The sequence below is a fragment of the Pyrus communis genome, chromosome 9 (assembly GCF_963583255.1).
Source record: "Pyrus communis chromosome 9, drPyrComm1.1, whole genome shotgun sequence".
Lineage (NCBI taxonomy): Eukaryota > Viridiplantae > Streptophyta > Magnoliopsida > Rosales > Rosaceae > Pyrus > Pyrus communis.
Window position 1 is genome coordinate 23375259 of NC_084811.1, and position 140942 is coordinate 23516200.

Genomic DNA, 140942 nt, shown 5'->3' on the forward strand with positions numbered 1-140942 from the left:
TATTCTTTTAATAATACAAGTTATATTACTATTGTGAAGGCGTAAAGTTGGTTTCTAACATTGGTATCAGCCAGTGAACGATTCCTCTTGATCCTTAAGTGTTGTATGACTCGACAAGCCTCCAGAAAAGCCATGGAATCTCGAGTCTCTAGCGTGGAAACCATGATTGCCAATCTCAAGACTAGTCAAGAAATGATCTTGATGCAGCTACAGTCATTGGTGACCAAGGGTCATGGTGGTTCTTGCGGTGGTGAATCCTCTTAAGCTCCACCAAGTGATCCGAATCGACATGACGGAGCAAACCCTAATTTTGGTCAGAATTCGACCCAACATGTTCAATCGCCATTCTTGTAGATGGAGTTTCCCAGCTTTATGGAAGGAGGTGATCCTTTGGGTTGGCTCTACAAAGCCGAGCACTATTTCGATTTCTTTGGTATCGACGACTTGAAGAAGGTAAAAATGGCATCCTTCCACATGGAGATGAAGTTCTTCAATGGTTTCAGTGGGTTACCCAAAATGGGACGACTTCACGAAGGAGCTATGCCAAGAGTTCGGACCCTCTAAATTCGAAGACTTTGCTGAAAATCTGGTGAAATTGAGATAGACGGGAACCCTTCGAGATTACATTCTCGAGTTTCGCATATTGTCAAATCGCACAAGGGATATTAAGGTAGTATTACGCCACAATGTGAAGCTCCTAAAACCAAAAGACGTGCTTGAAGCTTCTTCCTTCCCTCAACAAATAAATGCCAAGATATCAGATCTCAAGGTGAAATCTTTGCATAAATCACCTTATGTTCCACCTACTTTTAGATCTCCAGCTATGAATACTGTCAGAAGGTTGATCCCTGAGGAGGTGGATCATTGTCGAAAAAATGGGTTGTGTTACCATTGCAAAGAGAAGTATGTAATTGCATTGTTTGAGTTTCTTACCAATTGACAATTACATAAGCTCTAATGAAAAGCCTTGAGCTAAAATTATGCAAGGCTCTTCATTAGAGCTTACGTTTATTTTCTGATTTTCATTGTTTGAGTTTCTTACCAATTAATAATTATATTGTGCTTGATATAAGTTATCATTTTTTTTTTTTTGCAGAATAAAGATAATAATTGTGGATCAATGTTCGTAGCACTACATTCGAACTCCTTGACAGTTGGTTAAAGTGGACATGAAAAACTAGCATTATAAGACATATCATAGGATTGTAACAAGTACTTGTAAAATTTTTGCATTGATTTTTTTTTTTTTTTTTTTGTATATGTAGTTGAATATATGATTATTAATATAAAACAAGTATTTCAATAAAAATTGGTATTGAAAATATTATTAAATTTAACATTTTTTTGTATTTGTATCCTTTTATTTTTGTCGACAAAGTAGGACCAACAGAAATGTATAATTCCAACGACTCTTGACCCTCACAAATATGTTTTTTTGCGTATTTTCGACAATTCTTAATTGTCGGTAATCGTAATTACAACGATTGTGCGCTCTTGTAAACAACATTTTACTGTTGGAAAATCATTTTTCGACATAATGTTTTGGTCGTGAGAAAATTATAGCAAAAAATAGATGTCATCATTTGGAAAGTATATTCGATGGCCATACAAGTATTTGCGACTACATAGACATGTCGAAAATAAAATAATTTTGTCATTTTGAAAAATCAACTTCGATGAAAAGATCACTAGTAACAACAAACCACAAGCGTCGTAAATGAAGCATTTTCAATGGCTGGTCGAAAAAAAGTATTTCCAATGGATCAATTTGCGATGCCCAACGACGGCTTTTTCTCGTCGTAAATAAGTATTTGCGACGGCAAAATGCCTTTTCCAACGACATTTGGCCCTCGCAAATGACCATATTTTTTTGTAGTGTATAAGGGGCCATTCTTGTGAAAAGAAGTAATTACTTCTCATTGATGTACAAGAACAGGATGATGAGGAAGTGCTTACTAAAGAAATTGAGACTAAAGAACCAGAAATCATAGCATGTGCCTTGTTTGGTACCCTTGCACCTGCTACAATCAACACAATGAGGGTTACTGGGTTCATCAAGCACTGCTTGGTTACTATTCTTATTGATTCTAGCAGCTCGCACAATTTTGTTGATTTGGGACTAGTTAAACATTTGAGAGGGCAGTTAAATACAAGTCACATTTTTAATGTGAAAATTGCAGATGGTGGTCGAGTTGCTATAAAGAGGATTTTGGCTCAAACAACTATCAAGATTCAAGATTATAATTGTACAACATACCTCTATGTGATTTCATTGGGTGGTTGTGAAGTTGTACTAAGAGTCCAATGGCTGAGAACTCTTGCTCCAATACTATGGGATTTCGACAAGCTATACATGCAATTCTCGAAAGGCTCTCACACCTTTTGTATTACTAGCCCAGGGTCTACATTGCACCAAATAAAGGATATTACAGCTATGCAAATGCAGAAGCTTCTTCAACAAGAAAGCACAGTGGGAGCAATGTTAAAGAAATCAACCCCATCTCATTAAAGGACCTACACAAATCTAGAATAAAGAATTCTAGAACATTCACTGAGGTTGGTTAGCTAGATTATCCAAGTTAAAGTAGTACTTTGTAGAAATGACTAGAATGTTGTTTCTTAAGTTGGTGGAAGAGTCTAGAAGAATGGTGAGGTTTCCACCAACATGCAAGATTAGCGTAGATAATTCTAGCTTAGGAAGTTAGTGGAATTATCTAGATATCTCTAGCATGGTGTGTCCATGCTTCTCCAAGGTTCCATCGATGCCTATAAAAGGAGAATGCATCCACACCATTTGTATCAACAAATCAACAACCAACCAAGTAAGCTTGTAATCAAGCAAGCAAGTGAGAGTGAAAAGAAAGAGTAGTCTTGTAAGAATGTGAGTGCTCTAGAGTTTGTCTCTAGAAAGTGAGTAAGTGTCATAGCTTGTCAAGAGTGTCTTTGATAGTTTGTGTTGTAATATTTTGTTTGTGTAATACAAGTAATTTGTTTACTTGTATTGTCTCTTCAACACTTGTGCTAGAGTTGTGTACTCTAAATTTTTCCCAACAAGCAATGTTATATCAGATAGAGCTTGTTCAAGTGCAATTTGGAGACCATTCTGTCAGTGACAATCAATTCCAACATCTCACTATGCAACAACAGAGTTTGCAATCATTATTAGAGGAATATGAGGTACTATTTTCAACACCTAACAATTTGCCTCCACATCGAATTCATGATCACATAATTCCATTAGTTAAGGGACATAAGCCTCCTAATAATAGACCTTATAGATATGGTCCTGTTCAAAAGTCTGAAACAGAGAAGTGTGTAAATGAGTTATCGCAAGCTGGGTTCATAAGGGTCAGTAATAGCCCTTACTTATCTCCAGTTATTTTGGTTAGGAAAAAAGAGGGCACTTAGAGAATGTGTATGGATTATAGGGGTTTAAATTTGATGACCATTATGGACAAAGTCCCTATACCTCTTATTGATGAATTGCTAGATGAACTGTTTGGAGCTCAGTACTTCTCAAGATTGGATCTTCGAGCCAATTACCACCAGATTCGCATGCATCCTAATGACATCGAAAAGACAGCTTTCAGGACACATGATGGGCACTATGAGTTTTTAGTTATGCCATTTGGCTTAACTAATGCTCCAACCACTTTTCAGTGTTCAATGAATGAGATTTTAAGGCCATTCCTGAGAAAGTTTATTCTGGTCTTTTTTTATGACATTTTGGTATACAGTTCATCTTGGGAATCTCATATGGAACATTTGAGAGTTGTCTTTGATACTCTACAACATCACACTCTATTTGTTATGAAGTCCAAGTGTGCATTTGGGAGGGATAAGGTGGAATACTTGGGTCACATTGTGTCTCAAGAAGGAGTTGCTGCAGATCCTGCAAAACTAGATGCTATATCCAAATGGCCTATTCCTACTTCTGTTAAAACTTTAAGGGGTTTTTTGGGATTGACTGGATACTATAGGAAATTCATTCCCCATTTTGGGAAGATAATTGGCCCACTCATTGCCTTAACCAAGAAAGACAACTTCAAATGGTCAGAGAAGGCTACCAAGGCATTTCACACTCTCAAGGAAGCTATGTTGTCACCCCAAGTCTTGGCATTACCTGATTTTAGCAAACCCTTTATAATTGAAAGTGATGCTTCGGGTCATGGAATTGGGGCAGTGTTTCAACAAGATGGCAGGCCAATTGCTTTCACAAGTAAGGCTCTTAGTCCTTGAAATCAAGTTCTTTAAGCCTATGAATGAGATGTGTTAGCCATTATCCATGCCATTCACAAATGGCAAGCTTATTTAGTTGGCAACCATTTTATAATTCAAACAGAGCATCACAACTTCAAATATTTTCTGCAAGGCCAAGCTCACACTCATTTTCAACAGAAATCGGTGTCGAAACTTATGGGATTTGACTATGAAATTCAATATAGGCAAGGTTGTGATAATCAAGCTGCGAATGCTCTTTTTCGTAGTCCATTAACCACTAAATCTTCAGTACTTGTTGATTGTACTATGGGTGAGTGTGTGGCAATTTCCTATCCTTACTCTACATGGATTGATGATTTGAGGAGATACAATAAGAAAGACTCTTGGATCATTGAGAAGGCACATAATGTGTTATCAACTTCTTTAGAGTCTACTTCCATTGGAAATCTTAGGTTCACAGTTGATAATTGGTTTCTAAAGTACAAACAGAGAATTATTCTTAGTCCTCTCAGTGCTTGGAGGTCTAAAGTATTTGAGGAACATCATGCTACCCCCACTGCGAGCCATGAAGGTTTTCTCAAAACTTACAAACGAATTTCAAGGACATTCTTTTGGGAAGGCATGAAAAAGGATGTGAAAGATATGGTTGCGGCTTGTACAATCTGTCAACAACACAAATACGAGACTTTCTCTCCTTCTGGATTTTTACAACCATTACCAATCCCTTCAAAGGTCTGGATACATATTTATATGGATTTCATAGTTGGTCTTCCACCTTGTAAAGGCAACTGGGTGGTAGTGGATCGTTTATTGAAATATGCACATTTCTTTGCTTTGGCTCATCCTTTCTCAGCTTCAATGATTGCTCAACTCTCTGTTGACAACATTTTTAAGCTCCATGTCATGCCTACTTCTATAATTAGTGATCGAGATCCTATTTTCTTGAGTGAATTCTGGAAGGAGTTCTTCACACTACAAGAATCTACATTATGTTATAGTGGGTATCACCCTCAAACAGATGGCCAAACAGAAGTGATGAATCGATGCCTAGAAACATATCTCAGGTGCTTTTGCAGTTTGCAACAAAAGAAATGGGCTATGTGGCTATCTTGGGCAGTATGGAGTTTTAATACCGGTTATCATATTGTTACTAAGTTGACACCTTATGAGATTGTGTATGGTCAACCCCCTTCAATTATTCCCTCTTATGAACCTGGTACTACAAAAGTGGAATCTGTAGAGCAATGTTTGTTGGATAGAAACAAGATGTTGTCCCTACTTAAATCCAATTTGGAGGTAGCCAGTGTCGAAGGAAGGTCCCACCTTGGACGATGTAATACTAGTGGACTCCTTTCAAAACAGCCTTATAAAATTAGACCCATATTGACCCATATTAAAAAATTTCTATAAAATATTAACATAATTTAACTGTAACCATACGAATAAAAGAGGATGGGAAGCTGCCTCCTAAAATTTAACGGCTTGTGAAAAGTCAAAAAGACAAATTTTCAGAGCATGAAATAAAAAGTTGACATTTTGATTTGAGCTCAGTGGTCAGATAAAACTAGAATCACCAAGCATATGATCTAATCAAACACCCAAATTTCGTTCATTCCTGCATTTCATCAACAAAATCTCTGTACCTCCTAGACCGCCATGGCCATGGCGTCGTGGTTCTCTCGCCTCCGCCGTTCCTCACAGCGCTTCTTCTTCACCTCCTCCACGCTCCGAACCTCCATGTCCACCAAACTGGCGAAAGCCCAAAATACAACGAACTCCGAGAGCCCGAAAACCCCATTTCTCTTCTGGTCGAGCTCGCTGCTTCCGGTCGCACTCGCAGTCTCAGCTGGATCGCTTGCCCTCCGCCCCCAGTCGGACCCATCACTCTGTGAAGCCCCCAATGCAAATTCTCGGTAAATTTCATTCATTTCAATCAAATTTGAAAGCTTTTTCTTGTTTCTTGTTGGTATTGATTGGTTATAGGCTCTCTCTCTCTCTCTGATCGCACACAGCAACGAGTTTGTTGTTAAAGGGCTGCGCAAGGAAGTCCCACAAGAGCTTGTTGATGAATTGAAGGATGTTTGCCAAGTATTGCATTCACCCAATTTGGCAATCTGTTCAATTCATTGTTCTCTTTCTTTAATTTGAAAATTCCTGTTAGTGTTTTTGTCTGGGTCTATGATTGTTGATTGTTGGCTCAAACAAAGTAGAAAGTAGTCTAAAACCAACAAATGATGTTGGCTACTTTTGTGGTCAAAATTGATGGTTGGCATGCTACATGTGGGAAATAAAATGGATGCTCTTATGCCTAATTTGTGGTCAAAGAATGGATGCATTTATGCCTAATTCTTTTGACTTGATGAGAGGCCTTTGGCCTATAAAAGGAGGTGTAGGCATAACTCAAATACAACATCAAGGAAACAAGGAAGAGAGAAGAATAGTAAGAAGCCATTTGGCATAGAGAAGAATTTTCTCAAATTGTCTTGCTTTGTATTTTTGGTTTTCTCTTCCTATTGTAAGTGTGAGAGTTTGGGTTATTCGGGTCTTTGGGAAATTGAGTGATAAACACTATTGTATGTTCTCATTGATTATAGTGGAATACTCCGTCGTCTCCAAACTGGATGTAGGCATTGCCGAACCAGTATAAATCTTGGTGTTCTTGTTGGTATTGTTCCATTTATCTTTTGTCAGTTATTGTGGTTTATTTTTCACTCACACTTGGTTGACGCTTCCGCACAACAAGTGGTATCAGAGCCTAGTGTTTCGACTAGGCGTTCTCGTGGGAGTGAAAAATTTGCTGGCGCTACAGTCCCGTGAATAGTGCCGAGTAGATGGCTGGAGATAAAGATGAATCTGTGAAGGGGAAGGAGTCGACATCGTCTTCGTCGGCGTCTACATCCAATAGACATCAAATTGCTACTACAAGGTTAGAGGTTGATAAATTCAATGACTCTAATAATTTTGGTATGTGGCAATGTGAAGTTATGGATGTGTTGTATCAACAAGAGTTGGATATGGTTCTGGAAGATAAACCAGAAGATATTGATGACAAGCAATGGACACGAATTAATCTTCATGCTTGTGCTGCTATTCGATCATTCCTTGATAAGGAGTTGAAATACCCGTATATGAAGGAAACTTCTGCTAAGGAGTTATGGACAAAATTGGAGGAGAAGTATATGACCAAGAGCGCAGAAAATCGGCTCTTCTTGAAGAAGCGACTCTTCCGTTTTCAGTATAGTCCAGGTATTTCTATGCATGAACACCTCAATGATTATAATAAAATACTTGTTGATTTAGCAAACCTTGATGTGAAAATTCCTGACGAGGACAAGGCACTATGTTTGTTAAATTCATTGCCTGATGATTATGATCATTTGACAACTACTTTGTTGTATGGAAAATCCGAGGTGAAACTTGATGAGGTGTCTGCAGCATTGGTGAATCATGAGTGTCGAAAGAAGGAACTAAAGACTCACAATTCACAAACCGAGGAACTTGTTGCAAGGGGTCGAACAGTGGAAAGAAAATATGTGAAACGGGGAAAATCTCGTTCAAAGTCACGAGGGAAGTTTCCTGCTAAAGATGAATGTGCCTTTTGCCGCCAAAAGGGTCATTGGAAGAGAGACTGCCCCAAATTGAAGAACAAAGAGAAGGAGAAAGCGGGTCCTGAAGCAAATATTGCAAAATCTGGAGATGATGATTTCAAGTTTGCTTTGGCTAGTTCATCTGCTGATGGTCACACCAAGGAGTGGATTTTGGATTCAGGTTGCACCTATCATATATGTCCCATTCGAGAATGGTTTTCTAGCTTCGAGGAGCTGGATGGTGGAGTTGTTTTGATGGGTAATGATAATGCCTGCAAAACACAAGGGATAGGCAAAATCTGTTTGAAGATGCATGATGGAACAGTCAGAGAATTAAGTGATGTTCGGTATGTACCGGATATGAAGAAAAATCTTATCTCTCTGGGAGCATTGGAATCCAAGGGTCTCAAGATCACCATGAAGGGTGGAGTTCTTAAAGCTGTTTACGGGGCACTGGTGGTGATGAAAGGTACAAGACGAAATAACTTGTATTTCTTGAAGGGGAGTACAGTTATTGGTGAAGCAGCTGTCACCGAAGCTGCTGACGCAGATAGCACAGACACCACGAGGTTATGGCATATGCGTCTTGGGCATGCTGGTGAAAAAGCGTTGCAAGGATTGGTGAAGCAAGGCTTATTGAAAGGTGCAAAGGCATGCAAATTGGAATTCTGTGAGCATTGTGTGTTGGGTAAGCAAACTAGAGTAAAATTTGGCACTGCTATTCACCACACTAAAGCCATTCTTGATTATGTTCACACTGATGTTTGGGGACCTTCCAAGAATGCATCTTGGGGAGGTAGCCATTATTTTGTCTCCTTTGTTGATGACTTCTCTAGAAGAATATGGGTGTACACCATGAAGCGTAAAGATGAAGTCTTGAAGATATTCCTGAAGTGGAAAAAGATGATTGAAACGCAAAGCGGTCGAAAGATCAAGACTCTCAGATCAGACAATGGAGGTGAATATAAGTCTGATCCTTTCTTGAAATTTTGTCAAGATGAGGGTATTGTGAGGCACTTCACGGTTAGGGAGACACCGCAACAGAATGGGGTGGCGGAGCGCATGAACCGTACTTTGCTTGAGAAAGTTCGGTGTATGTTGTCTAATACTGGATTAGGCAAGGCGTTTTGGGCTGAGGCAATTACTTATGCAAGCCATCTCATTAATCGATTGCCAGCTGTTGCGAATGAGGGCAAAACGCCCATGGAGGTATGGTCTGGTAAACCTTGTACTGATTACAAGTTCTTACACATATTTGGTTGTCCTGCTTACTATCATGTCAGAGAAAGCAAGTTGGATCCAAGAGCAAAGAAAGCTCTATTTATGGGCTTTAGCACTGGCGTGAAGGGATACCGACTCTGGTGTCCAGATGAGAAGAAATTTGTTGTAAGCAGAGATGTGACCTTTGATGAGGCTGCTATGGTTAATCAGAACAAGCATGAAGGTGAAACTAAAACGACCGAGACCATGAGTAGCTCAAAGCAGGTGGAGTTACTGAAGACTCCAGTTGTTCCAGTAAGGTCTGATGTTACAGACACTAGTCCTACAGTTAATCATGATGATGAGGACGAGGATGATGAAGAGGAGGCACCTACCCAAGAGCCTCCACAGCAACAAGACTATATTGCAACCAGAAGATCGAGAAGGGAAATTCGAAAGCCTGCTCGATTTACTGATATTGTGGCATATGCACTTCCCGTTATTGAAGATGATATTCCATCCACCTACAAAGAAGCTGTCATGAGTTCAGAGTACGAGTTGTGGAAGAAATCTATGGATGAGGAGATGAAATCTCTTCATAAAAATAAGACTTGGAAGCTGGTTCAGTTACCAAAGGGGAAGAAAGAAATTGGTTGTAAATGGGAGTATGCCAAAAAGATGGAATCTTTGGGAAAAGACAATGTAAGATTCAAAGCCAGATTGGTAGCTAAAGGCTATGCTCAGAAAGAAGGCATTGACTACAATGAGGTATTTTCTCCTGTAGTAAAACATTCTTCTATTCGTATTCTGTTGGCTTTGGTTGTGCAGTTTGATCTTGAGTTGGCCCAACTTGATGTCAAGACTGCGTTCTTACATGGTGATTTGGAGGAAGAGATTTATATGTCTCAGCCAGAAGGTTTTAAGGTTGCTGGAAAGGAAAATTGGGTTTGCAAATTGGAAAAATCATTGTATGGCTTGAAGCAGTCTCCAAGACAATGGTACAAGCGATTTGATCGATTTACGATCGGGCTTAAGTTGCTCAAGTTTAAGCACTGCTTAGACTTGATTGGCATTGGTAAAATTTGTTGATTGCCCCATGGGGGAGTGGGAGACGACTATTGGGAGTTCTACTTAGAGGGTTTGCGCCAAGGTGGAGATTGTTGATTGTTGGCTCAAACAAAGTAGAAAGTAGTCTAAAACCAACAAATGATGTTGGCTACTTTTGTGGTCAAAATTGATGGTTGGCATGCTACATGTGGGAAATAAAATGGATGCTCTTATGCCTAATTTGTGGTCAAAGAATGGATGCATTTATGCCTAATTCTTTTGACTTGATGAGAGGCCTTTGGCCTATAAAAGGAGGTGTAGGCATAACTCAAATACAACATCAAGGAAACAAGGAAGAGAGAAGAATAGTAAGAAGCCATTTGGCATAGAGAAGAATTTTCTCAAATTGTCTTGCTTTGTATTTTTGGTTTTCTCTTCCTATTGTAAGTGTGAGAGTTTGGGTTATTCGGGTATTTGGGAAATTGAGTGATAAACACTATTGTATGTTCTCATTGATTATAGTGGAATACTCCGTCGTCTCCAAACTGGATGTAGGCATTGCCGAACCAGTATAAATCTTGGTGTTCTTGTTGGTATTGTTCCATTTATCTTTTGTCAGTTATTGTGGTTTATTTTTCACTCACACTTGGTTGACGCTTCCGCACAACAATGATGGTAGTTATAAATCGATAGTTGTATTTGATGATTTTTATAGGATAACATGACAATGGATTATGAGGAGAGGTATAACCATGGAAAACCGCAGAACAGCTTTCACAAAGCGGTTAATATTCCCGACATCGTTGTGTTTCCGAGGTGAGAAGCTTGCTTCATTTGCTTCAATGCCACCTGCATATTGCGTTTTCCTTTATGCTTCACGACTGCCAACTTTAGATTGAAAACTCTTCCACATGCGATGATAGTTTCCGTGCAAAGATATGCCCTTCATCTTCATGTAATATTATGTACTTAATTCTGATTTCCTCCACAAAATGTGTTTGGATTCATGATTTTCAGGTCTGAAGAGCAAGTTTCTAAGATAGTCAAGTCATGCGACAAGCATAAGGTCTGAATTTCTTTTTCCTTCCATAAAAGCTTCTATAAAGGATTAAAGGTTTTTTTTTTTTACCCTACCTTTCTGTTAATCTGTGCTACAGCTTATGCTTTTCTATGTTTAAAACTTCATATTTCCATTGGATTGTTCATTATTTAAAGTTTATAATTTTGGTTTGTGATCCCAATGATATAGTGAATATAATTTCTCACATGAACTTCCAGATTGAGAACAACATATGATTAAGCCCACATCTTATCTTGTGTATGTGATTTCTTAGATTCACAGGTTTTGGGATGATTAAATTCCCCTGTAGAAGTAATGAACTAGTTTCGCTTTTGTTTGTAAAACAGGTTCCAATTGTACCATATGGCGGAGCTACATCCCTTGAGGGTCACACCTTGTCTCCCAATGGAGGTGTTTGCATTGACATGTCATTAATGAATGTATGTATATGCACCCAGTGCATTTTAGTATTAGAATAATATTGAACTTTCTTTTTCTGTTTCAAGATATCACTTTGTGCTTCTGCTGGTTGGTCAAGTGTCAGTCCTTATATTTTGTAATAAGTAAACCTCATAATAGTAATCACATTTATGCAACTAATAAAGGTTGTAGAATGATTACTTGTAAATTTCTTAGTAAAGCGCCGAATTGTCTTCAGTTGTGAACATATACCCGGAGCAGATGCTTTCTGTTTAGCCTATATCACCTTTTCCCTCGGACAAATTCACAACAGAAAAGAAAAGTTTCTATGTTAGATTATACTATGAGTGTGTCTAATTCATATCCCTCTGTGTACATTTCCCTTTTGTACTGTCCTCCTGATGTTCCCCCCATTTTGTTTCAAATTTTAGCATGTTAAAGCATTACATATTGAGGACATGGATGTTGTTGTTGAGCCTGGGATTGGATGGATGGAACTTAATGAATACCTGGCTCCTTATGGTCTATTTTTTCCCCTGGATCCAGGTAAATTTCTTTTATGTTTTCTTTTTGTGCACAACTTATCAGACAATGTAATATATCCCTGGATGTGTAAGTTGTTTTCAGTTTCTTTCGCTATACTGTTTGAATAATTTTTCAAATAATTCGTAGCAGTGGTGCATTGTGAATGAAAAACTCTATCAGTAGCTGTATATAGGCAATGCATGTGTTAAAGAATTCTCTGATAATACTACTTTAGCTTGTCTTAATGCATATGTGAATTTGGTGCTCTCTTGCTTCACAACCTATAGGATAAATTTTTTACCTTTTAATATTGTGGTTTAAAGTGTATTGGACAATTTCAAGATCAGTTTGACATGGCAAAGTTTCATCTTACATATTCAAAATTTTTGAATAGGAGATTGGAATCTTTATGTGCCTTAATCTCTCTACCTATTATTTCTGTTAGAAGAGATACTTAATACATTGTCAAGTTGGAGTCTTGCATTTGTGAAAATCTTGTCTAATATCGATCCAATTGAGCTCTAGCCTTTTCTGTCCATGCTTACATGCTGGTATAGAATTGTAGATCAGTTCAATACATAGGTAGAGAGATTGCACATAAAGATTTTCTTCACATGCAATGTTTGTATGGAAGAGACCATTTCTTCTAACCCTCAGATTCCCAAAGAAGATTATAGGTTTGTGTTTTCTGGGTGGAGTTAATGATTTTTGGTGGTTGTTATATGTAGGAATTAGAAACACTGTTTAAAACTTTAAATTTGCTTAACTGCTTAAAAGTTAATCTGACACTAGTACCTTATCTTTCTACAGCCAGGCTGGAAACAAACCACAATAATGGATAATTTAGAATATAGTTCTGTTTACTAAATATATTGTTGCTAACCAAAAACTTCACTTGGATAATATTGTTTTATTTCAGTTCTCAATGATATGTGTTTATCATCAGTTTACTGTTTAATGTGTATTTTCTATTATCTTTAAAATTTTTGTTTGTAAGTACTATCCCTTGGTGTTACCATGTAGCCTTGAGTACATGGATAATAAATTGATAATTGAAGGCATGCTCCTTAAGTTAATGTAATTGTTCGTTTTTATCTTTTGTTGTATTAGTTTCACTTAATACACCGAGAGTAACAACCAGTGTTTTAAAAGGCTTGCCTCAGGGCGCGCCTGGGCGGCCTTTGAGGCTGGGCGTCAGTGTTCCCATCTCTGTTTTGAGGGAGTGGGTGGAAGGCTTTGCCGGAGTGCGTCTAGGCGGCGGAGGCGTGCCTCAGGGCGTCCGGGGCATTCATCTGGGCTTTTTTTTCTTCAAAATCCAGGTTTTCTTAAATGTTTTCTGCCGTTCTAGTTTCAACGAAGAAGAAAGAGAGACTTTCTCTCTCCAAATCCCATAAATTTCCATAATAATTGCTCCACTCAGCCTTTATTTCATTTTAAATACCCTATAAATACTCCACTCAACCCTTTACTTTCGCCATTTATTTCATTTTAAATACCCTATAAGTACCCCACTCAACCCTTTATTTTCCTTTAAATTCCCATAATTATTGCTTTATATCATTTTAAATACCCTATAACTACTTCACTTAGCCTTTATTTCCTTTTAAATACTTATAATTGCAACGTTCAGCCTTTATTTTGCTTGAAATTTTCCTATAATTGTGACCATTCATCCTTATTTTCCTTGAAGTTCTCTACACTTGCTTACAATAAAATAAATAATTATAAAATTTTGAGACTAAATGACATAGTTTCCAAGTACAACTAGACTCAGTAATAAAGAAGATGATATTATCTTTGATTTAGTTATAGTTAAATTTGTTTTTACAAATTATTATATTGTTATAAATATACTTATATATGTACAATATATATTAAAATTTTAGGTTACGTGAGGCTTCGCCTCACGCCTCATGCCTCGCGCCTAGGCTGGGCTATCCATTGGACGCCTCGGCCACACCCCCGCCTTTTAAAACTTTGGTAACAACATACTTGTTTTGATGTGTTTCTTTCCACCACAATTTGTCCTTGTTCTCTCCTAAGTCAAATTTTCGTGTATTTCATATTTGTACGCATACAGGGCCTGGTGCAACAATTGGAGGAATGTGCGCGACACGTTGCTCTGGTTCCTTAGCTGTTAGGTAATTGCTCTGCTCTTTTAACTTTTAAATATTTTATGGATACAATGACCTTATACACATTACCTACTGGTGTACCTGCAAATTTAACTGAATAATAGAGTTTTGGCTTGCTAAGTAGTGCTAATTAACCTTGTTTACTAGGCTTTAAACCGTAGCCTTTACTTTTAACAAAAGAAAACCTTAATCACCTACTCAAGTGTCTTGTTGAAGTTATTGGTCTAAGCACATATGATGGTGTCACCCTAGTTTTACCCATTTGTTAATATGTGTCGTGTGATGGCCTGAATCTTGGGATATCCAAAATAAACAAATAGGAGATTTAATATATAGACACAATATGTAAGATATATTTCAGAATAATAATCAATGAGACCTGGAAAGTTGCAATGATGAATGAAAGATTTTTCACATGAGTCTTCCAGACTTTCTTGATCCTGCTGTCCACTTAGTTTTGATCATGTTAAGATCTCTCTCTCTCTTTCTCTCTCTCTCTCTCTCTCTCTCTGTCTCTCTCTGTCTCTCACTCCCTTTCTCTTGTTACCAAATAGCAGCCCCATCGATCTTCGTCACAACCAAACTTCATATCTCAAACCAAGCCTGAGGAGACTGTTTGAGACCATATATCGCCTTTTTTCACCTGAAAACTTTCCTTTCCTTCCCCTGAGCTTGAAAACCTGGTGGAGGTCTCCACGAAGAAAGGCCCTTTTGACATTGAGCTGATGCAGTGACCAAGATCTGTTAGCTGCAACTGACAGAATGTATCGTATGGAATTGAGTTTAGCTTGTCCACAAGAGCAAACGTCTCGAGATAATCGATGCATTTGGAATTGATTGATTGCTTCTTTGTATTAAGTATTGACAGATACTATTTGAGTAACAGATGCCTTTGATTTTAAACTTATATACAATTAATAGTGTGATTATCTTATCATTTTGCACTATTGTTTTTTTATTCTATCAATGATTCCATGTAAAATTTAGTTTCATAGGTCTAGTTTAATATTGATTTTAATGATTTTGTTTTTGGCATGTAGGTATGGAACCATGCGTGATAATGTCATAAGTCTCAAGGTTTGTCAACTATCTTGACTGATGCTTGACTCAAATTTGTAATGTTGTATTTCTTATGTTGTTTATCTTCCAGGTAGTTCTTGCAAATGGAGATATTGTTAAGACTGCATCTCGTGCTAGAAAGAGTGCTGCAGGGTTTGTTTTCTATTCTATTTTATTTTATAACTATGTGGTTAATCTTTGAGGTAGTTCTCCCCAACTCAGGCATGTTGTGAACATTAAAATTTTTGCACGTCATAGGTATGATTTGACCCGACTGGTGATTGGAAGTGAAGGAACACTTGGTGTAATAACGGAAGTCACTCTACGCCTTCAGAAAATTCCCCAATACTCAGTGGTAAGTTGATAGGTCTATTCCTATAACTGATAAGCTTAATTTATTTGAACATCATGACCTCTTTGGACTCTTGTATGATTTTTGTCTTTCAGTTGATTACTTCTAGATGTTTACATTATCTTGAATTACAGTTACATTTGCAGGGTATACTTTTGTAATTCATTCTGTTATTAATATAAATTTAAATTGTAGGTTGCTATGTGTAATTTCCCTTCATTTAAGGATGCAGCAGATGTTGCTATTGCTACTATGCTGTCGGGCATTCAGGTAGAGTTTTAGGCGCATATTACATATCTGAATTCATAGTTCAGTTTCTTGACAGAGTTCTTCTTCATAACCATTAGGTTTCACGGGTTGAACTACTGGATGAGGTTCAAGTGAGGGCAATCAACATTGCGAATGGGAAGAATTTTCTTGAAACTCCAACTTTAATATTCGAATTTATAGGCACAGGTAAAATAAGGTCTCTTATTTTTCATCTTGTCTGTCATTTATTTTTGTTTTGGCTAAATACATTTCCAGAAGGGAGAACATCTTAATCATTGAGATAACTGCACTGCATATAAAAAACATATCTTTGTTTAAATCTTATCTATTGATGTTTTGACACAACAAGGAAAATGAGGAGCAATCTGGCAGTTCATGATCGTTTATGAACTGAAGTAATTAAATTGTTTAGGTGTAGGATCACAGCTTATTTATGATAAGTACATAATGGTGGTTTACTGGTTTGTCTTCTAAAGGTTTGTGTTTGCCTCATATTTTGGCAACTGCGGGTTTAGTGATTGGGAGGGCTATACCAGCACCTGGTCATCATCATTTGCTGAAATAAATGGGGGTAAGAAGAAAAGAAAAAAGAGGGAAACAAGAGAATATGTCCAAGAGGATACCAAGTTGCTGTGATTGATTGCCTTCTTCCATATTAATAATTGGAAATGGGCTAGATATTTCCTATACTGTGTAGTAGAATGCTTTTTTTTTTTATATAAATTTTTTTTAATAAATTTTTATGCTCTTTAATTTTTCCAAGCCTTGTGAAAAGAAACTATTTATGGATAATTTTCTCAAAGGTCTTGCCAGATTTTCTTATCAGTCCTAGTTGAATATGCTGAGCAGGGAACAATTAGTTTTCAATGCAAAGAACTAGTATTTTCCATGGGACAAAAGGCTTAGTTTGTTGACTCACTGCCTTCTTTCTACCTGTTATAATTCGTGATTTATTTTCTTTCTGTTTTTAGAGGCATATTCCCGTGAGCAAACCCATATAGTTCAACAGATTGTTTCTGAACACAATGGCTCAGACTTTGTTTTTGCGGAAGACCCTGAAGCTAAAAAGGAACTCTGGAAGGTAGTGAATACTTAATTGGTGTATGATAAATAAATGGAAAAGATGTATGAAAAATAGATGGAAGTCCTTTCTTGTATTAGTTGGTAAATTATCTCCTGGTATCCTTTAAAGGCACTTACTTTCTTTTGTTTCACTTATACTTCATACATAGTCGCACCATTTGCAATTAGTACTTGTATCACTTAATTGGCATCAAAATTAGTTCTGCATCATAAATATGTGGCTGCTAGCCACTTCCATTAATGGAACTCTGTTCCTAGCTGCAGTTATTGTCCAATCTTACAGCTTAAATTGCTACTCGATTTCAAATTGTTGTAATACCATACTTCCAACAAAGATGGTTGAGTTCTTTGATAGATTGGAGCCAGAGGCTTGATCCAACTTGTCCTTGTTTTCATTTTCTCTATTTAATTCTTTCTTTTACATGTAGATAAGGAAGGAGGCACTCTGGGCATGCTTTGCAATGGAGCCTAATTTTGAGGCAATGATTACGGTTAGTTGATATCAATGGATCTGAAAAAATTTCTAGACTTTTAGCATTTGTTCACACAGTTGCATAATGTTTTTTAATAGTTAAAAACTTGTTGAACATGCTTGTTTGCTCCTACAACAATCACTTTTAGGAATCCTACATTCGAAAAAATTATCAAGTTTTTCATTCGAGTTCCTGATAGTTTCAACCATTTGTTTGCCTACTAATCCTCATCATTTGTAAGAACGGAAGTATTATAAATTCTAAGAATTAGTTAATGGGTTACTAGAATGATATTTTTCTGGCTGTTTTGTTAAGTTCAAATGGTTCTTTTTAATTTTCATATATGCAGGATGTATGTGTTCCTTTATCATCTCTTGCAGAATTGATATCAAGGACCAAAGAACAGCTGGATGCATCAGAACTTGTTTGGTAATATCTGATCAAATAACTGTACTCCTATTATTCAGTAGAGAGGCGATGATGAAATATGTTGTGGTTCGCAAATAGCATGGAGGATTAAATGGGCTGACTATCAGTGTGCTTTTTTTTTTTAATTTTTCCTAACAACAGCACAGTTATTGCTCATGCTGGTGACGGGAACTTCCATACATTTATTCTCTTTGACCCTAACAATGAAGAACATCGACGAGAAGCAGAGAGACTGAACCATTTTATGGTCCATACTGCCTTGTCAATGGAAGGTATGGACTATCCAGGAATTCTATAGAATTTCTCTACTCTCCAAGTCAATGCATTGTTAAAGTAATATGCAAAGTGGCTGTTATTGGTTATCCTTTTTGGATTCTTTCTATATTGTGGTTTATTAATTCCATTAAGTTTGTTAATATAGTATCTTTACATGTAATAAACAACAGTTGATCTTATCAATTTAGTTAATTGTTTTCATATTTCGCTACCCAATATATTATTATAACACAATGGTCGACGAGTTAGGGTGCTAAAAGTTGGTATTTGAAAACTGAGCAGGAACATGTACGGGTGAACATGGCGTTGGTACAGGAAAAATGAAGGTACTTAGTTTTCTGTTGACTTGCTAGCCGTTTAATTTAAAATAGGCATGCCTATATGCTTTGGAATCTGGAATCTATACATAAATATATTAGCCAAATGAATATTATGCTTGGTAACTGCCGTTTCTGGCCAATGTTATGGGAGGCATATGTGGGCACAGATAGTTGAATCAGAAGCATAAATACTATATAGTGAAAGTTATGAATAAACTAGACGGACTTTGGGCGCTACGAGTAACAGACTTGGTATATCATGAAATATAGGTTGAAGACGGAGTATTCTTTATTCTAAATGGATTCTCGTTTTTGGTTTCAGTATCTTGAGCAAGAACTGGGAATGGAGTCTTTGAAGACAATGAAAAGAATAAAAGCAGCATTAGATCCCAACAACACTATGAATCCAGGAAAGCTAATTCCTGCTCATGTTTGTTTTTAAGAGGTTTACTCCCTATGCCTACCATCTTCCTTCCCGTTGCTGTTGGAATTGAGAAATCAAGCTGAAATCATTTCGTATGATTCTCTTACGTTCTTATAATCTTAAATGGTACCCCATGCATAAAAGGATTGGGGTGAAAACCTGTCTGCTAATCTTTGTTAATATTAAATATTTCTCTTAGTTTTGTTTGTTTTCCTTGGAAGCATTGATGTGGGAGGCAGGCCTTCGAGAAAACGATTTGAAAACCAATAACATGCATTGGAATAATAAGTGTTGTGTGTTTTAATGACATCGGAATTTGTTAAGTCTGTTGATGCACAAAATCAGTGAAGACTTTGGAACAACTTAAAGTGTTAAGTTTGTGACATTCGTTCGGTTGCTCCGGTCACTAGTGAGGATAAATACGTAAAGAGATAGAGATAGGGAAGCAAACATAAGATGTACGTGGTTCATCCTAAGTTTTGGCTACGTCCACGGAGTAGAGGAGTTCTCTTTAATAGTGAAGGGTTTACGCAAATACACAAGTTGAAGCATAATCATCATTAGCAGGTTTTGATGACCAGTTTAAGTACCATAATGACATTAGGAATTAATTGTAGGAGAATGATCTTCTTTTATAATTGAGGAGAGTCTTCAGCTTTTGTTCGCGGTCGAATTGGGACTCTATGAGCTTTATTTTGATGTTGACATGTGTCGTGCTATGATTGGCCTCCTGGTTGAAGGGAAACTCTTGTGCTTCGGCAGGGGTGCCTCAACATGAACCCTTTCAGTGGGTTCTTGAAGGTACGACGTTTACAGGTGCTTGGTAGTTTCGGGATTGGTCAAGTATGGTACAAACAAAGTCAATTTCAATTATGATGAGAGTCCTTTAGGAAATTGTGACATTTATGCTTTCCTTATCTTTACTTGAGAGATTTTTCAAAGTGCTCGGAATACGGGACGGTACCGTATATGCCGTATGTTATAATACAAGTGGAGATAAGTATTTTTGTTTTCAAGTTTCCCTCAACTTATATAAAAACATATGACGTATTATGGTGTGTGTGCCCATGTTCCGAGCACGCTGAAAAATCTATCTTTACTACCATTAAATTATGATGTCATACAAGTATTTTGGCAAACTTGATTGAATTGAAAATACATTTGCCTTGTCCAATTAAAGTGAGTGTTTCCTCCTAAAATCAATCGTTTGAGTTGGTCCTGGTGGCGAAGCCACGATTAGCGACGTGAGTGATTCTGTTGTCCTTGGTTGAGTGATTCGCAAATATTTATCCCGGTTCTTTCCATTTACCCTTAGTTTGTCCTACGTCAAGCATTGTTGTGGGTTAGAGTGCGAAAACCTCTAGTAACTGGTATCTAGATCAAAGAGAAATGTAAACGATATTTGTTTGAGTCGAATGTAAACGAGCCCCCCTCTTATGAATGCTGGTAGTAAAGAAAAGTTGGATGTGATTACATTCTGTGAAGTCCAAACCTCTTTTTTTTTTTTTTTTTTGCTTCTGTTTTTGCTTGAGAAATACAAACGTTATGTTGTTTCCTTAAATTTCATTCTTCTATTTCCATTTCTTCCTTTCTCTAATGTCTTTCCATTAAATTATTTATCTCATATTTTAACTTTTGCTTTTCTTATGCAATCGATATTTGGGGAGAGGAACTTGAATACAGAATTTCTGCGCAAAGACAAACTATCTTAACTGCTTTAGCTACAAGTATCTTTGCATAAAGAGTTGAACGTAAAACTTGTTAATTATAAAGTTGAAGTCAATCCCTAAACTTGTCAATCTAATTTTATGAAGGAATTGGCCAATGGAATAGATGTCCCATGGCTCCACCATCTCCAATGGTGCCCCCCCCCCCACCCGTGCGACTGGACTCGCTGGCAATTGGGCCAGTCTCGGCCCAATCACGCTCCAACGTGCCCCACGCGGTGTGCTTGCAAACCTTTCCTGATAGGGGTGGGCCCCACTGTCAGCTGTTTGTCGGCCACCCAAAAATCCCAACGGCTATAATTTGAATCCAAGGGCTTGGTTTAACGGACCGTTGGATCAAGATCCAACAGTCCAGATTCAAATTTAATTTTTTAAAATATGTTATTTTAAAATACATTGAATCCAATGACTGAGATCGAATATAATCAAATCTAATGGTAAAAAAAAAAAAGATCTAACAGCCCAAATTTAAATCCAACGGCTAAAATAATTTTAAAAAAATATTTAAATATTTGAAGGCTTGCTTTGTGGAAAATTTAGTAATTTTTCAATATTTATCGGAATTAAAATTTTTTTAAATTAAAATGTTCATAAAATTAATTTACAGTAGTCTACATATTTATTTATTTTTTTTTTAAATTTAATTTAAGAAAAAAAATAGCCTAAGTTCATTCTTTAATAATTCAGGGCTAAATTTTAGACCAGAATGGTTAGAGCAAAAAAACTGTTTCTGGGTTAAAAACTAAAATTTTCGGGTTAAAAAATTTGATTTTTAGCTCAACCATTGAAGTTGGTCTTAGGTGGGCTAACATGGCTCAAAACATTTACCGGGAGACATGGATTGGAAGTCAATGAAGGAATTGGAAACTGCCAAAACAAGAGTGGGACAAAATAAAACTCTGATAAGATTCGCATGGATTTGAATAAAGTATCTTGTTTTTTTCTTTAGAAAGTTTTTGATCCTCATGATTATCTGATAAGGCCATTAACCTTAAATTGGAACCAATAATTGATATGAATCTAGCACCTAAAGGAGTTAGGCCTCAGGTACAGTGATTCTACCATCTAATTATGTTATACATAAAGCTCGCTTTATTCGAGCAATATTAAAATCTAATCGAGATTGTATGTAAGGGAACATAAACTCGAATGTAAAAGAAGAGTATGATGCTTTAGTTATTTAGACTACGCATATGTTCTACATGTGATTTGGTTAGTAGACGTAGTTTGGTTAGAAAGTGAAAATAGAGCTTTGGGTAGTTTTAGCTAAGGCTGGTTCGATATAGAATACCGAACTGAAAACGGCATACCGAATCCCAAAACGATTATTTTCAGGATAGGAATCTGAGGACTGATCCCTAATCGAAATTTGGTACTCCCGAAATGTTTGCGGTATTTCAGATGGGATCAGAATTGGTAAGCAAAACTCACGGTCCAATTCTAGATCAAAAATTCCCAAATTCGCTTCAGAATCCCTAATTTAGAAGCCCAAATTCCAAATCCCTAAATTCAATTCAAAATAGAAATTAAAACTTCCAAACCCTAACCCCAAATTCAAAATGAATTTGAAATCAAACAAACTGTATGAACTATGCATATGATCAAGGCCGAGAGACCTCCAATTTCGACTTTCGAGAGAGAGAAATAGAGATGTGGTGTGTGACCATGACTATGGACTGGTGGTCGGGTGGATTTAGGCGATGGAGTTAGGGGAGGAGGACTGGAGGAGTGCTCGAGATTTGGTTGGGTTTGGGCGGATGAGAGCAGTCGGAGAGAAATAGAGAGAAGGTGAGGTGAAATCGAGAGAGGGAGTTAGGGTTAATTCGAACAAACGGTTGAGATTAAATCTCAACCAAATCCAACGGCCTACTATTTAATTATGATGTATTATTTTCGGTTCGATATGGGATTACTGAACAAACCTATGTGGAAAACCAAATTCCGTACCAAAATTATCGGTTTTGGTTCGGTATTGAGTACCGATATTTTTGAGAATGTTGGTTCAGAATTTGTTCGATTCGGTTTCGATTTGGTCTGATTCAATTTCGACATTTTCAATATTTTTTTCCACCCCTAGTTTTAGCACATTGTCATATAGTTGTGTATCTTTTAATTGATTATTTTTTTATCAATTGGGGAAGGGAAGTTCCGACGTTGGACCTTTTCCAAAGAAAGGTACACCACTTGACAAGCACGAGGTTTTGCTTTTTAACAACAAGAAAAAGGCAATTACCTAACCAGAATGGGCGAGTATACCAACTCAATAAAACCTCTTGTTTGTTGTTTATGATTAGATTGGATTGAGTAACTCGAAAACTATATTATAGAGAGGAAATGCTTGAATTTGGAATACAGTAAGCTAAAGAGAAAATTCCTATTCATCAAGATAATCTAACACTTAGAAACACGAAAGAAATTCATTCTAATCCTACCAATGTGAAAATATTGGAAGGGATAATCCACCACTACGTTGGACTAATCTTTCCATTCTTTATTTAACATGCACCGAATCTAATTAGTTATTCAGATCAATCAAATCCTAAACAACAAATAATCTTAAATTTAAGGATTCTCATGTTTATAGACTACCCAACAAGGAATAGACAAGTACCAACTCATAAACCATATATTTTATCCCTCTTTTACAACATGGTTGTGTCCTTTCATTTTCTGTTTGAATCATGGCTTATGTTGAAATGTGGTCCACTTGTAGTTTTCCAAGCCAAACAATCAGATAAAAAAATGGAGGAATCTCCTACACACCCAGGTTGTGCGCATGGGTTGTGCATGATCCGTATGTATCGACAACATATTGATAGTATAATGACAATATAATGATGAAGCAATATCTACATATTATCGATAAGTTAGAGATATGTTGTCAATACACTGTCAATACGGATCATGCGTAACCCATTACGCACTACCCGCATGCACAAGGGAGAATTTCTGATAAAAAATGTGGCCGACCTATAATTTGGGCAATAAGTATTGTGATAGATACAATACATTAAAGCACACAATAAAATGCAGGATTGCTCCTGCAAATTGGTGTACGGAGCTTAGCTTTGAACAATGGCGACCTTGCTACTTTCACCATCACGACAGCTTCAACCAACTTAATTAGGGAATTTTCCAGGCACTCAGTATATATAATACGGATGAACGACGAGGTTATGTTTTATGGATGTGATATTAATTACAAATTCATGTGTATGAGTGGATTGTTACATCACGCAGCTATATTCCAATACTGCACCATACAAAATTTTTTCGTTGCTTAGACTTAATAAACGCATAAGCATGCAGGGTACACCACATATTGCCAATATAATATTTGATTTAACACTGATAATTTTGAAATAAAATTCTCTAGTTACTGAATTTTGCACGTACCCTTTTTCTCTACGTGGACTCTTTTCTTTTTTTTTTTCAACTTTTGTATTGAAGAAATTTAAAATAAAAGCAAGGTACATAAACAAAAAGGAATTCACAAGAACAAAAATAATGTGCGAAAATTACTTTCCAACTTAAAAAGCACTTAGATATAGAGGTGGAATAACAAGGAGGGCTGGATATATAAGCTGCTGGATCGGCCCTAGTTTTGAGGCAGCTTAATTAATTCGTCATCTTGGTTCCGCCACTAGGTGGGTGGTTTTCTAAAAGCTGTAAAACAATGTTTTTATAATTGAAAAGTAGTATTAAGTTTAACTTTTTTTAGTCAAACATTGTTAATTAGATACATTTTTTTTATTATAAAAGTGTTTTTATGCCGCAAAGATAATGAATTAGGAGTCAGCATTGAGGTAATTTTAATCATCATCAAGGAAGTTGAAGTTTTATTATAAAGCTAATTGAATATAGTAATCCAACTCTTTACATCCCATAATATTTTGATGTGGAACAACACTTAATATCCTCAATATACATAAAATACAATAGAATATAATAAAAAGAAAATTTTGAACTCGATAGTGATAGTTATACTATGGATGTTATTTATCTTGAGTCAAGTGTGAATGCATGGTGAAGATATATCACAGCCGTCGCTACCACTTTTACCCTGATTCCCACTAATCCGTGGCTGCCACTATCACTAGCATATACATCGATCATGCATGATAAAGATACAACAACTAATATATAGCAGCCACCGCCATCAGCGTCATGCATGCAATAATTCTTAGCTTTCCATTTTCCTACCTGTTACTTTTGCAATCACAAACAGTCCAGTCAGAGAAGAAATATTAAGTTTTAACCCCAGTTGGTCAGGTAGGAAAATGGAAAGCTAAGAATTTTTTTACTCTTTGATGGAAGATCAAAACCCTAATGTAATATGCCGTATTAAACATTATCTCACGTGGTCTGCAGGAGTGATTTGCAATTTCAAATATGGCTTAAGTTAAAGTTAAAGGTCAGGGTCCCCTTAATTTTTTGGTTAATTTGGATTCTTTATAAACTATTGCTATCAACTTCTCATGTGGCCCGTATATGGATCAAGACAGAAGACTACCCTGTTTTCTTTCTGATAGCCACATGTCACCCAATCTTGCATTGACTGGAGTAATAGGTGTATATTATATACAATTGTTAGTGCGAGTTAGGATCATATTTTGATCAGGAATGATTTGAATTTGAAAATGTTATCTTGTTTGGGTTCATATTACCGGTCTTTCACTTATTTTAATCAACAATGGAAAGGACAGAAAATTCCATTATTGAGTTCATATACTGTATTTAGTTTGGAAGTGTTCATTTATTTCTGTAAACACAATAGAATGATCACCTCCAAGTTAGGCACAACGTCTCATTCCATTCTTAATTAATATCCATTTTAGCTCAAGGACTTTAAACTCCAAATTTATGCACCAGAGATGCGAGACTAGGGCTTTGAGACTTGACTCTAGAACGCGAGATATTGAACATAAACCCTAATACCTAAACCATACCGTAAGTTTAAAACCTTTTGGCTCTTTTGGGTTTGCTTTTCTCATCACTCTGAAAAACATTTAGGGGCCGCATGTATTGTATATAGAGTTTGGTAGATTATCGTAGAGCTATGTATGAATACATGGATTTTGAGGGAGTTTACTTCCCCAAAATTCATGTGCATTTTGATTGAATTCTACATAGATTTTAATGAAGTTTGTGAGATTTTGGAATTTGTCTACAATACTTATACGTATTACTACCTCGATGGTCAGATGGTGATTGTATTAAATACATGTAATTATTGTAGCCAATCCTGAGACTTTATCATGGATTTAAATAGAACCATGTGGATTCACATGAACTTTTAGTGATCAATTTATTAAGAAACATTGCTAGTTTTTTAAATTTTCATGGCTCATTTGGCAATGCTTTTAATGGGTGAAAGTGTTTTTTGTGAAAATGTTTTTGGAATTAATCATTGGTAAATATGTAAGATAATCTTGGAAAAACACTTAAACTGTGTGCTTCTTGTAGGAAGCAAGTGTTTTGGAACCTAAAAACATTTTCTCTAAAAGTGCCTTCAGTCATTTAAAAAGCACTTCCAATCGAACCCTCATTATTTGAAATGGTGATTATGAACTTGACAAAGTGGTCGTATGAGGTGGTGGAAGTGTCATATGATGGCGGCTGGTGATGATCCTCATGGCAATGACGGTGGTTATGGCATTGGCTACAATGGTGGTGGTGAGAGTGGAGGAGATGCTCATCGTAAGGTGGCAAGGGCGACTATATGGTGGTGAAATGAGAATCATTGCATTATTGGCGGGTTGGAGTACTATCAAAAGTGAAAAAATGAAGTCCATCAAAATCTTAGGGGGAGAAGTTCGATTTGTTATGATAAAAAACTTATTATAAGAGTGCTCAATATCCATGATGTTTTAAAATTCTTTGAATTAATGAAATTTGAATACACCTGGATTTTTGTTGACTCCCAAAAAGTCATAATTGTATAACACAAGATCTTCAGAATTTTTAGAAGTCATAAAAAATCTTTATTAAATATAGAATGACTTCTATTAACCCTTTAAAAGTCTATATTCAATACAACTGAATTTCAAAATCGAGCAAAATGGATCAAACTCATATACAATACACCCTCTATTGCAATTTAGTAGGACAAGACTATCCACACTGCTAACTAAGCCATGTGTATTGAACTGGGATTTTAATACAGTTATAAATTCATGCAATCTAAATATATCATTGGGTAAATCATGAAGTTTGATGGAGTTTGATTTGATTTCCTAAAGCCTAGAACAGTATAAAATCTTTCCAAATACATCACACTCTTTAACTTTTAAAATACTTTAAAAATTATATTCTAATTGAATACACATGGAGTTTTAGGGACTTCTTATTTCTCTAGAGTTTTATAAAAGGAAAACTAATGAAAATGACTTGAAAATTTTGAGTTCTAACGATAAAGACAAAATAAAGGGTAAAGTGAATAGTCCCATGATTGACTTTTTAGTGTAAAAATGTGGTTCGTTAAAGTGAAAAATACCGAAAGTTTTTCGTTAAAGTTCCCCTTCATAAACTCCTTTAGAATCTTGATTGAATACCCATGGACTTCCAAGGATACATTTAAATCCTCGTATAACTAGTGTTTTAAAATTACATCGTTATTTAATACACTTGAACTTTTTTTGTTTTTCTCAAAAAATAGATTTGTTAGATTAGATATTAGAGGATTTGAACCCACGCCGTGATACAAGGGCAACACTCCTCTCCACTATTGTGGAAGAGGGCTACTTGCATACACATGAATTTTTATATACTCCTTTAAAATACTAATCAAATACATGAAGCTTTTATGAACTTCTATAACCTCCTTTGAAATTCTAATTGAATATCTCTCACCTTTAAGATACATTTCAATCCTAAAAAATACTCCAATAATTTTTTTTTTTTTTTTACAAACGTTAGAATAATCTACATTAAACTACAGGAACGGGTCGGGGATTTAAACTCAGAAACTTGGGTACAAAGACAAAAGATCTTAACCAAGTTACAAGCCACTTGCATTTCTAAACCCTTTTAAAATTCTTCAATATCCCAATTGAATACGTTCCTGAAAAGTACACACATTTGTTTTATATTTTTCTAGATATTCCATTTTTAACATGAATATTATTGAATATTTTGAACAAATTTTAATATCTACTAAACTACTAAAGAAAACAACCACAGCAAGCGACCCAGTGGTAAGGGCGCAGACTGTGGCTCCCCAATAAACAAAAATGTGGGAAGTTCCGAGTTCGATGCTCTGAGCTGGTGAGTCTACTTAACCATGGCCACACTTAAGGTGAAATTCTACATAACCTATTCGGGTCTCGAAGGAGTGGATAATTGTGGCTTGACACTAGTACGTCAAAAAAAAAAAAAAAATACTAAAGAAAACAACATGGAAATTGTAGTATATAGGTATTTCCTAGTGACCATTTTCCATCATTTTGAAAACGGGGGATTGTCCTAAAAGGAAATCACCGATGTATGGTGAATTGTAGTACAGGTATTCCTAGTGGTCGTTTGGTAAACAGATTTGATGAATGGTATGTCTAATATTGTTGAAAAGTAAAACTAGGTAGCCGATTTTTGAATGGACAAAGTTTTTCATTTCTTTAATTTGGCTCGTAACAAATTTTTTTATCTATGTGATATATGTGATGAGTGAGATTGGGTAATGTTTATACTCAATTTTGTACTATCAGTCTATATGTTTGTAGTCGTTAGATTAAAAGAAGATCAAAATCATTTTTAATATTTATCATTATGGTTTTAATAATAGAAAACTTCATTTTAATCCTTGGCAAAGATGATTTTTAGATTAAAACCATGAGTAAGATCAAAATCTAATTTGAGTCCCTTGATACATTAATAACCTCATTTATTAATTATATTTTGATTTTTTAATTATTTCTCTTTTTCTTCCTAATTTTTAATGTATTAATTTTATTTTATTATAATTTTCATTTTCATTTCATTTATCCTAATATATATATTGTTGTAAATATTTAGATAAACTAATTTTTGTTGTACAATATATTTCGATATACTTTGTCTTCTTCATTTAGGTACATTAAATTCATTATTAATTATACATTGCAGTGCATATATTTAGGTACACACATTTCAGTACAGACATTTTGATACAAACATTTAGGTACCTCAATTCAATATAATACATTTCGGTGCATATATTTCAGTACATACATTTATGACACATCCCGACCCGGATTGTCCACTAGGACTTCAAATCGAGTTGTGTTGGCCGACACCTGGAAGGTGACGAAGCCATAAAGTATAGTGATGTGGAATATGTGAATAAATTAAAACCTAAAAGTGCCTAAATACGAGAGTGCGCTGTGAGCGGAAATGAACCCATTTCACATGTGACGTCAGAGCATAAGTAAAGTATAGTAGAGTGGATTGAAAATCATACCATTGAAGGTAATCTCCAATGCCAAGATTTGCCACGAATCCTCATCAATACGAAAACTCTGCTACTAGAACCTGGAGGGATAAAAAAAACAAGAGTGAGTGGGCCTGAAAATAACGCTTTAATAAAGACCTTCTAAACGTTATAATCCCTCGCTGTAATACATGTATAGTTTCCAGGAAATCATACTACGTATAAATATGAAATCAAATGTAAATCAATAGTAAATCCAAGAATATTCCAAATCACTACATATCGGCAACAGTATATAAAAAAAATCAGGTGCTCATCAATCTATGATAATACATGAGTTGGAGTTGCCTAACGCAACCTGTACGACTCATAAATCAATCTATGATAACACATGAGTCGAAGTTGTCTAATGTAACATGTACGATAGTGTCGGAGTTGCCTAGTATTGCAACATGTACGACAGTGTCGGAGTTGCCTAGTCTATTATTGCAACTTGTACGACAATGTCGGAGTTGTCTATTATTGCAACTTGTACGACAATGTCGGAGTTGCCTATTATTGCAACCTGTATGACAATGTCGGAGTTCTCTATTATTGCAACTTGTACGACAGTGTCGAAGTTGCCTATTGCAACATGTACGACAGTGTTGAAGTTGCCTATCGCAACCTGTACAACAGTGTCGGAGTTGCATAAAACATAAATATAGTCAAGCCATAACTCAATCATTTCAAATAACACCATAAACTCACCTGAACTTACCTGCGTGTCCCACGTTCACCTTGGCACTTCCAAGCATTCGCAACAATTATATGCAGGTAATATGCATATGGATATGCCATGATACAATCTAAAACTCAACCATATCATAGTATTTTAAAATATATATTAACATGGCATAAAATGCATAAATCAATTTAAAAGTATTTGTGGAACCATCAATCATATATATACTATAAAAGTAAAAGATCCACTCACCTGAGGTCCGCGCCACGACTCCCTGGCACGAATATCGAGACATCACGAATGATCATCACCTAGAACAAATATTCAATCACGTCTTAGAACTCTTATCAATAAAACACGTAACTTACATAAAACACATCCCAAGGACGTTCTAGAATGATTTGAGACCCATTGACCAAAAGTCAACTGTCAGTCAAAGATCAACGGTAAGGTCCACAACCCTACGTAACTCAATCCAGAAGATTACTAACTCAGATTTCTGATCCGTAACTTTCAAAGATACACATTATGCTTCTAGAACAACATCCTAAAGTTTCGGAATGATCCAATGGTCGGATCTCTGCCAATTGCTAAATTTAAGTGGCGGTCGATATTTTATTTTACGAACTTACAAATCTGATTCGGAAAGATCCATACGTCGGATTCCCGATCCGTAAGTTCCTGTGGTCCTCAAATATTATGTACTATAAGCTACTAAGGTTTGGTGACGATCCAACGGTCATATCGTCAATTCATGCAAGAACCCCGTGACGGCCAACTAGGTGGTCAACTACGAAACTACATTAAAATATTGTAATTTCACTAAAGAATGTCAAATATAGAATTGGAGCATCCAAATTAGCCAAAGATGGTCAGGTGGGGTCTTGGCCCATGCGCTGCCACACGTGGTGGTTCGCCGCCACAGTTTGTCGGAAAAATTCCACTATTTCTAAAAATTCTCAAATTTCAAAGAAATGAAGATCTTAAAGAGAGGAACAATTTTCATACTGGCCACGAAGTTCAAAAGTGGACGGAAGATGGTCAATGTTGCCCACAGAGCCGGCGGGTGCCTAAAGCTTCCCGGCGTCGATTCGTCGTCTAGGTGCTCCAACGGGGTCAAGGTTGGTCGGGATTTTCTCCTAGGATGATGGGCTACAAAGCCCAAGTGGTGGCATCGGCCATCGCTTTGCCGATTCGTTGGAAAATTGAAAAGACTGGCCGGAGCATTGTTGATTTTCGTCAACTTTCATGGCCTCAAACCGCCACAGGCACATACCGTGGTTAATCAAGGTGGTTCTTCGGTGGGTTTTGTAGAGGGGAATGATAGCTTCAAGATGGTGGTGGTGGCATCGAAAAACTCCACCGGAGTTGGCCGAAATCGGCCTTGGAAAATGAGAGGTCGAACTGGGTTGTGTGGTATGCACGGGTTGAAAGGGAAGAGGATGAGGTTCTTCTCTCTCCTTCCTGATTGGCTGATCCTTCTCTCTAATTTCTGATTGGTCCTCCTTCTAACATATCTAATTGGTCACTTAAACAAAATAGCTGATTGGTCCCCTTATTCTTGCTTAAAATCTGATTGGTTTCTTTCCCACAAGGTGGGGAGTTCAATTTATTTATAGCTAAACTTTAAATAACCAATTTCAAACGTAACTATACTGTTATAATCCAGACTCGCAAACAGCTTTTGTCTATACGTTCGTGGCAATGATTACTATGCAAATACTCCAAAAGAACGACTCATACATCTCTCTAAACAATGGAAATGGTAGTCAAAATCCTTGCCTCTATGGCATTTTCGTCAATTCACGCTTTTAAAATTTATAAAACATAAAATTAGGGATGGGTTGTCACAGTTAGGTACATTAATTTAATATAATATATTTCGGTGCATATATTTCGGTACATACATTTCAGTACTAACATTTAAATACATTAGTTTAATATAATACATTTCGGTACACACATTTCGGTACTAACATTTAGGTACATTAATTGAGTCTTTCAAGTTTAAGAATGTTAAATAAAATTAATAAATTAAAAAACTCATTTTTGATCAAAAAATAAATTAAAATTTGTATGTTAATAAATTTAAATATTTAATGGGAGACATTAAATAAAATGCACATTAATTAGTTTGAATTAATGACACATCAAGGAATTATAATCAATATGTAATCTAACACCAGGTTTATTTTAAATTTCAATTTTCTTGAAGGATTAAAATTAAAAAACCCCTTTTAATAATCATAATGTCCGAAGTGTTATTGGTAATTATTTTGAAAGTGCTTGAGAGTAGGAATAATTAAGGAGTCCAGTGTTTCATGTAATGAGGACTCATGTTGAAATGACGACTAGATATGTTACATGCAACTATCTCTATTACTCTGGAGATAATCAAGTATAAGGCTTGGACTTGATCTTGAGTTAAAAAGAGATAAAAGGGACCAGTTGGCCATGAGGAGTTGAAGATAATTTCAAGTATATTATGATAATATTCCAAGGAGTTGGAAGGCCATCACACTCTATAGTACGACTTAGACTTAAATATCAAGCAATTTATTCCTATTGTGAGACTGTGAAAGTAAAAGAGTTTCATATTGGTGAGGGAGAAACCTTGCAATGACTTATAAGAGGTTGGGCTACTCCCTATATTGCCAATTAGGTTTATGGTGGAGCCTTAACCTTCATCATGGTATCAGAGCAGGTTAGCCTACGTGTGAAGCTCAATAGCCACATGTGCTCCACGTCATCCAATTCGAGTTGTTCACGTGTTTGACTTGAAAATTCAACACACGTAGGGGGCGTGTGAGAATGTGATGGTAAAAGAGTCCCACGTTGGTGAAAGGATAAACCTTGCAAGAACTTATAAAAGGTTGGGCTACTCCCTATATTGCCAACTGGTTTTATAGTGGAACCTCAACCTTCTTCACCTACAAATACAAGATTGTGGGCAACAAGAAGATGACTTTCAACTCAAAACACAAATTAACGCTCTACGCGAAACCCTTTCGCATCTTTTAGACGAGTTTTTCATAAACATCCAATGAAGGGACCGACTGGATCGACGGGGCTGGAGTTGTAGAGTCAGTTTGGCTTAAGAGTCTCAACCGACTGGATAGGAAGATATTATCATTGATTCTGTGGCTGACTATTTATCCTAAGTCTTAATCGGCAATAAGTCTTTGATTCTTTAGCAAAAGATGTCACTTCATTAGCCTTCTTGGTAAAGTTGGGTGTTCTATGACTGGTTACTCCCAAGTTTGGCATACAGATAGCCGAACCACTTTTAAAATTAGGATGCTCATCTCCTTTGAGTATCTTTGTCCATATAGTTTGATGCTGATTCGGTGGACCTACATTTTCACCAATATAGTTGAGGCTGCCGAACCCTGTGCACATGATCCAGAACATCACAATGATTTAAATAACCTTGTCTTTAGGTTTTAGAACCCAAGACTGAGAATGTTCATTCCTCGGCCACAATCACTCGATTCGGAAGTTAACTGTGCATTCCATCACCTCACCACATTCAAGTTATTCGCCTAGCTTAGCTAGTCGACGAATTGATACGCCCACATTAGCATTTAAGCCACCAAAAAACATAGTTAACTCAATTACTGAAATTGCGTGCCACGTAGACTTTATAATTTTTAAGAAATAGATATATATTCACACACATGCTAGCATTTTGATAGGTTTCCAGGAAACTGGTAATTTTCAACCATCCAAGCCAACTTTCTACAGCTACCAAGCTCATTTATATATGGTCCATATTCAAAACAATAAGATAAACCAATGGCCATGCATGCATATGCGAACACCTTCAATAATGTCCCCATTAACTAATTTACAAAATAACCCTCAAATTTCACTCTATCCCCACCATCACCCACCCTCCTCTTTGTCCTCTCTATATATACCCCTAACCATGAGCCAGCCTTCTTCACCCTCCATTCCCAATTAACCAAACCAAAAAGAAGAAGAAGAAGAAAATGGGTTCCCTCCCTCACATAGTAGAAGATTGCTTGGGCGTCCTCCAAGTCTTTAGCGACGGTTCGATCAACCGTTGCTCTTTAACGGACATAAACTTCAACATTCCTGTCATTGATGACGGCTCCGTGGGCTTCAAAGACATCACTTTCGACAAAAAACACAGACTTTCCCTTCGTTTATACAAACCCAAATCGACAAACCAAGATTCCAAGCTCCCCGTGGTGTTCTACTTCCACGGTGGCGGCTTCTGTGTTGGCTCACACATGTGGCCAAACTGCCACAATTGCTGCATCCGCCTGTCGTCGGGGCTCCAGGCCCTTGTGCTATCTCCCGACTATAGGCTCGCTCCAGAGCACAAGCTTCCGGCCGCAATTGACGATGCAGTGAGTGCAGTGGAGTGGCTGCAAAGGGAGGCTTCGGGAAAGAGCACGAATAACTGTGATGCATGGATTCGTGGTACAGCTGACTTCGACCGGGTTTTTGTATTGGGTGACTCTTCAGGTGGGAATATGGCTCACCACCTGGCGGTTCGGTTCGCGACGGGGTCGATCAAGCCGGCTCCGATTAGGGTACGCGGGTTTGTGCTGCTGGCGCCATTTTTTGGTGGGGCGGAAAGGACAAAGTCAGAGGAAGGTCCTTGTGAGGTATTGTTGAGTTTGGAAATACTTGACAGGTATTCCTTCAAAACTTTTCGAGTCTTGTCCTTTTGCCAGTTTGCACATTTAGTGCTCTCTTATCTTTTTCTCTTCTTCATGACGAAAATGATCTCTTATCTTACAACTTGGTATATGACAATCTCCACATTCAATCTGGATCATATATTTAAGGAACATAATATAACATATATTGTGAGATTTCATATCGTCCATTTATGTATTAATTAATATTCTCTTGTGTGATAATTTTACATTTTTGTCGTCTATTTTGAATTGTATATTCAATCTAAACCTCTCTATCAATAGTTTAGATTCACATAATGTTTTAAATTGTTATTTCAATCAATAGGGAGTGTGAAAATTTGCACTTTAATTTTTTTTTCAACATTGTAGAAGTAAGCATGAGATAAGTCAGCCATAATGTTCTACGTCTGCACCTTGATACAAAAAACAAGTCACAATTAATAAGTGCATACAAATCTAATTACTTAATTCGGATAATGTGCTTCTTCAGATGTGTACAAGTATTTTTGCTTGATAAAAGTTACACAAACCCTAATTAAGTCAACTCCATGCATGAGACGAAGTTCCATAATCTAATTAATTCCCTTGGTGTCAACTATTTTGTTTTTGTTCTCAAATGGGCTGTTAGCTAGGTGTCCACTTGTTTGTAGAAAAACCCAAAACTTGTATACCCCATTTCTCTTTTCAGAGAAGTTTTTATCTGTACCAGAAACTTGCGTCTCTTTTACAGAAAGATGAAAAATTATACGTTGCAATTGGCCACCTTGTGAATTTGTAAGAAGGCATTTCTACCTATTCATGAGGATCCATAAAGCAACAAATCATTTTGGTACAAAGAAATGGGAATCTCATAGAGTAAATTTTGACTACAATCAAAAGCATCCAAATTAAGGTTTATGAGGGCATTCAATCACATTTGACTAGGGACATATATGCATTGTGAGATGTTTTGTCAATCATTTAAATGTCATATCCATCTTGACCATAAAAGATGTCGGCACATGTGAATTGCATCGTAATTATTTGTCCTTTCATAAGACAAAGACTATATACTTTTATGGTCTAAAATTAGACTATATATAAATTATAGGTGATGACTACTAGCTAGAAGACACCTAGGGGAGAAGATGCCCTCCAAATCCCTCTAAAGTTGTTGATGTGAAACTCATTTCTTGTTTACGTGTGCCATGACTTGACCTTGAATGAGTCATCATTTGGTATTGGAGGTGTCCTTATCCAAATAATATCTCAAAGTAATAATTTAAGCTTAATTAGCTTGTGTTTTACGGATTTGGATCTCATTCGGATCCAAATTGTGAGGATCTAAGGATCCTCACATCTTAGCAATTCATTGTGCATCGTGCGACCAAAAATTATTTGATTTTTTATATTTAAAATTAAACACAAATAATACCTGATAAAAACTGACTGCACGATGTATGATGAATTGTCAGGATGTGGGGATCCTAAGGATCCCCACAAAGTGGATCTGGAGAGGATCCTCTTCCGTGTTTTACCAACATGGGCAATCCAAAAAATAATAACTATAATCAAAATGATCATAACTTGATTAGATTTAAACACGTCAAGTTTAGCATATGAAGAATATCAGTTGGTATTTTTTTAAATAAAAAAATTTCGGAGTTAGAACCTCTTACATTCATGAGAAGAGAAACAAAAATAAATAGTTAAATGGTGACCACTTAGATAGCTTAAAAAAAATTGATATAGAGTGAGAGCTATTATTACCAAAAAAAAAAAGTAGTCATGATGCACTCATCTCTAGTAAGAAAACTAAGAAGAGCGTGATGATTATTTCAGTGTTTATAACAATTAACGAAAAGAATTTCTAAAATTTTTGAGACATTCAAACTTAGTACTTCTTTCAACATCAGAAAAACAAATACTGTGGTTTTGACAATTATTGAAGATACTTTGATTTGATTTGTGTGGTATGAACATATGCAACATTGCTACTTACCATGCACGAATAATGATCAAACTTTGAGTTTCTTTTCAAACGTGTAAGATATTGCTTAAGCCAATATAAGCATGACCAACTAACCCGAAATGACTATGATATAAAGCTAGATAACCTTGATATCAGGATAACAAGCAAGTCTAATTATCGTGTAAGTAGTGCTTAATCCAATATGAGTATGACCTTTGCACACCAAAAATGATTAAGATAGTGCCATATCCATTATCTTTTTTTTTTCAATCAAACAATATTCCTTGTCATATTCCCTTAACCAATGCATTACTGATGGTTCTAATATTGTACACGTATTTGACTCTGGATATCGAAATAAATTTACAAGAGAACATTTTTGTGATCATTTCTCTTTTTTAGTTAACATTATTCCTTCTAGTATTATTCCCACGTAAAAGATTTGATATGTATCATATTAGGATCCCTGTAAGATTTATATGAAATTAATTTGATATCTATGTTAACTGTTATAATTCTTGCAGATTTTGGAGGCTTTCGATGCCAGTAGGAGAAACCAGAGACCATCCAATGGTCAACCCATTTGGACCAAACAGTCCAAACCTTGAGAAGGTGGCCCTTGATCCCATCTTGGTTATCGTGGGTGGCAATGAACTGTTGAAAGATAGGGTGGAGAGCTACTGGAGAAAGTTAAAAGATTTGGGAAAGAAAATTGAGTATGTCGAATTTGAAGGAGAGCAACATGGTTTTTTAACTAATGATCCATACTCAGAAGTCTCAAATGAAGCTCTGCAAATTATTAAAAGATTTATGACCGAAAACTCCAACTGATTAAGGCACCATCTGTATGCTTGCATGTGATATTGTTGGAAGTGTTTCCAGCTCTTTAATTTATTCTGAAGTGTTTGAGCTTGTCTGTTTGTATGCAAGAATTTGTAGGTGTAGCTAGCAACTTGCTTTTTCTGAATATGAGCAAGCAATAAGTATTAATATTTATCATGAAAAGTTGTATGTATGTATGTATGTATGTTTTATGTTGTATGTTATGGGAGTAAATAATGAGTAATAATTCCCAGTAAAGACTGGTACGATTCAATTCAACACTTTGTTCGTTAGGGTTTGATTGTGTCGTAGCTCTATGATTGGGATTAGGTTTATCGTTGGATGAACTGCATTACTAATATTGACCCTAAAAAAGAAACAGTAGGTATAGCTAGTCCGTGAACAACTAACCATTGCACTGCTTAAAATTATCATGCTTGGTCCACATAGAAAAAAAAACCTAAACGGTTTGAGCCTAGGATCAAGAATTTTGTCAGAAACAAGGCTAATAACTAGAGGGTAATGGTCTTTCTTTCAGAACCTTAGCCAAGTAATCACCATCTCTGGCTGACTCTCCTTCAATTGGTGATGTTAGCAAACAGCCTTAGAAGAAACCGCTACAAGGTACGAAAGTTACTTGAGGGACTAAAAGGAGCCAACAGACCACAAAGCAAGCAAGAAGGAGAGTCTAGAAAAGGCGAGGCAAGGCGCTCTTCTAGGAAGATTGTGTCCATGATCTAGTAATCTAAGCCTTGCTTCTTCTGGTCGGCCCGTATTAGCCTGTGCTTTATTACAAGTAGTCATTCCTCCCGTTTCTTTAGTCTTTTCAATGGTACTTGAATCTTAAGTCGCAGCATGTCTTGCTGTAAGGGAGTTTTTTTATTGTCAATCTAGTGTTAAGGTAATCCATTACGGAAACAGGGGTAGTATTATAAAGGGCTAATCAGATTTTTTTTCCTCATTTTTTGCATGAGTTTGTTAACATAAGTTACTAGGGAGAGGATAAATCGTTTCCTTCTTTCGCTATTAGTTGATCTAAAGGCTTTTATGATTTGTTAACTATCTGCTTCAAAAAGATAGCGATAAGAAAATTAGGGCATACCTTATTGATACATTCCTAAAGTCTGGTTCCCTTAAACTGTTGCAAAGGATCGTATAGCCAACCGTTGTGACCGGCTTCGTGAGACCATTCGGTCTACACATGGCTAAGCTCTATGGCCCTTCTTCACTCACTCCCAAAACTAGGCTTCTATACGATGATTGAAAGAGTCATTCTTGTCTTGTAAGTTGAGGAAGAAGGGTGTTATCATCTTACAAGTCTTATCATTTTAAATTATAATTTTCTTTCAGAAATTCGACGGTAGGAGAGCTTTATTCATGATTTGAAAAATATACGACTTAGTATTACGATCTAATAGTATTATTCTCTACTTTCTTCCCGAATTTAAATAGTATTATTCTCTATTTTGTAAGTGTTAGCATTAGGTTTGACTCTGTAAATTGCAAGTTAAATACCAAATTATTATGATTGAACTATTGTGTAGCTTAGCCTAAAGTCGTCACCTTTTAATATAAATATATCATTGTATAAAATAATAAAAAGACAAACAGGAGATATAAGGCCTGACCCCAACTATATAATCTTTAACTATAATAGTGTCCTGAATATTATTTGAAAGGCATCTCAAACAATTAAAACTAAAGAAAATTGAGATTCCATCATAAAATCAATTAACAATATGAAAAATAACTCAACTTATATAAGGTCTCTTGTCTCATCAATGTGAGATTCAATGTCAATACAAATAAATCAGCACAAGTTAAACAAACCGAGCTAACGCTTTCATTTTAAATATTTCATAACTGTATATAAATGTGATAAAATTGGTTTTCAAATAAGAGAAATTTATTCTTAAGTTACAGTCAACAAGATTTATACGTAAGTTAACCCAAACATTATACGATTGCATATGTTAAGTTAGTGTTACATGATCAAGATTAATATTTGACATGGATACAAGCTATCATGGTCCCTTAATTGGTTTAATATTTCCCTTGTTGTAGTCCCTTTACAAAGAAAACGAAATCAAGACGGACTATTTATCCCCTTGATTAAACAATAATAAACGTCCCTGTCCATAACTTTTAGACCAAACTCACTCAAATCAAACCTTTCGTATGAGATTTTGGTATACTCATCCAATATTTTGCTTTTATGCTAAATTATGAAATTGTTCATTGTCTGGTTACGAGGATCCTTCTGAGAAGATTTAGTGGGTCCATAATTATCAATCCATGCCATGCTTTGGATTAGGGCTTGTATATTATATTCATCAACTACAAATTGAGCCTTATCTTATTGACCAGAGAAAAAATATATAACTATCCACATTTCCATTTCCCCCCTATTTTTAAAGATTAACGTCTCGCATGCAACGCGATTTCCTTTTGGTTTACACACTGCTGGTTGCTTTGACAAGACGTTCGGTAATGCTTCTTTACAATGTACTATGTTCAATAGTACTTTACTAATCGAATTTATTAATATAAAAATACTTTTCACTTTTATGTTAATCATAGTCATAAGTATTTCGGAATTAGGTCGGTTTTATCCTTAAAGTATGAAATATTTTATTCTCGATTTGGCATGTCCAGTGCCATTTTTCTGTAGTGAGATTAATGCGGTGCACGAGGCATCCTAACCACTATAACATTCTATGGATTGGGTTACTTGGGAGGCTCTTGACCTAAGTGGCAAGGCATAGGTGGTTTGCTAGAGAAAGACGACATAGGTATCTCCAACGATTTCAACAAAAAAAACTCATGGATCGTCCGCTTTTGATAGCAAGATAAAGTTAAAGCATTCAATTCAAAATTAATCGTTGGTAAATATTGGACTTAATATTTTAACATGTCCGCTTTCGATAACAAGATAAATTTAAAGTAACCAATTCAAAACCAATCGTCAACAAATATTAGAAACACTATTTCAGCGTGTATAAAACAAGACTTCAATGAAAAATGTGATGCAAAATAACTGAACTGTTAATTGACGATTGCAACTCCATGCCAAATGAAACAAATCCTATAATACTCATAGGGTAGCAGGCAGAAGAAAAGCCACTTTAGGTTGAGGTTGCATACTTGCATAGGGTAGTAGAAGGGCGAACTTTATATAAGGCAACGTTAATGATAATGGGATAGTGCAGGCCAAAAGTTGATAGTCATCAAAACTTAAAAAACCATTAATCAAAGAGATTATATAAGATATATTGTAATATACAACAGAACACGATTCATTTGATTTCCAACCACCGAAGAAAATGCCTTATCAAGACTAAATCCATAATAGAATTATTTTCAAGTAGTTAAGAGTATTTATCCATATAGTTGATGTTCTGTGTTGACCAGAGAAAATTATATAACTATCCACATTCTCATTTCCCCCCTATTTTTAAAGATTAATGTGTCTTGCCTGCAACGCGATTTCCTTTTGGTTCATACACTGCTCGTTGCTTTGACAAGACGTTTGGAAATGTTTCTTTACAAACCCTTCTGACCTTTTTGTGAAATTGACTTACTAACAGTCAGTATAAATTCTAATTGAATAGATGGGTTTAGGTTGGTAATCGACCGATGACAACCCACTGGATAGACAATTTTTCAGAAGCAACCAGTGAAGGCGACCGACTGGATCGACAGGGTTAGAGCTGGAGAGTCAGTTTGCCTTAGAAGTCTCGATTGACTGAATAGTTAGGGATTATCTTTGATTTTGTGGCTGACTATTTATCCTATGTCTCAGTCGGCGAAAAGTCTTTGATTCTTTAGCTAAAAAGGTCACTTTATTAGCCTTCTCAGCGAAGTTGGGTGTTCTATGATTGGTTACTCTCAGGTTACATTCAGAGTTCGGCACATACACAGTCGAAACACTTTTACGATTACAACACTCATCTCCTTTAGGTAGCTTTATCCATATAGTTTGACACCGATTCGGCATACATATATTTTCACCAATATAGTTGAGGTTGTCAAACCCAGTTTACAAGAACCAAAACTTCACAATGATTTAAATAACTTTGCCTCTACAGGTGCTCGATTCAGAAGTTAACAGCACATTCCATCACATCACCACATTCAAGTTATTTGCCTATCCAAGCTCGACGGCGAATTGGTATGCCCACATCAACATTTAAGCCACCGAAAGACTTGATTAATTCCTAATTACTTGACTTGCGTGCTATGTAAGCTTTGTAATTTTTAAGATTAACAAATATATATTCCATGCATGCTAGCAATCTGATAAATTTCATGCAACTGGTAATTTTCAACCATCCAAAGCCAACTTTCTTCAGCTACCCAAGGTCATCTATTATGGTCCATATTCAAAACAATCAGATAAACCAGTGGCTATGTATGCCTATGCGACCACCTTCAATAATGCCCCCATTAATTATGATTTATATAAGGGGTTTTTGAACTTTAATCCTTTAAGAAGATTAAAATTTAAAAAAAAAATCTGGTGTTAGATTGAATATTGATTTTAGTCTCTAATGTGTCCTTAATTCAAAATAATTAACGTGCATTTTATTTAATGTCTCCCATTAAATATTTAAATTTATTAATACACAAATTTTAATTTATTTTTTGACCAAAAAAGAGTTTTTCAATTTATTAATTTTATTTAATATTCTTCAAACTTGAAAGACTCAATTAATGTACCTAAATGTTAATACCGAAATATATTATATTGAACTAATATATTTAAATGTTAGTACCGAAATGTATGTACCTAAATATATGCACCGAAATGTATTAATATTAAATTAATGTATCTATATGTGTGTACCGAAATGCATGCACCGAAATGTTAGTACCGAAAATGTATTATATTGAATTAATGTATCTAAATGTTTGTATCGAAATGCATGTACTGAAATGTGTGTACCTAAATGTATGTACCGAAATCTATTATAATGAATTTAATATACCTAAATGAAGAAGATAAAGTACATCGAAATATATTGTATAACAAAAATTAGTTTATCTAAATGTTCACAACAAAATATATTACGATGAATGAAATGAAAATAGGAATTATAATGAAATAAAATTAATACACTAAAAATTAGAAAGAAAAAGATAAATAATTAAAACATCAAAATATAATTAATAAATGAGGTTATTAATGTATCAAGGGACTAAAATTAGATTTTGATCTTACTCATGGTTTTAATCAAAAAGTAATCTTTGCCAAGGATTAAAATGAAGTTTTCTATTTACGAAATAACCTTCAAATTTCATACTATCCTTCCCACCACCCATCCTCCTCTTTGTCCTCTCTATATATACCCCCCAACCATCAGCCATCCTTCTTCGCCCTCCATTTCCAATTAACCAAACCCAAAAGAAGAAGAAAATGGGTTCCGTCCCTCACATAGTAGAAGATTGCATGGGCGTCCTCCAAGTCTTTAGCGACGGTTCGGTCAACCGTTGCTCTTTAACGGACATAAACTTCAACATTCCCGTCATTGATGACGGCTCCGTGGGCTTCAAAGACATCACTTTCGACCAAAAAAATAAACTTTCCCTTCGTTTATACAAACCCATATCAACAAACCAGGATTCCAAGCTCCCTGTGGTGTTCTACTTCCACGGTGGCGGCTTCTGCCTTGGCTCACACAAGTGGCCAAACTATCACAATTGCTGCATCCGCCTGTTGTCAGTATTAAGGGCAATATTGTAAACTTATATTCTAGGGATAATACTTAGAGGTTAAGGAAACTATTAATTTGTTATGATAAGATTTCATTTAGTTAGAAAGTTGTTACTGTACAGCTGACAAAGTTGTTACTATATAGCTGACTTTCATAGCTTGTATATTTACTCAAAGTGTAACATTATTTCATTTTGTGAAATGGAAATACATTTTTCTAATATGGTATCATCCACCGACGTCTCACGACCTCTCTCTTCGATCCAAAATTCTCCCGCTTCTTTCTGTGAGCTTCTCTCTTCGATTCTTGCCTATTGATCGATCTTCTCTCTGATCTTGATTGTTTCTGTGATTTCTCAAGTCTTCTTCTCTGGCCATGGAGACATCTGCCTCTCATTCATCAGAATTGGATTCTCAAGTTCTTCCTTCAACTGCACCCTCAAACCCTAATTCTTCGATTTTTGCTTCCATTACAATTCAGAACATCTATGGTTCCAATTAAGCTCACCACTACCAATTACCTGACATGGAGTGATCTCTTCGCTTCAATTTTTCGTCAGTATAATCTCACGGGTCTGATTGATGGATCCTCGCCGACACCGCCTCAATTTCTCACTAATTCTTCTGGCATTTGCAGTCTTAATTCAGCGTATGTTGCTTGGTTTGAGAATGATCAAAACAATCTCATCCAGATCAATTCAACTTTTTTTGAATCCCTAATTCCCTATACTGTTGGAGTATACTCAGCTCAAGAACTTTGGCTAAATTGGAATTACGTCTTGCAGCTGCCTCACATTCTCACATCCACGAACTCTGATCTCATCTTCGCAATCTAACCAAAGGTGATCTCACTGCTGCTTAATATCTTCAACACATTGAGGAAATCACCGATGCTCTTGCCAATACTAGAGCTCCCGTTGAAGATTCTGAATTAATTTATGTTATTCTCCACGGATTAACTCCATAATTTGATTCTTTTGTGGATGCAATTTAGTTTCACCTTGGTTCCACGATAATGGATGAGTTACAAGGTCTGTTACTCAACAAAGAGATCCAATTGAATAATCGAAATAAAAGTGCACCGGCATCATCCTTTCAGGCCTACAACACCTCTACTAGTATTCTTCCTTTGCTTGTCAATTCTAACTCTCAAGGATATGTTGCTCATAATTCATCTACTTTCAACACTAAAAGTTGTGGAATGGATCGGAATTTCAATCGAGTCAACTACAACAATCGTGGAAATTTCAAGACAAATAATCATCAGAAATTCAATAATTACAATCATGGCAACAATCAGTGTTATAATCGTGGAGCTTGGAACAATTTTTCCTCATCCAACATGAAACTTCCTTGTCAAGTTTGTCGCCAATTTGATCATCAAGCTTGTGATTGCCCTCATCGCATAGATCCTCACTCCAGCAGCAAGTCATCTCAATCTACCCTGGTTACCAGCACTTCTAATTATTCTCCTACATGGTTGTTGACTCTGGTGCAACCTCCCACATGACCAACAATTATGCCACTCTCCAGAATCCTGAAGCTTACACAGGCCCTGAACAAGTGTACATTGGTGATGGCAAGGGTTTACCTATCATTCACTTTGGTTCTTCTACTTTAAATACTTCACATAGCAGTTTTACACTAAAAATGTATGTGCCTGATTTGAAACATAACCTCCTCTCTGCCAATCAATTTTTAATTGATAACTACTATTTCATGCATCTTTATCCTTCTCACTTCACTGTGAAGGATCTTTATTGGGGGAGGATGCATTTTAAAGGTCTTGTTAAGCATGGTTTTTATCCATTTCATCTCTCTTCTCATACTGATGACAAGCATAAAGCACTCATTGCTATCGTGAAAGCTTCAAGAAATCTTTGGCATAAATGGTTGGGCCACCCTTCTGTCAAGATTATCAATAAACTTGCATCTCAATCCTATATCTCAGTTTTATAGAATACAAATAAATCCTTTTGCTCAAATTGGGCACTAGGAAAATGTTCTAAACTGCCATTTCTATCCACTACATGTACCACAAAGAAACCATTAGAAATCATCCATATAAATGTTTAGGGACCCTTACCTATAGTCTCTCAAGACAGTTTTAGGTACTATGTCATATTTGTCGATGACTTTACCAAATATTGTTGGTTTTATCCTTTGAGATGCAAATCTGATGTACTCTCCACCTTTATGCAATATATATCTTTGGTTGAGAATATTTTGTGCACCAAAATTATTGCTTTGAAATTTGATTATGGTGGTGAATTCATAAGTACTCTATTTTCTAATTTCTTGGATGGGCATGGTATTCAACATCAACTTTCTTGTCCATACACCCCAGAACAAAATGGGTGCGCAAAACGTAAACACAAACACCTCGTGGAAACTGTCAGGGCTCTTTTGGCAGCATCCAAAGTCCCTCATTTATATTAGGTTGAAGCCTTTGCAGCAACAATCTATCTCATCAATAGATTGCCTACAATGTCTCGATCTTCAACTTGGGAGTCTCTTTCCAAGAAAGTTCCTAACTATGCAACACTGAAAGTCTTTGGCTGCTTATGTTTCCCATGGTTAAAGCCTTATACCTCCTCTAAGTTGGAACCTAAGAATAAGTTTTATGTTTTCTTGAACTACAGTCCTAACCATAAGGGGTACAAATGTCTTGATCCAGTCACAGAAAGAATTTATATTTCTCAGCATGTTTTATTTGATGAGTGCAATTTTCCATTCCATCAGGTTCACCATTCTTCACCTATTTCCTATACTCAATCTCCCACAACACCTTCTTCCATACCATCAACCTTAACCTTTAAATCCATTCCTTGTCCTATCTCTCAAATATTCAATACAACCACTGCATCATCTTTACCCACATCCCAACATATATCACAACCTGCAGCTCAATCAAATCCAACTCCCCTCCCTATACCTCAATCAGATCCATCAACTTCATCTAGTGATCCTTCCCCACTACCACTCAACATCCATACCATGCAAACACGATCTAAGTCCGACATATTCAAACCTAAAGCTCTCACTGCAACTAAACATCCACTACCTTCTCATTTGTCGCTTGATTACATTCCCACAACCTATATTCAGGCCTCCAAACACCAACATTGGCGCCATGCAATACAGGAAAAGTTTAATGCTCTCATCAACACTAGCATATGGTCTCTGGTTCCCCACAAATCATCTCAGAACATAGTAGGTTGCAAGTAGGTTTTTTGGATTAAACAAAAGCCTAATGGATTTATCGATCGTTACAAGGCCTGGCTTGTTGCAAAAGGCTTCCATCAACAGAAAGGCCTTGATTACACTGAAACGTTTAGTCCTGTTGCTAAACCTATGACAATCAGACTCTTACTCATTCTTGCTGCCCAATTTGACTGGTTTTTAAATCAACTTGATGCCAGCATTTGCACGGCACTCTCTCTCTGTCTATTTTCATGTAGCAGCCTCCTGGATTAAAGACTCTACAAAACCAAATAATATGTGCTAAATACATAAATCTTTATATGGCCTAAAATAGGCCTCGAGCCTGGTATGACAAATTACATGTTGCTCTTCATTCCCTAGGATTTGTTGGCTCTCAAAGTGATCACTTTCTTTTTGTCAAAAAGGATCATACATTGGTGTTCATTATAGTTTATGTGGACGATATTCTGGTCACTGGTCCTTCATCTGTAGCTTGTCAAGATGTGATTAAACAGCTCAGCACTATGTTTCCAATTAAAAACCATGAAGCTTGCACTACTTTCTTGGGATCGAGGTAAAAAGGTCTTCCACTGGTATTTTCATATCTCAGACCAAATACATTTTGGACCTGTTAACTAAGGCCAAAATGGTTTGAGCTAAACCCTGCAGTACACCACTTAGTACCTCCAACCTTGATCATGATTCTCCTTTCATTCATAATGTTTCTGAGTATCGATCCTTGGTTGGTGCTCTCCAATATTTAATATGGACAAGAGCATATCTCAGCTTTGCCGTTAATCTTGTTTGTCAATTCATACATACTCCAAGAGTTTCCCATCTCCAAGCTATCAAGAGAATACTTAGATATCTCAAAGGTACCATTCATCTTGGCCTCTGGTTTTCTAAATGCTCCACTAATCCCTGCATCAAAGCCTTCTTCAATGCTGACTGGGCCGATTGTGCTTTGGATAGGCGATCCACTGGAGGTTATTTTATCTTTCTAGGAAATTCAATCATAAGTTGGAGTGCTAAAAAGCAACCAACTGTAGCTCGTTCATCAACAGAGGCAAAGTATCGGTCCCTTGCAACCACTGCATCTGAAATAACCTGGATCTGTAAATTGCTAGTTGATATTGGTTATTGTCTTCCTTGCTCTGCTTAACTTTGGTGCGAAAATGTCTCAACCATATCCTTGACCAAGCAAGTCTCTCTTCACTGCATTTGTACACAAGATCAAGTCGCTGATACATGCACCAAGTCTCTCTCTAAATCCAGATTTTTGTTTCTTCGAGACAAACTTCAACTTCAAGTTCCACAGTTTCGTTTGAGGGGGGATATTAAGGGCAATATTGTAAACTCATCTTCTAGGGATAATACTTAGAGGTTAAGGAAACTATTAGTTTGTTATGATAAGATTTCCTTTAGTTAGAAAGTTGTTACTGTACAGCTGGCTTTCATAGCTAGTATACATACACAAAGTGTAACTTTAATTCGTTTTGTGAAATGGAAATACATTTTCCTAATAGTCTGGCTCCAGGCCCTTGTGGTGTCTCCAGACTATAGGCTCGCTCCAGAGCACAAGCTTCCAGCCGCAATTGACGATGCAACGAGTGCAGTGGAGTGGCTGCTGAGGGAGGCTTTGGGTGAGAGCACGAATAACCGTGATGCATGGATTGGCCGTACGGCTGACTTCGACCGGGTGTTTGTATTGGGTGACTCTTCAGGTGGGAATATGGCTCACCACCTGGCAGTTCGGCTCGCGACGGGGTCGGTCCAGCTGGCTCCAATTAGGGTACGCGGGTTTGTGCTGCTGGCACCATTTTTTGGTGGGGTGGAGAGGACAAAGTCTGAGGAGGGTCCTTGTAAGGCAACGCTGAGTTTGGAAATACTTGACAGGTATTCCTTCAAAACTTTTCGAGCTTGTCCTTTGCTATTTTGCACATTAGTGCTCTCTTCTCTTTTTTCCCTTCTTTTCGAGGAAAATGATCTCTTGTCTTACCACATGGTATGTGACAATCCGCACCTTCATATATTTAAGGAACATAATATAACATATATTGTGAGAAACATTTTTCATATCATTCATTTTTTGTACTAATATTCTCTTTGGCATTTTCGTCGTCTATTTTGTAAAGTATATGTAAGAGTAAATTAAATACCTTTAAATCATGAACGCAATGATCAAACAACTAAATTACAATCTCATGATCAAATACTAATATTAGTATCACCCAACTAAACTAATCAAAGAATGATATACCTGCAGACATGCTGGTGGAAGAAGAAGCTATACCAGTCACACAAAGCCTTCTACTCTCTGCAAAACTCAATGCTCTCCCAAGAATAGGCAATTGGTACAAATCAAGAGCGTTAATTGTGAGAGCAGGGGCTTGTGGTTTTATGCTAAAACATACGGATTGCCCTATAACACTCCTACAAGGAATTTGACACAAAATCCTTATACAAATATGAGTTCTATATTTGAGCAAATACCAGAGTCCCAATTCCAATATAATTGACAATTCTATTATTTACATTAAGACTTCTTTATAACAATTCGAAATACTCAAGGATTATCACACAACTTGTAAGAATCATACTCATACTGTAACAGTATATTCAATCAAAACCTCTTGCATTAATAGTCTAGATTAGCATAATGCTTTAAATTGTTATTTGAATCAATAGGGAGTCAAGATTTGCACTTCAAACCTTTTTTCAACATTGCAGTAAGCATGAGTTAAGTCAACCATATTTGTTCTACTTCTGCACCTTGATAAAAAAAAAAAAAAAAAGTCACAACTAATAAGCGCACAGAAATTGGCACACTATCTAATTTCAATTTGGATAATGCTTATTCCGATGTCACTACAAGAATAATGATTATTACGCACGGTAGATTAGAGGCGGATATAAAGAAGCTCGCGTTCCTGGTAAAAGTTACACAAACTCTAATTAAGTAATTCGGATTATTTTTTTAAGAGAAGTTTTTATATGTACTAGAAGCTCGCGTTCCTTTTACAGATCTATGAAAAATTAGAGGTTGCAATGGGCCACCCTTTGAATTTGTAAGAAGGCATTTCTACCTATTCACGAGGATCTATAAAGCAACAAATCTTTTTAGTACAAAGAAATGGGAATCTCATAGAGTAAAATTTGACTACAATCAAAAGCATCCAAATTAAGGTTTATGAGGGCATTCAATCATTTAAATGTCATATCCATCTTGACCAAGAAAGATGTTGCCACATGTGAATTGCATCGTAATTATTTGTTTCATAAGACAAAAGACTATACTTTTATGGTCTAAAGTTAGACTACATATGTTGATATCTTTTAGATAAATTATAGGTGATGACTACTAGAAGACACCTAAACAGGGGAGAAGATGCCCTCCAAATCCCTCTGAAGTTGATGATGTGAAACGCATTTCTTCTTTACGTGTCAGACTTGACCTTGAATGGGTCATCATTTAATATTGGAGGTGTCTTTATCCAAATAATATCTGAAAATAATAATTTAAGCTTAATTAGCTCGTGTTTTAACCAACACGGGCAATTCAAAAACTAATAACTATAATCAAAATGATCAGAACTAATTAGATTTAAACACGTCAAGTTTAGTATATAAAATCAGTTGGTATTTTTTTTTTTTTTTAAACAAAGAAAATTTGCACTTAGAACCTCTTACAATTATAGAAAGAGAGACAACAATAAAAAGTTGGTGATGACTTTGATAGCTAAAGAAATTTGGAGATAAAAAAAGGGAGCTATATATTATTGCCGAGAAAAGAATCTTGATGCACTCATAACACAAAGAAGGGAGAAGCATGATAATTATTTCAGAGTGCTTATAACAATTCACGAAAAAATAAATATTGTGGTTTTGACAATTATTCAAGATGCTTTGATATAATTTTGATATAATTTTGTGCGCTATGGACATGTGCGATATTGCTAGTTACCATGCATGAACAATGATCAAACTTTGAGTTTCTTTTCAAACGCGTAAGATAGTGCTAAATCCATTCCAAGCATGACCAATGAACCGGAAATGATTATGATATAAAGCTAGATACCTTGATATTAGGATAACAAGCAAGTCTAATATCGTGTAAGTAGTGCTTAATCCAATATATGAGTACGACCTTTCACACCAAAACTGATTAAGATAGTGCCACATCCAGTATCCTTTATTTTATTTTTTTATCAAACCATGTTCCTTATCATATTCCCTTAACCAATGCATTACTTGATGGTTCTAATATGTACACGTATGTTTAAAAAGAAAAAAATGTATACATATTTGACTCTGGATACAAAAATAAATTTACAAGAGCCTTTAGGACATTTTTATGATCATTTTTCTTTTTTGGTTAATAATATTAGTTCTAGTATCATTCATTTGATATGATCATTTTAAGATCCCTGTTCGATTTATATGAAATTAGTTTGATATCTATGTTAACTGTTATAATTCATGCAACCATCCAATGGTCAACCCTTTTGGACCAAACAGTCCAAACCTTGAGAAGGTGGCCCTTGATTCCATCTTGGTTATCGTGGGTGGCAATGAACTGTTGAAAGATAGGGTGGAGAGCTACTGGAGAAAGTTAAAAGATTTGGGAAAGAAAATTGAGTGTGTTGAATTTGAGGGAGAGCAACGTGGTTTTTTAATGAATGATTCATACTCAGAAGTCTCAGATGAAGCTTTGCAAGTTATTAAAAGATTTATGACCGAAAACTCCAACTGATTAAGGCATCATCTGCATGCATGCATGTGATATTATTGGAAGTGTTTCCAGATCTTTAATTTATTCTGAAGCGTTTGAGCATGTACGTTTGTATGCAAGAATTTGTAGATGCAGCTAGCAAACTTGCTTTTTTTCGAATATGAGCAAGCCATAAGTATTAATATTTATAGTGAAAAGTTGTATGTATGTATACCGTAAGAGGGAGCTTTACATGATTTGAAAATTACATGACTTAATATTACAGTATTACTCCCTATTTTATAGTGTTAGGATTAGGTTGGACTCTATAAATTCCAATTTTTTTTTTAGTAAAAAAAAAAAACAACGACAAACATGAGATTTAATGGGCATAAATTGCAAGTTAAATACCAAATTATTATGGCTAAAAAATTGTATAGCTTAGCCTAAATTTGTCACCTCTTAATATAAATATATCATAATATAAAATAATAAAAAGACAAACAAGAGACATAAGGCCTAACCCCAACTATAATTTTTAACTATAAGAGCGTCCTGAATATTATTAGAAGGACATGTCAACTATTAAAATTGAAGAAAGTTAAAATTCCACTATAAAACCAATCAGTAATATGGGGAATAGCTTAAGTTACTTATAAGCTCATGTAAGGTCATTTCTCTCATCAATGTGAAATTCAGTCTAAAAAAAAAATAAGCCAGTACAAGATAAAACAAACCGATCTAAGGTTTGATTTTAAATATTTCATGACTGTATATGAGTGATAAAATTGGTTTTGAAATGAAAGAAATTTATTCTTAAGTTACAATTCACAAGATTTATACGTAAATTAACCCACATATTGTATAATTTGCATATGTTAAAGTGAGTTATATTACATGATCAAGATTAATATTTGACATGGATACAAGCTGCTAATATGGCCCTTTAGTTGGTTCCATATTTACTTTATTAGAGTCCTTTTACAAAGAAAACGAAATCGAGACAGACTTTATTATCCCTTTGATTAAACAATATAATAGTCACTTAGTACTACAATCTAGTAGTATTCTTTTTAATTTATAAGTGAAAGATCTTAGGTTCGATTCTCGCCATAAGCGAATTTGAACCACATTATTGCCCCATTGTGAGGTTTAACCCACCCAATATAAATGTCCTTGTCCATAACTTTTATACCAAACTCACACTCAAATCAAACCTTTCGCATGAGATTTTGGTATGGCTAATGCTTAAAGACAAAATTTAGACTCATTAACATTATCATTTTGGTATACTCGTCCAATATTTGCTTTTAATGTTTTTTTTTTTTTTTTTTGATCAGCTGATAGATTTTGTTAAATTAAATATTAGATTAGATACCAACGAGATTCAAACTCATGCCTTCATACAATGACTCAACTTCTTTCTATCACGGTAAAATTTCACTTGCAAAAACAATAGAGATGTAAATAGGTACTTGGCACTTTTTTTGGTCAGATTGCTTTTATGCTAAATGATGAAATTGTTCATCTGTCTGGTTATGAGGATCCTCCTGAGAAGATTTAGTGGGTCCATGTATGAATATCAATCCATGCCAATGCATATTGTATATCTTATTCATCAAATACAAATTGAGCCTTATCTTATTGACCAGATAAAATTATACAACTATCCACATTCCCATTTCCCCCCTATATGCATAAGATTAGTGTCTCGCATGCAACACGATTTCCTTTTGGTTCACACACTGTTCGTTGCTTTGACAAGACATTTAGAAATGCTTCTTTATAAAGTACTTTTGTATAATAGCAAAAATTTAACACAAAAATACTTTTAACTTTGAAAATTATTACTGGCACTTCAAACTTTTTATATTTAGAAAGAAAAATACATTTGTAAGGAGTGTAAAATAAGATTTTTGAAGTGTCAATAATATTTCCCTTAACTTTTTGTAAAACATAATCAGAAGTACTTTTTGTAATCTTAAAGCGATTTTAATGATTTCAAATTCACTTTTAAACAAGTCGACATGTTCCTGATTAGGTCGATTTTACCCTTAAAGTATGAAATATTTTGTTCTTGATTTGGCATGTCCAGTGCCATTGTTCTATAGTGAGATTAATGTGGTGCACGAGACTTACTATCCACTATATCATTCTATGGATTGAGTTACTTGGGAGGTTGGGCGGTTCTTCGTTCTTGACCTAATTGGCAAAGCATAGGTGAGTGGCTAGTGAAAGACGACATAGATATATCCAACAATTTCAACAACAAAAATTGATTGACCCTATTGTCCGCTTTGATAGCATGACATAGTTCAAGCATCTAATTCAAAACCATTCATCAGTAGATATTGGACACAATATTTCAACGTGTAATACAAGACTTCAATTAAAAAAGTGATGCATGATAACTGAAGTGTTAGTTGACGATGGCAACTCCATGCCAATTGAAACAAATACTATAACAATTGTAGGGTAGCAGGAAGAAGAAAAGCCACTTTAGGTTGAGGCTGCATATTTGGATAGTGTATAACGTTTAGTATTATGGAGATAATGCAGGCCAAAACTTGAGTATTGTCAAAACCAAAAAAAAATAAAAAAATTAATCAAAGATATTATATAAGCTATATTGTAATATATAACAAAACACGATTCATTTGAATTCCAACTATTGAAGAAAATGCCTTATAAATATTATTATTTTAGCACCCGATATTATCTACGTTAAGGAGAATGAGATGGGTTTAGCCTCACTATAGTCTAGCAATAATGTGATTCAAATTTGCATTTGGCGAGGATTGAACCTAAAACCTCTCACTTACAAGTGAAAAGGAATACCACTAGACCGTAATACTAAGTGATAATGTCTTATCAAGACTTAACCCATCACATTTGAATAGAATTATTTCCATGTAGTTAAGGGCAGTGCTGTTAATTTGGACTTTGATTAAAGATTTGAAAGGATTCTTATGGACTTTGATTAAAGATTTGAATGGATTTAGAGAGACTCTCCTGTCATTTTAAAAATTATTTTTTTAAATAAAAAATAAGATTAAACTTGAAAAAATAATGAAGTACTATGCTCAGTTCTCTTGAGTAACCCTAATCCTTCATGGTCCTCCACCAGTAGAAAAGTTCAAATACAAATTAAGCTCCCCAAAGTCTACTTTCCACCATAATCATTCATGAAAGTAGGATTTAGAGGGATTCCAGGGGATAAAATGGTTGGGTTGAGGGCTTACCTGACAAAGCGTGTATCGGTACAACAACAAAAATGATGGTGAGACTGGGAGGCATAGCTGGTGATCATGGCAGCAAAATGGTAAGTGAGGGTTTAGGGTTTAAGTAGGAGAGGGAGGCATAACTTTCTTTCTTTCTTTCTCTCTCTCTCTGTAACTTGTGTATATTCAAGTCAACATAGTAAACTCGATATATTTGGAATTAAGACCGTGATATAATAATACCAAGTAGAAAGAAGAGAAGAGAGCAATTGGGTGGTTGGGAAATTGTAAAATGGTCAAATTGAATCAAATTCTATGAACCGGAAGGCTAATTTAATTATAAAAAAATAAAATAAAAAATAGAAAACAAATCCAGGGGAGAAATCTCAGTCAGGTTACCTTGGTGGGTTGGGAGGGGGGATGTGGCTGAAAATGGAGAAAGTAATGGTAAGAGAGAGAAAGAGAGAAAAAAAAGCAAGGCGATTGAAAAGAAATTCTAAGGGTGGAGTGGAGGTAGGATTTTGTTATACTTACCATCCCTTCTCAAATCCTACAAAATTTGAAATCCTTCGAAATCTATAAAAAAATTTAATACATATAGATTTGTATGTACTCAATAAAAATCCTTTAAAATCCTAGTTGACTACACCTGAATTTTAAAATCATTTAATTGATTACCCCTGTATTTGAATGGACTCTTTTAAAATCTTTTAAACTCATAGTTGACTACAACAGGATTATAAAGTCTTTCAAAATCCTTATAAATCTTTCTTTTTTTTTTAACAAACTGTTATGGCCTATATTTAATTGAGGGGTATGGCATAGAGAAAGAGAGTGGAGAATAGGCTTGAGGAATTGTGTGTTAATTCTGCAATCCTTATGCTTTATTTATAGTAATAAGGATGAGAGAAATTTGCTTTTCAAGTAATACAAAGTCTATTAGGAAAGATCTTCTAAATGCCAAAGGATTCCTATTTTATCTCTACTTAGGATTTACACAATCACAATATTGATAAAAACATATGTTACAACACTCCCCCTTAAGTGTGCAAATACTCAAGTAGATGGCGTATCAGATCTTCAAGCAAATGTAGAAGCAGTTGATGAAGTCGTCTCGTCTAGTAGGCACAAGTAGCAAATGCGAGTCTCAAAACAAACAGAAGAATGCATGGGTGGTAAAACTCACAAAACCTCGCTATGGCAAAACCCAAGGTGAGACAAAAGCCCATAGTCAAAGGAGAAAAGTGAGAAGTTGCATTAAGTCAAAACTATATGTCTTCGTGATGCAAGTAGAATGTACACAAGGGTATGACCAACCCAGGATGGGTGCCTCGTCAAAACCTAGTCAGTAGCAAAAACCTATTGGGAAAAATGCTCCTAATCGTAGGAAAAAGAGTACATTAAGGTTAAGTGAGTATACTTCTGGATACTCCCCCTGAGTTTGACAAAACTTCCAAATGAAACTACAAGCATCGCAAGTGAGAAAGTTATGCATACCAATTCTTTGGACAAGCTTCTGGAAGGTAGACTTCGGCAGTGACGTCGTGTAGAGGTTGGCAAGGTTGTCTAGGATCGAACTGCTTAACTTCAATCTTCTGATGCTCATATTGATGTAGTAACAATATGTTTGCCATTGCCTTGTTGAATGTATCATAATCTGGTAGATACATACTGCGTTGTCTTCATACATTGTTATTGGGACTTAACGATAGATGAAAAACCTAGGGATTTTGAATATGCTTAACAAGAGTTCTCGACTATATCTCTCACGTGATAAGATACAGTGAGTCTTGGAACAATTCAAAAGGTTTTGCAACAAAGGTCTATCTGGTTGACCTCCAAGATATTGCGGTGTTCCTTAATGGTAAAAAGATAACCATTCGGGAACACACCTTGTGCGGTCAGATAGTTAGTCTGATTTAACGAATCCCAAAAGGTAGGCATCATTTCGAAGATCAAGAGGGTGTAATCTATTCTAAAATGCATAAGGATAGATAAGCCCAAATCCGTAGTAATGGAAAACATCTATTACACCAAATTTGGCGGTGGCGTGTAGGCGCAATGCTGCTTTATGCCAAAAGATTATGAGCACATAAAATGTCCGATTCTGGTGCATTAAGCTAAGTACAACAAATGCCAATGGTACTTAGATATGGTTGCCTCACATTCCAATATGGAACCTTATGCTCTATACCCTCCGTAAAGGTAAATTTGCATCTAGCATACAAACGATCAGGGTATACTTAGACGTAACATTTTCTGGGTATAGTTCGAGTGGTGGACCAAAATATCATCAGAACTAGCTCGAAACTTCAGGTCGAGGTAATGTCGAGTTTTCCCAAGATCATTTATCTTAAAGTCCGACTTTAGGTGCGATTCAGTTTTCTCAACTCTAGCAATTTCGAATTTTGTACACACAAGGGCATATATCCCTAACTGATCAAATATTCACTTAGACAGGTATACCATATCTACCCAGATAGTTCTACATCCGTAAAGTGAAGTCCTCATCTGAACCAAGAGGGTGTTCTTGTGGTCTAGAACTATTTGAATCAGTACATGTAAATCCTTTGGAAACTCCATGTAGTTTTCGTATCAAGATCCCAGAGATACTACAACCACATTTATAATGCTGCAACCAATCACATGGTGTATAAGAGAAACCTTGCGCCACAAGGCGTCATCTATTTCATTCATCTTATTCATCATTAATTGATTCTTCTAGTTGACCAATTAGTTCTACGTTGACATTAATCAACGAAACTCGGTTCGTTATCGTCGTTTTTCATTTATGTTGGTAGTTACCATATAAATGAAACATCATCTATGATAATCTCATTCCAATTTCATATCTCATCCAAACTAGTATGGATCAAGAACTGCAGGTCTCAGGAGTAATCTGGATTTAATCTCATGAGATAAAAAAGATTAAGATAGCGATCGAGGGGTGGATCTGTTCGTGCCACGTTCTTCCACTTTTTGGGGAAGTGAATACTCGAACCGAGTGATCTGCCACGCTTCTGGCATAAGGCAGATTGATTAGCTAGCTGCCAATGTACGAGGGTTGGCCACAGTAGTGACGTTCCTGCTTTTAGGACGAAGGTCCATCGTACATTTAGTACATTTATCTTTGCAAGCACATTTGCAGCTGGTATATGTGATCTCGTATCTTTTGCTAGAGCAAGGGAAGTGTCTGGTTATACTTTAACAATCAAGATTAGTATCGAGATGAGACATAGTAAGGATGTCCACGATAATTCACGTCATTCTTTTAGGAATGTTGACATTCTTACTCCCCTTAACGACATGAAAACTGTCTCATAAAAGTGACAATCCTCAAAATGAGCGGTAAAGAGATCGCTTATCAAAGGTTCTAAGTAACGAATATTAGAAGGAGAATCATAACTAACATAGATTTTCATCCTTCCCTGAGGACCCATTTTTTCTTTTGTACGCAAAGGCGGTGCAAAATGGCACATAAACCGCACAACCAAAGACGCGTATATGCGCTATGTAGGGTTCATATCTAGCAACCAACTGACACACGCTTTATAAAGTTCGGTCGTGATAGGCCTCAGGCATACCAACATGGTTGCTTGCAATATTGCATGGCCCCAAGCAGAGATCGGGAACTTGGTACGTATGACAAATCGATCGCACAATCATTTGAAGGCGTTTAATGAATGCTTCTGCTGGGTCGTTCTGGGTATGAACATAGGGTACTAAATGTTCAGCTTCAAAACCTAACCGACATGCAATATCCTGAAGGAAAATTTGTGAAAAACAAGTTCATTTGAGCAACATCAACAACATGCAATTAACAATTAAAAGGCGGAATCATGTTTATATGCACTCAAAAACAAAACTTAACCCATGAACTTCAAAGCCTAGTAGATAGGTGAACCAAGACTCAACTCAAAACAAAGTGAGTTGAGAAATCAATACCTTTGTAGATTCCTCTTTGCATAAGCAAAGGCTAATCACCCAAAGAGAGGGCCTTCATTCCTTGCATCTTAGATCCATGGATTTGGATGGATGAAAAGGTTTCTCCAAGTTCCCAAAATTGAAAACCTCTAAGTCTCCACACCAAGGCATATTGTAGAAGAAATGAGTGACCTTGGAGGAGTTTGATTGCTAGATGATCCCTCCAAGGTGGCTGAAATTTTAGAGAGAAAGGAGAGCTTGTGTTCTCATCCTTTCCCCCAAAAATTACCCTTAATGAATTTTCGGCTATTAAGTCATACTTATTCCTTAATTCATTTGAGTGGCAAACTTGTAAATAAGTCCAAAACCACTCCTTCTTTAACATGGGATTTATTGGGCTATTTGGGCCTTTGTGAATCATTATTCATTAAGTTGTCACACAACTTAAGTCAATGGACTTGACGTTCGAAGCCCATTGAGCCTTAAGGTCCAAAACTATCCCGTGGTCTTTTAACGAACTTATTCGTTTGATTAATAATCATATTAATTAATCCTTGCCATAAATAATTAAACCATTTAATTATTCTTACTCATCTCCGTTGAATCTTCAATCTCTACCTTACACGGTGTACGATCCATTAGGTTCCTTTTAGCGAGGCAGTGGGCGATTCAAACTCTTTCAAATCGATTGTGAATTTGAAACTTACTTTCAATTCTCCCGTTAGTGATAATACACTTTTAGGGCTTCCACAAACCATGGTTGACGCCTAGCAGCATGTCATGGTTACCCAAGCTAATCAGAAGAGGTGGAGAACCTATTCAGTTTTAGGATTACAAATGCAATACGGTCTTTCTCTAATACAATACTCTTGACCACATTGTTTGGTTTGATAGTTTATTCATGTCTACTATCCAATGTGAATCTCGTGCTTATATGATTACCTTGAATGTGATCTGGAACGCATTCCAACATCTCATTCATACTCTGGCCAGAGATTCTAAATGATATCATAGAGTATTCTCCCTCAAACAGTTTGAAGGTTAGAGATCCCTTGTTGCGCATTCACTTGCCTCCATGGCTAAGTGGCTTAACCCCAACGATGCCGTGGACACCCTTATGATGGAGTGACTTTGACATAATCAAAGATTAAGGACCTAACCACAAGACAACTGTGATGCCTCAGGTCAAAAGACTAATTTGCATTATCCCAACCATGAGTTCTCATGTGACATGAATATGAGAACTCTTCGTTGATCGTGTTCAGTGAACTCATTCTCTATTGAGCACCTACGTACTTGTCTTGATGTCACACACACCAATGACTCGAGACTAGTCACTCTCCCTGAGAAAAGACATAGCACGTACTGATCTTAACGGACTGTCAATGCCCAATTGACAATCCTATGATCAGGAACGTTTAGGATGTGTCAACGAAAGAATGGTCTCATGAATCTAACTTCTTTAGATCGCATTCTTCCAATCACATATTCCTTGGACTTATCATTTAAGCATATAACATTTATATGAGACGGCTCAAACAATAATCTTTGCCCTTTACATTAAACTAGATTAGTTTAACATGTGAAATGTCCATAAAGTATCATCATATGATTGGTTTTAGGGCACATTTCCAACATATCCATCAAAAGTTTTCAATGTAAATTCTCCAACTTATCTAATCAAATAAAGTTGATCAAATAATCAGGATGGTAAGCCCTAAGCTCGTTAATTTGAGACACTAGTGTGGAGAATACAGCTTATAGACAACAGCCACACGTGTGACCAATGTGTAGAAGCATCAACCAGTACCATAAAGTACATAAATAGTCCGCATGGTGGTTGAATCAGTCTACAAATGTCCCCTTTGAATCCTTTGTAGAAAAGATGAATTATGCTAAGGTATAATATGTGTCCAGGTATGATGTCTTTACTTATGGTAAAAGGATGCCCAAAAAGGCACATTACGGATCATCCTAGATATCCCAAACGTACATCCATAGCGAAAATTCCTTTGGAATCGCGGGCTTCTGGCCGACAACATAGTGGGCCTAAATGGGTGTAATCCACTCATTAAGCATTCCATCTTCTCTAGAATATGCTTTTGGCAATATTTGTAGGAAGTGCAATATGGTAATATGCCAAGGAATTTTACTCCATTTTCTACATTGGTTTCAATATGGTAATAATACTCTCAAATATCCCTAAAACTCAAAAAGGGCGTTCTTTTGGAACGAAGTGAGTATAAGGCTTCCTTTTATGGTAAAATTAGTATCATTGGACAATATAGGGCAATGCCATGCCCCACAATCTAGTTGGATAAGCCTGAAAGGTTGTCAGGGGATGATTAGGTATGAAGTTAGCATAGAACCAAACTATTAACTTCCCCATAAAACATACCTAAGCAAGAGTTAATTGTAGTCACATGTGCTAATTTTCATTAATTAACTCTTATTTGAGAATAATAGTGACATCCAAGCACCAATCTTAAATCCGAGAACAAAAGAAATTATTCACAAACTAAACCAAATATACAAGGGGGTTCAGCCAATACAGTCTTCCATGTCAAATTTCGCTTTTCCAAATGTGTTAAGTAGAGCTAAATTAGTCTCACATATTGACTACAGGAATGGTACTCCTCAACAACATTGGTAAAAGCACATAAAAGTGCATAACCAATGATCTATTCCGTCAAAACAGAGTTAGATTCTGCAGGGTTGAGGTTCAGGAATACTATCCCTTATTCTTGAAGTTTTAGGTGCCGAGGATCATACTTCGGGCGTGATACCACTTCTTGGCAGGCCTGATTATACCATATGTTGTAAAACAAACTCGAAATAGGATTATGAGAGAGAGACAGACCCAGACTTGGGCTTGGTAGGCTCGAGTCGAAACTGGAGGGTTTGTTCGGTAGCCTCTACAGAAGCAGATTAGTATTGTTCGGTGCACCTCTGCTGAAGCAGAGCATGCATGTCGATGTATCCCTGCCGAAGTAGGGCACCACCATTCTGTAAACTTCAACTAAAACTGGGTTTATACCGTTCGGTAGCTCCCAGCCAAATTGTTAAGGTACCTTTCTCTCGGTGTGGTAGTAATCAAATCTGAGAATTTGGTAAACTACAGGTCTCTATACTGCTACTTCAGGAGCAATTTAGATATAAAAGGATGAGAAAGATTTTCTTCCAGTCAAAATTCGATCGGATATAAACTTTAGAATTGTACCTATTAATGGAAGTACAGGTTTCAATCACGTTTTGCTTTGGGCAAGAATTCATCTTTACATGATTTGAAACGGTCCATAGCAAGTCAAAGAGCCATGAAGTCCTCAGCAGTGAGGTACTTCTATTTGATATGCTTCAGGCATAAGTGTTCGAATGAAGATCATAGCGGAGACATATTCAGCTCTTCCACACCATAATTGGCTACAATGATTTCACAATAGTCGTAGTCAAGCGTGGTGTCACATCTTGTATCCACATAAAGTAGCTTCTTATTTGAAACTTGCAAATCAGTGAAATCGAACTTGTTATGGTTCGACAATACGCTGAATGGTAGAAACAAGAATGTGATTGGTGTTTTAGGAAATAAAATTTCCATAAACATCAAAGTTAGAATATTCGGGTTCTAAGACATGGTTTGGTTTAAACAGATTTAAGCATGGAGAACTTCCGGTCTCAACATGAATGTTGCGCGTTAAGAAACTTTAGGTTTCTATGGCACTTTTCCGAAACTTTGGGTTCGGAAGTATGAACTTCAAGTTCATAATACATGCAAACAAACGCAAAATATACAAAAATATACAACAACAAAATATGCAAATATGTATAGAATTTATAATATAATTATTTAGACATCGGGCCAAAATTAAAAGTTAGGCGAAAAAAATTTAAAACCCATAAAGCCTTAAAAAATATGGACAGTATAATTGGTGGCCTAAGGTATTAGACCAAATCCCCAATAGCCTTTAAAAAAAATAAAAATAAAAAATAAATAATCGTGAATGAGATCCAAGCCCAAAAAATTGGGTAGGAAAAGCTTAGTCCATGTGCACAGATATGGTCTGCAGACGTAGGCCCCAATAGGGCGCAATCCTGTGTGTCACGGACACGGATGCACAACACAGAGGCTGGGATCCAATGTGCTGCGGTGCAGGGAGTCCTCAACAGCCACACGGGCTGGGTTATCCTGCGCCTACATAGGAACACCATAGCCCAATTGGGCTGGTGCTGTGTGGGTTGAGCGAGGGATAAGGGTTGCAAGGCTAGAGGGTTACAGATGCATGCCAAAGGAAAAGTGAAGCCCAATTTGGGCTCGTACTGGACCAAAGAACGCCCCAGGATAGGAGTGATCGCTGGAGAGGGAATCCAGCGCCGCCGCTACTGGCGACTGTGTTTAAGGTCGGGACCATCGAGGAAAGTCGGGTTCCAACGGAGGGCCATGCATGAGTGACGGAAAGGGTTACTCTTAACGCCCAAGAGCAAAAAAAAACACGGGTTCGAAATCGGGATTTCAAAATCTAGTGAGATTCCAAAGAATCTCGAACAAAAACCTGTCAGAAACGATCTTCAGATCATCGGGGATACTGACCCATGGTGGTAGGGTGGCTGCAGGCCAAACTTGGCCGTGGTTTTAGTGATGGCAACGCCATTCATGGCGTCAGGTCTGGGTTCAGGCCTGGAACATTCGTTCTATGGCTTGGCTCGCTGGTTAGCTCGGCTCTAGTGGCTCAGGCTGCTAGCCTGGCATGCTAGGCTCGACGGCTTAGCGGCTTGGGAACTTGACAATCGCGGCTCGCTCAGTGAGGAGGGTTTCAAACCCTAATTTATTATTTCTTTTTTTTTTATCTCAAAATTCAATTATGCATATCTATTTTCATGCAATATCAATTCACATAATTTAATAGAATTATGATTATAATGCATACACAATTTATGTAGAATCTAAAATTCAAAAAATGTAAAGTTAAGGTCATGCATTATGGTGAATGTTCATGCTATTAGGGCTGCAAAAATATCAAGATAAAAATCATTGTTTTGGAAAAACCTGATTGTGTGATGATATTGGTGAACTGGTTTGATGCAAAAAATTCTTTCTTCAATGTCGGGTTTCCATCTCCAAAGCTTGTATCATGTTCAACATAAGAAAAATATATTGAATTAATGAATTCAATAAAAGTAAAATTTAATCAATTAAAAAATAATTGAAACATAATGCTCCCCTGATTGACGAAGAATAAATTTTCTTTGGCACAACGTGAAGAGCATGCTGATAACGTGTTGTGGCCTATATTTAACTAAGGGGTGCGGCATAGAGAAAAAGAGTGGAGAATAGGTTTGAAGAATTGTGTGTTACTTCCCCAGTCCTTGTGCTTTTATTTATAGTAATAAGGAGGAAATAAACTTTCTCTCCAAGTAATACAAAGTCTATTAGGAAAGATCTTCTAGATCCTAAAAGATTCATATTTTATCTCTACTTAGGATTTACACAATCACAATATTGATAAGAACATATGTCACAACACAAACGATATTATATACACTAAAAAGGTGGAAGAGTGAGCTAAGCCTCATAATGGGCTAGTAATAATGTGGTACAAATTCGCCTATGACGAGAATTTAATCACTAGTGATTAGGTATAAGACCCCATACTTTTTAATTTTAATTTTAATTTATATGTAGATATTATTTTTCATTAGGGTGAACCTTAGATACTTACCTAGCTGGTACCGTGTTATGCATGTAACTATGCATATTCACACATATGATTACCTTTATTACCAAGTCCTTGAGTTGGAAGGATCAGTGTTCAAAAATACGGCCTAGGTGCTGGGCGGTGGTTCGTTGCCGCGATTAAACCAAAATCGTCGAAGAAATCGGAAAGGGTATTAGGCGGCACCTAGACGGGCGCTGGGCGGGCTAGGCGACTTTGATGGTAAGCCGATTACAACGCCGTTCTTCCGTTGTGGTAATGAGGTTGGATGATTGGGCAACCATCCCGACGGGTTTCGATATGCAATTGTAGAGAAAACGAAGTGAGACGATTTGGCTGGGATGAAAATGATAGACATCGATCTGCAATTAAAGGGTTAAAATGTGGGATGAGATAGTGGATCTACAATTGCAAGGTATAGAAGAAAGAAGAGGAATGGCTTGGCTGGGGAAATGGAGAGGGAGAGAAAGAGAGATAGAGAGACAGAGAAAGAAAGCGGTAGAGGTATCTGCAATTGCAGAGAAACGGGGCGGCTGTGCAATTTTGCAATTAGAGTTAGGGTTTATTTTGGTTAGAGATCTGCAATTAAATGGAGCGGTAGAGGTATTGCAATTAGAGTTAGGGTTCATTTTGGTTAGGAACTTAGGTGGCATTTCTTTAAAACAAGGCCCAGTTTATTTTTAATGAAAAACAAAGGTCCAGTTCATTTTTAATGAAAAACAAAGGCCCAACAATGATTAAACTAAGTGGGTTGATTAAATGTTACAAAATCAACATAACAAGTTCTAAAATTTTACACATATACTTAAATCCGTCTTAACCGTCTAAGCGCTAGGCCCTAACCGACCGCCCGACTAGCGCCTAGCATTTTTTAGAACCTTGGGAATGATTAAGATGGAGGTGTCTTTTAAGTTTGCATATAATGGACAAGTGTATTTGTGATTCATGTTTCCCCAAGTAAGAGTTGTCGAAACCCGACTAACGCCTAACGTTTTTTACAACCTTATGAATGATTAAGGTGCAGGTGTCTTTTAAGTTTGCATATAATGGACAAGTGTATTTGTGATTCATGTTTCCCCAAGTAAGAGCCGTCGAAATATGGAGAAAAGTTATCAAATATGAAGTTACCTTGTGGACATGTGCCCTACATTACTATGCAGTTGACACCTCATTACAATAGAGAAGAACCGGTTCTATTAAATTTTATCCATCTATATTATATTTAATGCATTTACGTAGTTACTAAGTCTTGGAACCGACTTATATTGCTATCATCTCCATTTGTTTTCCAAACGGAGCTAGCATGCAATGCATGCTTTGCAGCTCATGTGTGTATGTATATACATACGTGTCTATATATTTTGACATGATAAATATGTACGCCTACTTGTATACGTACTTACTTGTATCTATATATTTATATATGATATATGTGTATGTGTGTGTATATATATAGTGAGATTAGAAAATAAAAGAGTGGAAGAAATACATGGTATCAAGAGTGGTCAAAAAGCTTATTCAAGTATGTGGAGCTTAGCTATTCTGGTAGTGACGTGGATCTTCATTTTAGCTTTGGAATCGAGGTAGGGGAAATACGGTAGACCTTTACGGAAATTGATTTTATTAAATTTCGTGAAGTGTTATAATATTCTTGATCTTTTTTATTGATTAATGTAGTTGGATATTAATTGGTTAATTGGTTAATTGCTTCAGTTGAGTGTTTACTTGTTATTGGTTATGGAATTATTGCTGAAATGTTATTCGTTGAGAATACACTATGATACATGTGAAAGATGGAATGACATTATTTGTGCATTATTCATGCTGATGTGGTTGGAACTTTAGTGTTGAGATTGGCCTGGAAATGAGGGTAATTGGAAAGGATCTTTTGTGTAGTTGAATCTATAAATTGTGAACCAGGTCCCAAGCGAGCCCGGTGTGCACATTAGAATAGGATATCAGCGGAATAAATTGTTGATGTGGGCAATTTGGGCTGGAGATCAATAAAGTAGATAAGATGACTAACAAAAAGGGTTTATGAACTTGGGATACCTTATGGGAGTTAGTTTGTATAATAGAATATTGGAACCACCATTGCAATGGTAAAATGCACGGTATGGGACGTGCAGATTTGCATGTTTTATTATATGAATTAATGGGTGTAGCTAAAGAAGTTGCATTACATTCATGCATTGTTGTCAATAATGATTTTATATGTGATTGTTGATAATTCCATGACACTTAATTTAATATTGTCAATTTACTGTGGTAAGATTATGTCCCTATCCCTCTATTGTTATACATGTTTACGAACTTGACATTCAAAAGGGTAGGCAGGATGAGACCGGATTAGATGTGAGAATAGAATGTTTATTCATCTTTTTACTTCAAAATTGTAAAGAGTTCTTGACTGTTTTATAAGAAGAAACTTATTTTCCAACCGGTTTCAATTTTTTTTATTCATTTAGTTTTTAACTCACATTTCGGATTCGGGTTCGAATTTTTCTATCGATCTTGGGTTTAGGGCGTGACAATAGGAATAACACTAGACCGTAATATTAAGTAACATAACTTCGGAGTTCTGATCAGATCTGGTGCATGTGAACTAAATCCTCATTTGACTAGCATTTACCTTTATACTTGAGATAGTGTATATATGTGTTTATATATATACGCCCTTTAACAAGAGGGATCCTCATTTTTTTTAAAATGGGGACACTTTCTTAACCGTTGAATTGGCTTTAATGAAATTGTGTAGTTGAGATTAAATCACAAGTCACACAATCTCAACCACACAATTTCATCAAAGTCAAATCTAACGGTCAAATAGGTCTCTTCATTTTTATAAAATGGGTCAAAAAGGTCTCTCCATTGCTATAAAAATGCAGAGACCCTCTTGTTAAAGGATTCCTACATGTATGTGTGTGTGTGTTTGTGTGTGTGTAATCTCTCCAAACCCAAAGCATGTCCAACATCGAGTGATGCTTCATGGGATGATTGTTCCCAAAACTGCAACCAAAAGCAATAATGATTACGATTTATATGTGTTAAATTGCGTGAGTGTATTGAAAGATATAGATTTTCAACAACAAAATTTCGTAACGGGGAAAGGCTTTCTCCGCTAAAACAGAAGTAACCTATATAACTAAAGCTAATGTAATTAGCAAATACACATGATTATATACTTTAATCTTTCCCATCTTCATTATTATTATTATTATTATTATTATTATTATTTTGCAAGACTACCAATTCTTTCAATTGAGAAAATACACTACTCGAACACATATCAAGAATATAATGTCCAAGTTGATCTTGAAATGTCAAGGGTTGACAAGTAGAAAATTCATTTGGATAAAATGAGCATAACGAATTAGCTTTTCTTCATCAAAAGCCGAGAATAATTAGTTCGGACTCAAACATACCTAACAAAGAAGCAACTCTGTATTTATAATTACCTCATCAAAGCGACTATTTAATTCCACAAGTTGCTTATCAATGATAGCAATAAAGAGCTCTACATGATAATGATAGAAGTTTGTGATTCTTTGAGCTCCATGTCGTGATCTCCCTTGAGCAATATATCCATCATCCATGCTAGGAATTTCAATATCATGCTTGTGCGATTCTTCTCTTTGTAAAAGTTCTAGTGTTTTTCTTTTTTTTCTTTTTTCTGCTGCTTTTTGTTATTTTTTTTATAAAGTAAATTGGCCCAAAACGACTTTGTTTTCAGCCGTTAATATTTTTTTTTTAAAATAATAAGAAAAGCAACTCTTCTCAACGGTTTGAGAGCATGTATGGAGGCTAATTCCAGCTTTCAAAATGACAACACTCAAATTATTCATAAAAATTCATCAAAGATCGAAAGGTCAACTGACTCCCTTGCCTCTTAGTGCGTCCGCTTTTTGCTACCAGTCAGATGAGATCATAAGCAAATAAATGCTCTCTGCCTAAGTTTGATCGATCAAAAACTCCTGCAAAATTCGAAATCTCGCACTTTTTTGAAGGTGGAGTTGTGTCTATTCGGTTTAAAACTTTGATACTCAGTGTATCGTATCAATATCACTCTAGGAACATGTTCTAGAAAATTTGAAAGTAAATTCAAATGAGTAGACCTTTCTTGAAGTTGTGTCTTATGATCAAAGGATAAACTAATTGATGTGAGGCTTTGAATGGTTTAACCATTTTAGAAAGGCACACTTAAACCTCTATAAATAGAGAACGATTTCTGGAAGAAAATAATAATGCAAATAACTCTACAAAATCCCCTTCAAATATATATAAAAATAAATAAAAAATAAATAAAAATAGTCTTATGATTTATCCACCTTTTATTGAAAAACCAAAGCACTAAGAACAATTTTATGCAGATTTTGTTCTTGATATAAACTAGAGTATTCCTCGTGATCTCATGTGTGTCTGTGGTTTATTTTAAGAATGTGTAAAACTTTGACAAACAATAGGTGTAAGGCCATACTTCATTCTATCTACAAAGCCATTTGGATAACCCTTTTTCACTCTAGATGTAGGGGCAAATAAAGTCTTGAAGATAGCGCATTTATACATGCTTTGAAGCAATCTTTCATCCTTTACATAACCATACCCATATGTTTTTAAAAAGAAAATTTTAACGAAAAGCTTTCGGTACTGTTCACTTTAATGAAAAACTATATTTTTATATTAAAACGTGAATCCTGGTACTATTCACTTTACTCTTTATTTTGTCCTTATCGTTAATATTCAAAATTTTCGAACTTTTTTTTTACTAGTTTTCCTTTTTTAAAATTTCTCCAGGAGATAAACATTTTTTTTTTCTTCTACTGCCGGTCGAACTAATGACCCCGTGGACCTCATCCAAAGTTCTAAAACTGTAATATGGGTTTTGTGAGCGTAAGACACTCCTATTTTCCTCCTTTTTTATTTGAACATACATCACAAGCATAAATAAATAAATTTGCCAACAACTAACCTAAACTGGCTAGAAAATAATTTGAACTTGGTCTTTAGTATAGGATAGGTTAGGAGTGGATTGGATGGGACGCATGAGTAATGTTTGCTGTAGACAAGACAACTAACTTAAACAGGCAAAAAATTAGTTTGGTTGAGAATAAAAAATAAAATAAAAAACAATTGTATTTAAACTTGGTGCCAGAGATCCTGAACTTCGAGATGACTAGCAACCTTGTCTTCAAGTTCTAGGACTCCAGATCGAGACGCATTCCTTCCTCGGCCATGATCGCTCAAGTATAGAAGTCAGCAGTGCATTCGACACCACCACCACATCCATCTACTCACCGACCAAGCTCAGACGCGAGTTGGCATGCCCATTTTTGCCAGAAGGACGTAGTTAGTTCTTAGTTATTCGGTCTGTACACCACATATGCTTGGTAATTTTTAGAGTCAACAATTATGACTATATCCTTAATCTTTGATCACGCCTCCGAAACAAAAGTGTAACCAATGCATCGTCAAGGGTAAACTACCTAATTTGATTCTGACTCTTCCTCAATTCAATTTCCCTATTACGGAATTATAGCGCCACCAACGGAGCCTTTCTTTCTTCTTCTTCTTTCCTTTGACAAGCACGAGCAGATCTTCCGTATTTATAGGTTTTGTAAACCGGAATATTCCTACCTCCCAATTCAGTGCGATGTGTTTCGGCTAGCAGATTTTGTTTTTGAATTTTTATTGTTACAATTTTAAGGCGTGGTTACTCTGGAAACCCTAAACCTACTTACTACAATTTTAAGTGGAGAATAACTAGTGTTAAATTTAACTTGTTTTGACTTTTAGTTCTATTTTTAGGAAATGGATCATCTTTTGATCATTTCCACCAAATCCTGTCAATTAACAAATTCGGATCATGAAATTTGATCAAACGGCTAAAATTATTATAATTTTTAAGAGGACTTTTTTTTTTAATCATTAGATCAAATTTCAAGGATTTGCATTGGTTGATTAACAAAATTTGATGGGAGGGATCGGGAAGATCCCTCTCCCTACTTTAATTTTAACCTTTTCGTTGCTTTACGTCATTTTTGCTCACTTCGATGCACACAACAACAACCCAGATCGGCTTCTTCTTTGGTTGTTCGTTTACCTTCCGTTCATTTTTCTGATTCAATTTCTTTCACTTTTCTTATTTTCACTCTTTCTTTTAATTTTACTAGTTGTTGGAGGTGTCGATGTTGATTTCACGCCGACGAGGAAGAACAAAAGCTTCGCGAGGAAGCTGTTCGGGGTCGAGATTTTTACACCGATGAAGAACAAAAGCATCGCGAGGAGTGTGCATGGGCATTTGAAGGAAGACTCACACTTCGACATACGCAACAACAATCAAGGATTTTCTTCTCCATTCAGTTTTTTTATTCAAATGTTTTGATTTCAAATTCATGAACCCAAATTTGGGAAAACTTACGTGATTAGGTATCGGACCAAGCACTGGGTGACGTTTGGGCTAACTGTACTTTTAGATGGGCGTACCATGAAAGTTTGCTTCGTAGGGTACATTTTCATGGTATTTGTTAGTCATGTTCTCTTTGAACTTCACTCTCAGAGCAACTCGAGCGGGAGCTGGATCTTGATGGACCGGCGACTTTGAAGACCCAATAGCCCCAACAACAACCTCCAGCCCATGCGGTCGATTTGGGAGGGGGGCCCGAGTGAGAGGCCTGGCGCGAATTGGTGGCCCGAGAGCCTGAGGGCTAGGTGATGCAATGCTGACATCAGGGTGGCATCAGCCACTATTTAATTATTTTTTGTGTCAAGCGTGTGCATAACACGCGCTTGGGGGCGCATCCCCGACAACATTTCAGGCGTTGGGGCCCGCGGCGCAGAAGGCAGAAATGTTACCGTTGGTGGCCACGTGGCTTTTTCTCGTCCATTAGATTTCAATATTTACTTTATTTGGACCATTGGATTTCCAAAGGTAAAAAAAAATTTGAAACCTTTCGCAATATCAGCCGTTGGATTTGAGATCAACGGTCCACGTTATTCACCTTTAAAAATTAAAAAAAAAAAAACAATTCACATTAATAAATTCTAAAATGTTACTGTTATGCCACATGGCACAATTTGGAGGGTTGGATTTCAAATTTTTTTTAATCCAATGGGAGAGATTAATTAAGTTAATAAAAAATGTTAAAAATTAATATAAAAAAATCTGAAATTTAAAAAAAAAAAAAATGATTTTACTTTCTATAAATACCTTCTCATTATCTTCTACCTTACACCACAATTTCATATTTTCTCAAATACTTTCAACCACATTCCAATCTTTGTCTCAAAGTTTCAATCCAATTGGTTTCCAACAAAATGACTAATGATGCAGGTACGAATTGGACGCTTATTGAAGATGTTACGTTGTGTTCTAGCTGGGTTGAAGTTATTCATGATCTGATTACGAGTAATGAGATGCAGTTGTGAGAAATGTAGAGTCTTATTCATACCAATTATCTTAAGAAAATTGGTGAGAAAAGAACCAAAGAATCGATGTCCAGTCGTTGGAGAATATTCAGCCAATCATTTAGTCTTTGGAGAGACGCCTTAGAACAAACTAGTGCTAATCTTCGAAGTGGGGAAAATTTAGCGGATCAGGTAACAATATATTATTTATTTGTTTATACTATACCCAAATTTACATTAGCTACTTTGATTATAATTATTTCTTCTCCTGCATTGTGTAGACACTTCAAGTACAAGCTTCGTATAATGCCAAAACCAAAAACAAAAACAAATCATTCACCCGGTGAGAATGTTGGAATATTGTCAAAGATTGTCCTAAATTCAGAATTGTGCATGTCGGTCTAGAAGTTGTCATGAACATCACCCCTCGACACTCTACGCGCGTTCATGACTCGCATGTTCATGAAACCGACACAGAAAAAGTGCCAAAAACACCTCATGAACAAACGTCGGGGTTGACCCGTTATCCAATTAAGCCTCAAGGTAAGAAGGCTTCAAAGAGTAAAGGGAGTGCTTCCAAGAATGATTATGCAAAATATATGGAAGAACTTGCTTGCCAAAGTGAATTGACTTTGGCGCGGGAAATGGTTAAATTTGAGGCTAATAAGGCTAGAGAGGAGGCAAAAGTTGCAGCTGCTGAGAGATTATTTCAAGCTAATGAGAGAGAAAAAGAGCTACTTAGGCAAGAAAGGGAAGAGCTTAAAGAAGAAAGAAGGGCTCAACAAGATCATGACATTATGAAGGAACCTGTAGAGGGGAAGTCACCGAATTCTAAATATTTTTGGAATTCGGAGAAAACGGACGTGGTACAAATGAGGCGTGCAAGGGAAGTGAGAGCAAAAGGAGATGGTCCTAGCACCACAAGAGGAGATGATCCTAGCACCACAAATTGGTTAGGTGATGACTTTCCATTCACAAGGGACTAGGGAATTTGTTTTTAATCGGAGCCATAATTTTCCAATGACTTTGGGTTGTAATTTCTTATTTATTGAATATAGTACTTTTATGTTGTTTCCAATTTATTGAATTTATTACTTTATTTAAACTAAGAGTATATTTATTTAATTTGGTAATTTATTTAAAACTAAGAGTATATTTATTTAATTTGGTAATTTATTTAAACTAAGAGAATCTCTATTCAAATGACATAAACACACCAAATAAAATTACATAAACATACCAAATAAAATTACAAACACACCAAATAAAAAAAATAAAAAATAAACTTACTAAATGAACTTAAAAAACACACCAAATAAAATTAAATAAACACGCCAAATAAAAACAAACACACTAAATGAACTTAAGTTTCTTTAGCTTGTTTCAATTCCCACTGGTGCTCTATCAAGTCAATTTGCTGGGCATTGTGCATATATGGGTCCTGAAGTGCAGTATATCGTTGAATGAGCCTTTCATTGTAACGTTCATCCCTTTGTAAGGCTTGTGTTGCAGAAGTTCTTCAGTAGCGTCATGAGCACAATATATTTATGTTCTGAAATTGTTCATCATGTCTGACTCATATTCATCAACGGCATCATAATCGTACTCATCTTTTGCAATCATGTTGTGAAGAATGATGTACGTCATCATGATGGATTGAAGCGACTCTAAATTAAACATTCTGGCAGCACCCCTAACAATCGCCTAACGAGCTTGGAGGATACCAAAACAACGCTCTACATTCTTCCTACACCCCTCTTGACAGCTTGCAAAGTGTTTTTCCTTTGCACTTCGTGGACGTGGCACTGTTTTGATAAACGATGACCATCTTGGGTAAATGTCGTCTACTAGGTAATATGGCCTTCTGTTGACCTAGTACGTGACTCTTGGTGCTTTTCCTTGCAAGACATCGTTGAACACTGGGGATTAGGTAAGGACATTAAGGTCATTTTGAGCCCCCAGAACACCAAAAAAAGTGTGCCAAATCCATGTATCAAATGATGCCACCACCTCCAAAATGATACTTTTTGCTCCTTTTATGTCCACATAAGCTCCTTGCCATGCACTGGGATAGTTTTTCCAGGTCCAGTGCATACAGTCGATGCTTCCAATCATCCTAGGAAAACATCGCGTCTCGGCCTTTTTCAAAAGCCTTTGCAAGTCCATCTAAGTAGGTCTTCAAAGGTACTCTACGGTGTAGAGAGACTTGACTGCAGAGCAAAACCTTATCAGGGACTCAGGAATGGTTGATTTTCCCATCCTCGCTATCTTGTCCACTAGATCTGCAGATACTCCATATGTAAGTATCCGCAAGTCAGCAATAATTTCTTGCTCATGAAGGAGACCCATAACACCAAAAGCATCATTCTTTTGCACAAAGTAAGAATCATGATCATGATTTTGTTAAATAAATGTCATTTCATTCTAAAACGACGTCTAAAGTACGTATCAGGAAATGCACTGTTACGGACAAAATAATCGTCTAAGAGATTCGTACCTCATCGTTGCCTGCTTCTATCAATATTTACAGAACCGCTGGGCCTGGAGATCTGAGCCACAGCTTGGTTGACTCGACAGGAATGTGAGGCTCTTTGGCTTCTTGCTTCGTCATCTCTCTTTCTATGCTCATCATCCTCAACCTCTTCCATCACATTTTCGCCCACCTAGTTTCCCCTTGCTTAAACAATTCTTTCTCTTGCTCATCAATTTCCCACAACATCCTTGAAGAAGATATTGTAAGAATGAAGCAAAAACTATGAATAATGATAGAGATTTTGATTTTGGTGTGTGATTTCTTAGGATAGATGGTGGGTTATATGGAGGAAAAAGAAAGGATTAGGTTGTAGATAATGCCACATGGCATACTGTTATTCATTAAAAATCTGATCGAAATCTATCCTCAAATATTGTAAATAGATTGTGACACATGGCGCGACATGATTGATTAAAAATCTTATTGGAAATCTATCATCAACGATTCTGAAAATGTAACAACACGTGGCACCACGGCATTGGATAAGTATCTTATCGAAATCTATCACCAAAAATTGTCTTCTTGGATAATGACACGTGGTACAACGAGAATGACTAAAAATCTTATCCGAAATTACAAATAAAATTTTTTTGTATTATTTTATAAAATAAAAAATACTAATATTTTATTGCATATTGTCATGGCTATTCAGTTTAGGGGTGGAGATGCACAAGACAGTTACTGTTCACTAGAGGCTATTCAATAGTGAGTTACCTTAGGGGACCTTTGCAACGCTGGAGTTGCTCTCATAGTAAGTAAACATACCCTTATCTTTATTACTTAAATGTTAATTATCAATTATCTACAAGAAATTGGCCCGACGGAGTAGCAGAAACTTTAATGATAAGTTAGCCCTGTTCTCTTAATAATAGTATATATGAGCTTGCAATGATGTGAAATTAATAATTATGGTTAATCTCAGTTTACTATTCTGAAATTTCTTAGTTTTCAACATTTGGTACATAAAGTTTTTTTCGTCTCAATCTAGTACCTAAAGTCATATTCTGAAACACTTTCATATATCCGTTAACTGATGATGTGGCACCTCTGTGAACAATAACCGAAGCCACCTGTCACTGTAGCCCACGTGGTAATTAAAAAAAATTTTAAAAAAAAAAATTTCTTTTTTGTCTGGGCTATACCCTGACCCCCAACCCCCTCCATCCCTTCTCTTCTCTGCACTCTCCCTGCACACCCACCTCCTTACGCGAAAATTAATTCATCACCGTCTCCACCTTGTCGTAACAAATCTAATAGCTTAAACAACTTCCTCTCTCAATGCTTTTCGTCATCTTCGCCGTCGTCGAACCCCAATGGGCGCTTGCCGTTGGTTGGATTGGAGGAGCTCCAATTCCATTTCAAGTCATCATCTCCACCGACGCCAGCATCATCGGCATTGCTCATTCAAGCCACAAGACCACCGCCGAAGAAGCAGCAGAAAATGGCGACGAAGCGAGGCAGTGTCTGCGGATTCTTCTCTCCGCGGGCACTGCGGATTCTGATGATATTGATTAATGCCTTCTTCCTACTCCTCCCGCTCCCATTTCGCGACGGCAAGCGAGAGCTGTAGTCGTCTACTGCGGTTGCTTCGCCAATCTCGACGGAGGTGAAGAGGGTGGAGGTGGGTCGGGTATAGAGGGTTGGGTGGGCGCAGAGGAAAGAAGGGAGGGAGCGGGGGTGACGTGAGGTAGGAGAGGTGGGTGTGCGGGGAGGGTGGGTACAGATGGTTTCGGTGCAGATAGAAGAAGGGATGGAAGTGGTTGGGGGCTGAGGAGTGAGGAGACAGCCCAGGGATAAAAAATTAGTTTTTTTAATTTTTTTTAATTACCATGTGGGCTCACAGTGAGACGTGACATTCGATCATTATTCATCTAGACGTCAAGTCATTAACTAACAGATGTTTGGACGAAAAACTTAACGGATGTATGATAGTGTTTAAAAAATATGACTTTAAGTGTCAGAGAAACAAAAAAAAAATTCATGTATTAAATATTAAAAACAAAAAAAAATTAGGATAATAAATTGAGATTAAATTTAGTTAAAAATCCTTGATAAAGAGAATGTGAAAAGAGAGAGGCATTGCCCTACATTTTTTTTTTCCCGATATAATTATTTCGTGTAATTTGAAACCCACTTGGTCCATTAAAATATATAAATTATGACAATCACTTTTACCAACCTTTTGTTTGATCATTAATTAATTGATGACAATGACGGCGGCGGTCTTGTGGTTTCCACATTTAACTCTATCCGCCACCACTCACAGAATGTTTGGTCCAATAAAGAAAAGAAAAGTGTTATTGGTATTCTAAAAATTTCATTCTACACTTCTTATAAGTGTATTTTTTTTTCAAAATATAGTAAGTTTGGAATGTAAAATAAGATTTATGAAGTGTCAATAATAACTCCCTAAGAAAAAAAAACCAACAATAAAATGCAGATTGAGTGTAATTTTTTAACTTGGGTCTTATCATTGAATTGGTGGGTCGAAGACGTGCTATACTAGCGTATAAACATGCTAAGAGCATCTCCAAAAGAGACGATGAATTCAAAATATTACATTTTAATTTGATGTTTGACTTGCCAATTTCACATATTATCAATATCTTCTATCCATCCGATATGCAAAATTTTATTGTTTCATTTATGTTATCTTGAACAAAAATAACAAAAGTTGTTTGGTTACTAGTTTATTGCTTTATTGGTGTTTCAGTTGAAATAATATGGTACGTCATTTGTTACTATTACATGTCTATATGTCATTTTTGACATCTCCTTTTAGAGATGGTCTAAAAAGTTCTTGATGGATTTTGACGGTAGATATCCAAGTGATGTAAAAGATAAACGATATTGACAATTTTGATCGATTTGAAATGTAAAGGACTAAAATGATGAATTAGTCAAACTTTATGAAACTACTTGCGATTAAAATCTTTATGAAAATTAGGGTAGTTTGTACACGAATTAATGGAGATACTATAATGACTCGATCATTTTGATTAGGATGTGATTTCAGTACTTATAGTTTAACATCATCTTTTTTTTTTTTTTTAAATGAGAGAGGATTCTTGCCGGATTATCTTTGTGAGAATCTTAGGGATCCTCTAATCACATCCGTTTATCGTGGATCATGCGGTCAATTTTCGTCAAGTACTGTTTATATTTAATTTTAAATAAAAAAATTTACAATGATTTCTAACCGTATGATATATGATGAACAAATGTAATTTAAGGATTTTCAGAATCCTCACAAAGAGAATCCGGCGAGGATCCTCACTCTTTTTAAATAGCTTCATACATTTTAAATTGAGTATTTTATAATTTGTATAATCACAATATTTGGTATCAATATTAAATTAAAAGTGTCAAAATCACCATCATTTTAAATAAAGAACTTTAACGAAAAATTCATAGTACTATTTACTTTAACGAAAAACCATATTTTTACACTAAAAGGTCAATCATGGTACTATTCACTTTACCATTTATTTTGTCTTTATTGTTAAAACTCAAAGTTTTCAAATTATTTTCATTAGTTTTCCTTTTTAAATATGAGACTAAATCAACAACAAATGAAGAATGGAGGTCCTACCCTCTCTTTGCATCTTTCTTTTTTAAAAAGAGATAAGCGGATGGTTTTGCCACGGTAATCCATCTTTTTAGAAGTTAGGATGACTCACAGATGTATTTCAATCTCTTCCTAATCACCATCATGCGATTCACCAGCATTAAAAATCAAACTTAAAACATGTGCGAAATATAAACCTAGAATTTGTCTTCCACCACTATGTCACCTCTTTGCATCATACTCACTTTATCAAATCCCCATTAAGTATGTTTAGTCTCAGGGCTATAGGCTATAGGTGTACCTAAATCTATATTGTGATTATTTGTAAATATGTGTCCCGTGAAAATACAGAACTTCAATTTAAAATGGATTTGGATCCCATCTGGATTTAAATTGTGGGGATCATAAAGATTTTTACATTTTAGCCATTAATCGTGCATCGTAAGGTCAGAAATCATTTAACTTTTTGTATTTTAAATTAAACACAAATGGTAATTGATGAAAACGGGCCACATGATATACAATAAATGGTTAAAATGTGAAGATTCCTAGGATTCCCACAAAGTCAATCCGGAGAGGATCTTCTTCCGTTTAAAAATTCAAGACTCAACAAAATCCGTACTATTAAACATATAAAAATCTAAATTACACATCGCTTGTCATATAAAATATAATACAAAACGGAACTCGTTCACAGTATTCAATATGACTCACAACAAATTACTAGAACTTCTTACGTAAATTTAATAAGGTTAATGTTCGAGCCACAAATCTCATAACCAAGTTGTGAGTACCTATCATAACGTATTTTGTTTCCGTAGATATATTTTGTTAAATTATTTTTCAACAAAAGACTGGAAAATGCATTAGCAGGACTTCACAATGTATTAGTAAAACTGAAGTGCATTATCCCAAATTAACCATCACAACCACACAAACAAAAATTTTACCATGAAATGGATAAGGTAAAAGTCCATGTAAATCCACCAAGGTAAACGCCTCACAAAGCTGATGATTAACAACAGTCATTAGTGGTTAACCGCGGTAATTATCGAGCTGTATACGTGTTTTGTTCGTGTTGTATCGGATTATGCGAATAGTAAACAAAAAATTAGAGGTAATTAGTAAAAAGTAACTATAAATTGAAAAGGGGCAGGGTAATTAGTTGGAGAGGTTGGACAAAAGCTGCCTCCGTCCCCCAAACAAACAAACAGAACCAGGCAGGTCCTCAATGAGAAAATCCAATCAAACCGTCCGTCTCTCTCTCTCTTCAAGCGACGTCACGAAATTCGAGACGATTAAAAAACAAAGAGGGCAAAAAAATTTTAAATAACAAAAAATCTAGGGTTTGCTTAATTTTCTCTCTCTTTCTCTTCGATTTTCTTTCCCTCCAAACAGCCCCGGGAGCGCGGGTGGGGGCGAAAAAATTATTTTTTACAGCTCGGCCTTTTTTCGTTTTCATTTTTATTTTCCTGTTTTTTGTCCTTCGTTCCTCTTCAGATCCTAAGTTTTCTCGGGAAAAAACTTTTTTCCGGGAAAATTTGGCCTGCACCTCCTGCTCTCCGCGACTTTGAACGGTTTTTTGTTCTTCAAGCTCGTCCAAGGTAATTCTCCCTCTCCCCATCCCTCTCTCTCTGCGACTCTGTTAATTCAATGGAATTTTCTGGGAAAATTTGTATCTTCAGTTTCCTAATCCTCCAATAGGTAAATTTTCAATTTCTTCCCAGATTTTTGGGGAAAGTGTAATTTTTATGCATGCTTGATGGTAGCTATTCATTTTTGGTAAATTTTTTTTTAAATTAAGGCAAAACAGAATTTATTTTGGTATTTTTAGTTTTAATATTGTTGCAAATTTTGCTTTTTAGGAGTTTTATGTGTGGATTGTTGATCTGAGAGGGACGATAGCTCGTAGTTGGAGTGCAGGAAGGGAGGGAAAATTGTTGAAGGTCTTGGATTCATAGAGAGAGGATTTGACAGCTCCAGGATAAGATTTTTGATATTTAGATGGTTGGTTTGTTCAAATAGTCGAATTTACGGTCGCTGATCTTGAATTGGTTGAATTTTGGATGCACGTTGCTCTATGGATTCAGAAGCATTTCCATCCTCAAGGCCGACGGTGAAATGTTGTAATTGTGAATGTAGTTGTTCGTTGGTGAGTGTTTCTTCAGGGGGGACTTGGCTTCGGTCTGTAAAGAGAAAGTATGGCGAGTTTGAGGATGGTAACCGTTTCTTTATACCCGGGATTGAACTTTATTATAATGCACGAGTCCAAATGGAGAACGAATGTGTTGCACTACGCGAGACGCTTAGTAGCCAGCAGAACACGATACAGGATTTGTATACTGAGCTGGACGAGGAGAGGAATGCTTCATCATCCGCTGCCAATGAGGCTATGTCAATGATATTGAGGTTGCAGGGGGAGAAGGCTGAAATACAGATGGAGGCCCGGCAATTCAAGTGTTTCGTTGAGGAGAAGATGGCACATGACCAGCAGGAGCTTTTGGCACTGGAAGATTTGCTGTATAAGAGAGAACAGGCGATTCAGGCACTCACGTGTGAAGTGCAGGCCTATAAGCATAGAATGATGAGTTATGGGCTCACGGAGTCTGAGGTGGAGGGTGAGAATGGTTCCTTTAGCCGTATCCAGAGTGTGGGTGACTTTGAAGCCCAGTATGAACTTCCGACAACGCCCACATATGAATACCCACCTTTGAAATGTAAAATAAATGAGACGCAAGGTGCGTTGGAGTGCGATGATGATGCAGATATTGAGAAATATGCATTTGATGAGAGCCCTCGTGGGAGAGAGCATTTGAGAAATTTGGAAAGCAGGCTCCATCAGATGGAGAGGAGTCCGGGCGGCAGTCCGATGGGAGGGGATTTTTCTGGTTCCAAGAACATTTTTGAAAAGGTGGTGGTTGGCCATTCTCCTCGGCGGTCAAGACATTCCGGAAGACATTCAAGTGACTCACCTGTGTATACGGTTAAAGAAACTGGTCCAGATTTTGCTGAATCTCCTAGATATAACAGCAGCTTCAGGAAGGCAGACTATGTCTCACAGTCTGAGGACTACCCAAACACAAGAAAGTTTGATAATATATCAGAAGTTGGAGACGACACGAGTGACAGAATTTATACCATTGACTCTGTTCACAACGGAGCACCTTGCAATGGTTATAGAGAAGTCAAATCGGGAGTAACTTCGAGGGGACTGACTGGGCCTGATTTTGAGGATCCTGATGTCATGAAGCTCTATATGAGGCTTCAGGCACTTGAGGCTGACAGGGAGTCAATGAGGCAGGCAATGCTTTCGATGCGAACGGATAAAGCTCAACTGGTATTGCTTAAAGAAATAGCTCAACATTTGTGTAAAGATATGTCACCAGAGAAACAAATGATTGTAAAGAAACCATCTCCCGTTAGAAGCTTTTCTTTCATGTCTGTTTTTAAGGTAATTTTGGATTTCATCTATTGGCAATTGAAATTTAATTTCTAATAGTGCTACATGGTTGATTATTTTCATTTATTCTTATGTTTGAGCCAGAGAATGCTATCAACATTATCGTTTCCATGGACCATTATGTATTAACACTAGTTGTCTGTTTAATTGTTGTGTTCAGTGGATCATGTCCTTTGTTTTCTGGAGAAGGAGGGCGCGCCGAAGCAAGTATGTAGCTCATACTTCTTACTATCAGAACAAATATAAATCAGTAGTTTTACCTTTGTTATACAACTGACACGATCATTTTGTTGACGAAATGAGAACCAATGCATGTTATAATTTGGAAAAGACGAAGGCATGCCCATCTAGGCAACAAGCACTGTTTACAGCAACAATTATAAGCTATGCAGAAGAATAATTTGAAACAAATAATTCTAGTCTCACTATGATGTATATCCACGGCACTCTGGTTTTTTTTCTCGCATTGCTGGTTGTTTATGGCCATATGATCGTTTTCTAATATCTTTGAACATAATTTCAGGCATATGTTTGGGCTATCAGCCAATGTGGGTTTGCTTATGCTTCTAGACAAGGGTCCCCATGTAAGGCAGTGGAGATGTCTTACAAGTACACAAGTGTAAAACCAGTTAGCAAACATCCGTCATATCCATATCGAAAGCTATGCTCACATGTGGACACACACGTACCAAAGGGCATTTTAAATCACACTTCTACAAGTAGGTTCGGAATTCTTTTCCTGGCTTGGTTGGTTGTGCTGCTGAATTTGGGTTTATGTGCAGAGTGTTGTTTTGATTCAATTTTTCTTTTCCTGGGGGTTTGAGTGTAATTTTCTGGCTGACCGACGAACCATGGCGATGTTTTGAGCGTGCTTGATCTCATATATGGTTCCTTGGAATTCAGCTCAAAGCTGTGTCATTCGACAGTCCTCTCCTGTACATTGCAGATGCTTGTATGATTGATTTCCAATTCAAAATATGCAATAGGCTTATTCTTTTAGCCCTAGTTTTTGCAGGTTTTTACGGTTTTACCATAAAGGGATTTCAAAATCTTGGTTCTTGTTGGAATATAATTTGGTCATTTACCCCTGTATTATTCCTCTTTGAAACCCAACTGCTCTCTAAAGCATGAGTGGATATGCTTTTTTGGACCACCACCACGCAAAAGTGCTTTTAACAAATCAATTGGTTTGCTTTGTTTTAATAATGCTAGATTGATAGGGCCATGTGTACTGTCTTTCACTTTGTCATGAATGCTTTTTTTTTGTCAACTTTGTCCAAATTAAGGTAAGATTTCCCCAAGTTTCAATTGTACGTTTTCAGATGCTTTCATTTCAGATTTGGACAGTGATTTCTTGTTCTAAACTACTTTAATTTACCGGAGGAGATTAGAACACGGTATTAAGTTGTCTTACATAGTTGACCTAGCACTCGTTTTCTAATTGCACTTTTTCACTTTGGTTTTATGTTGTAGATGGTTTTTAATAATTTTCGTCAATTGTTAGAACTACTTAGTAGTACGAAAAATGAACCGTCAAGAATGAATTAGGGAAAGATATTTTTTTTTTTCCTCAACTAACAATCTAGTGGATAAAAAGTCGGACATACTGAAGACAAACTTGATCTTTAACCCACAAAAAGTTCTATAGGAGTGAGACAAACTGTAGCCTGCTGAATTAATCTTGTTACTAAACATGCTGATTAAGTTTAATAAGGTTAGAGGAGCACATTGTTTGACCATTCTCATTGACCAGTTCAATGGCAAGGCAGCCAATGGTGGGTGGGTGAGCACATTGTTTCAACCTTAAGACATATTCCTCGTGGCAAGGCAGCCAATGGTGGGTGGGTGAGCACATTGTTTCAACCTTAAGACATATTCCTCATGACAACTCATCCTTTTTTCTAGAGAGTATTAAATCCAACCAATACTAAATCTTCTTATTTTCGTAAATGAGAATAGTTTTGAATTTTGTTTTATCAAAAATAGCATGTGTGGCCAAACCAATTAGTCAGATCAATGTGCTCGTCTTTTTGTACCAAGTAAAAATCTCCTTCTCATAGAATTAAAGTAGCTTAGAATATCGTTTTGTAGAAGAAAATATAAATCTCATTCCTTCAATGGTGGCACCATAAAAGAAGAAAGAATAAAAGGGAACAATTAATAACAAGGTGGTACAACACGTGTTATAATATAAGTGAATGATGAGCTTAAAATGTCCCACTTTAATGTATACTTTTTAATATCCTTCACTTAAATTATAACATATGATGTACCGCATGATGTTCTAAAATATCTCGAGTAGATGATTTAAGAAATCCTAAAAAGAGGTTTGTTTTCATTGAGGGGTAACTAATTATCTTCCTTTCTATTGTTTTAGTTCGAATTTTAACATATCTAGATTAGTTTGGGAGGGTCAGAATTTTAACATACCTAGATTAATTTTAACATAATCATAACAATTAAGTTCTCTCTCGTGGCTTTGTGGAAAAATATGATAACATTCCAATGTGGAAAAATATGATAACATAATCATATTTATTTTCCCCTACCACAAATCTACTACGTTGTTCAAGAGGGGTTTTTTTATTTGGGAAATTGAAGGTTATAGAACAATTTTAAATTTTGATGGGAAAGTCCATTTGACTGACACGACATGATCAACATGAATTTTCACACGATAAATATCTAAAATGCCTATGAATAATACTCAACATGATCGACAACCTTTGGGTCCATTGGATACTCCAAGTGCAAAATCTTGATTGTCGATCGTGTTGTTTAACATGGTATACGAATAGGGGTATTTAAGACATTTCACATGTGTTTTGTGCGAAAAATGCGGTTACAACTTGTTCTACTACAACTAGTACATCAAAACTTTTGTTTTTATACAAAGATATATTATAAATGGAGAAGAATACCATTAAATTGTAGTACTAAATGACACGGTAAAAATAATTCGTAATAGACCTATCACAGAAAACGTACATGACATAGTTACATTAGCACGGTAGCATCATGTGCCAATAAAGTAAAAACATGTATATTTTATCTACATATCTTTATTTATTAACATAAAACGTCATGTAACAATGTAAGCGTACAATATAAGTTTTTCTCCTTCTACAACCAGTTACCCTTTATTAGCTTTCCTTATAAATTTTCTTTTTTCTTTAAAAAGAACCAAAAAAAAAAATTTCGTTTGCAGACGCCAACACGGGCTCTAGCTAAAAACCCTGCCCCATCACTCAGCCGTTGTCCAGTTTCAGCAAAAAACCCTCTCCATTCTCCAATGCTTAGCTGCAAAACCCTATTGTCCCAAAGGACCAAATCCATCAGGAAGAAGAAGAAAACCAAAACCAAAACCAAATCCAAAAACAAGAAAACAACCAAATCTGTATCCACAAAACAAAACCCCATTTCCAAAAACTACCAAGAATTAGAGGAAGAAGAAGAAGATGAAGATTTTGAAGAAGGTTTCAATCTCAAGGCCTCAGCTCCATCGAGCTCCCATGGAGTTCAGCCACTGGGCAATCTCTACCTCAGCCCAGGTTCTGTCAACTCAAGGAACACTGGATTAGGTAATCTCCAAACCCTATCAGATGAGCTTGTTCTTGAGATTTTGGGGCTTTTGGGTGGGACCCACTTGGGGGTTTTGGCCACTGTGAGCAGATCTTTTTATGTTTTTGCAAATCATGAAACCCTCTGGAGGAACCTTGTGTTGGATGATCTAAAGGGTAGGCTTTTGTATAATGGGTCTTGGAAATCTACTTACATTGCTGCTCATTGCCCTTCGTTTGATGTGTCAAGTATCCGTGTTTCGGGTTTGAGAGTTAGGGACTTTTATTCTGACTATCTCTTCCAGAGCTGGCTTTGTGCCAATCTTGAGATGAAACCCGAGTGGCTTGAAAGGGATAATATAATCAGGAGAAGGGGAATTTCGGTTGAGGAGTTCATTTCAGATTTTGAGGAACCGAATAAGCCGGTGCTGTTGGAAGGGTGTATGGATAACTGGGTTGCATTGGCGAAATGGGATAGGGATTATTTAGTTCAATTGTGTAGTGATGTTCAATTTTTGGTTGGGCCAGTGCTGATGAAGCTTGGGGACTATTTTCGATATGCTGATCAGGCGAGGGAAGAGAGGCCTCTGTATTTATTTGACCCAAAATTCGGAGAAAAAGTTGCAACTTTGGGTTCTGAATACGAAGTTCCGGTGTACTTTAGGGAGGACTTATTTGGTGTTTTGGGCAAAGAGAGGCCAGATTATAGATGGATAATAATTGGACCAGCTGGGTCAGGTTCATCATTCCACATTGATCCTAATTCGACTTCTGCTTGGAATGCAGTGATCACGGGGTCAAAGAAGTGGGTGTTGTTTCCTCCTGATGTGGTTCCTCCCGGGGTGCATCCCAGTCCAGATGGAGCTGAGGTGGCATGTCCTGTTTCAATAATTGAATGGTTCATGAACTTCTATGGTGCAACAAAGACTTGGAAGAAGAAACCCATTGAATGCATTTGTAAGGCTGGGGAGGTGATTTTTGTACCTCGTGGATGGTGGCATCTGGTGATCAACTTGGAGGAATCAATTGCCATTACACAGAATTATGTTAGCAGGTATTGTTCTTATATAACTTATGGTTCATAGTCTATAACTTTTTGTTGTTTTGCTTGTTATAATGGTGAACTCTCTGCTCGTACTATGTATTAAAAGAACAGATTACATAACACCATTTTTCGAAGCCCACGTGGAAACCCTGTGAATTTAGGGGATTATTAGGTGAAATTTTAAGCATTCAATTGTGATATTTCTCATTGAGTGATTTAAGAAGCAGTAAATGATATACCCTAAATTGCCGCAGCCCTAGGCTGTGATGAGAAATTCGTAGATGCTTGAATCATGGCCGTAGTCCTAGGGGTACAAAAGTATAATACTTTTAAGTAGTCCTGAATGTTGGTTGTTTGATTCTTTGTTTTTCCCGTTGTGTGATTACCAAATTTGTTTCCTTTGGAGTAACTTTAACCATGCAATTTGAAGAAGATTCTTTTAAAGGAGGGGTATTTGATATCTTTCTGCTGTGTTGATAAGAAAGCAAACAGATTTAGTTTACATAAAGATGCTTGAAGTAGAGGCTTCATCGGTCAAGTTAAATCTGTTAAAACTATTACAAAACTGAAAGATGTCTAATAGGCTTGACGGAGATGAAGTTAGTGAATCATAAGGGTTGTGTATATTCTTGATCCCACATTTCTAAAAAAGTAAAACTTTTTAATTACTCCTGCCCTAATGTTTTGTACTTCTGAGCAATTAGTTCACTGTGGATATAACGATGTGGAGCAGGTGTGTCGTGTGGCTTATGACAAATAGGTATTTGAATTCAAGCATATGGGAGAAAGCAGAATTGTTTTAGCAAATAGATACATCATGTTGACAGGAAAACTATGTCAACGTGTACAAAGATTATTACAGCTATATGTAGCTCAGATGAAAATGGAACTCCAAAAAGAACCCAAATAATACGTAAAACAGTTCAGGTTGTATTTCTTAACTTCGTATTGGCAGGATAAGGGTATGCATTGCACTGACCATTCATAATATCCACTGTTTTGGAACAGAAAAGGGTGGTTTGCCGTTAGTTACCTGGCTTTTTTTGCATTTGCAGGAGAAATTTGTTGAACGTCTTGGATTTTCTTAAGAGGCCAAATGCCAGCACTCTGGTATCCGGAACCAGAGATCGAGTGAATTTGTATGACAAGTTTAAAAATGCCATTGAGGCTTCTTTTCCCGGAACTATCGATCTCCTGACTCTGAAAGCAGAGGAGAAGAATGCCCAGCAGAAAAAATCATCCTTCTGGGATTCAGTTACGGATTCACAGGCCGGTGCTTTCAAGTTCTCTTTCTAGACTAAAGAGACCACAAATACAGAAAATGCAACTAGTCCTTCCTCCAGAAGAAGAAAACAGAAAAGAACAATTTTGACACTAATTTTATTGGTTTGACATTGTTGTATTTCATTCGTTGACCATATGAGCTTGTACCTTTTTATTGTGCCCAATTTTCAAATATCAAATTCACTAGGAACTTGCTTGGCCGTAACTTTAGGAAACTCATGAACATGTACTTGAATAAAGTCGGTTCAACATAATGAAAGCTTGATACTGCCAAGGCACCATCGAGAAATAACTTACATGTCACCTTGGTGACACACCTCTGCCATTGATACATCATATGGAGAAACTTACATGTCTTTGTGTCGTTGGCACAAAATGCCCGTTAACTCTTTGAGGAGCATTTCGGTATTTCCACTCGCCCGTTAACTCTGTTATAGTCAGTCTCAGCCATTCACAGGGAGAAACTGGACATTTTATTGAGGCGTTTTATTCCTCCACAGGGAGAATAACTAGGAAAACATCCAAATAGTTGGCAGATTTCTCATAAGTTTTGTCAATAAAACCAAATTAAAGTACAGAGAAATTAAGTTAGGATCAAAGAATGATATCAACCATCACCGTGGCGAAAATATACGACTGTATTTCTAGTCGGCTTCTAAGGTAGGAGAAAGGGAAGCTGAATAACAACCATTTGAGAACTTCAAAGTTTTCAAGAAACCCAAATGCAAGTGAGGCGTAACGATGGCTTCTGGAATACCAAAAGTAGAGGAGCTTTTGTGCAACTCTTCAGCTGGCGCATCAGGACGATCAGATTTCTCATGAACTGCTTCTACAGCAACATTCAACCCGATTGATGAAGGTTCGTTCATAAAGCTGGAAGCAGGTCAAATCAAATAAAAGAACTAGTTAAGATCGATATTGGATTAGCGTGATAATGCCAACTGAATGCAGGCTAGTGTAGTGCAAGCTGTAACAAACTCCAGATTGGAGATAGGCTCAATGCAGCATGGCATCCAAAGGTTATAGCGAAATCCATCGTTTCACTTGGCCTTAAATTTGTGGGTATTCATCTACTTACGGAACTTGGTGCACACTAAATCATAGATAAACCTCACGAACTCTGAGCATTAATGCATAAAGGTTCATATAAAACTTGAATCACGTTAATGTTTACCTCGCCTCAAAGCTTCTCCCTTCAGAACCCAAAAGGGCACATAGGCTGCAAATAATCCATGGTGGAAGATATGCATCCTTAATTTCAACACTCGAGCAGAGACCAGCTGATGAGCCTTGCATGGATCCATCATCTTTTGTGGTGGTCTTTTTGGGAGCAACAATATGGTCTGCTCTTTTCAATTCCGTGCATTTAATCTGGAAAAAGGGTACAGTAAGAAGTTCCATTAGTATTTCTGAGAACGTTGCAGCGTAATGAAGGCAAGTAGGCACATTCAGAACAAATGGAAGGGGGGAGCGGGAAATTGTTCTCTCCATAAGTCTGGGAACTATATTAGGTTACAACATAGGGCCAACGAGTCACTATCTGTGATGCGCTTTAAATCAGGACTTCACTCTAATACATTATAATAGCACTGGCAAGCACGAAGCTCCAACCAAAAGCACATTCTCAAACAGACGTAGAATTCAGGTTTTTGGTAACAAGACATGCTGACTCTGTTGTCTAGGTACAGTCCCTGGCACAACAATTAATGGTGCTAAGGAACCCCAAACATTTTTCGCACTCACCTCTGGAGAAGAAATGGCAGCATTCTGAAACGGCACAGGTGAATATAATACAGGGACATCCATTACCACTAAAGCAGTCAACAACGACCTTAACATGAAACCAGAAGCAAGGTAGAGTGAGATGATAAGGATCCAAAATACATATTTAATCAATTTAGCCAGATGACATGGAATTGAAAAGTAAGTATAACATACCTATAATTTAACAAAATATCGAACACTCCATGTACATCTTTATTGCCATTGAAAACTAGCAATGATTCTGGGGTATTATCTATATCAGAAGAGGAACTCAAGCGCCGTGTCTGCAACAATTTTAAATGGGGGCACAAATAAGTGGAGCAAAAAAGTGATATTTGAAACTTGTAAGCCAAGACCTGAAAATGGCATGAGTAAACCAAATACACACATATGACGGATGCAAATGGTCTGAGATGCAAAACCATCCTTCCAGTAATATCTTTTAAAGAAGAAGGGTTTGAGATGAATGATACAAATCACATTGTCTAATAATAATAGTTGGAATGATACAAATCACATTGTTGAGTATAAGACTGACATAACTTTTCTTTCCTTTTTCTCTTAAACTACCCAAAGTTTTAACTATCAAATGGTGGATAAAAACAGAAACTGCTGCCCAGTATACCCAGATCAGTAGAACAATATAGCACCAAGTCTTATTCGCCATCAAATCCCACAAAAGGCAGGTAAAGGTATTCCACGACCCTCACCATGCCTACAATCAGATAAGAAAAACTAGTACAAACTGCAAATGGGAAGAACAACAGATATTAACCTGGCCAAAATTCTGTTTCTCCATCTCTGAGAGCTCAACAAGAACATCTGGAGTGACTTGCTCTAGTTTAGAACGGCAAAGAGGCATAGAGAAAGAAACATCCTAATGGCAATATTGTCAAGTGAAAAAATGTCAGAAATGATAGACAAAGGGGCAGTACAAGGTCCATCCTGATATAAAAACACACTACACAGAAAAGGCTTAACCTTCAGAAATTAGCCATGGTCCATCCTGATATGACAAGTTTAAAAATGCCATTGAGGCTTCTTTTCCCGGAACTATCGATCTCCTGACTCTGAAAGCAGAGGAGAAGAATGCCCAGCAGAAAAAATCATCCTTCTGGGATTCAGTTACGGATTCACAGGCCGGTGCTTTCAAGTTCTCTTTCTAGACGAAAGAGACCACAAATACAGAAAATGCAACCAGTCCTTCCTCCAGAAAAAGAAAACAGAAAAGAACAATTTTGACACTAATTTTATTGGTTTGACATTGTTGTATTTCATTCGTTGACCATATGAGCTTGTACCTTTTTATTGTTCCCAATTTTCAAATATCAAATTCACTAGGAACGACTCACGAACATGTACTTGAATAAAGTCAGTTCAACATAATGAAAGCTTGATACTGCCAAGGCGCCATCGAGAAATAACTTACATGTCACCGTGGTGACGCACCTGTGCCATCAATACATCATATGGAGAAACTTACATGTCTTTGTGTCGTTGGCACAAAATGCCATATTGCGTATGTACCTATGCCATCGATACATCATATGGAGAAACTTACATGACTTTGTGTCGTTGGCACAAAATGCCATATTGCGTATGTACCTATGCCGTGTAAGTCCTTAAAAGTATCCCAAATGGGGATCTGGCCAGCTCTTTGAGGAGCATTTCGGTATTTCCACTCGCCCGTTAACTCTGTTATAGTCAGTCTCAGCCATTCACAGGGAGAAACTGGACATTTTATTGAGGCGTTTTATTCCTCCACAGGGAGAATAACTAGGAAAACATCCAAATAGTTGGCAGATTTCTCATAAGTTTTGTCAATAAAACCATTCGGTATTAAACTGGTAAAACAAATCTTACAGATCGGTTCAAAATTAGATGGTGTACCAAATTAAAGTACAGAGAAATTAAGTTAGGATCAAAGAATGATATCAACCATCACCGTGGCGAAAATATACGACTGTATTTCTAGTCGGCTTCTAAGGTAGGAGAAAGGGAAGCTGAATAACAACCATTTGAGAACTTCAAAGTTTTCAAGAAACCCAAATGCAAGTGAGGCGTAACGATGGCTTCTGGAATACCAAAAGTAGAGGAGCTTTTGTGCAAGTCTTCAGCTGGCGCATCAGGACGATCAGATTTCTCATGAACTGCTTCTACAGCAACATTCAACCCGATTGATGAAGGTTCGTTCATAAAGCTGGAAGCAGGTCAAATCAAATAAAAGAACTAGTTAAGATCGATATTGGATTAGCGTGATAATGCCAACTGAATGCGGGCTAGTGTAGTGCAAGCTGTAACAAACTCCAGATTGGAGATAGGCTCAATGCAGCATGGCATCCAAAGGTTATAGCGAAATCCATCGTTTCACACTAAATCATAGATAAACCTAACGAACTCTGAGCATTAATGCATAAAGGTTCATATAAAACTTGAATCACGTTAATGTTTACCTCGCCTCAAAGCTTCTCCCTTCAGAACCCAAAAGGGCACATAGGCTGCAAATAATCCATGGTGGAAGATATGCATCCTTAATTTCAACACTCGAGCAGAGACCAGCAGATGAGCCTTGCATGGATCCATCATCTTTTGTGGTGGTGTCTGTTCTTTTCAATTCCGCGCATTTAATCTGGAAAAAGGGTACAGTAAAAAGTTCCATTAGTATTTCTGAGAACATTGCAGCGTAATGAAGGCAAGTAGGCACATTCAGAACAAATGGAAGGGGGGAGCGGGAAATTGTTCTCTCCATAAGTCTGGGAACTATATTAGGTTAAAACATAGGGCCAACGAGTCACTATCTGTGATGCGCTTTAAATCAGGACTTCACTCTAATACGTTATAATAGCACTGGCAAGCACGAAGCTCCAACCAAAAGCACATTCTCAAACAGACGTAGAATTCAGGTTTTTGGTAACAAGACATGCTGACTCTGTTGTCTAGGTACAGTCCCTGGCACAACAATTAATGGTGCTAAGGAACCCCAAACATTTTTTGCACTCACCTCTGGAGAAGAAATGGCAGCATTCTGAAACGGCACAGGTGAATATAATACAGGGACATCCATTACCACTAAAGCAGTCAACAACGACCTTAACATGAAACCAGAAGCAAGGTAGAGTTAGATGATAAGGATCCAAAATACATATTTAATCAGTTTAGCCAGATGACATGGAATTGAAAAGTAAGTTTAACATACCTATAATTTAACAAAATATCGAACACTCCATGTACATCTTTATTGCCATTGAAAACTAGCAATGATTCTGGGGTATTATCTATATCAGAAGAGGAACTCAAGCGCCGTGTCTGCAACAATTTTAAATGGGGGCACAAATAAGTGGAGCAAAAAAGTGATATTTGAAACTTGTAAGCCAAGACCTGAAAATGGCATGAGCAAACCAAATACACATACATGACGGATGCAAATGGTCTGAGATGCAAAACCATCCTTCCAGCAATATCTTTTAAAGAAGAAGGGTTTGAGATGAATGATACAAATCACATTGTCTAATAATAATAGTTGGAATGATACAAATCACATTGTCGAGTATAAGACTGACATAACTTTTCTTTCCCTTTTCTCTTAAACTACCCAAAGTTTTAACTATCAAATGGTGGATAAAAACAGAAACTGCTGCCCAGTATACCCAGATCAGTAGAAAAATATAGCACCAAGTCTTATTTGCCATCAAATCCCACAAAAGGCAGGTAAAGGTATTCCACGACCCTCACCATGCCTACAATCAGATAAGAAAAACTAATACAAACTGCAAATGGGAAGAACAACAGATATTAACCTGGCCAAAATTCTGTTTCTCCATCTCTGAGAGCTCAACAAGAACATCTGGAGTGACTTGCTCTACTTTAGAACGGCAAAGAGGCATAGAGAAAGAAACATCCTAATGGCAATATTGTCAAGTGAAAAAATGTCAGAAATGATAGACAAAAGGGCAGTACAAGGTCCATCCTGATATAAAAACACACTACACAGAAAAGGCTTAACCTTCAGAAATTAGCCATGGTCCATAATTGTGTATGAAAAGCAATATTGAACCAAGAGCAAAAGCTTGCAGCTCAAGTGTTATATACATTTTCAAAGACTTTGTATGAGGAAAAGGTAGAAGCCATAAATTGGAACCCTAGTTAATTTATTCAGTTCAATGATTTATGACTTTCATCCAGTAACTTAGTGAATATCTAAATGCAAGAGAAAAATGTTCAAATGAAAAATGACATAGATTACATCTAAACAAGACTTCTTTCTGTAAATGCAGTAAGCATTACAAGAAACGTACAAATTACAGAAAAAAAAACAATAGTTTTGAGAAACACTACAAGTAAAACTTACATGCTCTCTTAACAATGATCGTATGGCTCTTGTTGACTGGGAGATATAAGCATTGCTGATGCGTTTTGAGCCCACAGAGACATTACAAGCCGTGAACATTACCACAAAATATGGAGTACACACTAGAAGAATTGTACATGTAAACAGCAATCAGTGTGGAGTCCATGTGGAAAGAAAAATAGAAATCTAATTGGTTCAAAGATATTGGGATGGAGCACAAGACTCCGGAAAGGGAAGTTTATGCCTTCTTGATATGAATGGCAAGCTGAAATTTAAAAAATAATAATAATAAAACAAATATAAAATTGTTTTCTGTTTGATGGTTATAATTCTAATTACAAGTGTCATCCTGCAAACACTACCATAACACAGAGGGAGAAATCAACCTTTGTAGATTGAATAAGACAGAATACATATGTATCCCCACTCCAAGAAGGATGGGTACCTCAGGAGAGAGAAACAACTCACAATCAATGATAGTAATTCGTCCAAAAAGTAGTACATATATAGTCAAAACATAAGCGAAAGTGGCTTGAAAAAACATAATATACAGGCAAGAGTAATTACCATAAAAGATATCACAGGTACCATTACGAAGCATGTAGTATAGACTCTGAAATGAGTCATCCCATGCTACCTGTCGTTTTCTCAAGAATTCTGTTTCCACTGCAAAAGGGAAAATGATTGATGAAAACATTTCAGGAAAAAGATACATTGGGAATAACAGTATACTAAAAGCTTATGTAGCACACCTCCCTCAGCTGTTGATGATGTCAAAACTTGTATGAGAGAAGGCGGTAAGGTAGATTGAGGGTAAACCCACGAATATAATTGTTTAGAACTAATGACTTGGGAATTAGATATGAACCCTGAGCCACGGCTCATATTTTGATCCTGATAATGATCGGATTGGAACTTGAGATTCGGCATACTAGTGTAGGCACCGCACGCTATTGTCCTATGAATCCTAAAAATGTGAAAACAACATAACCTGAATAATCAATTACCAACATCCTGCCAACTGTAACCAATCAAAACGAATAGAAGTAACCACAACATTAGCAGAGTATGGGTGTGGCAGGAGCATAGTATGTTGGTAAATTTAAACTCTAAAGACAAATGATATGGGCAGTTTCCTCATGTTTGCACTACCTATTTTTTTAATCATTTATTTACTAATAAAAATTAATGTATGGCTTGAATCCATATGATACTTGCATCTGGGCAATTCTTTTAATATAATATTTGTATATGAACCATCCATAAGCATAATTTGATGATTTGACAAAGACATCAGCAGTGGCCAATGCCTTATATGCTAAAAATTCATTTTTCTAACACTTTCCAGACTGTCTTCAAGAATGTTGAAGTAAAATGTCACATATTTGCACCCCATCTTCAATATTATTAAAGTGAAATTAGACTGAAGATACCTGATTAGGTTGAAAACTTATAAACATGATCATGACAAAACAAGTGAACATATACTACGGGTCATCTTAGTTCAGTGTCTTATGCATGCACCTAAAGAATTTAACCAAGCATTGGGAGAGAATAACAAATCAAAAGGAATGAAAAAGTAGTGAACGTCCTGTCTTAAGCACTGGAAACTAAACTAACTGTCTTTTTAATAAACACATTTTACAAGCAATTCTAAAAGAATACAAAACTGTGTAATCAACCACGGAGATACAAACTCAAGACTAAATAACAGAAATGAAAACTAAACAGATTTTATAGCAGTTGTACACTTACCAATTCACTGGGGAAGAGGACACCACCCGCATACTACTTTTCAAAGTAAAATCCAGAGGAACCTTTCCATCAGGCAAGCAAAAGTCGCTGAAACCAGGTGATGTAGGATTGCCACTTCTTTCAGAAATATAAGCAGATGAGCCAATTGTAGATTCCTGGGCATCTATTCCTTTTAAAGCTTTATCCTGTTAAAATTAGCATAAAACTGTTAATAACAGATTCTTTTAACTATGTAGATAAGAGGAAAGGCTACTAAGTATACCACATCGACAGCTGCAAAGTCCGATAATCTGTCACCGCCTGATGAAAGCTCAGTAACACTACGGAAAGTAGTTTGACTACACTTTTCAATGGTTCGAAAAACTTTTGCCGCGCCTTCTTCAGTATGTTCAGCAGAATCTACAGTTTGGGGACTTCCCGGAAAAAAAAGATGGAATTGATAAGAAAATAAGAATGTGCCTGTTTGTCATAAACCAGATAATATTGGAATAAAGGCATACCCAGAAAGTTGGTGTTTCCTCTTGGAAGCCAAATTAGAAAGCAAGGAAAGATTCTTCACAGTGCTAGGTTTCTCCATTGAATTACTTTCCTGAACACAATATTAGGGTATTTTTGCACAATACCAACCACATTTAAAATTGAGTAGTAAAATAAGAGGGAAACAGTTTTCAAGGAAAATAAATAGAACATCTATTTAAGATTATGTGCAAACCTTAGCATTCTCTTTTCCAGAGAGTATCTTGAACCTAGATTTTTTTGCAGGGTAAACTTCATCCATACGAATGTCAATGTATCTAGGATTCCTTGACAGTTCTTGTTTCTTTTGCCCGTTTTCCGCTTCACTAATGTTGCAGAAAGAAAATAAGTCGGCGACTTTCAACAATAAAAAACCTAAAAAGAAGTAAGAAAATCTTACTTTGTAGAACCAAGCAAAGGAGCTGGAGATTCATCACTTATCTCCACAGCATTCATCCGCTGCTCTCCCTGTCAAGCATGCATTATAAATCAGAACCTTCTTACTAATATAGCCTGTCAAATTATATGCCAAGCTTTTGAAAATCCACTTCAGTTAAAATCTGTGTGTGTAAGAGCACTTAGTTGTACATCAGTGTTGCTTTGTAAAAAGTATAGCACTAGGCCTTAAAAACACGCATGACCCAGTGCGGCAGTGCCAATCCCACTTAACACAGGGTCCTAGGAGGAGAGATCCTCTTAAACTGTTTTCAGATTGATTAGAAATGTTTAACAAAATAACCAAATAATAAGAAGATCGACGATACAATGATGGCATCTCTACATATCCAGCCAAAAGTTGAAAAAAATGTATCCAGATAAAAGCCAAAAAAAGTTGAAAAAATGTATCCAGACAATGCAACGATAAGAATTAAAATCAGGCATTTAAATAAATTTCTGCTATCTCCAAAAGTGCTAATAATAAGAAGTCCAGAGTCCGGACAGAAGCAAAACCATGAGTTCAACAACTTACTCTCAATTGAGATGGTGTCTTTCTCTTGACTGTTGAAGTCCCACCACCAATCTTCAGAGAAGTGGGAGGCAGAGAACCGGGTGGAGCAACCATCGCCATACGTTAGTCTCAAACACTATTAACAGCAGACCTTTTACTTACAGTTCGAGTTCCTACATACGGTTCGAGAATCGATTCAATATTCATGAGTAAAATAAAACCATTCAAATTCCCAGCTAGCTAACCCTCAATTCCAAGGAAAAAGAAATCACTTTTGCAATTCTTTCACCTATCTAGCAGTTGATCTTGATTACCATTCCAGATATCCCAATCTCAATCTTGATTACCATCGAATACGATATGAATCCTAATCAACTATTGAGTAAAATTACCCAAAAATAAATTAATTGCGTCAAAATCTTGAAATTTTGTAATCTGAAGATTGGTAGAATAATGTCTAACCTCAGCGAAGGAGAGATTTCCAGGGCAAAGCCATTGGCAGCCGATGAAATCTCAGTGCAGCGCAGCGACGGACGGGATTAATCAATCCGGCGTGTCGATCGATTTGCCCCGAAAAATTTCGAGTTCCGGAGAGTAGGGCAAACCGAAGATGCAGAGAGAGAGTGGGAGGAGAGAGAATCTGGTGGGAAAATGAGGCAAAGTTAAGAGATTTGAGAATTTTGTTTGAACAATTTGGAGTTTCCCTCCTGTTGCTGACGGCGTCAAATCTGACGTTAGTGTCTGTTTATATTCTTTTTTTAGTACAATCATATATTTTACGCTATAAGGATGGAGAATTCTACTAAACCATACTAGCATATGGGCACACAAAGTGTGTGAGAAAATTTTTTATTTTTGTTTTTGAAATAGAAGGAGAGATGAAGAAAGTGATAGAGAATGTGGGAGTGAGATTTTTTTTTTTTTTTTTTGTTTAAATTAGAGATATGTAGGTAAGATTTTGTTAGAATTACATGTAGGTAAGAATTTGAAAAAAAAACATAAAATTTGATTGTGTGAAATTACATTTCTGTCTTATATTTCTTATTCATGTTCTGTTTTAATTAGAGGGTTAAACTGGTTATTTCATATAATTTTGGTTAATAATGAATGTTTTATTAATTAATAAAGATAATAAGTAATCTAATTTGATATCAAATTCGCCTTCTCGGATTCCAACCTAACGACGCAATACTGAGTGGCTAGTATCCGTTTATATTAAAACACCAAAAAATATATATTTTTTCAGTACACGTCAAACACCTTAACATGATAGCAGTATTTTATTCACATTATTTGCCACACATATTTAATTAACTTCTGCCAACAACGCAATATGGTAGGGCTTGTTTGGAACTGTATCTGTCATAGTTGAAATTTTTTTCGTGAAAATATTATTTGAATCAAGTTTTAATTAAAATACAAATAAATTTTGAAAAACATTTAAATTGCTTCTTACAAAAAGCACATAAGTATTTTGAAATTTATAAATATTTTATATAAAAACACTTTCAATAATTTTAAAAGTGTTTTCAAACGAACTCTTAATCTTTTTTGCATATCGGTTAGGCCAATGTACATGGATGTACAAGCTCGATTACTATTACTATCAGGGTATCGTTTAGTATGCAGACGGAACAGGACGGAACGGAATGGGACGGGACGGGACGGGACGGGACGGGACGGGACGGAACGGAACGGAGAGGGAGCAAGGATGCCCTCGGATGGAAACAAGGAGGAAGAAGAAGGAGACGGAGAGGTTATAATTTTGTGTTTCACAGATGTGGAACGAGTCGTTCCAGGAGGTGAGGTGGAACGAAAATTCACCCAAAACTCGTCCCGTGGAACAGCTAATTCCACCCGTTTTAGGCGCACAAAACGTGGGATGGAACGCCTTGTCTCACTCTGTTCTGTCCCGTCCCACATACCAAACGGTACCACGTTGCACAATTTTTTATTATAAGTGTCTTTATTTTATGTACCACAAGACATGGAAAAACACTTTGATCTTGTTTGGTACGTCGGATTGTACTAACTATTTCAGTTGGATTAATTAATATGTTCATCGGATAGTATTAACTAATAATCAAACGTTTGAGGTAGTGTCGAATTAATTTAAACATTGAATAGTATGTCAGACAATAATAATTTTTCACTTAATAATTGATGTTAAAATGGAAAAAAATAAATTAAGGAAAAACTGAACAAAAAGAATTAATCATAGCACAGACAAAATATTAAAAAGGGGAAAAAGGAAAACAAAACCCCAGATTTCTCTCGACTTCCTTTCTTCACCATCTTCCTCACTACGCATCAAATCTCATCCTCCCATACAAAAAAAATTTAACTTTCAATTGAAAATGGGTATTATGCAATTGAACAAGGATTTTGAACTTTCAAAAAAATTTGAACTAAATAAATAGAAATAATTGCGCAGGCAGGGTATGGCTTTCTTTTTTGCTTCTGGTTTTTATTCTGTTGTAGAACTTAGAAAAAAGAAATAGATGACGGGTGAGAATATGGAAGGAAAAAGATAAGGATTGCTTTGCACTGGGTAATCTCTTTGATTTCTCCCTAAACATTCTGGATAGTCTTTGCTCGCGAAGATCTGAACGGAAAACAGAGAAAGATAGACTAGGGTCGGCGGCAATTGGCTTTGGAATGACTGCCAGAATCACTCCGACTGCTGCCATGGTTGGTTGGGTAGAAGGAAAGACGTGGGTTGGACGAAGAAGAACGAGGAACGAAGAGATACGAAATCGCCTAATTATCCTTCCGTTTTGGAGTGTATTAGTTAGCAGGTATATAGACCGGATAAAATAAGTGAGTCCGAATAATTAATTAGTCGGCAGGCTATTTAATACAAAACTGCACCAAACAATTGACTTCGTACTATTAATTCTATCCGGTATTTTATATGATGCGCCAAAGGAGACCGTTGGGAACCAGGTAAAAGATAAGACATACATAGGGGCTGGGGTATAGTGAACAAGATTGTAAGGAAAATTTTATTTTAACTTATACAACCTTTTTTTCTACATCCAACTTAAAATTTAAATGTGAATTATCTTTTTTAATTTATTGCATAATTACCATTAATAATAAAAAGAAAATTTATCAATAAACTCACACTGAATAATTTTGTAGCTTGTTCCCTAATTGAATTGGCACCGAATTAGCTTTGGGGTACATGATTTCTTCATCTTTGAGAACAACAATAGGGAGTTTCTCTTGCCATTCTTTGTTCTTATTAGTAGCAGAGCTCTGGATCTCATTCACAACTCTAATTGATAGCCAATTAGGTTGGGGTTAAAAGTTTTATTTTTTTTCTTTCTACTTACTACATTTTCTTAGTAGGAGAACATAGTTGTGTATAGTGCTGGATTTTTCTTATTTGGTTCATTTGAAGCGTTGTGCTTTGCAATTTATGTTGTTTTATTGGCAGAATCCATGGAACTTAAAAACCTTTGGAATCGAACTGATGTTGCCCTTAACACGAAAATTCGACGCTATGAGACTACTAAAACTGAAGAGTTTCTTCAACCTTGTATTGAAAGTAGCTACAACAGTTTTGGATTGCATAATTTCTTGATATTGTTTATTATTTGTTTGGGAATATGCATATGTAGTTTCCACTTAAAAATGCTAACTTCAGTTGTGTATAAATGTTTGTATTTACCTTTTGATTTTTCGTAAAACAATCCAGCTGCTCTTAATTTGGGGTGCATAGTGAGAAAAGCTATAACGAGTCAACAAAATACTAATCCTAGGTATTATCTGATGCCCGTCATTTCCAATGTCCCTATTGTTTCTCCTGGTATGGTAGATGATGCTGATCAAAAGGATTACGCGTACAATTCACAATATAGACCATATTTTTCAAGTTATGTGAGACCCAAAAATAAAGAAAAGTCATTTACAAGTACAAACTTCATCAAATTATTCAACATGTTCACAAAATCAAACTTTATAAAACTTTCATTCCCATAAACAAGTAGAAACGTCACCATAGAGCCTCTCTCTAGAAACATTTCCCACCAGAGCACCTAACTTCCCCTTCCTCCATGGCCGCTGGCCTCTGGCCAAGGCTGGGGGTTGGTGGCCGCCTCTTCTCCTCATTCTCCTAGCTTTCCTCCCTTCTCCCCGTCCCATCTTACCTCTCCACCCCCCCTCCACCCTTCCACCCCTCTCTCTATTACCTTGTCGTACCCCCATTATGGTCTTTTACACCCGCCCCCTTCCCCGTCCCTGCCTTTCCCAGCTTTCCACCACTCATTCCCCATCCCTGTCTTTCCTCTGTTTTTTCCCAACTTCTCCCAGCTTCTCCCCCTCTCTCGTGTCTCTTTTCCTGGGTTTTCTCCCTCCCTGCTCCCCCTGGTTTCTCTTCTCACTCGCCCTCATCCGGGGCTCTTCTCCTTTCCCTCTCATTCCACGGTTTTCCAAAGTCCCACGGGTGAGCTCTGTCCCAGGGGTTCCTCCGGTGTTCCCTTGGATGGCTCTGCCATTTTGTGATTTTGGTAGCTGTCATGGTTGGTGTAACGATGTTCCGGTAACATGTTTCGTTGGGTCCCTCCTTTGCTTTAACGTGGTGAGCTTTCGGATATGTCGTGCTCTTGTCCTGGGTGGTGTCAATTTTGGGTGTTCCTGGTGGTGGTTTCCTAGTTGCTCTCAGTTTGATGTGCAGAACCATTGCTCCCGGTGTTTTGGGCTCCCCAAGGGCTTTGCCCTTGGAAATATCGTTTCAGTTTATTTGGGTTCATTTTGGTGGTGTAACGGGGTGGATGGTTCCCTTTGCCATCCTTGTCGGTCATCGTAATCTTCCTTCAGTTACAACCCCCACTGGGCGACGGTTGACGGTCATTGGTGCCTTGGATATCACCCCAGCTTCAGTGGGTGTCCCACACGTCTGTCATCTCTGCACGTGAATCTACTCCACTATCTCTTGCCAATTCTGCACCTGTTTCTCCACTGGACATGTCAGATTTATTTTAATGTATTTTAGTTTAGTTTATTCACCCAATGTATGTGGTGTTCGTGTGCTTGCAATGGTTGATGTTGTCTTCACTCTTTGCGTTGAGTTAGTGGTCTCGTTTTTAACGATAATCTTTTTGTGGTCTCGCTTAGCGTTGATTTTTGGTGGCCTCGCATAAATGCGATAACCTATGTGGTTGTCGATATAAGTATGTTGTGTGTGTTTGTAACAGATTTGTATTGATGATGATTTGTGGGGTTAGGACAGTGATTGTGGTAGCCGTTTAGGGGGTTTACTATTTATTTGTTTTACTACGCAAATTCACTTAAGATCAATTTATTGGTCACTGAAGTTTATGTACCCAATTGGCCACCATTGTAACTATTTGTGAAGTTGAATGAAATTCAATATCGTCTCTGTTCAAAAAAAAAAAAAAAAAAAACAAAGGTAGAAACTTCACTGAGTTATTCAATTTGGGGTTTATTTTCTAAATGGGTGTAAAGATAAATTTACATTTTGAAATGGGTTTGTTTAGATAGTAAGTTTGGGTTTAAAGAGATATTAATTCTTTAATTAAAAATAATATGGGTGTAGAGAGTAAGTTGAATGTAGAAAGATATTATATGGGTTCAAATAAATCTTCTCTTCTTATTAACCGGAGGTGTTTTTCATTACTATAATGAAGTATCTTGGGTATCACTAAAGTGGATTTAGGCATCAAAATCTGTTGATAAAAATACATTAGCTTGTACAATAATTTCGTTTGTTGTTTGCGTGTTACATGAGAATACATTGATAATAAAGGGCTCATTTGAAGGTGATTTTATAATGACTAAAACATTTTTAGTGTAAATGGGATCATGAAAAAACACTTTAAATATTTCCTAGCATATATCTTTCTTTTTTTTTCTTTTTCTTTTTTAAAAAAAAAAAACCACTTAAAATACTTTTGAAACTCAAAATCAACTTGACCAAAAATGCTTTCGGTTAAAATACTTCTAAACAAGCCCAAAATTTATTGGCACATTTTACCAATACTTATTTACATTTTTGGGGTACATAATTCATATCAAGCCATAATATGAGTTATCAAGTCCATATGATTCTCGTAATATGATTAGAACATCTTTCTCATTACTCATAGCCAACATTTTGGCAAAAGATTTATAAAAGTATATTTTGGAGCATGTTTCCCTCTTTCCTGAAAAGCAGAGTTCTTGTTAGAAATTCATGTCTCCCATGAATCAATCAAGGACCCTAACAATATTTTGAGGCACATCCTTGATTGGGACGTGACTCCATTATCAAAGATCTGTTGGAAATTTTAATTAAAGAAATTTTATTTTATGTTAATAGAAATTATATTTGATGGGTTGGGACTATTCATGAATAAAGTTGTGATTGTTCGATTGAAGAAAAGATACAACTATCTAAGGAGGCACCTTATCCTATTGAGTCATGGGTAAAATTAATAGGTTGAGTCATGTAAGTTCATATGAGCCATACTATATTTAGAGATTACGTGAGTTTGAGAGAGTTCAACACAATTGTGGTCCATTGGAACCTTTGGCGTGCTACTACCGTAAGGAGGTCGTTGTAACCTGGAAGATAAGCGTCGATCAACCATGATGAATGTAGTTGAGGCGTAAAATAAGAACTCAAATGAGTCATACAAGTTCATAAAAATATCATATTTAGAGATTATGTGAGTCTGAGAGAGTTCAACACAATTGTGGTTTATTGGAATGTTACGATTTGGTCTACTACTATCGTAAGGAGGAGGTCATTTTATCTTGAGAAATAAAGACCGATCAACCATGAGCACCGTAATGAGGACATAAATTATCTCCTTAAGGAGAGAACCAAATTCTTGACTAGACCGTATTTTTTAAGTTTTTCTAATCCAATTTCATGTGCATTAGCATTGTGTTTTGTTTATTTGTATGCATTAAATTGTGATTGTACTTGCATGATTTGCTCCTTAATTTTCTATGTGATTCATATAGCAGATAGATCCTATATTTTCTAACAAGATCAACATCGGTACCTCATGTCTAAGGGTATTTGCATTATTGCAATTTTTTTTTTTTTTTTTTCCAAAACAATCAGTGTACCCAGTGATAATCATTCGGAACCTACACATTTATGTGTTCCTATCAGAATGACGAGAAATTTTTTAGTGTGATCAGAATATGGGATAATATATTACATGTTACTATACAAATTATGGGATATGTGTTTTATAAAGTTAATAACTTTAAAAATAAAATTTCCCACCACTTATATAAAAATATGTGGTGTACCACTCGTGTTCCGATCACAATGAAAAATTTCTCCAGAATGATGATACATTTTTCTACTGAGAACAGGGCTTGGTACACCACGTATCACAATACAAGTGGTTAGATACTTGAAAAAAAAATTCAACTACTTGTATTATGACACTTGATGTACCAAGACCTGTTTCCGACATAGTGAAAAATTTATCCAAAATGACTTTAAACTGTGAAACCAATCATTTTCTCAATTAAACAAATATAGTGTGTACTAGTCTTTGTTGTTTGACAAATATGGTGTGTACTAGTCTTTGTTGTTTGACAAATATGGTGTGTACTAGTCTTTGTCGTTTGAAAAATATGGTGTGCACTAGTCCTTGTGGTTTGACAAATATAAAGTGTAGTGTGTACTAGTCTTAGCAAAAGAAAATCATAAACTAAAATTATTTCAAATGAAGTGTCCAACCAACGTATAAATCAAACATCCTACAAAACTCATACATGAAAAAAATGGCTTATATGATATCCATCAAATAATCTTAAGTTAACTAATACTGGTATACAAAGTTACAAGCTAGACTGTAATATATGAAATGTATTGTATGCTTATTTCGAACTCAGAGTAACCCAGATAGCATACTTTAAATTTTGATCTTAACATGCACATAGTTCCGCATATATATAGCTAGAATATTTCAGCAAAGTTGGAAGTTGTTGTAGTAGGTATTCCAAAAGGCACACGATCACCATTGAACTCATGTGCCCTATTATTGTTGTGCTTCTCTCGGCTCTCCCTTACGAAAGCTTCTTGGTTGATCGAACAAGAAGTTGTGGAAGAAGAAGAGCAAGACTGGGAATTAGCAACACTAATTTTAATAACCTTGGATGCTCGACAACCTTGATTATTATTGTTGCCAGTGAGCCGTTGAACCAAACCCATAAACTCTTCAGGTTGGACATGAATAATCTTGGGTGAGATGAGATATACTACGACTGGCTTCTTCTTCATCACCTTCTGTGAATTCTTGCTCACCATAAGAGGTGCAGGCCTTGGACCCTGCAACTCCAAATGCCTTCTTAAGGACTTCATCGTCTTCACTGAAAATCGAATTATTAAGTTGGTAGTGAAAATTTTAGAGGTGCAAAACATTTATATATACTTGGTTTAATGACGAAGGGTGCAATATTTTATTTATTTGTGACTCGTCAGCTTGCCTTTGGCTTGATTTGTATCATTGAATTGGTCTTTTTTGAGATAAAATATCTTTGATGATTCAGTAGAGTTTGCCGGCTGTCTCTCTAGATTACATAGAAACCAAGAATTCTGGTGCCTTTGATATTAAATTACATATGTGGACAAAAGTTTTATTCAAAAAGCAGGGATTAGGTGTGAAAAAGTCATAATATACTAATCAGTAATGGTCAAAGTCATGCAATCATGTACTATTCTGGAAACGGAGGACCAAGGGAAAATTGAGGGAGGGAGCCTGGAAGAATGCAACAGAAGTCATGTAATATTTTAGGCTTAGGTTTTAAGTTTTAACCCCGCAAAGATGATGTAATTATATCTACACCAGTGAATTCAAGTCTCGCTTAGGTTTGAACTCCTCTAAACTCAAATTTTGCATGTTCCCTTTAAGTCAACTTGTGTTTCACTTCTGCTCATACCGTTCAAATGTTATCTTCTTATGTCAATACGGTCTTAATGTTATTTTCTTGTAGAACCGTATTTTTGTGCTTCTTTTTTATTTTTTTCATGCCAAAACTCCTAAAACTTTATACATTTTTTATTAAAAAAAATAAGTGATATTAGAGAGAAATTTAAAACGCCAGTGGACTGAAACAAGGATATTAATACAAAAAACATTTAACAAACTTTATTAATAATAATGACCTAAGTGACGAGCTATTTAGTACTACAATCTAGTTATATAATATCCTTTGTTTAAAAAAAAAAAAGTGACGAGGTCATGTCTCTTCAATCCACGTTTCAAGTTTTTTCTCCCTGCAATTCAAAATTAAAGTAGTCATATCACTTGTTTCTTTTTCTTTTATAAAGAAATATATAAATTTTTAGGAGTTTTAACAGATAGGGCTTCAAACAACAAAATTTTAGTAAAAGATACTTCATAAACTTATTAATAGAGAAATGCTAAGATCATCTCCAAATGAGATATCAAAAATGTCACATAGATATATAACGGTAACAAATGACATATCACTTATTGCAACCGAGATGTCAAGGATGACATGGAAAAGAAGGCTAGCTAACATGGACAAAGAGATGTCAAATTTGACGCTGCCTTCAAATTTGATTTTTTCTATTTCTAAAGGCATTCCACTTGCTTTAGCTTAAATGTTAGCATATTTAAGTATTATTTTAAAACTAACTCACAACAACCCAATTTTTCTTATTCTTGTTTAATAAAAACATAAATGAAGCAAAAAAAATTTGACGTACCGGGTGGAGGGAAAATATTGACAATATGTCAAATTGCTAAGTCAGCCTTCAAATTTAAATTTGATGTTTTGAATTTAACATCTCATTTGGAGATGCTCTAAGGAGATTCTCAAAGTGGGATTCTCTATGGACTCTCTGCCACGTCACAGTCACTACTACAAAAAACAATTTGCTCGATGAAATAAGTTTGTTACGCAAAGTACAATTTCATCACGCAAAACCTTGCGTGACCAAATTTTGGTTGCACATGGTTCGTCTCGCAAAGCTCGTGACGATAGGGTTTGCACGACGAAATATTTTGTCACGCAAGGTTTTTGATTTTTTGTTTATTATTTCTCTTATATTAATTTAATTATATTAATTGTTTATGCAACGAAATATTTGGTAGAGCAAGATTTGTCGAATTTTTATTTTTTTAATTTAATTTAATTGTATGATTTTATTTTTTTAATTACTTTAATTTAAATTGACATATTCAAAATAAACTTACATATGAAAAATAGTGATCAAATTATCCAATATATAATATATTCAAAATTTACACATAAATTAACAATAATAAAATCCTAATACAAGTCTATTGTGGTGGTAGTGACGGGGGATATGTTTTGATAGCATCCTAATCCTCAACTTTAGCTGTCAAAGTCTCGACGATTCCCCACAAAAAAAATATGGTCAAATAACAAAAAATTGGCATTATGGTCAAATAACAAAAAATTGGCATTATCTCCCCTAAAATTGGTATACCCCAAATCCGACCCCAAGCTCCACTCCTCATCCTATACTCGACCCCAAACCCCACACCAAACTCAAAACTAACTCCAAAAACAAATACTAATGAAAAAAAATTAAAATTTGGGGAGAATATACCTTTTGGCAAGATTGAGAGTGAGTGAGAATGAGAGAGATGGGTGACTATGAGAGAATTAGAGGAGATAGTGAGAAAGAGATGAGAGAGTGAGTGAGAGTGAGAGATAGTGAAGAGAAAGAAGAGAGATTAAGTGAGACGAGTGAGCGTGAGAGAGAGAGTTAGATTTGGGGAGAGGGAAAGAGAGAGGAGAGGTAAGAGTAGAGAAGACATTGAGAAATTTTTGGATGAGTTATTTTGGTTTAAAAATGGTATCACTTTGTGCGACGAAGGATATGAGTTTGCGCGACAAAGTCTTAAATTTTTTTTTTTTTAAATTCCCGCATCTCATTTTTTTGCTCGTCAAAATTTTTAGAGTTTTGCACGACGAAGCGTTGGTCGTGCAAGGTTTTGCGTGCGCGACGAAGTATTGGTCGCGCAAAGTTTTGCGCGATGTAAGATCCCATATCGCCCAGGGGAGTGATCCTTATATGTATATTCCCATCCCTACCTAGCACGAGGCCTTTTGGGAGCTCATTGGCTTCAGAGTTCATCGGAACTCCGAAGTTAAGCGAGTAGCGCGCTAGAACACTCCCACGATTGGGTGACCCACTGGGAAGTTCTCGTGTGAGTTCCTAGAAGCAAAACTGTGAGGGCCTGGTCGGGGCCCAAAACGAACAATATCGTGCTACGATGGTGGAGCGAGCCTGGGATGTGGACCCCGGGCCGTGTTGTGACACGCGACCACTAAATTTTTTTTTTTTTAATTCCTGCAGCCCATTTTAGGTGTTGTGCAAAACTTTGCGCAACCACTGGAATAAAATTTTAAAAAAAAATTCCAGCGTCCCATTTTTGGTGGCCACCCAAATTTTTATAGTTTGGTCGTGCAAAGTCTTAAATTTTTTTTTTTTTTAAATTCCGCATCCCATTTTTGGCTCCCGTCCAAATTTAAGGATTTTGAGTGACAAATTATAAGTTCGTCGCGCAAAATTTATAAAAATAATTTTTATAAATAATAAAATTTACTGAAAATGTGACTTTACTCCCTTCAAATTCATTTTTTTTTTACATAAAACCCACAATAATATATTTTTCTATCAAAAACCCGATCCGCACTACAATAAATTTAAAGCTACTTAATAAATATATATACCGTTCAATTTCTTATGTGTTATACGTACAAATTAAATAAATTTAAAGCTACTTAATATATATACACACACACACACACACACACCATTCAACGATCCAACCGTTAAACTTGTTTGGATATACTTCGAGATCATATACACCAAAAATTGCAAAAAACAAATATTCAGAGATCAAGTAACGAGACAAAACTTTTTGATGGTTATAAACGAAAAATCACGATTTAACGGTTATTTTAACTCCGATTTTGATGATTTTTTAACAGCTACACTTCTTGATCCTATATGAATAAAATGACTTAATTCGATCTTCAATTTAAAATATTTACACTAGTGGATACCACAAAATCTTGTGTTATACTTAACGAAAGTATAAATAAACTAGAAGTGTTAGTGAATCTATTGTTTTGATGGGATACGCATTCTATGAAACTGGTTTCAATGATCCAACCATCAAACTTGTTTGTATATATTTCGAGATTGCATACACCAAAAATCGCAAAAAATAAACATTCAGAGATCAAGAAATGAGACAAAACTTTTCGACGGTTATAAACGAAAAATCACGATTTAACGGTTATTTTAACTTCAATTTTAATGATTTTTTACAACTATACTCCTTGATCCTATATGAATACAATGACTAAATTCGATCTTCAATTTAAAATATTTACACTAGTGGAAACTAGGAGTGGGCAAACGGGTACATGAACCGCGGGTTAGGGCGGGTAATCAAGGTTCGGGGCAGGTACGGGCCAATTCTCAATTTTGTAAAAACAGAACAGGGCAGGCTAGGCCGGGCCTTTGAAGTTTTCGGTTCGGGCTAGTTCCAAAAGTATAGGAACCGCGGGTACCCGGACTAGCCCGTTTGTGATTATAATGGACGGACGAGATTTAAGATATCATCTCTCCATCAAATCTCAACCGTTAGTTTCAACCTTAGCCAATTCCACCTCACATTTAGTCTTTCAGACTCTCAGACTCTTCCTCGACTGCCTTTCCCTCGACTCCATGTCCCTTCCCTCTCGACTCCAACTCTCAAACTCTTACCCACAGTGCTCATCGTCGTTAAGACCAACATAGCCGCACCAACTTTGCTGTTGCAACCACCATCACTCACCCCATCACCATCGTCGAGCTCCAACTCTCAGACTCTCACAACGATGTCGCGACCAACACAACGGCACCACCTCCGCCGTCGCGACCAACTTCATCACCCCATCACCACCGTCGAGAACACTGCTACCAGTACTAACCATCATCCCTTCAAAATTTAGGTAATTTTGAATTAGGTTTTATTATTAATGTGAATTTCTGGTGTAGGGAGGGATTTTAGGGGTTTTAATTTTGAATCTTGTTGCCACCATTTAGGTTTTTCTTAAAATTTGATAACAAAATTTTTACGGAAAAATATTAATGTAATTAATGTTATTTGGGTTACTGAAAAATATGTTTTTACGGAAAGCAATGAGATTGTATCGTCTTTATAAGTATAAGGTTTAGGATCTAGAATATGAACTGGGAACTAATTGAGCTGTAAAAATGTTTCAAGATCTGGAATATGAACTAGGAGAAGTAGAATTTAGGGATGAAATTCCAGATGTTAAGTTCAGTAGGGTGAGAATCATGTCTCGATCTCAATATGTAAAAATGATAGGCATAATATTGCTTGGGGACTATAATAATAGTTAGTATAGGCTGATTGTAACTGTAATTTTTCTGAAGGTTCGGAGTAAAATCTGGTTCGTGGCCTTCAAGTATCATTTTTGCATGCCACCTTATTCTTCTTTTGTTCTACGTTCTCTTGCTTCATTTGAAGGTTTGCCATAGGGTATCAAATCTCATTTACTCATATTTTTTGTATCATTATTCTTTAGGACACTCGGTAGGCTGTGTTAATTTGCCATGCACTTTGTTTGTTCCTTTCTTCGCATACGTATAAATGTAAAATCTATTGTGTAAAACATGTTAGTTTAGGCTTGGTAGGTATTGGTATAGCACATATAGGAAACTTTGGACCCTTCATTTGATTTCTTTCATGATTCTGATTAATGAAAAAATAACTTGTTTGATGATCAAGGGCATTGGGGTACTTTTTGAAGGACAAAATTGTACGTTATTATGCTAATCATCATCACAATGGGATGCCTGAAACTGTTTTCATCTTGAATGAAACTTCCTGTCAGATTTTCAGCATGTTTGTTGTTTATTTACTTTGTTCACTCAGTACAGTTTGCAATCTGTGCAAATCTGTGCAGTGCAGTTTGCAATCTGTACAAATTTTAATATTATTTTTTTTCAAACAAAATGGAAAAAAAAAGGGGACCCGTGGACCCGACCCCAACCAACCCGTTTCAATCGGGCCGGGTAATGTCCGGTTACTATATTAGAAAATGTAATCCCCGGCCCGGCCCGACCCATTTCCTTTGAACCCAAATCTAGTCCAATGCCTTCAAAATTGGGCCCGGTCCAGCCTGTGCTCAGCCCTAGTGGATACTACAAAATCTTATGTTATACTTAATGAAAATATAAATAAACCCTTTAAGTATTAGTGAATGAGATATGCATTCTACAAAACTAGTTTCAACGATCCAACCGTCAAAATTGTTTGTATATACTTCAAGATCATATACACCAAAAATCACAAAAGAAATATATTCAGAGATCAAGTAACGGGACAAAACTTTTCAACGGTTATAAACGAAAAATCATGATTTAACGATTATTTTAACTCCAATTTTGATGATTTTTACAGCTACACTCCTTGATCCTATATGAATACAATGATTAAATTTGATCCTTAATTTAAAATATTTACACTAGTAGATACGACAAAATCTTATGTTATACTTAATGAAAATATAAATAAACTCTAAGTATTAGTGAATCTATTGTTTTGATGGGATACACATTCTACGAAACTAGTTTCAACGATCCAACCGTCGAACTTGTTTGTATATACTTCGAGATCATATACACCAAAAATCACAAAAAACAAACATTCAGAGATCAAGTAACGGGATAAAACTTTTCAACGGTTATAAACGAAAATCACGATTTAACGGTTATTTCAACTCCGATTTTGATGATTTTTTACAGCTATACTCCTTGACCCTATATGAATACAATGAACTAATTCGATCGTCAACTTAAAATATATTTTTCTAACAAAAATTCAATCCGAACCACAATAATATATTTTTCTAACAAAAACCCAATCCGAATTACAATAATAAATTTAAAGTTACTTAATAAATATATATATACCATTCAATTTCTTAAGTGTTATGCATACAAAATAAAAAATTGGTTTAGGTGACGAAATATTTGAATTACGTCGCGCAAAGATTTAAAAAATAATGTTTTTATTTTATTTATTTTTGTAAAGACTTTGCGCGACGATATATTTTTCATCGCGATGTTTTTTCACTTCATTGTGCAAAGTCACTTTGTGCGACGATGTTTTTTTGTCGCTCAAAATTTTGTCGCGCAAAGTCACATTGCGCGATGATGTGTTTTTCGCAGTATTCTAAAAAACGGCCAAGGCGCTGGGCGGTCACCATCCGAGACGTTTTCTTGCAAATCGGCTAGAAAAATCAGCTAGGCTCTAGGCGGTGCTAGGCGGCTAGGCGGAGCTCGGCGTTTTTTTTTTTTTTTTTTTTGAAATTAAAAAATAAAAAAAATCCTATCTTTATTCTAACTTCTAACTTCACGTGCCCTGCAGCTACTCTATTTTCAGAAACCAAGTCTCGTCGTCAGCCATTTCGTCTCTTTTTCCTCAACTGCAGTGCACTCACCCGCTGCGACTTCGAGAGGCTTTTTGGGTCGTCATCGTCGATTGTCTCTCCTAGTTTCCACAATCTCCACTCTTGCCAGCGTTGAAGGCTTTGCAACTCTTGTCGTCTTGAACTCTCATGAGATCTGCAAGGTTTCTGGAAAAAGAACGAGAGAGAAAAAGCCATGGTTGCTTTGCTAGAGGTTTCTGGAAAGAGAGAGAGAGAGAGAGAGAGAGAGAGAGAAAGAGAGACATATTTCTGGGATTTTGTGTGGTTCACGGGCTAATAAGAAACTAAAGTGGGAAGAGAGTTGTGGGAAGAAAGATGTGGCTGTCCATTTATCGTCTATATCATTTTTTTTTTTGTCATTTTTTGTCTATGTCATCAGGAATAAGAAATTTGTTTTTATATAAAGAAACAAAGTTGTTTATTAAATGAGAAGTAAAGCCCAATCTTGATCAAGAAAAGAAGCAAAGCCAATAATAATTAAAATATGGGGCTGAGTAAATGTTATAAAACTAACATAAAAAGTCCTAAAATTTTACAAATATACTCATATTTTATAATAATATATAATAAATATACATAAATCCATCTAGACAGCCTAGGCACTAGGTCCCTGTCCGCCACCAGATTAGCACCTAACGTTTTTTAGAACCTTGGTTTTTCGTCGAGCAAGATTTTACATGACGAAGTTTAGAGTTTTGTTGTGCAAAGTGACGTTGCGCGAAAATGTGTGTTTCGTCGCGCAAGGATTTTTTTTTTACTAGTGAGTATGTCTAGGGCTGGGCACGGACCGAGCCGAGCCTAATTTTGAAGGAACCGGAGAAAGCTGGGTCCACGGGTCCTTGGGTTTTTTTTATATTTTTTTTTAGCGAAACTACCACGGAAAGGACTCCAGAACCACCACCATGCTGCCGCGCCACAGCTTATTCGACTCGCTAATGAAAGAGAACAAAACAAAACACACCCTTTTAATATTCAATACCCAATTTTTCAAATGGCAAATAGATCTGAAGCAGCTAAATTCCCCAATCCAATTACAAAAACCCCATTTTTCTCTACCTTCACCACAATCAGATTCCAATCTCATAATGTCCAAATTTGCCACCTTTCCCAAATTTCACTATCCCTTTTGCACAAATATTAACACACACAGAAAATAACTGACAAAAAAGCAGCCAAATTCCCAAAAATCAATCTCTCTAACTTCAAGTGAATAACAAAAAAAAAAAAAAAAAACTGAAAAATTAAATCCCATCAAGCAAACTCAATCAATCTCTCAGGAGCTCTCTCAATCGATCCTCGACGAAAGCTTTTACCTCCACCTTTGTATCCACCACCTAAGCAGTAGCCACCACCACCTGAGCCGTAGCCTCCTCCACCAAACCCACCGCCTCCTCGACGGTGTACTTGATCGTCTCGCCGTCTCCAAGAGTGCGGAAACCTTCGGAACGAACAAAGATCAAGAACTGGTTACATGCCGTCAAAGTCCCGGAGTCCGAATCCTTCAAGCCCTGGAGTCTCAATCCTAGCTGGGATTAAGAACTTGAAGAAGAAGAATAATAAGGTTTTGGGAGAGAGAGAGAGAGATTGTGGGAGATAGAGAGGCAGCTGAGACTGAGAGAGTGAATTCTGGAACCTTGGACTCGGGTAGAAACTAAGGTAGAAACCAACAGTTGAGATTGGATGATAGGTTATCATTCAATCTCGGCCGTTCATTCTAATTAGAAATGGGTCGGTTCGGGTACCCGTTTTTCTAAGTATTTGGACTCGGCCCGCCCCGTTTGTTCTCTAAAATATTAGGAAAAGCCCGTACCCGCCCCGAACTGTGATTACCCGCCTCGACCCGCGGTTCCTATACCCGTTTGCCCACCTCTAAGTACGTCAATTCTTGTGCCAACATTATAAAACATTGTGCAAAAAAAATGAAGTGGCAGAGATTCCATGGAGAGTCTCACTTTTGAGAGGGTCTCCTTCGTAATAAAGACAACACAAAGAAATGGTGACACTATCGTAAATCAGTTGAAGTTTAGTGGCTTTGAACAAAAAGTTACTGATGCCACGCTTCAATTTAATTACGATGCAACCATCTTTTATACTTACGATTAAAAAAAGAGTAAATTACTGTTTGACCCCTGAACTATTACTCCAGTTGAAATTGACCATCCAAACTTTTTTTTGGTAAATTGACCCCTTGAACTATTTGAAATGTGCCCATTAACCCCTTGTCGTAAGATTGTGTTCACTATTATGTCAAATTCAAGGGCAAATTAGTCTTTTTACCATCAATTCTTACATGTCACTTATAACCACCAATAAAATTATGACATGTGGACATATAATAATGTGCAATGACAATGTGAAATGGTCCATTATGTAAACGTTTGGTTTCTTTATGTTTCTTATTATGCTATAAGTTTTTTGAATAATTCTATGTTCACATAACATTATTTTATTGGTGGTTATAACTGAAAAGTAAGAATTGATGATAAAAAGTTTAACTTGCCCTTGAATTTGACGAAATAGTGGACGAAATCTAATGGTAAGGGGTTAATTTGTTGATTTTAAATAGTTCAAAGGGTTAATTTACCAATAAAATAGTTTAGGGGGGTTAAACCGCAGTTTACCCTTACAAAAAGGGTAACGTTGGAGATCGAAATGAGAATTTTGAGTGCCAATAATAATTTCCCGTTTTAAACCAAACTTTGTAAACCAAATAATGTGGTTGTTGATAATTGAATTATCACTCTAGTGTTGATTAACGTGTTTATTTTCTATTGGTGACACATTATTTGGTTTGCAAATTTAGTTTCAACATTTGGTCCTAAAAAAATCGTAGGACTCATTTGGATGTGCTTTTAAAATGGCTGCTTTTAAAGAAAATGTTTTTGGTTTCCAAAAACACTTTAAGTGCTTTTCTAGGATTTACTTGTATTTTTACTAAGGATTGGTTCCAAAAATATTTTCACCAAAAGCGGTTTCAAGCTTTTTAAAAGTAATACAAGCAAACTCGTAGTCACTAAGGCGTTCTTCATTAGTTTTGTGTAACCTTTCTTGTTAGTTACTTCGGAACTCTAATTATCTTTACCTCATTACCCCTCATTGGAATAATAATAATAAAAATAATAATTACATTTTCGCTTTGTAGTACTACGATTTAAAAATATTTTTTCACTTATAAATAAATGATCATATATTTAAATGGCGTTACGAATTTTACATTAGTTTATTTTCTACTCGTGACATTGTAAAAAAATATAAATAAAAGAAACATGATTATTGTACCGGTAATACGGTACGAGTTGAACGCGTAAGTATGGATTTGTAGCGTCGATCACGATCTCTCTCCTTCTCTGCATGCAGAACGCGGATATGGCGTCCCTTCAATTTTCGAAAATTATCCAGAACTTCAGAATCCCAGCATTTGAAACGTTTCAATTGCTTCTCATTCTTCTTCACGACTCACCGAGCCGCTCTCAATAGCTCAGTTTCCCGCACTCTCTCTCTCTCTCTCTCTCTCTCTCTCTCGCTCTCTCTCTCCCCCACCCCCTCCTTTTAGCCTTCATTTTTTCCCGTTTCCCATTTTTTAGGGTTTTCATTTTCTGGAAACATTTTTCTGTTCATTTTCTGGTGTTCTTGTTCCCCATTGAAATTTGTTCTCTGTACATTTTCCTGAACTGTAATTTTATTCATTTTGTTTTAATTTTCCAAATTTCATTTTAATTCCGCACTATTTTATTGTAATTTTTCCCATTTTACAAGAATTTTTTTTTTATTCATATTTCTTCATAGTTGATTCCCGTGATGTGTATCGAAATTTTGCGCGTCTCAATTCGTTTTCGGACCCAAATTTCTCTTTTATGTCATTGAATCTAAGGAAAACATCGATTTGTTGGAAGTTTGAATAGAACAGGGTGCAATTAGGGTTTCCAATCATATGCTGTTGGGCGCAAAGAATCGAGCTAGGTGTTGTTCAGGTCCCTGATCTGACCTGCAGAGATAGGGACTTGATTGGATTGCTTATTATTGTAGTTAATGTGATTGAAGAAGAAGATTGATTTGGATGTTGAAATTCATAGAAGGACCTGAGATTGGTGCTTTTATTATTTGATGGGGAACACATGTGTAGGACCAAATCTTGGGAAGGGTTTCTTTCAATCTTTTACTGCTGCCGTTTGGAGAAACCGGCCGCCGGAAAATAGGCTTCCTCCTCCCAATGAAGGAAATAGTAGCAAAAGTGCCCCAAGTTCAAATCATGATTCATCTATAGGAGGTAATGAGGGGAATAAAGCTCCTGATCATCAGGCTCCTAAAGCTATTGAGATTCCTCCTAATCCAGTTCAAAGCACACCGCCTCCAGCTGTGAAAATCGGTAATGATCCACATCAAAAGGCAGAACCTGAAAAACCTAATAAGCCGGAGGTTAAGGAGGAGGTGAGTAAGCCTCCTCAGGATGCTGAGAAATCAAAGAAACCTGCTCATATGAAGAGGATTTCGAGTGTTGGACTGCAAGTAGAATCGGTGTTAGGAAGGAAGACTGGGAATATAAAGGATGTTTATAGCTTGGGCAGGAAGCTTGGACAAGGGCAATTTGGGACGACGTTTCTCTGCGTGGAGAAGGAAACGAATAAAGAGTTTGCTTGCAAGTCGATTGCAAAGAGGAAATTGACAACACAAGAAGACGTGGAGGATGTTAGGAGGGAAATTCAGATAATGCATCATTTGGCAGGTCACCCCAATGTGATACAAATTGTCAGCGCTTATGAGGATGCTGTGGCAGTTCATGTTGTAATGGAACTGTGTGCAGGTGGGGAGCTTTTCGATAGAATTATACAAAGGGGGCATTACACAGAGAGAAAGGCAGCTAAGCTTGCAAGGGTTATCATTGGTGTCCTCGAAGCATGCCATTCTTTGGGTGTCATGCATCGGGACTTAAAGCCAGAGAATTTTCTATTTGTCAACCAGGAAGAGGACGCACCACTTAAGACAATAGATTTTGGGCTCTCAGTGTTCTTTAGGCCAGGTATGATATCACATTTATGGACTAGATTCATATCTGGAACCCATATGGAACAAATTAGATGCAAAGATATGTTGACCCTATTGTCATAAACCTATGAAATAAGTTATATGCTTTTGATTCATTATTCAGTTGGTATTTAATTGGTTTTTGGTAGAATTCCCTTACTATTTCTTCCTATTAATTGGTTTACTTTGATGAGTGTAAGGTTTTCGATTTTATACTTCTAGATTGTAATGGTGGTTCTGTGGAACTGGATTTGTTGGACTTGACCATTTTTATCTTACTTGATTGCTTCTAAGTAGTTACAAAAACGAACCTTCCTTGCTTTGACAAGTTGAATGTTTATGATTGTGATGTTAGGTCTCATATTCATGAAGTGAAAAGTAGTCGACCATAAGTGTGAAAATATTTTATCCATATATAAGCAAACTTTGTGAGATATCAGTTGAGAGAAAAAAAGGTGTGTAGATGGGGATATACTGGGAGAGGTAAGTGTGTGAAAGGTGGTGGCAGGGTAGATATCAAAATGTTTTTGGGGTGTGTGGCTTTGGAGGAGGGTGATCAAAACTGCTTTAGAGATAAAGATGGCCTTGTGCAATATATGAGTATGAATAATTCCCAACATCATCGTTGAAGCTTGAAAAATCAAGGATATGTATTGTTTGATATTAAATTGTGGCTTTTTATCCAAAATGGTCCCTAAGATTTGCATAACTCCTCATTTTGGTCCCTGAGATTTGAAATCAATAGAATTGGTTCCTGAGTTTGTTCACTATCAATCATTTTGGTCATTCCGTGAAAAATCTCCATCAAATAAGGATAAAATGACAAAAATACCCTCAAAATTTGTCAAATCATTTTGGCCTATTGTTTATTAAATTGAGGATAGTTTTGTCATTTTAATCTTTATTTAATATAACTATTCACGAAAGGACCAAAATGATTGATGATGGACAATCTCAGGGACCACTTGTATTGATTTCAAATATCAGGGACTAAAGTGAGAAGTTATGCAAGTCTCAAGAACCATTTTGGATAAAAAGCCTTAAATTGTTTACTTTTGTAATGGAGTGAAGTTAATTGTAGAAAAAGTTTCAGGTTCAAATTTTTAGTCGAATTTGCTTTCTTTCTTTTTTGAAGTCTGTCTTCAACATTTCAAGAATTGACAAGTTTGTTTGAGTTGGGTTAGTTGCTCCTGCCTGTAGCCTGTACGACACTTTGTAAGAGTAATATGGAGACCATGTGTCATAAGCTTGCCCTAACAGTATTAATTCGTCACACAAGGTTACATCAATTCATGTATAAGTTATAACTGTCATTTTGGGTAATTTTGTGGCTAACCTTTTGGAGCTATCTTGATATCATGTCATTTCTGGTAGACCAGAACAAAGATGCTATTTCATCTTTCGAATTTTTCATGCGTCTGGCCACAATATATGTTTTTTAATACATAAGGTAAAAGTAAGGACTTGAACATGAAAGACATGAAACTAATGAAACTATTGTAACACTTTGTTCATTATTTAAGCAGAACTATGCTAGCTAAAGGGGAGAAGAAATACTATTTGTTTATTGTCTTTTGTTAATTGGTTTTTCGTTTTCATTTCATTTCAAAATTATGTATGCAGCGTGTTAGACGACTCATGTTGCTTGTGTAAATTGCTTGCACCCCTCGGGGCACTTTTCAAAATAACTGCGAAGAGCACAAAGGATGCAATCCTAATTCACAGTAACTATTTAAGCGAGAATTCCTTCAGAAAAAAAGGATATAATTTTTGGTTAATTCTTAGAATGATCATGTTTCTGATAATCATGTTAATGTTTTGTTTCCTCCTCAAACGAATGATTCCCATGCCCGATAACTGCTACAAATCAGCATGTTAATATTACCAGTAAATCTCTGTTGTAAATGATATATTTTTTCTAAAGCCAGCATGCTGTCTGAATGTTGTCTTTGCTCATTCGAACTTATTTGACATACTTCACATTGTTAGACTGAATTCTTCCAATATCTGAATTATAACAAAAACCCATCTTCCCAGGAGAAACATTCACTGATGTTGTTGGGAGCCCTTACTATGTGGCACCAGAAGTACTACGGAAGCATTATGGTCAAGAATGTGATGTTTGGAGTGCTGGTGTGATCATTTATATCTTACTCAGTGGAGTGCCCCCTTTCTGGGATGGTGGGAATATCATGGCTTTATCTTATTGAATATTCGTTAAATTTTAGCCATATAAAAGTTACATCTAATCTCTAGTTTTTTTTAATGATGTTCTGGATCAGAAACGGAGCAAGGTATATTTGAGCAGGTATTAAAAGGCGAGCTTGATTTCATATCAGAACCATGGCCCAACATATCTGAAAGTGCTAAGGATTTGGTTCGGAGAATGCTTGTGAGGGACCCAAAAAAGCGGCTAACGGCCCATGAAGTTCTTTGTGAGTAAATTTTCTCTGCAAATTTTGAACTTCTTGTTGCAACCTTTAAGCTCCATTATATCATGCTATATTGATTTATTTTGCAGCAAGCGTCTTTTAAGCATCAATTTATATAACCAGATGGTTAAGTATGCATCAATATTTAGTGTGAACAAAGTGGTTTAGAATTAGATTAAGTAAGAATAATAAAATATAACATAAGTGGGCATTTATTACAGTTAACCCAACTGGATTTTTCTTTCCAAACATCTCACAAGAACCGACTTTGTGGCAAGTTGTAAACTTTTCAAATTAGAAGTATCTGTTAGTCCAGTGATTAATTGGGTAGCTTGAAAGTGTACTACATAGTTAGAAGTTAAATAGGTTTTTTGGAATTCACTTGCCCTTGGTGCTTGCATATCATGCTTATAGACTATCTGTTTTGGCCATATCAACGAGTTGATAATTGAACTTAGAATTGAAGGCAAAATTGTTGACCTGAGAGTCAGTTTTCTATTCAAACTGTTTGATCCTAAATGTTTTCAGCATTTCTTCTATCACGTACCATAGCATTGCATTAAGTACACTTTTGTCCTTGTAGGCCACCCATGGGTTCAGGTAGATGGTGTTGCTCCTGATAAACCACTTGATTCTGCTGTTCTAACTCGCTTGAAGCAATTCTCGGCCATGAACAAGCTCAAGAAAATTGCCATCAGGGTGAGTATACTCATCCTTAAATTTTGCAACCGTAAGGTTATGTTTGGATGAGGGCTTTGCAAATACCAAGGGATTTGGGGTAAATTAGTTAGAAATGCACTATTGATAAAGGGATTTGAAATGTTGCATCATTACAAAGCATAAACATGGGATTTACAAATGACTCCTTTCAACTAGTCATTTACAAATCCATCTTAATGCGTTGTGTCTACAGTCTACTTGTTTCAAATCCCTCCTCCTAATCTTTTGTAGTGCATTTCTAACTAATTTAGCTTTAATTCATTAATACTTGCAAATCCCTTGTCCAAACTTCAAACATATCCTAAAGGATTTTACAGGTCGGGTTTGCATGGTTATGACAATGTCATTAAAACTTCTGTGATAGTAATTTTTTTATTTTGCAATTCTGTGATTTAAAACAACTGCAAAAGAAAGATCTTAATAGTTTGGTGAAGGAATCTTGGGTTGTTTGCATGGATTTTATTTATAACATGAAGAAGCAAACATGGTTGATATTATCCTTGGTAGCCTAGCAATATTCCTGCTTGAAGACTGTTGCGATGGCTGGTTCTTCTGTTCGGGTATGACTTACCCATCTATGCTTGTTTTGTAGGTCATTGCAGAAAGCCTGTCTGAAGAGGAAATTGCAGGCCTCAAAGAAATGTTCAGGATGATAGACGCAGATAATAGTGGGCATATCTCCCTTGAGGAGCTGAAGAATGGTTTGGAAAGAGTGGGTGCTGACCTCAAGGATTCCGAAATCAGTTGGTTAATGCAAGCAGTAAGTGCTAGTTTTCGATCCACATAGAGATTTTTTGTAGTCTTGTAGAAAACATGATCAGTTTTTAGTTTTATTCCAATAATAGTTTTCCTTGTCCTACTGGATTTAATTAATATAGGTTGAATAGGCTAGAGTGCTATTATATTTAAGGATGTGCAAATCCAGAGTTATCTAATTAGTGAGGAAAATGCAAAAACGTATACTTAAGAATCATAAGATGACACAGATGTGGGAGTCGCAACATTGGCTAGAGTGGATGTGTTTTCCTCTGTGCACCCAAGTTATTTTGAATACATGTCCCTGCATTCTAGACTAGTTTAAAGTACAGTAGCGCTTTGTATAAAGAGAAGTATCTTAAGATGATTATTACTGTTAAATGAAATTTCTGTAAACATAGTCTATATTTGTATAGAGGAATGCTAGCACTATAAAGTATGATCAATAAGGAGAGAGGTTGGTTGTTTTATTTGGTTTCCTAGTATAACACTAGAACCATTACACACATTCTATGCATGTGGAGTGCGATGGAAGTTATAACAAGGAGAGAAAGCGTAGGGTCTGCGAGAGAGTAGGTTGCCTTTTGATTACCATATTATCTTTAGTTTTGAATTTATCAATTTCTTAGTTTAAGTGAGGCATAGTTCATGTTTCTTACGTTCCAATTGATGGAGTTTCATGAACAGCAGTATAGATCAACGATAAAGTGAGGTCAGTTTTCAAAATCACCTGGCTGAATCCTTCCTATGTGTCTTGGTTTCTAAGTCAAATCAGCAACTAGTAGTTTTTTGTTTTCTGATTTACGAAGGGTTTCCTTTTCTATTACTAATTCAGGCGGATGTAGACAACAGCGGTACCATAGACTATGGTGAATTCTTAGCAGCAATGCTCCACCTGAACAAGGTCCAGAAGGAGGATCACCTGTTCGCAGCATTCTCGTACTTCGACAGAGATGGAAGTGGGTACATTACTCGAGATGAGCTGCAACAGGCCTGTGAGAAGTTTGGCTTAGAAGATGTTCACTTAGACGATATAATACGTGAAGTTGACCAGGATAATGTAATTCATTCGACTCCCCGGGCAACATGCTCGATTCTCTTTTGCCTTTTCTTCCCTATGAAACTGTTATGGATACAAAATTGTTCATGATAATTTACTTTTATGCTTTTCAGGATGGGCGAATTGATTATAGTGAGTTTGTCGCTATGATGCAAGACACAGGTTTCGGCAAGGGATTACAAAGTAGCATGAGTAGAAAGGTAGCGTGAGTATTCGAATTCGAGGAAGCCCTCAAGCATTAGTACCTGATGTTATGCCTAGTCAACAACACAGTCTATATAGTGAATATGTACGTACTAATATTTGCTCCTTAAGAAAAATTAACAGAACTAGAGATGCATACTGTTGTAGAGATCAGCCAGATTTCAGGAGGTGAGAGAGTGTTAGGGCCCTGTTCTTTCTAGTGCTTTCGTTTTGTATTTACCATTAATTTAGTTTTGTATTAAGTATTTTCACTTTTGAAAGTACTGCAAGTCATCTGTTCTTGAAGCTATTTTTGTAATTGAATCTATTTTTCTTTGTACTAGTTCTCTTTCTATCATCGCAACTTTGCTTCTAGGGATCGATCTTCAGTCGAAATACGTGTTCCTGAAGGAATATACAAGAAATTTTGTCCATGCCTTCATCACATCCTTGAACAAAGCAGAGGTTATGTCACAAGATCAGATGAGCATTTGCATATAACCGTTCGTTCATTGGGCTATTACATTGCTTGCCTACTTCTTTTTTCCTAAAGGTGATTGGCTGGTGGCTTCGCTATAGCAGTCTACCCTTTCGGAAGCCAAGAAGAGTCCTAGAGGCATTTCAGCCTTCCTCTGGCCACCATCACTAGTACAAAAACACACTTGCGCGATGAGAACTTGCGCAACGTTGACAAGTAAGTGTCATGCAAGGACATTTTGCATGACGAAACTTTGCACAACGAAGCATACCGTCATGCAAAACCATTTTGCACAATGGGACTTTGAGCAACGAAGAATTTTGTCGCTCAAAACTGTTTAGCGCAACAAAGGTGTACCTTCGTCACACAATGTTGGGAAAAAAGCAGTAAAAGCCTTGGTTTGGCACCAGAAAATTGCGCGACGGAGCAAATGCGTCCCGCAAAGGGTTTTTGCTCAACTAAACAACTGTGTTGCACAAAGGGTTTTTGCACGATGTATTCACCAATGCGTTATGCAATGGGTGTTTGCGCAACGGAATAACAGCGTTGCGCAAAGGGTTTTTGTTCGACGAAGAAAATGTTTCACGCAAAGGGTTTTTACGTGACGTACCAACCTATGCGTCATGCAAAGGGTGCTTGTGCGACTGAACAACCGTGTTGCGCAAAGGGTTTTCGCACAAGGGACAACTGTGTTGTGCAAACACCCTTTGCATGATGGTATAAGTCTTTGTTGCGCAAAGAGCCTTTGCACGATGTGGTTGGTTCATCATGCAATTTTCTGGAAAAAATCATTGCAATCGAAGTTAAAATAACGATCGAATTAGTTCATTGTATTCATATAGGGTCAAGGAGTGTAGTTGTAAAAAATTATCAAAATCGGAGTTAAAATAATAGTTAAATAGTGATTTTTCGTTTATAACTGTCGAAAAGTTTTGTCCCGTTACCTTATCTCTGAATTTTGTTTTTGGGGTGTGCTATCCACACACCCCATTTTACTTCTGATACATCTCTTTATAATTTCTGTTTGTTGATCTTCTTCAATTCATCCGATCCGACAGTCGAAAATTAAAAAGGTGTGTAAGAAGTAAAATCGGATGTGTGGATATCACATCCCTTGGTTTTCACAATTTTTGGCTATATGATCCCGAATTATATGCAAACAAGTTTGACGGTTGGATCGTTGAAACTAGTTTCGTAGAATGCGTATCCCATCAAAACAATAGATTCACTAACACTTAGAGTTTATTTATACTTTCATTAAGTATAACATAAGATTTTGTGGTATCCATTAGTGTAAATATTTTAAATTGAAGACGAGTTCATTCATTATATTCATATAGGGTCAAAGAGTGTAGCTGTAAAAAATCATCAAAATCCGAGTTAAAATAACCGTTAAATCGTGATTTTTCGTTTTTAACCATAAAAAAGTTTTGTCTCGTTACTTGATATCTGAATGTTTTCTTTTCACGATTTTTGGCATATGCGATCTCGAAGTATATAAAAACAAGTTTGACGATTGAATCGTTAAAACTAGTTTCGTAGAATGCGTATCTCGTCAAAACAATAGATTCACGAACACTTAGAGTTTGTTTATACTTTCATTAAGTATAACATAAGATTTTGTGGTATCCATTAGTGTAAATATTTTAAATTGAAGATCGAGTTTATTCATTGTATTCATATAGGGTCAAGGAGTATAGCTGTAAAAAAATCATCAAAATCGGAGTTACAATAATCGTTAAATTGTGATTTTTTTGTTCATAACCGTCGAAAAATTTTGTCCCGTTACTTGATATCTGAATGTTTGTTTTTCGCAATTTTTTGCGTATACAATCTCGAAGTATATGCAAACAAGTTTGATGGTTGGATCGTTGAAACTAGTTTCGTAAAATGCGTATCCCATCAAATTTGACGTAGGTACTATTGTCGCGCAAAAGATCTTTGTGTGACGCGGGTTACTTCTTCGTTGCGCAAACCCTGCTTTCACGACCTTTGCGCGACGGTTTGACACGACAAAGAAGTCGTTGGGCTAATTTTTAGGCAACGTTTTTTGACTTTGCGTGACGAACTATGCGTCGTCACACAAACTGTTTTTTGTACTAATGCATCGTGTGATTCACCAGCGTCAATAATCAAACCCAAATGTGTCATGTGGAATACAAATTTAAAATTTGTTTCCAACCACTAGGCCACCTCGTGATGGTTGCCTGCCTACTGTTGACTTTTCATATTGTGTCGGTTACTTTTATCTTTCATAACCTTGGCATGTTCCTCATCCTCACCATTTGCAATCCATCATATAACACTGAGATTCATATGAATATTGTGTCGGTTCCTTTTATCTTTCTTGGTATGTTCCCCATCCTCACCATTTACAATCCATCATATAACATTGAGATTCGTATGAATATTGTGTTGGTTACTTTTATCTTTCATGAATTTGGCATGCTCCTCATCCTCACCATTTGCACTCCAAACCTTCTTTTTCTCTTAAACGCGTCGATTTGGAATCTGAGTTCATGGTTCAGCTTATGTTAGAAAATTCTATTGGATGCACCCGTCTATCTCATACAATACATTTGTCATGCTGGCATAGTTTATCAAACTCATATTTCGTTAATTCACACAAATTTTCGAACCACAAACACAAGTATGTGGACTAGTCGCACTTATGGATCGTTTTCGGAGGTTATGTATAACGGACGTACAAGAACTTTTCCACAGAAAACAACAACATTCATGCATCGTGGTCCTTTATATTTGATGCAGCCACCGTAAGTGATACGACGAGGCCTAGAATGCTAAACACACGTACACAGATTTATAAGTAATAGTCCATCAGCAGGGGCTAGTTAACAGCCATGGTCAAAATTTAATTAATTTGTTGGTAAAAAGTAAAGCCATCCCTGATAATTAATGAACCCTTGTATAAATGCATACATGTCAGTGGTACTGATAAAGTGCAATGTCCACACCCCACAGTTGATATAGGGCTAGAGATCGAGCACGTACTAAACCATCTAATTTGCCTAATGGACCGCCATAGCTGTTGGCCAAAATGCTTGAAATGAAACCATGTGATGATACGTCCTACAAACAGGGAAGAGAACGATGCTCCAGGTCGAGTTTTAAGAGACCACTTCAATCTGTTAGGGCTTTGCATTCAATGTCTATATAGATCCGATCATGGAGACTGAATAATCGGTAGTGAACTGGATACAGGACGCGTTTACAAATTCGTATTCAAAAGGAAGGGAATTAAATCGAGGTGGAATCAAAATCAGATTCTTATTAAAACTGTTACTGATACTTCATGAAATTGGAATATGAATGATATTGATTTATATAAACTATTTACTCATTCACATAGAAATAAAAACTAATGTAATTATTAAAATGTCCTTGTGTCAGATAATTTTTTTTATTTTTATTTTTTTGGATTCAAACACCCCAAAACAGGGCCAGCCAGAACAAAGGGCCAAACAGAAAGCAAAAACACCCGATCTGCAGTGTGGTGGGGATCCACCCTTCTTCCCTGCCGTTCGTGGCTGTTCACCAAATCCTCTCTGACAAACGCCCTAGGGAATAAGGGTATGCCGTTCACACCAATCCAAGCAATCAATTTGTGACTTGTAGCCCCAAATTGGTCTGCAACATTAGCATAAAGAAGGGTCTGCCGTTCCAGGAAAGGGTGTAAGGGTGGTGTCGTGGTGATGGTCAAGGTGTAAGGAGTCAGCAGAGGAGAAACGAAGGAGAGGGTGCGCGACTGGTGGAAGGTACAAGGGTATTTTGGGTAGAAATGTTTGGTTCCAGAAGGAGGCTTCCTCCAGGAATTCAATTCTCACTCCATATAGGTAATTGAATTCCATAAGATTAAAGAATTCGATTCTAGATTTTAAGTGGGTCCCACTTACTTTTTCATTCCTTACATGTTGGTAAGCGCCGGAATGCTTCGGAAATAGTCTAATTCCGTTTTTTTCCATTCCATTTCCATTTGGTAAACACGCCCCCATTGTATTCAATAATTTCTTATTCAAATGATTAAAGAAATTAATTAATACCTTTTCCATCGAAGTTCAAGTTTTGTAGTTTTTTTGTTTCCATTAAGATAATGTTCTATAGTTAGACTTATGTTGTTCAAAAGATGTATACTTTGCATATAATGAATCTAGAACACATAGACCGCATATGCAATATATGTAAGTAGGTGCTCTCCTATACCTAGTAAACAAAATTGGCAAGAATTCAAACCCTAATTTAGTACTGAATATTTCTTAGCGATATTGAGGATGTGAGATTTGAACTTAAGACCTTCTGTGCAATGAAGAATACTTTTAATTAACTGATTGTGTTACAAACCCTTTCTAAATTGGTAGCTAGAGTTCTTCATTTGTAGAAAACACTGAAGAAAATATAGTCTCCTAATAAATTCTTTGATGGTCACTTCATAGTGTCCCCATATATACTAAAGAACGAAAGGCAACATTATTAGGATCGTTTGAGTGACATTTTTATTTAAGAATCATAAGATGATGCAAATGTGGGAGCAGCCACATTGGATAGAGTGGATTTGTTTTTCTCTATGCACCCAAGTTAATTTGAATCCCCCATCCTTGCATTCTAGATTAGTTTAAAGTACAATTGCTCTTTGTATAAAAAGAAGGATCTTAAGATGATTATTACTTTTAAATGAAAATTCTGTACGACAGTCTATATCAAACTTTGTATAGGGGAGTGCTAGCACTATAAAGTATGAACAATAAGGAGAGCTTGGTTGTTTTATTTGGTTTCCTAGTATAATACTTGAAGCATTACACACATGCTATGCATGTGGAGTGTGAGGAGAGAAAACGTTAGGTCTGCGAGAGAGTAAGTTGGATTTTGATTACCATATAATCTTTAGTTTTGAATTTATCAATTTCTTAATTTAAGTGAGGTATGCATGGTTCATGTTTCTTATGTTCCAATTGATGGAGTTTCATCAACAACAGTATAGATGAAAGATAAAGTGAGGTCATTTTCAAGATCACCTCGCTGAATCCTTCCCATGTGTCTAGGTTTCTAAATCAAATCGGGAACTAGTAGTTTTCTGTTTCCTGATTAATGAAGGGTTTTCTATTACTATTACTAATTTTCAGGCGGATGTAGACAATGTTGGAAATTCAACTCAAAACAAGTTGGTGCTAGCCATTGTTGAAAAACAATGTCAAAGTTAGGCAATGTTAGGTATGGTTGAATAAAAATTATTAGGTGCAATTAATGTGTTTTGTGTTGTAATAAATAATCTTAGTTTAATCATTTGGTTTCCTATAAATACCCAAGTTCTCAAGCATTGTAAATCATCCCATCCCACTTCCAATTGTGAAGAAGCTTGTAAGCTTTCTTATTCCAATAGTTTGTAAACCTTTTTCATATATCAAAGTCCAAGTGTTTTGCCAAAGCTTGTTGCTTCCCTCCTTTCTCTATTTCTTTCTTTGTCCAATTTTATTTGAGAGTGCAAAGAGAAAGAGGTGTGATAGAGTTTGTAAACTTATCACCCACATATTTTGGTATTGAGTTAGTAAACTGTCAAATACCAACAATTGGTATCAGAGCCAGAATACCATTCTGGCAGGTGCAGCAGTTATGGCGTCCAACTTAGTGCAACTCCAAGTTCCCACATTGAAGAAAGAAAATTATGAAAGATGGTGCATCCAATTCAAAGCATTGTTTGGATCACAGGAGCTATGGGAAGTTGTCAGTAGTGGGTATGTTGTACCCACTGCCGAGCAAGAAGCCGTATATACTGCGGATCAAAGGAACACTCTCAAGGACTTACGAAAGAAGGACCAAAAGGCGCTGTATCTTCTATACCAGGGTTTGGAAGATTCAACGTTCGAGAAGGTTGCAGAAGCAACAACGAGCAAGCAAGTATGGGATACACTCAGTACAATCTACAAAGGAGTAGATCGAGTCAAGAAAGTGAGGTTACAATCACTTCGAGCAGATTTTGAAACTGCTCATATGAATGAAGGGGAGAGCATCTCCGACTATCACTCAAGGCTCATTGTGATAGTAAATCAGATGAGGAGAAATGGCGAGAGACTCGATGAAGTACGAGTTGTGGAGAAGATACTCCGGTCACTCACATCTAAGTTTGAGCATGTGGTGACTGCCATTGAGGAATCCAAGGATTTGGAGGTGATGAGCGCAGAAGAGCTACTAGGATCCCTCCTAGTTCACGAGCAACGCATTCAGAAGAATGCAAGCCCCACAACGCTAGAGCAAGCTTTGGAGTCAAAGTTGAATATTGACAAACCAAATAAAGGTCGTGGGCAGTGGAACTCACGTCGTGGGAGCTCATCCAACCGTAGCCGAGGACGAGCCCGAGGAAGAGGTCTAGGCTATGCACAAAATCAAGGTCAGTCTCAGGAGTGGAGATCTACTCGAGGAAAGGCGCATATCCAGTGTCACAACTGTAAGCAATATGGACATTATGCCAATGAATGTTCACATAAAAATGGTGAGCATGTCAACATGGCAGAATCAAGTGGAAATACTGATGAAGAACTTACAGTCTTACTAGCACACCATGATTCCAGTAGCCAACAAGATGTTTGGTATTTGGACTCTGGTGCAAGCAATCACATGTGTGGAAAGAAGGAGTTTTTTGCCGAACTCAAAAAAGGGGCCTATGGATCTGTAAGTCTTGGTGACTCCTCAAAGTTGCCAGTTGAAGGCAAAGGGAAGATCAAGATCATCCAGAAGGATGGAAGAGAAGAATACATCTCCGATACCTACTACATACCAGGTATGAAGAGCAACATTCTGAGCATTGGTCAACTGCTCCAGAAAGGGTACATTATACATATGGAGAACATGCTTCTCACTCTCAGGAATGCAAGGAGAAAGCTTATTGCACGTGTTCGAATGTCAAAGAACCGGATGTTTCCGTTGAATTTGAACACAAAGATTGGAAGCTGCAACATCGGTGTAATGGAAGATGAGTCATGGAAATGGCATCTTCGATTTGGCCATCTTAATTTCAATGGCCTAAAGTTGCTGTCAAGTGGAGGAATGGTTCGTGGTCTACCCCAGATTGAAGCCACACGCCAAGTATGTGAAGGTTGTGTGCTTGGCAAGCAAGCACGACTATCGTTCCCTGTTGGTGATACATGGAGAGCAAAGGCACCACTGCAGTTGGTGCACACAGATATATGTGGTCCATTGGATCCCATGTCTTATGGAGGTAATAGGTATTTTATTACCTTCATTGATGATTTCAGTAGAAAGACTTGGGTCTATTTTCTCAAGGAGAAGTCAGCTGCCCTAAAAATTTTCAAGGAGTTCAAGGCACTCACAGAGGCAGAAAGTAACCACAAGCTTGTGGCTGTGAGATCAGATAGAGGTGGAGAGTACACCTCCAATGCTTTCCAAGCATACTGCAAGGAGCAAGGAATTAGGCATCAACTTACTGCTGCCTATACCCCACAGCAAAATGGGATAGCCGAAAGAAAGAATCGAACCATCCTTGACATGACAAGGTCCATGCTTAAGGAGAAGAATTTGCCAAAAGAGTTATGGGCAGAAGCTGTAGCTTGTTCGATTTATTTGTTGAATCGATGTCCAACAAAGAGTGTCAAGAGGATGACACCACAAGAGGCTTGGAGTGGATACAAGCCGAATGTTACACACCTAAGAATTTTTGGGTGTGTTGCATATGCTCAAGTTCCAGAAGCCAAGAGGAGGAAACTTGATGATAGAGGTGAGAAGTGTGTGTTTGTGGGCTATAGTGAAGAGTCCAAGGCATACAAGCTCTACAACCCACTAACTGGCAAACTAGTGGTTAGTAGAGATGTCATCTTCAGTGAGGAAGAGACATGGACGTGGAACAACAAAGAAGTCAGTAAAGAGAAGATCGTCTCCACTGATTTTGAAGAACCAGAAGTTGTACCACCGATTGAGCAACAGCCTGCTCAAACAATCACAACAACTCCAGTGCACAGAATTGCAAGGAGTGGTCCTACATCTAGTGAGGAAAGCAGCTCCTCAACTCCAGTGAGGTTAAGGAGTCTCACAGAGATTTATGGACAAGAAGAAGAAGAAGAAACCAACCTTTTCTGCTTGTATGCAGACCACGAGCCTTTCTCATTCAATGAAGCTGTGGAAGAAGATTGTTGGAAGAAAGCCATGGAAGAAGAGATCCATGCCATCGAGAAGAATGACACTTGGGAGCTGACAAAGCTCCCACCAAATCAGAAGGCTATTGGTGTCAAGTGGGTTTACAAGATCAAACGCACTGCAGATGGGAGTGTGGATCGATACAAATCAAGGCTTGTAGCAAAGGGCTACAAACAGAAGTATGGAGTGGACTATGATGAAGTCTATGCTCCAGTTGCGAGACTTGACACGGTAAGATTGCTAATCTCTCTTGCCGCACATCATAAATGGAAAATTTATCAACTAGATGTCAAGTCAGCCTTCCTTAATGGAGTACTTGAGGAAGAAGTGTACGTGGAACAACCGGAAGGCTTCCAAGTACAAGGAGAAGAAGATAAGGTGTATCGTTTGAAGAAGGCTTTGTACGGCCTCAAGCAAGCACCACGAGCCTGGAACTCAAGGATCGACAACTACCTTCACCAAAATGGATTTCAGAAATGTCCATACGAGCATTCAGTTTACATGAAGAATGGTGAAAAAGGGGAGTTCTTAATTATTTGTCTCTATGTAGATGATTTATTGTTTACAGGAAACAATGAGGCAATGTTCCATGAGTTCAAGCAATCCATGTTCAGTGAATTCGAGATGACTGACAATGGATTAATGTCATACTTTCTTGGCATAGAAGTGAAGCAAGAAAGTGATGGTATCTACATCTCTCAACAAAGGTACATGAGAGACATATTGAAGAAGTTCAATATGGACAAGTGCAACACTGTCAATACCCCAGTCGCAACTGGATTGAAGCTGTCCAAAGAAGGAGAGGGTGAGTTTGTAAACTCAACAGTGTACAAAAGCCTCGTTGGAAGCCTAAGGTACCTTACAATCACAAGACCTGATATAGTTTATGGTGTTGGACTCGTGAGTCGATACATGGAAACACCAAGGGAGTCTCATTGGCTGGCCGCCAAGAGAATTTTGAGGTACATAAGAGGTACTCTAAACTATGGTCTATTTTATAATTTTGGTGAAGATGCAAAATTATTTGGTTATTCAGATAGTGATTGGGGAGGTGACCAAGATGAAAGGAAAAGCACAACTGGCTATGTGTTTTTTCTAGGATCAACAGCTTTCTCATGGACTTCAAAGAAGCAATCAATTGTTGCTTTGTCATCATGTGAAGCCGAGTATGTTGCTGTAGCCTCAACCGTGTGTGAGGCAATTTGGTTAAGAAATCTGTTGAAGTCAGTGTGTCATCCACAAGTGGAATCGACTGTGATTCATGTAGATAACGTGTCTGCAATCAAACTTGCAAAGAATCCTGTTCAACATGGAAGGAGCAAGCACATTGATACCAGGTTCCATTTTCTAAGGGACCATGTGAAGCAAAAGACAATTGAACTTGTTTACTGTCACACCAAGGAACAAGTGGCAGACATCTTCACAAAGCCATTGCCAATTGAAACATTCCGGCTACTGCGTGAAATGCTAGGAATGAAGGCGTTTTGATTTGAGGAGGTGTGTTGGAAATTCAACTCAAAACAAGTTGGTGCTAGCCATTGTTGAAAAACAATGTCAAAGTTAGGCAATGTTAGGTATGGTTGAATAAAAATTATTAGGTGCAATTAATGTGTTTTGTGTTGTAATAAATAATCTTAGTTTAATCATTTGGTTTCCTATAAATACCCAAGTTCTCAAGCATTGTAAATCATCCCATCCCACTTCCAATTGTGAAGAAGCTTGTAAGCTTTCTTATTCCAATAGTTTGTAAACCTTTTTCATATATCAAAGTCCAAGTGTTTTGCCAAAGCTTGTTGCTTCCCTCCTTTCTCTATTTCTTTCTTTGTCCAATTTTATTTGAGAGTGCAAAGAGAAAGAGGTGTGATAGAGTTTGTAAACTTATCACCCACATATTTTGGTATTGAGTTAGTAAACTGTCAAATACCAACAGACAACAGCGGTACCATAGACTATGGTGAATTCATAGCAGCAATGCTCCACCTGAACAATGTCCAGAAGGATGATCACCTGTTCGCAGCATTCTACTACTTCCTCAAAGATGGAAGTGGGTACATTACTCGAAATGAGCTGCAACAGGCCTGTGAGAAGTTTGGCTTAGAAGATATTCACTTAGACGATATAACACGTGATATTAGTACATATATTCACTATATAGACTATGTTGTTCCTTAAGAAAACTTAAAAGAACTAGAGATGCATACTGTTGTAGAGATCAGCCAGATTTCAGGGGGTGATAGAGTGTTAGGGCCCTGTTATTTCTAGTGTTTTCGTTTTGTATTTACCATTAATTTAGTTTGTATTAAGTATTTTCACTTTTGAAAGTAGTGCAAGTCATCTGTTCTTGAAGCCATTTTTATAATTGAATCCATTTTTCCTTGTACTAGTTCTCCGTCTATCATCGCAACTTTGATTCTAGGGATCAGTCTTCATTTGAAGTACGTGTGGCTGAAGGAATATGCAAGAAATGTTCTCCACGCCTTCATCATATTGTTGAACAAAGCAGAAGTTATGTCACAAGATAAAATGATCAATTTGCATAATACCATTTGTTCATTAAGCTATAACATTGCCTGCCTACTACTTTTTTTTTTTTTTTTTTCTTTTTTGAAAGGAGACTAGCTGGTGGCTTTGCCACAGTAGTCCACCATTTCGGGGGCTGAGAAGACTCACAAAGGCATTATAGCCTGCCCTTAGCCACCATCGTGTGATTCACCAGCACTAGAAATCAAAACTCATAACGTGTCCTATGAAATACGGGCCTAGAATTTGTCCCCAATTACTTGGTCATCCCGTGGTGGTTGCCTGCCTACTGTTGATTTTTCATATTGGGTTGTTACTTTTATTTTTCATGACCTTGACGTGCAAACCATAGTATAATAGTGAGACTCGTATGAATATTGTGTCGGTTACTTTTATCTTTCATGACCTTCGCATGGTCCTCGTCGTCACCATTGCACTCCAAACCACCTTCTTCTCTTAAGCGATTCGATTTGGAGTTTGAGTTCATGGTTTAGCTTATGTTAGAATATTCTATTGGATGCACTGGCCCATCTCATACACCACATTCGTAATGCTGACGTAGTGTATTGAACTCATCTTTCGTTAATTCCACAAATTTTTGAACCACAAACACTAGTATGTGGACTAGTCGGACTTATGGATCGTTTTTGGAGGTTATGTACAAGGGACGTATAAGAACTTTTCTAAAGAAACCAACGAAGTTGTCTTCCAATAAATGGCTATATGTCAACATTCATGCATCGTGGTCCTTTATATGTCATGCAGCCACCGTATGTGAATCGACGAGTCCTTGAACAACAGTTGTATGCATCAACATGCTAGCTTAATTGTCATCTTCCTACATATCAATCTATGTTATACGACGCTATCACGAATTGGGCCTCTCACATTCAAATACCATAATTTTTCTTTGCAGTGATGCCATATTCTTAAATATCAAAATTAACAAATAACGTTATATATTTGCATTGTAAATTTTCGAAACCTGTATTGAGTGTCCTGTGCAGTCGCTTCACTTGCTCATCACCACAACCGCCTCTGATTTTCTTGGGTGCTGGAAACTGAAAGTAAAACTGTCGGTTGTATGCTGCTTCTTTGTGCCACATTTCAATTTTTACATATTGATCTTGGTGTAAAAATGAATTTGCTAGCTGCTGGTTTAATTTGTTGGTAAAATGTAAAGCCATCCCTAATAATTAATGCACCCTTGTATATATGCATGTATGTCAGTCGTGCTGATAAAGTGTAATGTCCACACCCGGCCCACAGTTGATATTAGCCTATAGGGGCTAGAGATCGAGCACGTACTAAACCTTCAAATTTGTCTAATGGACCGCCATAGCTGTTGGCCAGAATGCTTGAAATGAAACCATGTGATATGTCCTACAAACAGGAAAGAGAATGATGCTCCAGATCGAGTTTTAAGAGACCTCTTCAATCTGTTAGGGCTTTGCATACAATGGCTATATACATATATATAGATCCGATCATGTAGACTGAATAATCGGTAGTGAACTGGATACATTCATTGTATTCAATAATTTCTTATTCAAATAAGTAAAGAAATCAATGAATACCTTTTCGATCGAAGTTCAAGTTTTGTAGTTTTTTTTTTTTTTTTCCTGTTAAGACAATGTTCTATAGTTAGACTTGTATTGTTCGACAGATGCATACTTTGCATATAATAAATCTAGAACACATAAAAAATCTACCATACCACAGTCGCAATGTATGTACGTAGGTGGTCTCCTATACCTAGTAAACAAAATTGGCAAGGTTTCAAAACCTAATTTGGTACTGAATTTTCGATATTAAGGATGTGAGATTTGAACTTGAGACCTTTTGTGCAATGAAAGATACGTTTAATTACTGATTGAGTTATGAGACCTTTGTCTCATAATTAATTCTTTGATGGTCACGTGGTAGTGTTCCCATATATACTAAAGAACGAAAGACAACCTTATTAGGACCGTTTGAGTAGCAGGTGATCTAATATCTTAATGGATAGAATGTTGGGTTGCTACGCATCCTAAGTTTAAAACTTCTTTATCTCCTAAATTATTGTAATAGTTTCGAACTCTCTTCCCTCATTCTAACAATAGTAAAAAAAAAAAAAAAAAAGTTAAAATCGTTTGAGTAGTATTTTTACAAATAACAAGGGGTTTTTCTCTCAAGTTATAAATCTCAACTTTTCCTTTTACTTTTTTTTTTATTTTTATTTTTTTTAATTATTTTGAAAATTTTGGTTTCATATTAATATCCGGAAGCACATGATCTTTGACCTACCACACACAATCATGTACAACTTTCGATGAACTTTCTAAAAACTGTAAATCACACCAACCTTTAATTCATCCTTCACTTTCAGATCCTCTTTTTTCAAGGGATGAAAATGAGAGAAGAAAAAGAAAAGAAAGTTGTAAGCCCCTACCATTGACACCCTTACTTTCCTGTTGTCAATTCCTCCTCTGCATTATTTGGACCACTTAATTTTTTTTTTTTACACTAATTTCCTCTTAAAAGATAAAGCAGATGATAGAAGACAGGCTGGTGGATGATGGTGTCTGTCCCTGCATCGTGCAATTGTCGTGGCCACATGCAGCTGATGCTTGTACATTTGTTTTGTTTTTTGTTTCTGTATTATGTACGACTAAAGTCAAATAAGTCTAGACTTCGTTTATGTTTAATTTTCTTTCTGTATGTGAAAATGAAGTAGTACTACTTGTACCCTCTCTAAGTGGTTGTTCAATTTTAAATAGCAGAGCACATGAATCTATTAATAAAAATAGGGTTTAAATTGAACTGCAGTACATTTTAGTAATACATTAATGACTTTTGGTTCGATTAACGAATGAGATTCTTCAGTATACATAGAGAACACCGTCACATAATGTTAAACTAAAATTATAACACGAGTATTTGTTTTTCATTAACATACTCGAAAAGTTAGGCATATCACCTATATTGCACACTCATGTTATATATAATATGTAGAATAACCCATTACATGACCAATATTCTCAAAACCATAAAAATTTCTCAACTAAAGGACACTTGTCAAACCCTTTACTCAAAGGAGTTTCTTATTCTTTGCCAAAAAAAAGGAGTTTCTTAAGTGGGACTAATGACACGTTTAAGTTAAGGTAATCGAGATAAAAAAAAAAAAAAAAAAACGGAATTGAATTTGGATTACAGAACATGCTATTGTTTACCAAATACTAGGAAATTAAAATAATGGTGGAATCTATGCAAATTTTGGAATTCAATTCCAAAATTTGGAGGAATTGGATTCCCTACATCTGGTGGAAATTAAACTCTGGATTATTGGGAGAATGGAATGGATTTTTCCTCCCCATATATGATATACCCTCACTTAATTCTAATATTCCAATATTTCCTTCACATTAACCCAACACTAAATTTTGTTCTTTTAACAAAAAACTAATAAATAAATAAATAAAACAAAAGAATTAAAAAATTTCTCACAAAGTTGAAATAAAATAAAGTTTTACAAAAAAATAAATAAATAAAAAGGAATTACATATAAAATAGATTACTAGAATATAAACATTTTGGTATAATCATAATGATTTTTCATTTCGATTCGTGTGAATTATATAGTTCGGTATTATTTCTACTTCGATTATCAAAAAATTTAATAAATAGTTTAAATAGAAATCTAATTTTGATTCCATCATTTCAACTTCTTATTAGTTTAATTCATCTTGAATTTAACCTCTTGTTGTAATCACTGATTACTAAACCGGCCATAATAGTCTAATATTTCAATTAAAGAACGCGCGTCACCTTCACTCAATTTGGCCATCATTTCCTCCTAGTCGGTGGGTGCGACAAATGATGTGAAACCCCTTCTATTGTCAATGGATCGAAGTTATATGCATGTTGAAATTTGAGACTTGGTTTACTAGCTAAGTTGAAAGCCAATACCCATCAGTGCCACAGCCACTTCTACCCCAATTATGTTTGCCCATTCTACCATTTTGTTCCACTAGGGTTTCGGGCATTCCACTTCTACTAAATAATGGAGGCCATTTGTATACTTTTTAGGTTCATAATTGCCAAGGTTTTCTTCCTGCCCATAATCCAAAGCTTTCTTCACATTTTTTACCGCATGAATACATAAAAGGACGAGCATGAAGGGAGCTGTAAATTCAATTTTAAATTCAAATGTAATTACAATATTGAAATTTCTGATATTGTCTATTTGATTATTAGTGCACTTATCTAATTTCATCTGATTTATCTAATTTCATCTGATTTCATATCTGATAAGATAAGAGGATAGATAGATGAAAATATTTTTCATAAAAAGGAGAATTCTCAAAGTTCTATTACTTTTTGCCGTTTTCACCTTTTTTCCTCCTATCCAATTCCTCATGTGCTGGCACTTTTTAACACAGAAAGGGTATTCAACTTTTTTTCTTGTGTGTGGTCTGCAAATTGAATTTCATAATTCCTCCACCTGCTTTGCGCTTAGATGTGCAATGCACATGCATAAAGGACCAAAAAGGAAGGAAAAGTTTAGAGTTACAATGCTATCAGATACGTGATCTTGATCCAATTCATGATATTCATCTATCTGATAAGAAAAGGATTGAGCTATAATGTTATTTGATACGTGATCTTGATCTAATTTCATCCAACTTATTTTGATAAGATAAGAGGATTAGATAGAAAAGAGATTTTTCGTAAGAAAAAAGAATTCTCAAACTTTTATTACTTTTTGCCGTTTTCACGTTTTCTTCCCCCATCCAATTCCGTATGTGCTGGCTTTCTTTTACACATAGGGGGGATTCAACTTTTTTTGCTTGTTTGTGGTTTGCAAATTGAATTTCATAATTCCTCCACCTGCCCTTCACAGTTGCACCTAGTCCTGCAACGCACATGCATAAAGGACCAGAAAGGAAGAAAAAGATGGAGTTATAATGCGCTCATATACGTGAGCTTGAGATCCACGTGGTAGCAGCACAGGAAAGCTGCATGGGATCGAGCCAATTGATCAGCCAACGTGTCATGGCAATTGTGGTGGTGACTCCACGCCATCAAGTCAAAATGAGCTGTCAGAAAGCAATTTCTGATCCTACACGTGGCAAGTAACGGACCAAGCTAGAAATAATATGCTAGCTACGATCCCCTTAGGGTTTAGGACACAGTCTCGACCTAAGACTGGCTGTCTATCCTTTACAAGTCACGTCCTTGTCACAGGCCTTTCCCTCTCAAAGACGGCACCGGCTTGCAGATTTGGGATTTGGAGGGAGAAAGCTTCAACAGATTTCACTCTGTTTTTGTTGTTGTTTTGAAAAGGAGAAAGTTAGTTTTATGCATTCCTTCGTGAACATCAATTAGTTTTGTAATACAACTAATTAATATCGTGAGTTAAAAGAGTCGAACATAAAATTTCTTGTGAAAGATTATAAGCTCTTATAACTAGTGAAATTATAAGTTCTTTTCCATTAAGCAGTGATAATCATTAATATCAAACTTCTCGGCCTTGTTAATCAAGAATTTTGTATATTAATATAGAATTACCGTCACAAATTATCGTTGAAATTATTGATTTGAGAACTCTAAGTGTAATGGCAGAAGAATTTTCATCTACACTGGCAGCAAGTTAAAAAATCTTGTAACTTTATTTCTTAAATCAGTACATACTATAACTTAAATTAATTTCAGACAAACCTTGTTAGTTTATACGATCTTATTTCCTGGAATATCACAAATCAAAACCAAAGTCTAAGATGCAAACATAATTGAACTCTCTTATTCTACCTTGCTTGCCTTCATTTGAGTCTCTCCAAAACCGTCCTCCGTCCTCATGTGTATGCCTTCATCTTTGCGGAAACCCTAAAAACAATACTAAACACATGTACACATAAACCCTAAAAACAGTTACGAACGTATTTTTCAAACCATATGTTATACTATTAGGTGTCAATATGTAGTTTAGTAAGTTTCAAGTATGATTAGTGGCTTATTCAAATAGTTACTCGATGAACACTGTATATTACTTTCTAATTTGATGATTTGTTCAGCTAAAATGGATAATCCTTTAGGATGCGAATAAAATCAATTCATGCAGCTGGTCAATTATTAGGATAGTTAATCTTAGGGTGCCAACAGCCACGAGGCAAGGATTTGATGGAGCAATCGAATTCGATGGTGACCAACCATGGAACAAGCACCGCAGCAACAACCCCTTAATCCTTACCATCAGGAACCACCAAAAATGTCCTTTTGGGGGCCAACATTTTGTTCACTCCTCCAGCTATTTCCTGCACACCCATCACCCGATGGTCCATCATAGAAACCCTAGAAAGTACCCTGAAATACTACTATATATACCCTTTAAACTCTTTACGAAAATTATTGGATGTATCAATTTTTTTTTCTTTATCATTGGTCAAGATATAAAGAAGCTAGTAGGGTAAGGCATTATCCCTACCCAACTTGGCAAAATAATTTCGAAGATGCTACGTATAGTTCTATCTAGATTGCAATGACACTTTCGGTGGGGAATTATAGAAATTTGGCCAAACACACCCCAACCACAAAGAGCAAATTCAGTGATATTGAATAACCATTTGTGAAAATTCTAACATGTATTAGAACCAAAAGGGAACTTTTGTCATTCTCTGTCCCTAATTGTAAATTTGTAGTTCAATTCATATCTGCATATAGATGATACGCACTCATCTTACTTTTCTCTTTCGTTAATATGTGATGCACAATAGAATTATAAGCTTTTTATCTTTAGACCATTGGCCGAGCACAAGCTAAAGATGCAATTGCCTAGACTTGTAATTAATAACCCTTTCATCAAATTAATTTAAAAAAAAAAAAACTTGTAATAAGATCTATATGTTGCGGAAAATGGACAAAAAAGGTTGAATTATACAAAATTTGTGCAACACAAAACTGTAAGACCTATAATTAATCACTCTTTTTAACTGTTAGATGTGACGAATTCACTCTACTTGATGTACGAAAATAATGTATTTTCCCTCACTCTTTTGTTTTCTCAACATATATCATGAATTGCTCTTTGCATGCTAATGCCTATCATGCTCTTTGCATGCTAAAACCATATGCATGCCAGGCGATATAAATATGGCAGTCTGTGTTATTATTTCTTGCTCCGCTTAGCTTTTCGTTCGTACAAGTCTTTCACTCTTAAAGCATAGGAATGTGCTAAAAATAACTGAAGTATTCCTTGAAAGTTGATTAATTAGTAAAAAAATTGTGGTAGGCCGACCAATTACGAAGGAAATTTTAAATCTAATAAATTACACATAATTAATACCAATTTTTTTACATGCATATATACAAAGTTAAATCTAAGTAAAGATTCGAAACTCTAAACCTTAAACGCTTACTCAACCCGTTGCAGTATCGATTGAACAATGTTGTATATTATATGGTTGTATTTGCAATCCTACGTCAGCATACGCCAATATTAGAGACACATACGGTAAAATTAATTATAACTGTATATATATTGAGAAGGAAAAACGTGAACCGTTTGTGAGCAAATTACCAAAAAAAAAAAAAAAAATTTGGTGCCCTGTTCAAAGGGTAACCTGAGACCAAACCAAGACCTCATGTTGCAGAGACATGCAGGCCCTCCAAACAAAGCAAACAAATACTTGATTAGGCGGCACATCATCCACCCTAATGAGGTTAAACATCATCAATGTCAAAAGTTTCCCAATTGATCACTCACAGCAATGCTAGCAATTGAACAAAATCTGCAGATTCAATTCCACGAAAAAAAAACAGCTACAAAAAATCGTCCTAACACGTGTACGACAATGATGCATGGATGGACTCACTCAACGAGTTCAGATTTTGATTGATTGATTGATATCGCTGCTCCATCCATTTATCATCATATCTCTTAATATTTTATATGTTCGAGTCAAGTTATTATCAAATTATGGAATTACATGTTTTTGATAAATAATGGCCAAGTTCAGGGGTATTTCGGTAATTCACGTTCCCACTCTGACTGCATATTGCCCCCTCTATAAGAAGGGGTACACACCAGTTGAGACCAAATCATCATATTTTCATACCTCCAAACACCAAAAGTGGCTCTCTCCTTGTAGCAATTCTTACTCTCAGCTCATTCCTCTTCTGTCAAATAATTAAGAACAAGGCATGGAGATATATTTGGATTACCCTTATCTTTTTCCTAGCTACCTTATAATCAGTCATATTCCCATTTTATGAAGCGGTTGTTTACCTGCATTTGCATA

At 36.4% G+C, this 140942-nt stretch overlaps 9 protein-coding genes across 9 annotated transcripts; 6 read left to right on the forward strand and 3 right to left on the reverse strand.

The window, feature by feature from the left end:
• The first annotated feature begins 5801 nt into the window (after positions 1-5801).
• On the forward strand, positions 5802-19190 carry LOC137745100 (D-lactate dehydrogenase [cytochrome], mitochondrial-like). Its single transcript, XM_068484976.1, has 18 exons — positions 5802-6134; positions 6234-6309; positions 10771-10871; positions 11073-11121; positions 11463-11555; positions 11967-12081; positions 14141-14201; positions 15236-15272; positions 15346-15407; positions 15513-15609; positions 15802-15876; positions 15954-16062; positions 16848-16957; positions 17388-17450; positions 17782-17861; positions 18003-18133; positions 18420-18463; positions 18780-19190. The coding sequence occupies exons 1-18, from the start codon at positions 5878-5880 to the stop codon at positions 18897-18899; spliced, it is 1680 nt and encodes a 559-aa protein (XP_068341077.1). The 5' UTR covers positions 5802-5877; the 3' UTR covers positions 18900-19190.
• A 14486-nt stretch (positions 19191-33676) lies between these two features.
• Positions 33677-37461, forward strand: LOC137745284 (carboxylesterase 15-like). The gene is made up of 2 exons (XM_068485214.1): positions 33677-34402; positions 36885-37461. Exons 1-2 carry the CDS (start codon positions 33729-33731, stop codon positions 37189-37191), a joined length of 981 nt encoding a protein of 326 aa, XP_068341315.1. The 5' UTR covers positions 33677-33728; the 3' UTR covers positions 37192-37461.
• A 5131-nt stretch (positions 37462-42592) lies between these two features.
• LOC137744697 (carboxylesterase 15-like) lies at positions 42593-50852 on the forward strand. The gene is made up of 4 exons (XM_068484465.1): positions 42593-42913; positions 47637-48021; positions 48387-48407; positions 50581-50852. The coding sequence occupies exons 1-4, from the start codon at positions 42599-42601 to the stop codon at positions 50850-50852; spliced, it is 993 nt and encodes a 330-aa protein (XP_068340566.1). The 5' UTR covers positions 42593-42598.
• Positions 50853-78352: 27500 nt separating this feature from the next.
• On the forward strand, positions 78353-81633 carry LOC137745227 (myosin-binding protein 7-like). The gene is made up of 4 exons (XM_068485144.1): positions 78353-78772; positions 79034-80619; positions 80789-80835; positions 81152-81633. Exons 2-4 carry the CDS (start codon positions 79249-79251, stop codon positions 81249-81251), a joined length of 1518 nt encoding a protein of 505 aa, XP_068341245.1. The 5' UTR covers positions 78353-78772; positions 79034-79248; the 3' UTR covers positions 81252-81633.
• A 2225-nt stretch (positions 81634-83858) lies between these two features.
• On the forward strand, positions 83859-86707 carry LOC137745587 (arginine-specific demethylase JMJ22-like). Its single transcript, XM_068485560.1, has 2 exons — positions 83859-85242; positions 86289-86707. The coding sequence occupies exons 1-2, from the start codon at positions 83921-83923 to the stop codon at positions 86527-86529; spliced, it is 1563 nt and encodes a 520-aa protein (XP_068341661.1). The 5' UTR covers positions 83859-83920; the 3' UTR covers positions 86530-86707.
• A 417-nt stretch (positions 86708-87124) lies between these two features.
• Positions 87125-89147, reverse strand: LOC137744635 (uncharacterized). Its single transcript, XM_068484408.1, has 5 exons — positions 89057-89147; positions 88456-88565; positions 88261-88348; positions 87692-87888; positions 87125-87390 (listed from the first exon to the last, which is right to left on the reverse strand). Exons 1-5 carry the CDS (start codon positions 89141-89143, stop codon positions 87162-87164), a joined length of 711 nt encoding a protein of 236 aa, XP_068340509.1. The 5' UTR covers positions 89144-89147; the 3' UTR covers positions 87125-87161.
• A 943-nt stretch (positions 89148-90090) lies between these two features.
• On the reverse strand, positions 90091-96479 carry LOC137746328 (uncharacterized). Its single transcript, XM_068486413.1, has 15 exons — positions 96312-96479; positions 95871-96022; positions 95301-95368; positions 95097-95226; positions 94885-94973; positions 94647-94797; positions 94385-94569; positions 93382-93596; positions 93197-93295; positions 92630-92751; positions 92079-92180; positions 91478-91587; positions 91283-91370; positions 90735-90910; positions 90091-90481 (listed from the first exon to the last, which is right to left on the reverse strand). The coding sequence occupies exons 2-15, from the start codon at positions 95967-95969 to the stop codon at positions 90253-90255; spliced, it is 1863 nt and encodes a 620-aa protein (XP_068342514.1). The 5' UTR covers positions 95970-96022; positions 96312-96479; the 3' UTR covers positions 90091-90252.
• Positions 96480-103779: 7300 nt separating this feature from the next.
• On the reverse strand, positions 103780-104184 carry LOC137744543 (protein MKS1-like). Its single transcript, XM_068484331.1, has one exon. The coding sequence runs from the start codon at positions 104182-104184 to the stop codon at positions 103780-103782; it is 405 nt and encodes a 134-aa protein (XP_068340432.1).
• Positions 104185-114728: 10544 nt separating this feature from the next.
• On the forward strand, positions 114729-122004 carry LOC137744974 (calcium-dependent protein kinase 20-like). Its single transcript, XM_068484812.1, has 7 exons — positions 114729-116352; positions 118395-118538; positions 118640-118792; positions 119373-119488; positions 120102-120269; positions 121101-121325; positions 121439-122004. The coding sequence occupies exons 1-7, from the start codon at positions 115440-115442 to the stop codon at positions 121532-121534; spliced, it is 1815 nt and encodes a 604-aa protein (XP_068340913.1). The 5' UTR covers positions 114729-115439; the 3' UTR covers positions 121535-122004.
• Positions 122005-140942: the final 18938 nt, after the last annotated feature.

Bases quoted from the DNA above. Each gene is read 5' to 3' on its own strand.
- LOC137745227 (XM_068485144.1), top strand. From the start codon at position 79,249: ATGGATTCAGAAGCATTTCCATCCTCAAGGCCGACGGTGAAATGTTGT. The intron at 80,620-80,788 runs GTAATTTTGGAT...TGTTGTGTTCAG, and splicing joins CTTTCATGTCTGTTTTTAAG to TGGATCATGTCCTTTGTTTT. The intron at 80,836-81,151 runs GTATGTAGCTCA...ACATAATTTCAG, and splicing joins AGGAGGGCGCGCCGAAGCAA to GCATATGTTTGGGCTATCAG.
- LOC137744635 (XM_068484408.1), bottom strand. From the start codon at position 89,143: ATGCCTCTTTGCCGTTCTAAACTAGAGCAAGTCACTCCAGATGTTCTT. The intron at 88,349-88,455 runs GTATGTTATACT...TTTCATGTTAAG, and splicing joins GATATTTTGTTAAATTATAG to GTCGTTGTTGACTGCTTTAG. The intron at 87,889-88,260 runs GTGAGTGCGAAA...CCCTTTTTCCAG, and splicing joins CTGCCATTTCTTCTCCAGAG to ATTAAATGCACGGAATTGAA.
- LOC137745100 (XM_068484976.1), top strand. From the start codon at position 5,878: ATGGCCATGGCGTCGTGGTTCTCTCGCCTCCGCCGTTCCTCACAGCGC. The intron at 11,122-11,462 runs GTCTGAATTTCT...TTTGTAAAACAG, and splicing joins AGTCATGCGACAAGCATAAG to GTTCCAATTGTACCATATGG. The intron at 12,082-14,140 runs GTAAATTTCTTT...GTACGCATACAG, and splicing joins ATTTTTTCCCCTGGATCCAG to GGCCTGGTGCAACAATTGGA.
- LOC137745587 (XM_068485560.1), top strand. From the start codon at position 83,921: ATGCTTAGCTGCAAAACCCTATTGTCCCAAAGGACCAAATCCATCAGG. The intron at 85,243-86,288 runs GTATTGTTCTTA...TTGCATTTGCAG, and splicing joins ACACAGAATTATGTTAGCAG to GAGAAATTTGTTGAACGTCT.
- LOC137744697 (XM_068484465.1), top strand. From the start codon at position 42,599: ATGGGTTCCGTCCCTCACATAGTAGAAGATTGCATGGGCGTCCTCCAA. The intron at 42,914-47,636 runs GCAATATTGTAA...GTCTGGCTCCAG, and splicing joins GCCTGTTGTCAGTATTAAGG to GCCCTTGTGGTGTCTCCAGA. The intron at 48,408-50,580 runs TTCTACTCTCTG...GTTATAATTCAT, and splicing joins TATACCAGTCACACAAAGCC to GCAACCATCCAATGGTCAAC.
- LOC137744974 (XM_068484812.1), top strand. From the start codon at position 115,440: ATGGGGAACACATGTGTAGGACCAAATCTTGGGAAGGGTTTCTTTCAA. The intron at 116,353-118,394 runs GTATGATATCAC...CCATCTTCCCAG, and splicing joins CTCAGTGTTCTTTAGGCCAG to GAGAAACATTCACTGATGTT. The intron at 121,326-121,438 runs GTAATTCATTCG...TATGCTTTTCAG, and splicing joins GTGAAGTTGACCAGGATAAT to GATGGGCGAATTGATTATAG.
- LOC137744543 (XM_068484331.1), bottom strand. From the start codon at position 104,184: ATGAAGTCCTTAAGAAGGCATTTGGAGTTGCAGGGTCCAAGGCCTGCA.
- LOC137745284 (XM_068485214.1), top strand. From the start codon at position 33,729: ATGGGTTCCCTCCCTCACATAGTAGAAGATTGCTTGGGCGTCCTCCAA. The intron at 34,403-36,884 runs GTATTCCTTCAA...TAATTCTTGCAG, and splicing joins AGTTTGGAAATACTTGACAG to ATTTTGGAGGCTTTCGATGC.
- LOC137746328 (XM_068486413.1), bottom strand. From the start codon at position 95,969: ATGGCGATGGTTGCTCCACCCGGTTCTCTGCCTCCCACTTCTCTGAAG. The intron at 94,798-94,884 runs GTATGCCTTTAT...TTTTCCGGGAAG, and splicing joins AGGAAACACCAACTTTCTGG to TCCCCAAACTGTAGATTCTG. The intron at 93,597-94,384 runs GTAAGTGTACAA...TCACATTTTTAG, and splicing joins TCCTCTTCCCCAGTGAATTG to GATTCATAGGACAATAGCGT.